The sequence below is a fragment of the Lissotriton helveticus genome, chromosome 5_1, assembly GCF_964261635.1.
Source record: "Lissotriton helveticus chromosome 5_1, aLisHel1.1, whole genome shotgun sequence".
NCBI lineage: Eukaryota > Metazoa > Chordata > Amphibia > Caudata > Salamandridae > Lissotriton > Lissotriton helveticus.
Genome location: NC_136065.1, coordinates 280,739,083 through 280,883,261, shown reverse-complemented (window position 1 = coordinate 280,883,261; position 144,179 = coordinate 280,739,083). Strand labels below are relative to the sequence as shown.

General features: G+C 46.1%; 1 protein-coding gene across 1 annotated transcript; it reads right to left on the bottom strand.

Annotated features, from left to right (window-relative positions):
• Positions 1–22,958: 22,958 nt before the first annotated feature.
• LOC144752445 (procathepsin L-like) lies at positions 22,959–88,246 on the bottom strand. Its single transcript, XM_078640372.1, has 5 exons — positions 88,230–88,246; positions 60,360–60,495; positions 59,028–59,150; positions 58,724–58,876; positions 22,959–22,979 (listed from the first exon to the last, which is right to left on the bottom strand). The coding sequence occupies exons 1-5, from the start codon at positions 88,244–88,246 to the stop codon at positions 22,959–22,961; spliced, it is 450 nt and encodes a 149-aa protein (XP_078496498.1).
• Between the last annotated feature and the right edge of the window lie 55,933 nt (positions 88,247–144,179).

The following is a 144,179-nucleotide window of genomic DNA, read 5'->3' as shown; positions in this document are numbered from 1 at the left end:
TGGTTCCATGAGAAGTCATGAAACCTCTCCCCTGCCAGAGCACTCCAAAGTCGTGTACAACTCCAAATGCGTAACGTGAATCTGTGTAAACATTAACTTTCAGGTTCTTGGCGTGTATACAGGCTTGTGTCAGAGCAACTAGCTCTGCTGCTTGAGTGGACAGGGTATCAATACGGTGTGTTTCAATAACTTCGGTGTCAGTAGTCACTGCATACGCGGCTACTAGTTCTCCTGTACTAGTTCTCATACATGAACCATCCACATAAAGTGTCAGGTCAGGATCTGGTAACGGAATGTCTGTCAGGTCTTGTCTTGGCTTTGTCGTAATGTTAACTACTTCCACGCAATCATGTGTGGCTGGATTTGAATTAACTGATGGTAATAGTGTAGCAGGATTCAGGATGTTGCAGCGTCTAATTTCTATGTGTGGCTGAAACAGTGTCAATTCATAACCTGTTAAACGTGCAATTGTCAAATGCTGTGTTTGTGTTCGGTTTAAAAGAACTTCCACGGAGTGTGGGACTTGTACTGTCAAGGAGTGTCCTAAAACTATGGAATCACTTTGTCTGATAGCTAGTGCTGTGGCTGCAACTGACTTGAGGCACGCAGGCAGAGCCTGGGCTACAGGATCTAGTGTGCTCGAAAAATAAGCACAGGGCTTGTATTGTCCTGCTTGATCTTGTGTGAGAACAGATAATGCTGTACCTTCACGTTCAGTAACGAAAAGTGTAAAAGGCTTACTGTAGTTCGGTGTAGCTAGAACTGGAGCTTGGCATAAAGCTTTCTTTAACTCGTTGAAACTCAGTGTATGTTCAGATGTCCAAGGGAGGACAGTCGATACGGCTGCCTCCTGTGTCGTTAACTGTATCAGTGGCTTGGCTAGAAATGCATACTGGGGAATCCATTGTCTGCAATAAGAAGTAAGGCCGATAAAGGCACGTACCTCCTTCTGGGTTCTGGGCTGGGGAAGACTCGCTATTAACTGGATACGGTCTGGTGTCAACTGCCTACCCCTCTTGGACAGTAAGTGTCCTAAGTAGACCACTTGCTGGACACAGAATTGAAGCTTCGAAGGGGACACCTTGTGCCCCATCTCGGCTAGGAAATACAAAACTGTAAGGGATGCTCGCTCGCAAGCACGTTCAGAACGGGCTGTGATCAGTAGATCATCGACATACTGGAGCAGGGCAGTGTCAGTTGGCATGTGAATGTTGTCTAGTTGTCTCTTGAGTGCTTGACTGTAAATACTAGGACTTTCTGTGAAACCTTGAGGAGCTCGTGTAAACATATAGCTCCTTCCATTTAAACAAAATCCGAAAAGAAACTGGCTGTCTGGATGGATGGGAACACTAAAAAATGCGTTCTTGAGGTCTATGACAGTGAAGAACGTGGCTTCGGAATCAATGGCTGTCAATAGGGAAGAGATATCTGGGACAACTGGGTACTGAGGAATAATACATTTGTTAAGTTCCCGTAAATCAATCACTAATCGATATACTGGGGGTGCATTTGGATCAGTACGTTTCATAACTGGAATGATCGGAGAGTTACATACGTTGGAGTCAGTTTCTACAACTACTCCTTGAGCCATGAGCTCGTCTATAATTTTGGATAAGGCTGCTACAGCCTCAGGTGGCAATCTGTACTGCCTGATTCGTGGTAACACTACACCTGGTTTCAGGGTCACACGATGGGGTGTGATTTGCATGTAACCTACATCAGTTGGACCTTGCGCCCATAAATGCTGCGGAACTTTAGACAGTCTGGGATCAAAATCTCGTAATACATAGTGACCCTTAAAGTCACGTAGGAACAGACGTATTCCCTCTGGGGAACAACATATAACTGCACCTAACTCTTTCAGTGTTTTAATGCCTAATAGATTTTCTGGACATGACTTAGTAAGTAACAGATCAGTAGTGCGGGACAATGGACCTACTTCTAGAGTAACTGGCTTTGAAATCTCATTAACGATAGGTTTTCCTGAAAATCCAAGGGAAAGTGGCAGATATTTCTGCTCAAGTATCCCTCAGGCCCACGGAGGAGACGGAGGAGGCGGTCCAGCATCCAGACGAGACGGTGGAGGAACGCGGCGAGTCCCGACCAGAGCCCAAGCCAAGAGTCCAAGGTCCGAGGTATCCGGAGGTCCACCCGTAACTGAAGTCCGAAGTTCGTCGTCGTAGCAGTCCAGTCCAGTCCGAGGCCTTCCGTTCTTGCTGCCCGGTGAGTACCGTTACTGGGGTGGTATCTAGACAGGGTCAATTTAATTGACTCTGGTCTGTGGGTTGGTGGTACACAGTCCCCACAAACGAAGTGTCCACTTCGGTGGATGCGGGTCCTGACGTGTCTCTTTAAGAGACCGGTAAGTTTCGTACTGTTTCAGCAGTGCATCTAGTTTCTGTTCTAGTCAGTTCTGTTCTCGAGAAATTTCAAGTATTTTCAGGTGGTATTCTGTTCGAACTGTTATTCATAATGTTCTTCATGTATTTTAATGTTGTGGTATGAGTGCGACGTGATTTCGTGTTTTCATTGTGTATTGTATTATGTCCAGATTATAGTCCAGTCATGCCGCTCTTCTCAAAATTACGTCAGTTAAAAACTAGAAAGAGTCTGCTGGAAGCAGCAGTTCCCGTCCCGCCCAGGGACAGTCCAGGTCACTTTATGTATCAGAAGCATGGCATAAGCGCCATATTGTATCTAGATTTATGGGTAGAGTATACCAAACAGTTAGAAGAAAAGTATAGATGGCCCGTATCGGGTACATGGGATGCCGAATGCATCATGCGAGTAGAGGAGGCATTATGGAAAAAGAAAGCTATCTGTTATTCATTCATTCATTCAAAAATAGATCCGGTATTATTTATTTATATCACAATATGGGTCAGCATTAGGCCAGGATGCCAGGTGAAAAAACTAAGCATCAACTCCAAGGATATCTTGGGACTACTACTAGGGCAGTGGAAACCACCACAGCGGCATGGGTGAGTTTGAGTCCCTTAGTAAACATTTTTATTTTTCCATTTTTAACTTGTTAGATCTGTATTAGAATAGCATGGGTGAGCTAACATGATCTTTACTGGTGTTTCTATACCAGTTGATTTAAAACGAGAGGATAAAGACACATTCAAATATAGCCTTTGTTTTTTTTCATAAGATGGACCAACACTAGGCACCATTTTTTAGTAGAACAAGTGCACCTTAGGCAGAGACAGAGCAAACATCCCTCCCTCACAGCAACAACGCTGGCGTTCTCCATCACAGGACACTGATACATTGGGCAGCAATCGTGCAAGCTTTACTTCTTCACAGAACAGTTGTAGCATGGCAGTAGCAAAGCAAGCTTCCCTCTCTCACAAAAGGCAGCCAGTACAATCTTCAGTTTATTCTGCAGACCAGATCCATCTGGGCACGCCAGTGCAAGATTGCATTGCACCCAGAACATGCACACTTAGGGCATGGTTGACATGTAGGTTACAGACAGATCTCTGGAGCGGGTGCTTAACTCACTGAGAGAAATGTACAGGTGGAGGACTGAATGAAGTGCGAGTTCTGACGCCATTTTCACTTAGGTGATATTCTGCACCAGCGTCCTGTAGCCATTCTACCACCTCTCAGAGACCTGCTGCTTGTGATGATTATTTGGTGCTCCACTTACTGAGAAGTAGCCATTACCTAGTAGATCATTTTGTATTTGAAGAATCCCAGTCGCAGTCTAGAGTAACTATGCTCCAGACAGGAACACATGAGCCAACCACTTTAAAACGATTTTGAATGTGTACTCTCCCCAGGCCCTGTGCAGTCCCAGCTTCGATGCTACACCTGTTCAGAATATTGAAGGCTACAACTGTTTTTATAGATTGTAAAAGCTCCTTAACCCCTTCGGTGCTGATGACAGCTACTGGTCGTCATCAGTTACGGTGGGCGTGTGCTGATGACGGCTGGGAGCCGTCATGACCACGCCCGCGATCGGAATGTGCCGCACAGGTGCAGAATTCCGGCCGCAGCCTGGGGGTTAAATAGTGGTAACAGCTACCTGGGCTCCTGCATGTGCAAGCAGCTGGAGAGAGAAGATGGGAGAGAGGGGATGAGCCTGATTGTTCGTCTCGCCAACCTTAACCCCACATTAGGAATTTTAGATGGGCATATTAGGTGGTCTTCAGAGAGGTGCACACACATCCCCCCTCTAAGGACATGCACACAGACCCTTTATTAACACCAGAAAACTGATCATACATATCTCCTTTGATATGTGTGGTCACTCCTCAGAAGATGTCCTACTGACCGAGGATAGAACTTCATTAAAATTCCTCGGCGAGTTTGCACTTTTCCAAAGTGACATAAGCGTTTCCACTACATCTGGATGCTCTGTACATTGCCAGAGAAGCAAACTGTTTTATTTCAGTGCACTAACACAGACAAATGACATATTAATTTTATGTAAGGGTGCCCATTTTTATGCTGAGGTCAGGCTTCTGATGTCTGTCTTTGCTTTGTATTAAATGATGCATTAAAAAAATGCTGAGCTCATCTGTGTTTTGCATTGTAAATAAATTAAACACACATTTTTGCATTAAGATGCCCTTTATTAAATGCATAGCTCTATAATATTTCACAATGCTTGATGCCATCCAAACCTCAAATGGCGTGTGGACAAAGAACAGTATCCTTAAACTTGTTAGTGTGGACAAAAGCTATGCTGATGAAGGAATTTGTGAATGGATGGCTGCATTATTTGGGAAGATGGATGGTTGGATTGTGGAGAGTGTGGGGATGACTGAGGAGGATGTAGATAGGCGAACTGATGATTGTGCGATTGGATGAAGAGGGTGTAGATGGTGGATGGGGGATAGTGTTTCGGATGAATTAAGGAGTATAAATGAATGGGTGTTAAGTGTGGGGGGTAAATGAAGTTGTAGATGGTGGATGGTTGTACAGTGTTGGGCTGAATGAAGAGGGTGTGGCTGGAAAGAGAGTGCACAGATGAACAAAGGTGTAGGTGTAGATGGTTGAATGAGTGGATGAAGGGAGTGTGGGTGGCGGTAAAGAGTGGATATCAGAGTACTTTTATGGTTTTACATGTGAAAACCGAATAAAGTTTGTTTGAATTTGAGTGGATAGGTGAGTGGATTCATCTGGGTGGTTGGATAGATGGATGGACTGATTGATAGATGAATCTTGGTAGGCACATGGATGGACAAATGGGTGCTTGGATGAAAGATTGGCTCTTGGTGGGTGCATGGATAGATGGATGGGGGTTTTATGGGTGGATGGATGGATCGGTGGATGGATGAATGGTTTTGAACATTCTCTTGATGCGCACCATCTACATTCTTAACAACGTAGTGTTAGCCTCTCTGCTGAGCATCAGTATTACAAGAGCTGTAGCTTGCTGTATTTGCCAGACTCAAAGGGGTACTAGCCTGGCACTTGATATAAAAAAGCTGCTTCCACCAATATAGATTCATGGAAGGTCTGTGAGAAACAAAAGAGGTAATTAGTAATTCTTGGAGGCATTTCAGACACTCAATGTGCTCTCTAGACTTATCCTGGTATAATTAAAGTGAGCATCTGACCAACCGTAGATCCTGAAGTTGTAAGGTTATACCCAGGGCCAATGGAATTATGCAACAGGGGTGAACCAAATTATGTGGCAGCGTTAACTAAATTATGTGACAAGAAAGTGCAAATTATGAGGCCAAGTATGGCACATCTTTTGAAAGTTTTGTATTTCTTGATACGTTTTTCTCCTGGAAGGCCTACTCTCCCTGTCAGGGCTGGCAGTCTCTAGTGATAAATAGGAGAAGACTAGCGTAGGACACACTAAAATATTTGAAGAGCTTCCTAGAATCTTCTTTGTGGAAACCAAAAAGGCTGCAGGGAGGCAGACTCCTCCAACATGGTTCAAGGCTTCTTGCAGACGGGCTGGGACTGCTCTGATGCAAGAACTTCAGGCAACAAGACAGGAATGAGATTAAAATCAGGAGAGTTGCATATAAAAGGGCTATATGCCACGTCAAAAGGGAGTGGGAGGCCGTGAAGTGGGAAGGTCTTCTGGATGCTGTGCGGAAGGGAGACCAGCAGTCATTTTGGAACCTTCTGTCAACAGGTTCTGCAGCGGGGTTCCGCACTGTGGAGACCAATGTCTCTGCTTGGGTCACACATTTTTCTAGCCTATACTCTGTAATTGGAGAGGCTAGTCTCCCTCTGGTAGCCTCTAGCTGTGATACCTTAGCGGACCTGAGACACGTGCTTGATGGAGACGAGCCTCCTAGCATTACACTACAAGAAGTTAGATCCGCAAACCTTTGGACTATTCCTAGCAAGGCACCAGGTCCTGATAAAATTCCGGGCGACCTCTATCTCAGTGAGATGGAAGTTTGTGTCCTTATTTTACAGTTCTTTTTAATGCTATACTGAAGGGAGCTTCCATTCCGACTACCTAGGTCGGAGCAGAAGTCTTATTGACTGTTCCCAGAAGCTATTCAGCAGAATCCTCCAAGGAAGGTTACTACAATGGCTAGATTCTAAGGATGTGCTCACCCCCTATAGGCTGACGTTAGGAACAGTACCAGCATACTGGATCAGGTCTTCCGCCTCCAAATGCGTTTCTGGAAGACGGTGGTTATGGGAGGTGGGAGGTTGTATGTAGTGTTTGTAGATCTTCATTCTGTGTTTGACCTGGTTCCGAGGCCTACACTATGTCAGGTGCTGTCTGATACGGGTGTCCCTAAATACCTTCTGGCCAACATCATAAGGCTTCACCACCACAATTATGCCCAGGTGAGGTGTGGCTAACTAGGCGAGCTGACAGACCGCTTCCCTGTCACAAGAAGGGTCAGGCAAGTTTGCGTTTTAGCACCTTCCCTTTTTACAATTTATGAATTTGTAAGGTTATACTCAGGGCCAATGGAATTATGCGACAGGGGTGAACCAAAATATGCATCAGGGTTAACTAAATTATGTGTCAAGAAAAGGCAAATCATGAGGCGTAGTGTGGCACATCTTGTGAAAGTATTGTATTTCTTGATACATTTTTTTCCTGGAAGGCCTACTATCCCTGTCAGGGCTGGCAGACTCTAGTGATAAACAGGAGAAGACTAGTGTAGGACACACTAAAATATTTGAAGAGCTTTCTAGAATCTTCTTTGTGGAAACCAAAAAGGCTGCATGGAGGCAGACTCCTTCAACACGGTTCGAGCCTTCCTGCAGAATGAACCCAATGCAGTCCCAACCCTCACTCGCCCCGCCCCCTGACCGATGCTTTCCTTTTGGTGAAGGATGAGTTTAAGATGGAGCAGTTAGTTGACAAGATTGAACCTGCAGCAGCTAGGAAACTCTACCTCCAGTTTCGTTTCGGCATCCTTTCCCTGCTCTCCTTCGCCTCAGCCGGGGCTGGTCACATGAGCATGATAGGTGGGCATGCCCCTCTAGTGGTGCCACTAAGGAAACTGTGGAGCGTGTGCTGTTCTTCTGCCTCGCCTATGTGAAGGGGAGGAAAAATGGATCCTCCCAGCATGCCGAATTTTCGGAGTTAAAAACATGTTGAGGTTCTTTGTAATTTAAGATACGACACGATACAAAGCATTGTTTTTTTCTGTCTCTCGTTACCCTTTGACGATGGAGAGGACTAGGTGCATGATGTCCAAACTTAATGAAAGTCCCAATATCACAACAGCACAGGGTGCTCCTACTGTCTCTGCTTCCCTTCAAGCACTAGCACTTTGAGATGTTGTAGTTCATGACTTTATATGTACTTTATCAATGCATATGGTGCCTTTAGAAACTTTGGGCCTCATTTATGAGGACTTGCGTCAGTTTTGCACTTCCGATTCGTCACTTTTTGTGATGCACCGGCAGCGTAAAACATGCCTCCTGTTGCGCACTATTTACAAAGTGACGCATTTAAGCAGATTAGTCACTTTGTAAACCCCTGCGCTACATTATACCTGCGTCAGGTATAATGTATGCAAGGGGGCGTTCCCCCGCAAAAAGCCTCGTAGAAGTGACGCAGTGAAATCAATGAGATTTCACTGCGTCACTTCTAGGACGCCGTTGTGTCAAAATGTTGCGCCTGTCTCACAGCAGGCGTAAGACTGATGCAGGCCCTTTCACATGGGACTTGCCCCATGTGAAAGGACGCATTGCTGGACTTATGTCACTTTTGTGACACACTCCAGCAATGCGTCACTTTTGCGCTTAGAGACACGTCAGAAATACTGACGTATCTGTAACTCCTTGCGACATAATTCGCCAAGTATGCGTTAAATATGACGCATCAGGTATGTCGCAAGGAGTGCACACTGAGAAGTGACGCATCGCCCTTTGTTTCTCCCTATGATTTAGAACCACGATAATGTATGGACCAAGACAGCTTTTGTTTACCTTTGTGACTCATTTTGCTGAGTTTATGAAATGCATTGGCTGTATCGATTTTATCAAATATGTTATGATGCATGTATGATCTAAGCAGGTTTTAGCACTCTTTTTGGTGTATGCTTATTTGATCTAAATGTTTTATACTATGTTTTATTGCTCTTTTATGGCTTACAGCCGAAATATAGATTTGAATACTGTATACTGATTTTCACTCATACAAGCACAGTTTGGTTAGACCTTTCACCTCATTAGTGCCAGTTTAACACCAAAAGTCAGTAATAAGCAACTGAATGGTGAACAGTCAACCGTTGCCAAGTGCCTTCCACTGTGCGGCTAAACGTGTTGCTGCGTTGTAGTAACTTTTGGTCCATTTGAGGTAGAAACAATTTTTTCATTAAAATCTAGACTATGCAGCGGATGATCGATTATGTGACAAATGCATCAAATCCATAATTCTGCTGAAAGTGCTGAAGACGCAAAATCACATAATTCAAGTGGCCTTGTTTCTACCATGCTTCTACCATGCTTCCCCACTATTCTGGGTTTGTTTGCCTAGTGCTACACAAGCCATAAAGACAACTTCCCTTTCCTGAAAAGGGCTCCTGTACTCATCTTAGTAGCCTACTCAGTTGCTTCGAATAAGAAGGTAGACTTTAGTTAAGACCTAGTCAGCATTAATTATATGGCGAAAAACAAGTTTAAAAAAATCCAAAATCATAAAAGAGCAAGTGAAATACTACCATGCATTGCATTGTGCCAAAAATCTCAGTAATTGCATGGCTGTCAGAATAATATTCCGGCTGCCAGTCTAGCTATGAGGTAAATTGAGCACCTATACACTAATTACTGTTATCCTGCCCCTCCGCCCCATTTCTATTTCTTCTCTTCCCACCCACCCACCCAGCCCATCCCTATTTCTTCTTCCCCTACATGACCCTGTTTCTTTTCAGCGTCCCAACCGCTCTCGTCCCTGCTTCTTCTTTCATCCATCCGCTCCCATCTCTGTTTCTTCTCCACCCTCCCAACAGAAACAAGCATTTACGATGCAATGGTTTCGCCTTTGGAAAAGTTAGAGTTATTGGCATTGTATATGCCAAAATTTGTATTTATGTTTTTGTTTCGAAAACAGATAAGTAAATGGCATTGTCATTTACATTGCCATTACCTTTTTTTTGCAGTCACTTGGCACTCTCTAGCACTCCCTAGTACTCTTTATGCACTCTGCATTTCTTATGCACTCTGCATTTCATATGCACTCCCTGTGCACTCTGCACTCCCTATGCAGCACTCTGTATGCACTCTGTACTCTATATGCACCCTGCACGCTCCACTTCCTATGCACTCCCCATGCACTCTGCACTCTGTATGCACTGTGCACTTTGTATGCACTCCACACTTCCTATGCACTCTGCACTTATCATGCACTCCCTATGCACTCCCTATGCACTCCCTATGCAGCACTTTGCATAGAGAGTGCAGAGTGCATAGAGAGTGCAGAGTGCCTAAAGAGTGCAGAGTGCACTCCCTATGCACTCTGCACTGTCTATGCACTCTGCACTGTCTATGCACTCTGCACTCCCTATGCACTCTGCACTCCCTATGCACTCTGTATGCATTCTGCATTACCTATGCACTGTGCACTGTCTATGCACTGTGCACTCTGCACTTCTTATGCACTCTGCACTCCCTATGCACTCTCTGCATTCCTTATGCACTCTGCACTTCCTATGCACTTTGCACTCTCTATACACTCTGCACTCCCTATGTACTCTCTCTGCACTTTGCACTGTCTATGCACTCCCTATGCACTCTGCATTACCTATGCACTCTCTATGCACTTTGCACTCCTTATGCACTCTGCACTCTTTATACATTCTGCACTTTTTATGCACTCTCTCTCTGCACTCTCTATGCACTCTGCACTCCTTATGCACTCTGCACTGTGTATGCACTCCCTATGCACTCTGCATTCCCTATGCACTCTGCACTTTGTATACATTCCCTATGCACTTTGTATGCACTTTTTATGCACTCTCTCTGGACTCTGCATTCCCTATGTACTCTGCACTGCCTATGCACTTTGCACCCTCTATGCACTCTGCACGCACTCTGCACTCTATGCACTCTGCACTCCCCCTGCTCTATGCACTCCCTACTCTGCACTCCCTTTGTTAAAGTTTGAGCTTTTGATAAATGGTGTTTTGTATCTTCATTGAATTATGTGTAAAACGTTGATGTGTTTTACTTTACACAGAAATCTGGAGTGCATTTATAATGCAATTATTTGCAGAGAGAGGGAAGGGATGAAAGAGGCCAGGAGTAAGAAAGCTCAAAAGGAAGCGAGTGCAGGATAGAGAGGGAGGGCAGGAGGGAAGGAATAGACGCAGGAGAGAGGGAGGGCATAAAGGAGTGTGAGGGCATGAGGGAAGGTAGGAAAGTGTGAGAAAGGCAGAAAGGAGAGGGCGGCAGGTAAGAGAGGGAGGGAGGAAAGGAGAAGGAGGGCTAGAGGAGGAGAGAGAGGGAGATGGAGGACAGGAAGGTGAAAGAAAGAGGTGGAAAAGGGAGGGCAGTAGAGACTAAGAAGGCAGAAGAGAGAGATAACAGAAGAGAGAAGGGCAGAGGTAATAGAGTGAGAGAAGGCAGAAGAGATAGGGAGGGCAGGAAAGAATAGAGCAGGAAGGAGGGCAGAAGCGAGAGAGTGTTGAAAGAAAAGATAAGGAGTGCGGGATAGAAAGTGAGGAGAAAATGTAGATGGAGAGTGAAAGGCAGGAGTGTGAGAGATGTAGAGGGAGGGTGAAAGGAAGTGAGATTGAAACAAAGGAGAGAGAAAAAAGAGATTGAGGACAATAAAGTGAAAGAGCAGAAGAGAGGTGGAAAGGGAGAGAGTGGGAGAGAGGGAAAGGGAGGGAGTGAGAAGGAAGGATGTAGGGCAAGAAAGAGAGAGGGTAGAAGGGAGAGAGGGGGCAGGTATTAGTGTAGTAATGTAGACAGAAAGAGGAAAAAAATGTGTGAAAAAGTTGACAGTACCTCAGGAAAGCAACACCATTGGAGTGTGCAGATTTGTTCTCATCACATAAGGAACACCATTGGAGTTTGCAGATTTGTTGTCACCTGCACTCACTTTCTCATCATAAGCACTGGTCAACTTATAGCCTCTACACATGCCCTTTTAAACATGCACTATTTGCACTTGATCTCTCTGTACTTGCCCTGTCCGGAAAACACCCTCTCTGCACACGCCCTCTTTACTCATGCCTTCTCTTCACTTGCCCTCTCTACACATGGACCTGTGCAGAGAGATGATATGGAGAGAGGCATGTGCAGAGAGGCCGTGTGTAGAGAGGCTGTGTGCAGTGATAGCGCATGTTGAGAGGGCATATGCAAAGAGGAGAGGACAGGATACAGAGGTAGTGTAGGAATGAGAAAGTGTAAGAAGTAGTGGGAGGGCAGAAAAGAGTGGGAGAGCAAGAGAGAGGGCAGAAATAAAAGGGAAGGGATGAAAGAGGCCAGGAGTAAGAAAGAAGAAAGGTCAAAAGGACGCGAGGCGCCCAGCTCACCTCACCATACACAGGGGTCTCAGAGCACACACTCGCACGTTTATCTACGGCTGATGGGTCAAGTAAGGGCACACCCCATGATGGGGACTCGTTGGGTGGATTGCGTTCTGCTGACGTCACTCTCCGGGTTGCTGACCGCTCTCCAGCATTGCTTGCGTCACCTAGTCCCTGTGGCCTGCAGTCCGCTTAAGATGCGGATCCAAGGTCAATTCACCAAAATGCCTGGGGTAGCGGAAGTGCCTTTACATTCCACTTGACCTTCACTTACACATACATATTTATACATATACAAACACACACTCTGCCTACTCATTTACACTCTTACATAAACACACTTAAAACTGCCAGCACGCACACAACATACATATATATAAAAGCATTTTTCCCCTTACCTCAGCTGCGAGGGAAAAGCATTCACCAGCTATAAATATGGGGTCGTTGGAGCCCCCCTCTGGGGCTCGACGTCCTGAAAAATGGCCCCTCTGAGCCTCAACAGGCTCTCTTCAGCGTTGGGGCGACCCACTGCCATCCGGGGCCGCCCTGACTCTCCATTTACTTCACCAAATGCCCCCCAGAGCCTCTCGGGGCTCTAAATACAAAAAAATGGGGCAGAGAGCCTCTCCGGGCTCTGTGCACGTTGGGGCGACCCACTGCCAACCGGGGCCGCCCTTGAAGCCCTCGTGGCTTCACACACCCAAGGAACGCGAGCTCGCGCTACTGCGGGGGAGGGGCTTGACCTTCACTTACACATACATATACAAACACACACTCTGCCTACTCATTTACACTCTTACATAAACACACTTAAAACTGCCAGCACGCACACAACCTACATATATATAAAAGCATTTTTCCCCTTACCTCAGCTGCGAGGGAAAAGCATTCACCAGCTATAAATATGGGGTCGTTGGAGCCCCCCTCTGGGGCTCGACGTCCTGAAAAATGGCCCCTCTGAGCCTCAACAGGCTCTCTTCAGCGTTGGGGCGACCCACTGCCATCCGGGGCCGCCCTGACTCTCCATTTACTTCACCAAATGCCCCCCAGAGCCTCTCAGGGCTCTAAATACAAAAAAATGGGGCGGGGAGCCTCTCCGGGCTCTGTGCACGTTGGGGCGACCCACTGCCAACCGGGGCCGCCCTTGAAGCCCTCGTGGCTTCACACACCCAAGGAACGCGAGCTCGCGCTACTGCGGGGGAGGGGCGTACACCGGCAATGTGTCCCGGCGCCCCTCCCTTTCGTCGGCTCACTCACCGGCCGGCGGCTCTGTCTTCACTCGGGGCTCTCCCTCCAGTCGGGGAGCCTCAGGGGGGGGGGCAGGAACCGGCAATGTGCTTCGCGCCCCCTCCGCTCGCTTCTGAAGGCCGCTCCTCTCGCCGCAGGGCTCCCTCCGCTCACGGGGGCCCTGCAGTCCAGCTGCCATCACTCTTCCTCTTCTCCCCGGACCCGGCGGTGATTACCCGGCACTTCGGAGATTCCCTCGGCGAGGACGGGGTCGAACGGCTGACTCGGCTTCCGGATCCTCGCTGGGGCGGCTCCACTGCTGCGGCCCAATCCGGTCGCGGCTCTGCGAGCCTCCATACACGCCCAGCTTCTGCGGGCAAGGCATTGAATCAGAGCGCGGCTCTCGGGACAGGCCTACTGCAAACGGCCAATCAGAGCGCGCCTCCTGTCAACAGAGGACCAATCAGGTCGCGGCCCCTTCGTTTCTCTCGCTTCAGCTTCTGATCACTTTCAGGCCCCCGGGCCGCAGCGGTGAGAACACGGGGCAATGCCGGGTGGGCACCGGCTCTTCAGTTAGTTAACAATCGGAGTGGCCACTCGATCGGGCCATAACAGGACAGCGAGGAGGGGGGACAGCGAGGAGGGGGGAGGGGGGACGGCGGGAGGAGGGACACAAGGCAGGACAGCAGCAGAGGGGGCGGGAATGGACAGCGCATCTGAAATCACTTTCAGTGAAAGGGGAGGGAACGGGAAAAAACGTAACTCCGCCCTGGGAAAAAATCTCCGGAACGCCCCCGAATCTGGTCCAGCCTTGATGGACAGATCCGGCACTCAATGGCTAGCCTCCATTTATGGAGCTAACCAATGAGAGCCGGGGGACGTTCCAGGAGTCCTTATTGACGACATAGGATTTCACCTGCGCTGAAGAGCTGCGCAGAGCGCAGCCTTCGGCAGGCGAAACCCAAAAAGGGAAAAATGCGAGGAAGCGCCCAGCACTGGTCGCTTCATAGCACTTTTTCAACTGTCCCATTCTCCACCTGTTCTCCCACCCTCCAGTTCTCCCACCCCACTTGACTACCCAAGCCAATAGCTTTCCCACAGGTGTGACCTACCGGCACTGCTACTGCTTTTTCAACTTAGTTGCTTGGATTTCGTTTGTAAATGTTGTGAAATTCAAGTGGGTTGTCTTCCTGACTTACCTCAGTGTGTATATCCTGACAGGTCGTGATGTGAAAGGGGGTGGGAGCAGGGCAGGTCAGTCAGGAAGAACACTAGAGGGCATCAGGTACAGCATTTCTGGGCCTGGGATACTGCTGCAAATCGAAATAACCTCAGGAGAGGAGTTATGCAAATATTCTTTCTTTTAAGCAATAATATACACAGGGCAGCTCGACTGTGGTGTTTATGTAGGCTGCATTGAGAGTGTGGCTTGACCTTGGATGTCCTGAGAGCTGTGGTTGAGGAATATGCCTCAGGGGTGTAAAGCTGGGGAAATGGAAGTGGGCGATGATGGCAAATGCATCTGGTGTCTCTATGCACCAGGCACTACCGTCAGCTAGGAGAGTGTAGCACAACATTAACTATAACTCGCCACTGTACCATACAGTGTGTGCAGGCAAATTATATAATTAGAGATGTTATAAGTGTTGTAATTAGTGCTGTGATTTCACAAGCTGAAACTTCTGTAATATGCAAGGGTATATAGGTAGTGCAGGGAGAAGGGGCGATGAGTGAGGTGAGAAGACTGTATGGAGGTCTGTGAGCTATCTGAATTTTAAAGTGGTGCGTAATAAATGTGAGTTATATAATTTTGTAAATGATGCTTAAATGATAAATTAAAGATATAACTATAAAAGTAGAATTTCTAATGTTTGAATAGTTCAAGTTGGTTTTGTACACCAAAGTTTTCCTAACTATAACCTATCTTTAACCTTTGTTTCTTTTTTTGAATTTCAATGGTTTTTCTAACGATTGTAACAAATGTGTAATATTGGTACAGCTTAGTGGTGTGGAGTGTAGTAGAATGTAATAGAGGATACTGTTGTCAAGTGTACTTTGGTACAGTCTATTTTGGTTTGCCACAGTGGAATAATGTGGAATTAAAAATACTGGAGTGGCGTACACTTGAATGGCATATAGCAGAGCGGTGTAGAGTGGAGTTGCATACAGTTGAGTGGCGTACACTGAAGTGAAATATTTGAGTGGCATATAGCACAGTAGCATGGAATGGAGGCGCTCGCAGTGGTACACAGTGGGATAGCATAGAGTGGAGTGTGGAAAAGTGGAGTTACATCCTATAAATGTTGTAGAGAGTATTTGTGTAGACTGTAGTGACGTACAGTGGAGTGCTATAGAGTGGAGTGTTTTATAGTGTAGGGGCAAATATTTGAATATTGTTTACTAAAATAACAAACAGTCAATTTCCATACAGTAGTGTGTGGTGCAGTGGAGTGTCTTAAACTGAAATAGCGTAGACTGGAATTGGGTACAGTGGAGTGCCATACAGTGGAGTGGCGTACAGTTGAGTGGTGTACAGTGGGCTTACATAAAGTTGATTGTTGTAGAGTGTAATGTTGTAAAGTACAATTGCATAAAGTGGAGTGGTATATATTGGAGTGCCGAGCGGGATAGCATACACTACACTGGTGTAAAGTTTCATAGGGTACAGTGCAATGGTGTATACTGCAGTTACCTACTGTGTAGTGCCTGCCATTCAACGGAGAAGTGTACATTTAAGTATTGTTTACTGTAATAATGTAGAGTTTACTGATGTTAAGTCTTTAGATGTACAGTGGAATGGCATATAGCGGAGTAGCTTACAGTAGAGTGTTGTACAATTCAATAGGGTTAATTATAAAAGTGTAGAACTTAGTGACATACCCTGAAGTGTCATTATTGGAGTTGCGCAGAATGTAATTTTGTAAAGTGTAATAGCATACAATACATAATGGTACACTGCAGTGGCATGGACTGCATTTTAATAGAATTGGGTGCCCCAGTTGTTTAAAAAGATTATATATATTATCTACCCATTCCTTTTATTAAATTTGGCACCATAATAACTGCACCCATTTGAGGAATATCCACTCATTTTAGCAGACTACTTCCACTGGTTTAATTCAGGAAGGAGTCAAAGTTTTGCCAGGTTGGTCCAAGGGGTTGTAAAAAGAAAAACAGGGGTCTAAAAAACATGCTTAAATCCTATATATTTAACATACCCCTTTTAAATTTTGCATTCCGCAAAAACTGGAAGTCGTATTCTGTTTACATTTGGCAGGAATACATTTTATGGTGCACAGATGTGTATTTTTGTAGTGCAGGCAAGTAATGTAACAGTTTTGTAAATTTGTATGTATTTACAGTTAGTAATATTTGTTATTGTGGCATTTTTGCAAAATGTGGTGGTATTGCAAAGAAGTACCATGGTACATAGTTATCACAAGTCATTAGCTGATTAGGTAATCATGGGCTTTACAAAAATTAAAGACAGACATATTGTTTTTAGGTACATATTCCCCATGTTGTGTGTTACACTTTCCAATGTAGTTAGGTAATCTTTTTGGTATTTTTGCCCTAAGTGGTAATAGATAGATATAAATATTTATACGTTTCTAGATATTTGTTTTAAAAACTACAGAGTAGTGGAGGGGTCCCATCGTACCCCAAATACATGTTGTACAGTTAATGTTTTTGTTTATACATTTTTCAATATTTTTATACCAGTGTACGGTGAACTGCATTTTTTTAAGTGGTTTGGTAATTATTACTAATTAATGCGCCACTCCATACACTTTTCGGTGCATATTTAAATATGTCAAAAATTGAAAAACACTTTAGTATTTTATAAAGTGGTAAAATGTATGGGAAGAATACCAAACCTAATACTTACCTACATTGAATAGCGTAACACAGAACACAGGGAAACTGGAAGTGAAAATATGATGGCTGCCTTTAACTTTTGTAAAGGAAGTTATTAGCAAATCAGTTAATGAACTGCCATCACTGCGTAGCTCCGGTGTAGCACGGTACTACTGTGGCCACAGATAAACCAAAATTAAAAACACTCAAAACATATGCAATACTTACCCTACTTACTTGCTGTACCCCACATCCTTATCTTCGCACCGAAATATATAAGACTTCTAAATTTCGTCAAAATCCAACTGATGATTTTCTCACTACGCAAAATACAAAAGTCGATGTAAAAGGCATTGAATTTGTGTATACCCGTTTTTGGACACCCATCCCCCCGCCCCTCTTTTTTTCACATCCCCTTGATGAAACGCTGCAAAAGCAAAACCTTGTGACTCCAAAAATGAAACAGGGGCACCAGGTCTGCAAAGTTTCACAGACATTTGTCAAATAAGTGCAAAGTTATGAAGGGACTAAGGGGCATATTACCAAGGGTGGCGATAGGCAATTATCGCCGGTTTAGCGGCCGTTTTCGGCCGCTAAGCGGCGATAATTCTATCGCTCTATTAGCAAGCTGTCGCTAACTGATGTTAGCAACAGCTTTTAGGCAATAGCGAGCGGTTTGGGGCCCGCTTTGCATGTCAGTGATATTTATCGCTAATGACATGCAAAGTGGGCGTCCCCAACCTGTTAGCGACTGAAAGCAGTCGCTAACGTCGCTATTGCCTATTAGCAAGGCAGGCGTAGCGATGGAAATATTCCCGCTATCGCCAAAAACGAACGCCTGCTCAGACCAGTTCTTAGCCATGTTATCCAATGGGAGGTGGATAACATGGCTAAGAGCATTTCGTCGCTAATGCGTGAATATCGCTGTATTCTCAGCGATATTCACGCATTTCCCCGCTATCGCTGGATATTTTAGCACAATGGAGGAAAACGTTGCTAATAGCATGTTTTCTCCGCTAACATATCCAGCGATAGGCAGCGATGAAAAAATCGCCGCTAAGCCTATTTAGCGACAATTATCGCTACTTGTTGGTAATATGCACCCAAATCCCCCACATCCCTATCTCTGGTCACTATATATATATTCATTTCGGTGAACTGAACTTTGAGAATTAGTGTGTTTTTGCCCACTGGGGCTTCACTTCCACGAACTGAATGTGGCAGGAGAAACTGTTGCACACTGCTAATTAATATGATAGCTCAAGCGGTTAAACCAGAAGCAAGGTCTCTTTGTTATTGAAAGACGAGAGTTCGATACCCACACTGGCCAAATTTTGATTTAAAACATTTTTGTTTGACTTAACTAATTTTGTGATATATTAATTTAGCCGAGCAGCATTCTTAAAGAAATGAGAATTTAAGAAATTAATGCACGTGTGATGCCAGTGCCACTTACTGCTGACTATGTACGATGAATCTGTTTTCTGAGCTCCAATTAATAATGAATTGGTAGTCTGTCTATTATGTTTATGTAACTACAATCACATGACTTATCTTTAAATGCTGGATGTAAACAGACACTTGTACTCGTGAGCAAGGGATTTTGTTGCCGAAATGCGTCGAGTAGGGCTGTGATTAAATTCCAGTTTTGAACGCAATTGCTGGCCTGGACATCGTTCTTTTCAGAGGTGAACGAGTGTGTTTGAATACGGTGGGATTGGCGATCCCGTCCGGGCCCGCCGCTGCAAGCGGCCATCAGAGATTCACGCCAAGCTTGGTGTTGGATTTGAATTAGAAGCTTTGGCCCGCCTTTTTTACCATATTTCGGAGCCATTATCCCCGGAGGAACTACCCTTAAAGCCCAAAACGGACAGACCCCGCTGAAAGTAACACCGTGGAGGCAGTAACATCGGACGCTGATTTAAAAGCTGAAAGTGGCGCGAAACCTTCCGGACAATCAAGGTGAGCGGAGGTGGGAGTCCCGGGAGTGGCAAGAGTATTAAAAAGGCAAGCGGAGATCCGAAAGGGTGGAAATAATATCGAGAACACACTCGGACAGTTCAGAAACAAGGGCGCATGCACGTAATTTGCGCTATAGATTTAAAAATCTTAAAACAATCATGGCTTCATCCAGGAATACTAAAAGGAACGAAGCAGCGAGGCAGATGTTTGACATCCAAACTATCGAGCCCAGCACGGAAACAACGTCCAGCATGGGAAATGGGGTACAGACAAAATCCAAACAAGACCTCTGGGCTAGACTCTAGAAAATGTTGAACCTAGAACAAACGAAGTGGTGGGAGGCCACCACATTGGCCAAATACATCGAAGTTGGCCGAGTCCCAAGAGGCCTCAGAATCTATATAACTCCAACCTTTAATGACCCAGACCCTGAGTTAGTTGATGAATGGGCAACAAACAGCCACGAATGTTCAATAATTATGTTAAAACTATTAGTAAAATATGCAAACAAAGACTGTGAGAAATGTGCCATGGAAATTGAGAAATTAACAGATGAGTTAAAGAAACTGTGCAACAAAGAAGAGTATGACACAGAAATGGGCAAACTCGAGAAAAGACTGGAAATTTTGGAGAAAGAAATAAAAGAAAAGAAACAAAGAAAGTTTCTCAGGGATCATATTGACTATGATAAAGGGCAAGTCCTTACATTCTCCAAAAAATATGACCACCTACGTGATCAGAGCAAAATTAAGAGTAAGGTGGCACCGACTACCTCACTGGAAATGCTTCAAAATAATGATACAGTCCAACTGAGGAGACGGATGAGGGCGTAAATCTGCCGGCTGAAATGGGGGCAGGTTTTTTAAGCCCAAAAGACAAAATTTTAAACGAATTCTCGCTCATGGCCAAAGGAAGGTTGGAATCCCAGGGCAAGAATTACGGAGGAGGAACAAGAGGACGAGGGAGAGGAGGCAGAGGAGGAAAGAGAGCAAATACAGCAGAAATCAGCATATCAAGCCCAGTGGGAACAAGAACAAGGGGGCAGAAGAAGCTGAAATGAAGGACACCAAAACAGTCATCAACCTCTCCGATAGGATACTCAATGCTGCAGAAATTGAGGTACTGTCATTTGGATTATCGTTTTGTCCCTCGATTAATTTCAATTACACCCAAAGCCGTATAGACCTTTTTCAATTTACTAGGAAGCTCAGATTAAAAAAATGGTTCGCCACAAGAATGAGGAATGAACCAGGCCCAATCACTTTGACTCCAAGTACATTGCAAATAGAGGACTCAGAAATGTTAAAAGTGTTGCATGATCTAGGGGGGAACCCAGAAGTTATCGAGAATCCCACCCTCAATTTAATTAACGAGAACATCAGGTTGGACCTCAATAGCAAAAGCGGGTTCAAACCGAAGTCCATCTTTTTACCAATGATTAACAATGACGCAATTGATGTTTTCGAAAGAGGTGTGATGACAGAACTAAAAACACTAGCCAACAAAAAGAATTGGGGGAAGAATAATCTAAGCCAAGAACAGAGACTAGCAATTGAAAGTTTAAGTAATGATCCAAGTATTGTCATAAAAAAATCCAATAAGGGGGGCAATATTGTGGTTTTGTCAAAAGAAATGTATATAGATGAAGGTATGAACCAACTAAATGATACTGTGAAATATGAAAAGAGCACTAGAAAAATGTATGACACTAAGAATAATGCATATCAGGAAAAGCTGAATGAATGGAGAAATCAAGGACTAATAGAGGCAGATGAGTTTAATTTTTTAAAATGTAAATTTCCAAAAATACCAGCACTCTATTTACTGCCCAAATTACACAAAAATCCCTTAAACCCACCAGGAAGGCCTATAATGTCCTCCAGGAATAGTTGCCTGGAGAACACTTCAAGATATGTAGACTATTTTTTGCAGCCAATTGTGCAGGGCCTTCCATCATATCTTAGAGATTCTGGGGATTTTCTTGACAAGATTGCTAACATCTCATTGGATACAGGCTGTTTACTGATGACCTTGGATGTAAACAGCCTGTATACCAATATCCCACATGAAATGGGAATCAAAGCCTGTAGACACTTTTTGCGTACCAGATCAGTGTTGTACCTTTTTCACACAGAAATGCTATTAGACATGATATATACATGTCTAACCCAAAACTATGTTTTGTTTAATGGCGCCATCTACCACCAGCTGCTTGGCACGTCTATGGGCACTTGTTTTGCCCCTAGTTTTGCAGAAATATACCTGGGGTGGTGGGAAGAACAAACAGTCAGACAACTGGATCAATACTGTACCGGAGTCCGTACTTGGCTCCGGTACATTGATGATATTTTTATCATTTGGGAGGGCACAGTGCAGGAAGCTGAAGATTTTGTTGCCACTTTAAACTTGAATGAGTTTAACCTCTCTTTCACAAGCCATATAAACAGTCTGACAGTAGACTTTCTAGATCTGAAGGTAACCATAGAGAACAAGAAACTGGTGACAACTCTGCACAGGAAAGAAACGGCTGGAAACAGCCTCCTACATGCGCAGAGCTGTCACCCCCGGAGTCTAATTAATTCCATCCCGTTTGGTGAACTGCTCAGAGCCAAAAGAAACTGCACCAAACAGGATGATTATGAAATAGAAAGAGCTATCATGTGTGACAGATTTAAAAACAGGGGATACAGTAAAAAATGTATCGCAGATGCTGTGCGCAAGGTGAAAGAGAGAGAAACAAATCAAACTGTGGTGGAAAAGGATGGAACTAAAGAAAATCTAGAAGGGGTGCGATTTATAACAGATTTTAACTCCCAATCCAAGGAGGTGAGAGGAGCTATCAACAAGTATTGGAGTGCACTCAAAACAGACAAAGATATCCAACAAGGTATCCAAGATTTCCCACAAATCACGTATAGAAGACCGAAATCCCTTAAGGACAAGGTGTGCCAGACTTTGGTAGCCAATAAGAAGAAAAGTAATCCGGTCCAGGGATTTTTTGTATGTGGTCGCTGTAAAGCATGTAAATTTAGCCACAACACTAAAGAAGTAAAACTGTCTCAAACCAATGAGCCCTTTAAAATCATGAAACATGTCACTTGCCACACAGAATATGTGGTTTACGCACTGAAGTGCCCCTGCAATAAGTTTTATGTGGGTAGCACTATCAAACCAGCAAAGGACAGAATTCTACAACACTTGAGAGCCATGAAAAACCATGATAAACAATACCCAGTGGCGAGGCACTTTGCTACTCACCATCAAAGCAATAGTAGCCTCCTTTCATTTGTGGTATTAGACCAGGTACCATTGAGAGAAAGAGGGGGCAACAGACTACAAGAGCTAAGACGGTTGGAGTCTAGATTCATTATTAAATATCAGACTCTGCAACCCCAAGGACATAATTGCGATGAGGCACTCGGAGCACATCTTGGATGAAAGTATAACATGGAACATTGCCTATGATGTATAGCTGATTTCAATTCCTTTTTTTAATGGTATGAATGTGTGAATTTCACAGTGGTATGTGAGATAACTATTGTAATTTTTTCTTTTATCACAGATACCGAGTTCTAATAATTTGGGAGATTGTGAAAACACAGCACGGTCGAAGACAGAAAGTATGTGGCAGGATGTATCAAGTGACAAAATTCACAGTGGGCAGTTATGCAATGAGCGGTGCTTCCTGGTATGATTCAAGACTATATAACACGAAAGTGACAGGCAAGAGAATTCTAGCCCACTGGGGCTTCATTTCGGTGAACTGAACTTTGAGAATTAGTGTGTTTTTGCCCACTGGGGCTTCACTTCCACGAACTGAATGTGGCAGGAGAAACTGTTGCACACTGCTAATTAATATGATAGCTCAAGCGGTTAAACCAGAAGCAAGATCTCTTTGTTATTGAAAGACGAGAGTTCGATACCCACACTGGCCAAATTTTGATTTAAAACATTTTTGTTTGACTTAACGAATTTTGTGATATATTAATTTAGCCGAGCAGCATTCTTAAAGAAATGAGAATTTAAGAAATTAATGCACGTGTGATGCCAGTGCCACTTACTGCTGACTATGTACAATGAATCTGTTTTCTGAGCTCCAATTAATAATGAATTGGTAGTCTGTCTATTATGTTTATGTAACTACGATCACATGACTTATCTTTAAATGCTGGATGTAAACAGACACTTGTACTCGTGAGCAAGGGATTTTGTTCCCGAAACGCGTCGAGTAGGGCTGTGATTAAATTCCAGTTTTGAACGCAATTGCTGGCCTGGACATCGTTCTTTTCAGAGGTGAACGAGTGTGTTGGAATATATATATATATATATATATATATATATATATATATATATATTTATATCCACAGCCTTGGCTCAATTCTGCGGTCCAATGGCGCTCTTTTCACCGGTGCTTTGACTTCCAAACAGAGCCCCGCTTCTGACCGTGAACAAGCGACAGTTGGTTGCGAAACACGTTGGTTCTTACTTTGCATTGCTGCAGTAATGATAATGAAATAAAAAGGATTGGGAAAGGAACTTTTGTGAGTGCTGACTTATTCCCTTCGTGGAAGAAGGGAGTTGTGAAATATATATATATATATATATATATATATATATATATATATATATATATATATAAATAATGTGTGCGTGTCTTGGCTGGGTTGAGGTGGGCAAAGGTACAGGGGCCATGTGGGTTTCTGACAGGTGCAGAGTAATTGGGCAAGTGTTTTAGTGAAGCAAAAACAACAAAAAACCCTGCCTGGTAGTTAATAACAGCAAATGCATAGAAGAATCTATAAAGGTGTTTTTTGCTTTACTGGTATTTTCCCTTGAACCTGCTGGTATATTTGTTCACAGGGGCCCTCCTCATTCCTGTTTTTGGCAGGTGTTTTAGTGGCCAAGGTGGGACAGGTGTGTGGTTGTCAGGTGGGTAGTGATGTGTGTGGTAGGGGGGAATGTTGGATCAAGCTGGTAATAACTGAGGAAGAAGCAAGTTAATAGTGAATAAGTGAGGCAGAGGTGTGACAGTCTGACGGGTAGGACGATGGGGCAGGGGCTAGGTGTAGGTGGGTTGTAACTAAGATCGGGGAGGGAGTGGGAGCCGGTGGGTAGTGACAGGTGGGGCAGATGAGTGGTGTCTGAGGCGACATCAAAGGTGTATGGGGCACATGGCTTGAAAATTAAGTGTAGCAGAAGTGTGGGGAGGGTAAGCGGTGTCAATAGTGTGTCAGGGGTGTAGCATCAGACAGGTAGTGATTGGCGGCTGGAGGTTTAGGGGCAGGTGGGTATTGAATGAGATGGGGAAGAGGGGCAGAGCAGGTGGAATGTAGAGGAAGATGGATACAAATTCTAGAAAAAAAAACATTGGAAGCGAAGTGGACATAAAATATCTATGTACAAGGTCTAATTTTGTTCAATAATGCATAACCGAATATTCATGAAATCTGTGCCAAGTAGAGAAACGAATAGAATATTATAAATAACTTGTATGGGTGTTTAGATGTATAGTGAATCAGAGATGCGAAAGTGGATGCAAGTTTAATCTGTTTTTCTCTATTAATAGAAGTGATAATATACGCAGAAACCTAATGTGCTTCATTAGGGACCTAGTGCATAGGATTAATTTTAAACAAAACACAGAGGAAGATGTTATATATGTTAACCTACTTTATTGGCATGCATTCTAACACAAGATAAAGCAGCATGTAAGGTAATTAGTACTGCAGATTAATTAAGGCAAAAATAGGCAGAGATTTAAAAAATGTGAAATGCTCATGTGCTAACTATTGTGAATTTGCACTTAAGGAACTGAGCTGTAAACAGTGCCTGTGTGCATCAGCACAGTGTTCAAGTAGGCTGTCATACAGTCTACAGAACATGATGTAAAGCTGAAGGTTAAAACAAATAGAGCAATTTCTCATGTTAGGGAAAAGGCACGACATTCTGCTCAACCCATGGAGGAGCAGGCCCTGACTGGGTTGTCTAAATAAAGGAGATATTGAAGGTTTGCTCTTGAGAACCAGCCCTGGCGGTAAATTAGCAGGAGGAATGATACAGCAGCCAGGACCCTTGGGAATGGGGCGCAACGTGGAAATATGAGACAGAGGCACCTCCGGTAGGAAGCCTGGAATATTGCTGTTTTTAGATAGAGAACTTGCCTCTGTCTGGAGAGATAAGGGAGGGGGGTGCCTACGCGCTCTCTGTCTGACACCAGAAGAGGCGCTCAAATGTTTCATTTTATTTTTATCAGAGATGACATGATATTGAACAAAAGCTGGAATTCATCATACGGCACCAAAATGTGACTGTAGCATCCTACAGTCCCTGTCACCATCCTCACTCCTGTCACCTTCCTCACTCCTGTCAGACTCCACACCCCTGTGACGCCCTGCATCTCTACCACCCATGTCCCTCTTACACTCTCACTTCCTGTTACCCTTCAATTCCCTGTAATGCATCCTGCCTGTGCATCCTTCCTGTCACACTCCAAGCCACTCTACCCATCCATGCACCCCTCTCTGCATCCCTGTCACCCTCCCTGTCCTTGTCACCCATAAACTCCTGTTGCTGGCCCAATCCTTGCCATGCAGCAGTTGGTGTCACACTCCCCACCCCTCTTATCCACCCAGTTCTCCTCCTCCCTGTCAGCTTCCTTATCCTTGTCACCCCCTGACTCCTGTGCCCTGCAGCCTACCCTGCCAGTCTCCCCATCATCCTCCCTATTATTGTCACCCTCCTAGACCCTGCCATTGTCCCCATCCTGGTAATCATCCCAGTTTTAGTCACCTTCACTATCCTTGTCCCCCTCTCCATCCCTGCCAGCCTCTCCATCTCTATCACGTATCACGCTTTCCACCCCTGTCACCCTTTACATCCCTGTCCCTCTCTCCATCCCTGTCCCGCTCTCCATCCCTGTCCCCCTCTCCATCCCTGTCCCCCTCTAAATCCCTGTCACCCACTCCATCTCTATCCCTATCCCTTTCACCCTCTCCACTCCTGTCACCCTTTCCATCCCTGTCTCCCTCTCCATCCCTGTCCCCCTCTCTATCCCTGTCACCCTCTCCATCCCTGTCCCCCTCTCCATCCCTGTCCCCCTCTCCATCCCTGTCACCCTTTCCATCTCTGTCCCCCTCTCCATCCCTGTCACCCTTTCCTCCCTGTCCCCCTCTCCATCCCTATCCCTATCCCTACCTGGAGAAGTGTGGCTCAATGGTTAGAGCGGCAGACCCTGATGCAGAGGTTTAGCCCGGGACCAGGGTTCAATTCCCTGCCTTGGCGGGTCTTGAGCTCAAAAATTCCACGGACCTGATAATTCTCGCCTCGGTGCCTATTCCAATCATGGAGTCCCACTCTGTAACTCTGGGCAATAGCTTGCTTAATCTCCACACCGCCCCCACAACGCTAAGGATGCCTGGCCTCCATCTTGGGGGTGCCCAGGAGTGGACACCTCACAGGGAAAGCCAGGATAGGTTCCACAGCGGTATTCGTACAAGCACCTTGAGACCCTTGCGGGTGAGCAGTGTGCTATACAAGTATCAATTTACAATTTTATCACCCTCTCCAGCCCTATCACCCTCTCCATCCCTGTCACCCTCTCCATCCCTGTCACCCTTTCCATCCCTGTCCTCTTCTCCATCCATATCACCCTCTCCATCCCTGTCCCTCTCTCCATTCCTGTCACCCTTTCCATCCCTGTCCCCGTCTCCATCCCTGTCACCCTTCCCATCCAAGTAATTCTCCAAGTCCCTGTCACACATTCACTCTTTGTCGCAAGCCCTATCACAGTCACACCCCTGCCACCTTCTCCGTCCCTGCTTCCTTCCCATCGCTATCACATGTCACTCCCTACCACATTCCCAGCCCAAACACCCCCCACATTCTTGTCACACTTACAGTTTTTTGTGCACTCCCTATCCCTTTCACCTTCCCAGTCCCTGTCATTCTCACTATCTGTGTCGCCATCCAGACCCTGTCACCCTCTAAATACCTGTCACACTTGTGTTTCACATGCATTCCTGTCCCTAGCATAGTCCTGAATCTGTCAGTGACCTATGGCATCTCAAGCCAGACACCAGGTGGTCTTAGACCTCCTCTGGCATGATGAAATGCACCCCAGATATAACGGTGGCAGTTCTTGGCATAGTGCCAATATCAGCATCCCTCCCCAAGCATGATGAATATAGCATGCACTGCAATAAATGATCTCACAAAACCAAGTTTGTTGGAAAACAGTTTGCTGCAGGTTTATTTCATACAAGAAGTATGCCAATGTGGTGGGTGTACTTACAGGCGATCCAAGGGCAGGCAGTGATGACTGACCTAAGCTGCCCTGCCCGCCTGATGAGCCAAACTACACCTTGGCCAACCCAATAGGTGCTACCATCTCCCTGCGGATTTTGCCACGTGAGTTACCGAGGACCCCCAGTCCATGATCTTACTCAAAGGGCAAAAGCAATCCCTGCCCCAAATTGATAAATCAGGTCCTCAAAAAGGATCCTCAGATAGACCTACTGTCAAAAGAGCAAATTAAGGAGGAAAATGGCAATCTCGCATAGGGATAGACACAGGGAACGATTGAGTGTGTGAATGTAATGTATGAATCTGGACTGTGGGACTGAATCTATTTGATTTTGATGTATTGTTTTACGAATTATCATGATCATTTGAAATTTATCTATACTAATATAATAAAGAGAGAGCCCAAACCTTTGAGGCGGGTAATCTCAGGAACCACAGCACCAATCACAACACCCAATACAGCGTTGGAAAGGACAGTTGCAGCAGAAGGACATAGGCTATGCAGACGCCCACCATATACATTTAAAAGGTAAAAGAACCATGCCAGCAAAGTAGTCCCTTCTGGGCGTGTCTGCGTTGTGCTGTGGGTGTGTGCTGGGGGCGTGACAAACGCTGGGGGCCGCCCTTCATGCCATGTCTCATATAGTGTGCTGTGGGCATGTGCTGGGGGCGTGGACGTGTGCGAGGCGCGGGATTACGGGAAAAAAAAGCGAGTGTTGTGCCAAATATTTATTGTTTTTTATTCCCAGGTTCTGTACATTCCAGCTCCGAGTGTCCACCCTGCTCCCTTTAAATACCCCTGCACCCCATAATCATAACCCACCCTTACTCCTTAAAATACCCCAACACCCTTAAACACTAACCCATCTTAACCCTATAAATATACCCTGTACCCCAAAACCCAAACCTATCCCTAAACCCTAAAAATACCCCTGTACCCCAAAACCCAAACCTAGCCCTGAACCCTATAAATACCCCTGTACCTCAAAACCCAAACCTACCCCATAACCCTAAAATACCCCTGTACCCCAAAACCCAAACATTGCCCTGAACCCTTAAAATACCCCTGTACCCCAAAACCCAAACCTAGCCCTGAACCCTTAAAATACCCCTGTACCCCAAAACCCAAACCTACCCCTGAACCCTAAAAATACCCCTGTACCCCAAAACCCAAACCTAGCCCGAACCATAAAAATAACCCTGTACCCTGTACCCCAAACCTACCCCTGAACCCTAAAATACCCCTGTACCCCAAAACCAAAACCTAGCCCTGAACCCTAAAAATACCCCTGTACCCCAAAACCCAAACCTACCCCTGAACCCTAAAATACCCCTGTACCCCAAAACCCGCACCTAGCCCTGAACCCTTAAAATACCCCTGTACCCCAAAACCCAAACCTACCCCTGAACGCTAAAAATACCCCTGTACCCCCAAACCTAGCCCCGAACCATAAAAATAACCCTGTACCCCAAAACCCAAACCTACCCCTGAACCCTAAAATACCCCTGTACCCCAAAACCCAAACCTAGCCTGTTGAAATCTAGTTTGTGAACTGAACATCATCTGCGCTATCTTGTCCATTTCCTCAGACTCACGCACAAATATGCACGGCAGCCATTTTAGGCACCATGGTCTCCCTGCTCACGATCGATCGCCAGCACGTTCCCCTGGCGCTGCAAGCACCCCCCCCGCGCACTCTGGCTGCCCCCGCTCCCTCTTGCACGGGTCATAAGACCTCTCCTTCTGCGCGACTCTGCCCCTGGGAATCACACCCCACGCCTGACCAACACCTCCCTTCCTTTCATGAATACCTCTCCTTTGATGACCCCTTCCTCTGAGCCCGATTGTCTGCACGGATCCCAGGCCATCACTTAGCCTAAGGATACAGTTTATTGCCCCTTACTGTATGGAATCGCCCCTCTTCAAAGGAGCTACGATTGATCATGCCCCCCCCCCCCTTGAGATCCGATCAGGCGCACACATTCTAAGAATCGGCGGAATGTCCAGCTGTGTGATAGCCATCTCCTATTGTATGTGGGGTGGGAACCTCTACTGTAGATATGTGTGGGAATGGGCCTGAAGCGGGGATTCCGGGGATGTCTTTTCATACTTCAAAGTGTCTTTATTGCAATAAAGAATGTTCACATGTCATAAACCAGTGTATAAGAGGCCAGGCCTCAGAGAGGCTAAAGAGAGCACCTCGAGAAGATACCCTGTTGTCTGATTTGACGTGTTCTGCTCCGTCGGAATAAACTCCTGTTTCCTGCCTTCCAGTCTCCAGCGCCTGCCTCTTTATTTGGTAACCGTGAGTTGGGTGAGAGGCGGCTAGCGCCGGGCAAACCTTGAAAAGGGGTAATCGACCTGATCTGCCTGACCCTTTTTCTACAATTGGCGTCCCAAGCGTGGGGCCCATCAGCGACACGTGGATCCAGTGGGAGAGGTCCCGACGACAGAGTGAACGACTGCAACGATCGGAAGTGCACCTGCCCGATAGACCCTCGTCTGGCAGCCGGTCATCCGAACTTCATTGGTTCCGAGCAGACCTCTCTCGAGTGATCCACGGTCCTGACTGGGAACCATCAGGAGTGCCGCAGTAACGACAGAGAGTAGAGGACGATCGGGCGCTGGAAGCGGGAGACAAGAAACTGTCCATGCGGTCCGGGTAAGGTCGTGTAACACGACGAATTGCGAATTGATTGTTTGATTGTCATTGGAAAATACTAGTATTACGCATTTGATTGTTTGGTTCTGAGAGATTCTCTGTCTACAAACGGGGAAGGATAGGAGTATTCTCCCTTTGCAGATAGTGAAGGGTGGGTAGCGCAGGCTTTTGCCCCCGTTGTAACCCGTCGCGCCTGCTTCCCTCTCCATTGATTGATTGTTTGTTCGAGCATTTACTGTTCGAAATTGGTTCTCTGAAAGGATCTTCTCTGCCTACAAACAGGGAGGAACAGGAATTTCCCTCTCTCTTTGCAGATAGTGAAGGGTAGGTAGCGCAGGCTTTTGCCCCCGTTGTAACCCGTCGCGCCTATTTTATTCCTCATTTGATTGATTGATTGTTTGTCTGAACATTGACTGTTTGGAATTGGTTCTCTCTTTGCGTATTCCCTATTTGCGAATACTATAGAATAGAAATATTCTATCTAGTCTTCGCAAAGTAGTGAAGGATAGGTAGTGCAGACTTTTGTCCCCATTGTAACCCGTCATGCCTATCTTCTCCCCATTGTTCAGTAGTTGGTTCAGCCCGGACCGCTTATTAGAGGTGGATCATCCGGCTCCTCTGGAGGGCACCCCTAATAAGGACATGTTTTTGAAGTATGGACTAGTCGCCGTAGCTTATAGTAAGTTGTGGCATAAATATACCAAAAAGGATCGGGAAAGTCAGTGGCCACTGATAGGATCCTTCGATGACGCAAAAATAAGCGTGCTGGAAACAGCCCTTTGTAACAATAAAACAACGCCCACTATGCTTGATAGTTTCGGCATGTGGCGCAAGGAGACGGAACAACGAAAGAAAAGAAACGAAGTCAGACTAGAGAAAGAATTGCGAAAAGCAGCTCATTTAGCCGCGAGCAAGTTGAAAGAAGAGATAAAGGAAAGAGAGGGAGCTAGACTGAAGCAAGAATCCGAGACATCGAGCCAATGTCCCGTTAGAACACCCTCTACGCTTTACACTGAGCTACCTTCGAAGCAGCGAGCGAACGATGATCTACTGCTAGGTCCCCCGATCATCTACATGCCCCCTCCATACGCCCCTTCCCAACCCTTAGTGCAACGCGCGCAGCCCCCTAGCACAGATGAGAGCAGTGCCAGAGCCTCGGTCCTCACGGCCTCCGCGCCGGCCGAGCCCCTTGTACTCAGCGCAGCAACATTAGATGAGCCCGAAACTGAGAAGAAAGACTCTGCTAGACTCAATCGATTGAGTAAGAATGAACGAGCAGGGATTGATAAGATTGTAAAGACGCTAGTAGAACGGAAAGAAAACGAAGATTACGTGACAGATATATGCAATACATATGCTGATAACCACAAAGGACACTTTGTTGCACGTTTCTGTTACCACACCCTTAACGCCTATGAGGACCGGTATCGGAACAAAGGTCCTGAAAGCCTAACGACTCTGTATAGAAAAGTCGACATTGGAGACGAGGGCGAGGGTGATGTGACGGACCTCTTCACGTGCACGCTTGAAGTCTTCCGCCACCTCACTGAACAAAAATTAGAAGCCGACACCACGACCCCTGTAGCGACGGAACCTCAAACCGAGAGAACTGACACCATGATGCCAATAAGAGAAGCGGCACCTTATTAGGTCCCCTCACGAGGACAGGGAACACATGACGATATTAACCACCAAGATGCGAGAGGGAGGGTAGTGTACAACTGGGTCTACCAACCCTGGGATCGGCAAGACATCCTGGGGCATATTATCAAGGGGGTTTATCTCCGCTTTTTTGCTTTAAAAGCCAAGAAAGCTGAGATAAAATTATCTCCCTATTACCTAGCTGTCGCCAACACCAGTTAGCAACAGATAGTAGGAGATAGCGACCATCTTGGGCCCCACTTTGCATGTCAGTGATATTTATCACTAATGACATGCAAAGTGGGCGTGCCAAGATGTTAGCGACTGGAAACAGTCGCTAACATCGCTATCTCCTATTACCAACTTTTGGAGATATTCGCGCTAAGCGCGAATATCTCCAAAAACTAACACCTGCCCTGAGCAGTTCTTAGCCATGTTATCCAATGGGAGGTGGATAACATGGCTAAGAGCATTAGCTCGGTAATGCATGAATATCGCTGACTTTTCAGCGATATTCATGCATTGCGGCCGTTTTTTTATCGCATTTGCGATAAACCTTGATAATAGCAAGGTTTATCTGTGATAATTTCTGACGATGCTTAGCGTTAAAAAATTCGTTGCTAAGCATCGTTAGCAATAAATATCGCTTAACGTTGGTAATATGCCCCCCTGACTTTCCGAAAGTCCTTGCCCGATCTACGAAAGAACCCCACTGCCTTCTACACAGAATTAGGTACCGCCTTGGGTTTGACGATTATGACCCTAGCGGACATCGACTTGTTTTTCGGGCTATGTCTGCCAGCTGATGTGTGGAAGCAAATCCGGAAAGTCGACCACCTTGAGCTGTTCGGACATACCTGGTCACAACTCGATGGCATAGACAAACAGCGAGAGCCCGGACAGAAACCTTTGAAATCGGTTCTAGACCTGCCAGACAAAATAGTACTAAAACTGAAAACCATAGTACCAGAAAAGAAGGTGGACTGGTCGATAGTAACGGCCTGCTGCCAGAAACCACAGGAAGACGCCTCAGAATATTTCTCCCGGTTCAAAACGGTGTTCTCCGATTACAGTGGCCAGGACATGACCTCTGCGACCGGACATCACTTGTTCGTCCAGAACTTTGTAAAAGGCCTGACACCAGAAGTCTCGCAAAAACTGCAGACTAGTGAAAGTAGTTGGGCTGCCTCCAAACCCGCGGCTATCCTTCAGATGGCTCAATACTATGAGCGACAAAAGAACGAGAACGATCAAGCGACTGAGAAAAAGAAAAAGGACTTGAAAGAGAGGGTGATGATCGCTCAGTTGCAAGGGGTGACTATAGGAAGGGAACAGTATAGAGGAAACTACCAGTCGAATGCTCCTAGAATTCCACCCCCTAGAGACCGCACACCCCCGCCCGGCGCTCCACGAACAGACCTCGATGAGAACCAGTGTGCGTTTTGCAAAGGATTTGGCCATTAGAAGTCTCAATGTCCGGTTCTTCTGGAAATGATTAAAAATAAAGAGACGAGGGACATGACGAATGGCCCCAGGACTAGAGGGCAGGGACGAGGGTACACAAACAACACCAACAACGACAGACCAGGTAGATCGAACACATTTGACCGTCCCCGACAGAACCAGTATCAACTATCTGACTGTGAGAACGCCCCTGACTTTGCATAGGACTGCCCGAGGCAAGGGAGGGATCCAGTCGAGCTCTATGTTGACCAGCAAGGTCCTTATGTCACCGCTAAGGTCCTAGGTATGAAGTCTCCATTTCTGGTAGACACTGGCGCGACACGTAGTGCGTTATCTAAACGACTGATTCCAAGGACACCCTTGTCTGGCTCACACATAACATCAATAGGCTTTGATGGAACGCCCTCCACTAACCCCTTATCCGCACCGGTTTCCTTCGACTTGGACAGTAACCCCACTGACACGACGTTTTTGCTCTCCTCCAACACCCCCGACGCCATTATGGGACTTGACTTGTTGAAACATTTTCGAGCCACTATTAGGTGTTCACAAGACGGAGTTCGAGTCATTCTGTACGATAACCCGACTCTGCTCAGACCTCATCCCGCACGACACATGTTCTCCATCTCTGACGCTGACGCATCCTTACTTGACTCTCTACCTCTGTGGGCTAAAACTGACGCTGACGTAGGACGAATGATGATCGACCCCGTGCACATAACTGTTCGCCAAGATGCGATACTCCCAAAACTCCCACAGTATCGGATATCGCCCGAAGGTGAGAAGGCATTGGTAATGATAATCCAGTCCCTGGTAGAGGCAGGAGTGGTAGAGGAAGTAGTCAGCAATATTTGCAACAGCCCTATCCTACCCATTGTGAAGAAACAGGGCGAGGGAGATGAGAAAGCGTACCGCTTCATCATCGACCTTCGAGAGGTCAACAAGGTAGTTATACCTCAGTACCCCGTAGTCTCAGATATCACCACCATTCTGACCCTGATTCCTTCCACAGCCACCACCTTCACTGTAATAGACCTCAAGAACGCTTTCTTCTCCATCCCCATCCACCCAGACAGCCGCTACCTTTTTGGCTTCACGTTAAAATCCTGCTCATATAGATTTTGTAGAGCTCCCCAAGGTTACACAGAAAGTCCCAGCATCTATAGCCAGGCCCTCAAGCGACAACTGGACGCCGTTCAGCTACCGGATGGAGTGGTGTTGATACAGTACGTCGATGACATCCTTTTGGCGGCCGACACCACTCCACTTGCAGTCACAGCCACCATCCAACTCTTGCACTTCCTTGCGGAAAATGGCCACAAGGTCTCCAAGAAGAAGTTGCAATTCTGCCAACCCCAGGTCACCTACCTAGGCCACCTCTTGTCCAAAGACGGGAGAAAGCTTACACCCGATCGAATTCCGGCCATTCTAGAAACCCCTGTCCCAAAGACCCAGAAACAAGTCCGCTCCCTGGTAGGACTTTGTTCAGCACCTGTCCTAGGAACACCAGATTACTCCTAGCCCTTCTCCCTCTTCACTCACGAAAGGGAGGGATGCGTGTTGTCTGTCCTAACTCAGCCTATCGGCCCTAAGCAACGCCCTTGTGCCTACTTCTCTGCCACTCTTGACCCCGTAGCCAGAGCTTTGCCTGCCTGCCTTCGAGCAGTAGCTGCCGCTGCTGTCCCTATCCGTCAGAGCGAGGGAATCATACTCTCGAACTCCCTCACTGTGTTAGTACCCCATGCGGTCGACACCCTTTTGAACCAGACCAAGACTCAACACCTGACTAGTGCACGACTGACTGGGTACGAATTGACACTACTTGCACCCCACATCACTCTGAAAAGATGTACGACTTTGAATCCCGCCACACTGTTGCCCTTGCCTGAAAACGACCCCGATGTGCCCCCTATACACGACTGTGTGACCCCCACGGACGAACAGACTAGGAGTAGAGTTGACCTCCGAGACACTGCTTTCACAGACCCTGACGGAGAGCTATGGGTAGACGGCTCTTGCATCAAACTCTCCGACGGCACCACCTCAGCTGCCTATGCAGTAACGACAGCCCGAACAGTAATTGAGACAGCCCGCATCACACAACGATCCGCACAGGCGGCAGAACTGATTGCCCTCACACGAGCATGTATTATAGCGACAGGGACCACGGCAAACATTTACACGGACAGCCAGTACGCCTTCGGAGTAGTTCACCATTTTGGACTCTTGTGGAGAGAAAGGGGATTCCTGACGTCCCACGGCACGCCCATTCTCCACGGAGATCTAGTCTCCGCCCTGATTGAAGCAGTTCTCCTCCCCAAACGATTAGCAGTAATCAAATGCCAGGCACACAAGAAGGTGACAGACTTAGTCGGACAGGGAAACGCACTGGCCGACATCACTGCCCGAACCACAGCTGAGAATAGGACGACGACACGCATGTATGTGACCAGGTCACAAGCAGAAAAAGCAGAAAAATGGACTGACGCTAGGGAAACGATTAGGGACATCCAGTCGGCCAGCACACCTCATGAACTGACTGAGTGGGCACGGGTGGGTTTAAAAGACGATGAAGGCTGCTGGCGGACAAAAGACACAAACAAATGGTTGCTGCCTGACTCGTACCTGATTCTCATACTGACTATGGCACACTCCCCCGCACACATAGGATCTGCCCCCATGATCGAACTCATCTCCAAGGTCTGGCACAACGACAAAATCCCCGACTCAGCCAGACGCCTGGTCCAGCAATGCCTTATCTGCCTGCAACACAACCCTGGGAAAGGAACTGTGGTACCCCGGGGAGGGTTTGGGGTCCCCGACCATCCCTTTGAAGTCCTCCAGATGGACTACATCCAACTAGAAAGATGCCAAAGCCTGAAGTATGTATTAGTCATTGTGTGTGCCTTCAACAAATGGGTAGAAGCCTATCCAACCCGTGATAACACCGCCATGACCACTGCCAAAGTACTACTGAAAGAGTTTTTCCCTCGCTACGGTCTTTGTCGAATTCTATGGAGCGACAACGGCCCCCACTTCATAGCTGAAGTTATCCAACTAATCTTGAAAGGGTTGGGTGTAAAACAGAGGTTTCATGCAGTCTTTCACCCCCAATCTGCTGGCTTAGTTGAGCGACACAACGCCACACTGAAACTAAAACTGTCGAAGATAGTGGCCACCACAGGACTTAAATGGCCAGATGCCCCCCCACTGGCATTGCTATCGATGCGCTCCACTCCCACTAAGCACCATTTGACCCCCTACGAGGTTGTATTTGGGCGACCGATGAACCTCTGGACTGCCCCTAAACCGACCTCCATTCACGACGTCCCGGACGTCCTACTGTCTGATTACTTGTGCAAATTGACTAAAACGTTGTCTGTCATTCATCAGCAGGTGCAGCAGGCCATCCCCGATGCTTCCAGGGGTCCGGGTCACGATATCCAACCGGGGGATTATGTGCTGATCCGAAATTTCCAACGGGCGAAGAGTCTGGAACCCCGGTGGACGGGCCCCTGGCAAGTACTGATCACCACCCGGACGGCTCTTCGAGTGGAGGGGAAACGGCACTGGCTGCATGCACACCACTGTAAGAAGGTCTCCTCGACCCTGGCCACGACAGAAAACGTCAGCACCCAAGAAGAGCTCCTGAACAAAGACCGGCCATCACTGAACTGTTATCCTGATACCGAGGCACTCGAACTTGCAAAATTCTCTGACCCCACTGTGCCATCCAGGGAAGGGTATTTCCTGCGCCGAAAGGAGGGAGCTACGGACTAAGTCGAATCTCAGAACGGTAGCCTAAACACAACCAAGGGTTACCCGGAGAGAAGCTAAATGAAGTCTGCGGTTCTGCCCACTACCGAGCACCTCGAAGATGATGGAAGCGCCAGATAAGAAGATGATGGAAGCAACCGGAAATACCCACTACCGGAACCCAAAGACTGACAGTATGCACAAATCGAAGACAATCGCCCTTTTCATTGTCCTCCTCTTTTGCCTCCTCCTCATGACTTCCTTCTGGATCGTGGAAGAGAGCGCACCCGCTCATCAGATATTGCTGACCACTGCACAGCCAACCACTATGAAAGAGCATCACCTGATCTCCCTTTCGCCTCAGCTCCGAGAAAGGCGTAAGGAGTTCTGGAACAATTCCTTCGTGCAACTGTTGCACCAACACAACCTTGCCGCCAACGCCACAAACTGCTGGATCTGCGGGTTGCTCCCGCATGCCACCGGACACTCCATCCCTTTCATCCTTTCCCCTTTCTCAGTTCACGGCTCCTGCCTTGCCTGGTTGATCCTCTTGCAAGAGAGCTACAAGGACAACGCCACTTCTGGTCAAACAGTGTCACACTTCTACCATGGGTTCTGGCTGAACAAAACCGGAAGGACATCTGCTCCCTTTTGTCCTTTGACCTCTGGTTCCTCCTTCCATATGGACATCCCTGCCAAGGAACGAGTTGAAATGCAGGTGTTCCATAATCCAGCCAGACCCACCTTCTCCTACCTACGGAAACGAACTGCTGCCACTCTGACTGTGGCTCTGTCTGTTATCAATGTCACGGGCCTCGTGTGCCTCGAAGGCCTGGGAACACAGCTGGTGGGTCACAGTTCCTGCCACATCACCAGAACATTGGACTCAATTGATCCCCCCTCCTTTGTTGCTTCTCCGAATATGTACTTTGTTTGTGGCACCAAAGCTTACACTTGGCTTCCAAAGGGTTGGGGGGGTACTTGCTACATCGCCTTCATTCTCCCTCCAACGTACGTGGCCCCAGCAAACCATCACCGGCAGAAGCGCGCAAGAGACATTGAACAAGCCGACTCCACCGGAGCACAGTTCCTAGATGCAGTAAAGGGACTTGTTCCTCTGTGGGGCCCAATGGCAAACAGCCGCGCCATCCGACACCTGACCCAGGCAGTAGAAACGACCATGAACATCACGGCTGGCATCCTCACTAACAATACGGCCGAGCTTCAGGCAGTCCGCCTGGTGGCTCTTCAGAACCGCCTTGTTCTAGATGTGGTTCTAGCTGACCGTGGAGGAGCATGCCGCATCATCGGATCCAGCTGTTGTACCTACGTGCCAGATAACTCGCCCTCAGTCTACAAAGCAATCGAGCACCTCCACAGACTTTCCTCAGAAGTTCACCAGGAGCAGGAAGGATGGCCGCTTGGGAGCTGTTTTTGGGGTACTTTGAAGGACTGGGGATGGAGGTTGTTTACATTTATATTGATACCGGTCGTGGTACAGTGTGGGTGTTGCCTAGGTATTCAATGCTTGCCACCTTTGTGTTCACTCATTGCTAACTGCATGTGCCCTAAGACTTTGGACTTTGGAACTGAGCACATGAGTCCCCTCTATGAGGTAGAAATACGTGGCCTTATGGGGATAGACCCGAATTGACAAGTTGGCGAGACATGTTAAAAGGGAGGACTGTTGAAATCTAGTTTGTGAACTGAACATCATCTGCGCCATCTTGTCCATTTCCTCAGATTCACGCACAAATATGCACGGCAGCCATTTTAGGCACCATGGTCTCCCTGCTCACGATCGATCACCAGCACGTTCCCCTGGCGCTGCAAGCACCCCCCCCGCGCACTCTGTCTGCCCCCGCTCCCTCTTGCACGGGTCATAAGACCTCTCCTTCTGCGCAACTCTGCCCCTGGGAATCACACCCCGCGCCTGACCAACTCCTCCCTTCCTTTCATGAATACCTCTCCTTTGATGACCCCTTCCTCTGAGCCCGATTGTCTGCACGGATCCCAGGCCATCACTTAGCCTGAGGATACAGTTTATTGCCCCTTACTGTATGGAATCGCCCCTCTTCAAAGGAGCTACGATTGATCATGCCCCCCCCCCCTTGAGATCCGAACAGGCGCACACATTCTAAGAATCGGCGGAATGTCCAGCTGTGTGATAGCCATCTCCTATTGTATGTGGGGTGGGGACCTCTACTGTAGATATATGTGGGAATGGGCCTGAAGCGGGGATTCCGGGGATGTCTTTTCATACTTCAAAGTGTCTTTATTGCAATAAAGAATGTTCACATGTCATAAACCAGTGTATAAGAGGCCAGGCCTCAGAGAGGCTAAAGAGAGCACCTCGAGAAGATACCCTGTTGTCTGATTTGACGTGTTCTGCTCCGTCGGAATAAACTCCTGTTTCCTGCCTTCCAGTCGCCAGCGCCTGCCTCTTTATTTGGTAACCGTGAGTTGGGTGAGAGGCGGCTAGCGCCGGGCAAACCTTGAAAAGGGGTAATCGACCTGATCTGCCTGACCCTTTTTCTACAAGCCCTGAACCCTAAAAATACCCCTGTACCCCAAAACCCAAACCTAGCCCTGAACCCTTAAAATACCCCTGTACCCCAAAGCCCAAACCTACCCCTGAACCCTAAAAATACCCCTATACCCCAAAACCCAAACCTAGCCCTGAACCCTAAAAATACCCTTGTACCCCAAAACCCATACCTATCCCTAAACCCTAAAACTACCCCTGTACCCCATAATCCAAAACTATATCTGAACCCTTAAAATACCCAAACATATACCTCAGTACCCCAAAAGATATACCCCTATACCCATACTTACCTTATCCAAACATTTAAAAAAAAACATGCTTTTACCATTCATGCATTTACTGTAAATGTATGCGTGGTAAAAGCATATAAAATGTAATGCCATGCGTTATAATGGCATTGCGGAGTTATGGTACTTTCGTAATGAAAGTATGCGGAGTGATGGTATGCGGAAAGGAAGTTGCGGAATAATAGGTGTTTACCCTCCCCCGGTAAGTACATTGGTGCCACGGCGGCCCACATCTCCAGCAACATACTCATATTTTTTCATCACCAATTTGAAAAATGCACAGGTCTCTCTCATTGATGGCCAGCACCGACATACACTTTTAGACACACCTCCCGCCACAAGTTCTAGAATTGCGAACTTTAGAGCTGGGAAGCTACGTTCGAATCTCGGCATCAGCTCAACATCCTGTGATTCCAGGCAAATCGCTTTGTCTCCCCGTGCCTACCACAAATGAATGTGTTCTTCTGTAATGTAAATCTTGCTCATGCCATGTTGTCGAGTTTGCGCTATATAATATTGCAAGGAAAAATAAAGTAGGGAAACTCGAGTTCACACACTACTGAACGCGCACTCTTAAGTGCATCAGCAGTGCACTGTGAATCGGAGCGTTTCACAGGCCTGTCACAGATAAGAAATGCTATCAAAACGAAATCCTACAAAACAATATACTACTGGCCGGCAGCAATTCATACCCGGACAACGTCGGGACGGGCTGCTAGTGTATTTATAAAACGATGGAACGATTACCCAAAAAAATAGATAAGTGGCAATAAAAACTTTGTTGTACATCTTGTGTCTATCCTATGCGAGATTGCCATTTTGCTCCTTGATGTGCTCTTTTGACAGTAGGTCTATCTAAGGATCCCTTTTGAGGACCTGATTTATCAATTTGGGGCAGGGATTGTTTTTGCCCTTTGGTGTCTTTGATCCCCTGCTTACCTGCCCCTAATGAGTTCAGGGGTCCCCCTTCTTATATGCATGATCTTACTCAAGCCTTTTTAGGGGCAGAGCGTTGCAAGGCAAGCCCCCGGTTGTTCAGGCATACAACCACCCAAAGAACTATCGGGGCGCTGATGCTTCATCTGGGGTCCTGTCGTAAAGACACCTGATACTTGCCATAGGGGATCCCTGCTGTACTCGGGGAAAGAGTACCCCTATGTACTAATTAGCCTCCGGATCGCCCTCTAACTCTGCCTGCAACACAGATTAACATGTTAACATGTTCCTCACCTGGCTGCACCCTCCAGCCAGCATGCCGGGTATGCAGTAGAGAAGGAGACGGCGTGACCAGGAGGGACAAAGAGGAAGGCCAGTGGGTGGAGCAAGTATAAGTACCCCGCCTGACCCTCTGTACATCAGAAATAACATGACCTTACTGCCAAGGAAGGCCATGGGGCAGGTGTAAGTATCTAGCTCCAACCCTCTGTACGCCAGAAGTGATGTGGACTCGGCTCCGGACTTTCGGGGACTCACGGGGGTCCCCCCCGACTAGAGCACAGAGATGTGCCGTATTGCGGCACTAAGGTGGTCGCCCTCTTATATGGGCACACTGCGTGCGCCGCAGGCAACCGCATATTACGAGCACTGTAACTGCAAATATAGACAACTGTGCCACAGCATTTTAAAGATTACTTGGAAAGTGTATACCTCAAACCGTGCTTGTTAGGAATAGAATCCGGCTTACGTGGAACATGATGAAGAGATTGGACTATATCTTGACTGCTTCTTCAGAACCTATGACGTTTTAGCAATGTTTGCTATAAAATTAAGTATTTGGCTCTATTTTGAAAAATGTTTCTGCAGAGGATATTACTTCCGCACCCCTCCTTCGAACACTACTGAGGCATTCATGACTCTCTTACTTTACTCTCTCGCTGCGTGCAATTCGTGCCACATGTCCATGCCACAGCGCTCTCAAGCTGTTCCAGCCACCATGATCGCTCGGGCAATAAGGCGTTTCTCAAGGAGCATCTGGTATAAAAACCTGCTCCTGTCACTGATGCTCCTAGGTTAACAGCGAATGGGAATGGAGGACTGGTCAATGGGAGAGCGTGGTCAGCCAATGAGGCAAGCACTGGATGAGGCATTCATAGGTAGTGATTGGCATACAGTGATCAGTGGAAAGCCCAGAAGCCCTCGCGGTAACAGACACTATGCAAAATCCGTTACATACAGCATGAGTTTGAGGAGAACGCGGAAGACAGGGGCTGTTACTTCATTTGCATAACATATTTATGCCTGACTGCATTAAGCAAGAAGACGTGAACGTATGGCTATTTCACTGACGTTTGATACAATAATCATAGAACCAGCAAGTTTGGTATCCTTTCATACTTCATCTTTATAATCTCAAGTGACATGCCAAGGATTAGTGTTGTGTCAAGGACACACACACACACACACTCATATAGATATGCTGAATAAAGGAGTATATATACCGCGCAGCTATGAGGGGCTATAAAACCGCCCTCCGGCTGGCAAAAGCCCAATTTTTTGAGGAACGCATAAGACTGGCCTCAAATTCTTCTAGGGAAACCTTTAAAGTGGTTCAAGAACTCTTGAAAGTGCCCGAACCTGTAGCTACACAGGACTCACAGAAATGTAAGGAGTTAGCTGACTTCTTCCATATACAAATAGAAAAAATACTGAGCTCTTTGCCTCAGATTATTCAACCTCAACAAACCCATGAACAGAATTTCTGTCAGCCTGGTGAGTCATTTGCTTCTTTAGATACTTTCGGCCCAGTTTCAGAGGCTGAAGTACTGAGAGTCCTTAGATCCATGAAAAGTGGCTCCCCTATGGATCCGGTTCCTATGACCTTTTTAAAACAGGTGGCAACCTCTATAGTTGCTCCTATTACTGATTTGATGAACGCTTCCTTCTCTCAGGGCCTGGTGCCACCAAGCTGGAAAACAGCGGTGGTTAAGGCACTTTTAAAAAAGCCTAACCTGGACATGGTGGAACTGGCAAATTTTAGGCCCATATCTCTTCTCCCATGCCTCGGAAAAATTGCTGAGAGATTAGCGAATCATCAACTATCAGGCTTCTTGGAATCGAATGGACTGCTCCGGGATTCACAGACAGGTTTCCGCCCAGGCCAGGGCACTGACGCTGCCCTCCTGACGGTCCTTGAAGAATCTAGACACATCATGGATTCAGGAGGATCAGTGGCAGTGATCCTCCTGGACCTGAGTGCTGCGTTTGATACCGTTAATCATCAGGTCCTGATTCGGCGACTGTCAGGGGTGGGTGTGTCAGGAGCCGCCTTGAGGTGGCTTAAGTCATTTCTTGACGGCCGTGCATATCAGGTATGGGAAGGCAGCAGTAGGACTTCATCTATCTCCCTCCAGTGGGGGGTGCCGCAGGGCTCCTCCCTTAGCCCAACATTGTTTAATGTATATATGGCTCCACTGGAGGAGGTGGTGACCCCTTATAACATCAAGATCATCAGCTATGCTGATGATACTCAGCTAGTGGTCGCCCTTTCACAACTGGTAGAGAATCCTGATTTGCTGCACTCATGCCTGTCGGAAGTTCATACCTGGATGGACCAATCAGCGCTTAAGCTGAATGGTTCTAAGTCAGAGATAATGCTGCTGGGGAATAAAGCTCCCTCATTCCCTTTGACCAGCTGGCCCAGCTGCATGGGCAATCTCCCCAGTATGAAAGATGAAATTAAGAGTTTGGGGGTCTGGCTGGAAAAAGATCTCTCTCTCAGGACCCATGCTAAAAAAACTGCAGGAGTTTGTTTCGCCCTGCTGCGTTCGGCCCTTTTTTTGGGTGCCCCTGAATCCACTTTTAATAAACTTCAGCAGGTCCAGAATGTGGCGGCCAGACTGCTCCTGGGTACTCCTAGAACCGAGTCAGCCAGACCTGCCCTAAAGGCTTTGCATTGGCTCCCAGTACGGGAAAGAGTCACATTTAAGGCACTATGTATAGCCCATAAAATTTTACAAGGGACAGGACCCCCAATTTTGAGAGGTTTAGTAGTACCATACAAAGCGAATCGAACGCTTCCTTCCGATCAAAAACACCTCCTCCCAGTCCCTAGAGTAAGGAGGGCACGCTCGGGTGGGAGAAGATTCTCGGTGAACGTGGCGAAGCTGTGGAATTCACTACCTTTAAAACTGCGCGCTGAGACCTGCACTTTGCGTTTTCGCAAATGTTTGAAAACTTATTTGTTCCCGGTCTGATTGCACTCTACTGTTGTTTCGATTCTGTTGTTGTCCTACAAAGCGCTGGGATGCCCAAGGGTAACTGTGTGCTATATAAAATTTTCAATAAAATAATAAATATTGAAGTTTCAAGATGTAAGCAAGCGATGTCAGCCACACCGATTGCGCTTCAACTGAATGTGAAGTCAGAGTTGGAACCATGCAGTGCATCTCTAGAGAGGTGTAGGGGCAGATGGGCCCTAAAATGTGGGAACTATCCCGAGTTCCCAACTTCCCTTTTTCCATAATTTATGTGACACTCTAAGCCTGAAAGAGTATTGTTTTGCCTTATGCTGGGTGCTCCCTTGTGTCTGGACAAAGCTATGCGTCCCTGAGGTGCTCTAATAAGAGCAAAACATGTATCAAGGGCTGCTTCTATTAATTCCAGGTTGGATTGGATGGTATTTTACCAATCCACCGCTGTAATACTGTGCCTGGACTCGGAAAAGGCTTTTGTCATTTTTCAGATTGACATGGATGGCACTAGCAAATCAAATGCTTAAAGACTTTGCTGTAAAAATGGCAAAAGCCTTTTTCACTTTCTAGATCTGCATGGATGGACTAAAAACTCTACTGGAAAAAAGCCACTTTACAATGCACGGTGTTCTCACAAAATATGTGATTTAAGATATCATAAGTGTTGTTATAAATGGTATGATTTCATCTGATATAAGTGATGCAATATGAAAGAGAATAAGCAGTGAATGGACAAGGAGTGAGTTATAGTAGTGTGGGTAGCGAGCTGAAAACAGTGTCTATGGACGTGCGCTAGTTATAATAATGTAAAAGTTTTGCATCAATATGAATTTTAGGTATAACTATAGCTTTAGCATTTCTAATGTTTGTGATGTTTTAGTTTGGTTTGTATTGAAAGAAGAAATAAACCCACAGTAATTCATAGGTGGTGCATAAATTATAAATTTAAGGTATAACTATATTTTTGAATTTCTAATATTTGTGTAGTATAAGTTTGGTTTGTATAGAAACAATACATACAGTTTTCCTAACTATAACTATGTTGTAACCTTTGTTTTTTCAATGAATTTCAATGTTTTGAAAAATAATAAAAATGTGTTTCAAATCATAGAGTCCAGTGTCCTCAAGTGGAGTTTCGTTATGTGGAGTGCTGTACAGTACAGTGGAGGAGAGTGTCGTACAGTGGAGTGTCATAGAATGGAGTGGAGTACAGTGGAGTGTCATAGAGTATAGTAGGGTAAAATGTCATAGAGTGGAGTGGTGTCTCATAGAGTATAGCGGGATGGAGTGGAGGGCAGTAGAGTGGAGTGGCGTAGTGTGTCCTAGAGAGGAGTAGAATGTGGTAGAGTGGAGTTGAGTGTTGTACAGAGTCTTACAGTGGAGTAGGGTTTTGTACAGTGGAGTGTAGGGGCATAGGATGAAGTAGGGTGCTGTTTAGTGGCATAGACTGCTGAAGAGTGTTTTAGACTGGAGTTGTATAAAGCAAAGTAGAGTGTCATAGAATGGAGGAGCATGGAGTGGAGTGTTGTAGAGTGGTTTACAACGGGGTAAAGTGTCGTAGAGTGGAGTCGAGTGAAGTGGCGTAGAGTGGAGTGGAGTAAAGTGTCAATGAGTGGAGTGCTGTGTCAAATGTTAGAATGCCGTGGAGTAGAGTAATAGAGTGGTGTCACAGATTAGAGTGCTGTATCGTACAGTAGAGTGCAGTGGGGTGGAGTACATTGGTGTGGCATAGCAGAGAGTGTTCTAAAGTGTCATGAGTGGAGTGGAGAGGAGTGGTGTGTCATACAGTGGAATGGAATGGTGTGGTGTGTCATAGAGTGTCTAGAGTGTCGGTAACTGTTGCAGAGTGCAGTACAGTGGAGTGGCGTAGAGTAGAGTACAGTGGTGTACAGTGGCATATAGTACACTAAAGTGCGTTCGTGTGTGGTATAGTGGCGTGGTATAGAGTGTCGTCGAGTCGAGTGGCACAGAGTGATGTTGAGTGGAGTGGCATAGAGTGGAGTAGTGGATTAAAGTGGAGTACACTGGAGCGCTGTGTCATAGAGTAGAGTGAAGTAAATTGGGGTGGAGTGGCATAGAGGGAGGCGGTAGAGTGTTATAGATTGGATTAGAATGTCATAAAGTTGTATAGAGTGTACTAGAGTGTTGTACATTGACATAGACTGGACTATTGTGTTGAACAGTGGAGTGGCAGAGAGTGGAGTAGAGTTCCTTACACTGATGGTGCATAGAAGATAGTGTGTAAATTATAAATTCAAGTTATAACTTAACTTTAGAATTTCTAATATTTGTGTACTTTAAGCCGGGTTTGAAGAGAAAGAATAATTAACGTTTTCCTAGCTATAACTTATCCTCAACCTTTGGAGATTGTTTTCATTGAGAGATATGTGCCCCACTGAAAGTAACTTCTAAAGACACCACTGGAACTACAGACACCACTAGTTACTGTCTTTATCACAGATATTAGGAAACATATTGACACAAGCAAACTCAGTACAAGCAAGGGAAAAACGCATCAATACAGTAATAGGGGAACACAATTAAATAGGAATATAACAGACACCTTATAAAGATTGAAGTTCAAGGATGTGTAACTCATGAAAGCTTTAACAGATGGCTTATAATAATATGTAAATTAAAGCAAAAACTGCTGAACATAATTCCTCTTTCATATGCAGTTCAAATGTTCCTTAGAAAATTGAAGAGGTGATTGGCAGGTACTTGAGGCTGAGTTACACAACAAATATGCTGTGGGACTGTTCCTTACCCACTTCCCCACCCCCGTCTTACTTCTCTTCCTCTCCTCCCCGGTACAAATATACAGAGATATAATTATCCACAAAATGTGTCAGTGAAGGGAGGTTACACTTACAAATTCAAAACCTAAAACAATGAGATCCACTAGTTATGTTGGCCTGCACTACCATAACTTCTCCAATGTTCTCCTAATAACTTTATGATTATGCTACAGATGACATCACAAATGAGGCATCATATGTCTCCTTTCAGTAAGATCTTGCCTGAGTCTGCAATGCAAGGCGATGGGGGGGGGGGGGGGCTTCAGAGCAAGAGAAGGGGGCCAGAGACCTCTGCCATAAAGATATGCTCTATTGGCTCTGAGATCACCTGCCCCCTACTTCTGAATGGCTATGAGAAGGCGGTGGTAGAGATCAGAGAGGTATGAGAGGAGAGGAGAGGGTTGGAGGAAGAGGTGGAAAGCAGGGAAGAGGGGTAGAAGAGTGGAGGGATTGGGTAAGAAAAGGTGTTATAAGATGGTTAAGCCTTTGAGACAGATGTACTGGCTAGAGCCAGGGTCCCAGCAGCCAAATAGTGCAATGACAAAGTGAATAGTATGCTTTGCAGTCGTTGTGCTGTTCTGGCATGGAAACAGTTTGGTCTTGAACCTCAGAATTGCTGGCCCAGCCCAGTGGATCATTGGCATGGAGCCCATGTGAATAGAAGAAAGGTCTCCGCTTGAACTGGGGTGGACCACGGCTCAGCACTGTACCTGGCATTTCAGTCGAATAGTGTATGCATTTTGGACCAAATGAAAGTCTAATAGTGCTTGCCCTTTTTTTCTTGCTTGGTTGCATAAAAAGTCTTGTTTTGTGTTTGTTGAACATTTGTTAAAAGTGAGCAAAAAGGTGATGGCTGGGTCAGAGATGATGGGATAATAGACCGGTTGGGTAGGTAGGAATGAGAGAAGTCAAGAAACAAAATGCGTGTATGAATCCATGATTTGTAGACAGCGAATCCATGATTTATAGACACCGGGCTCTGGAAATAATGCAGAAGCAGGGATGACAGGCAGGAGCACCAGCACTCAAAGCACAGCTCCTACAAGGATGAATGTGTGAAAGAAAGTCACCCGGTCCCCTTCGGTAGCCACTCTCGGTGCCCAACAAAAGGTCAGCCGAATGTAAGGGGGTGTGTGGGTGAGAGTGCATGATACCTTTCCTTTCCTCCCTCCATCAGTTCATTTAGAGAAATAACTAAGAGAACCCTGTACAAAGTTTCTGGTTTCCTCTCCACCCCTCCTCAATGGGATGAGTTGTTGGCAAAAGGCCAGCAGCCCCTTCTCTTTGTTCTCCAAGAGCGTGTAAAGAGCAGGAAGCTGTTTTGAAGGAAGGAAAATCTAAACCTAGAGAACCCCCACCGAAAATGGCTCCTGACCACACTATGTACCACCAGTTTTGTAAAGCCACGTGAGAATAAAGTTCTCATCCTTCTATTCGAGAACACCAGTTGTCAATCCACTTTGAATAACAACAAAATGTTTCCAAATTTAACTGACTGCTTTCCCAGGTTCCAAAGACATTGTGGTCCACAGGGGCCAATGATGTTGGGCTCATATCCTTGATAAAACCAGTGAAAATCAAGATCAACCCGCAGAAAATTCTGTCCAGGATCCCACAGTACCCACTCAAACAAAAGGCTTAGGCAGGGACTCGCCCTCTAATAGCTGATTTACAGGGTTTTCTGTGCTTATTGTCAGCGGGTGAAAGGCCACGATTTTGCTGATACGCAAAGCAGACAACACCAATGTGTACAGTTTCATTCAGGATCAACAGGCAATAAATAATGAGGTCATACCTACCTTCCCAGGGTTCTCCAACCCTGACATCATCCTTTCTTGCATCCCTGAAAATGTCTGATGGTTTACCATAGCACACCTCTGTTTTGCCTTCTTCTCGATCCCCAAACATGGAGAGAGACAGTTTTTCCTCACATTCTCCTTCTGAGGGTTTTAACCTCTATGTTGAAGGCTCCTTCAAGTCTCCATCAGTCGTTGCTACTATGGCAACATCCATGGAAGATTGTGTCAGAAAAGACATCCCTGAACCGTTGCAGTGGTCTAAAGAGGCTTAAAATGCATTTGTACAAATAAAACACGCGTTAAGGCGTCCTGTTTATGCTAAACTGTTTTCTTTGTGTTGTCATTAACTTACCCAAAATACCCTGAACCTCATACTATGATTTGTTTTATTAAGGGCACAGACTGTGCCAGTATCTCCCCCCAGTCTTTCCAAGTACTTGACAAGTACAACAATCTCCTGGGTTGCTGCACATGTTGTTTAAGACTCGGAAAACATTGTGTTACATTCATCTTTCACTGTTAATGTGCCCATACTGTTACCGCCCTTCTCACCACCAAAACTCAGCCTCACTTTACAATAAGATTACCTGGTATGACATTTTGTTGTTCTCTGTTTCACATATTACTCATGTTCACTGCTGAAACCGGAAACCCACTACTCTGATGCCCACCAGTCGCGAAGGGAAACTCCATGACTGCTCAATTGTCACTGGTCATGTCTCTAAGCCCTGTATTTATGTAGCTCACACTCCTTTTCCCAGATGTGAGCTGATATACATTGTTGATGGATTGTCTCATAAATTATGAGGGTGTCCTGGTTACAGATTACATTAAGGGTACTATATTTCAATTGAGGAAAGCTATTTATAACCAAATGTAAAGTCCGCCCAAGTAGCTGAGCTTGTTGAACTTTATCATGACTGCATCTTGGTCAAGGAAACGTTTGTAACTATGTATACGGACACAAACTATGCATTTGGAGTGACACATGACTCTGGATGCATTCTGAATGCAAGGAGACGCTTTAACATCGACCAGGAAACTCATAAAGAATGGGCTATATGTTCAAAACCTACTCAGTGCCCGACTGTTACCCAAGCAGGTAGCAGTGGTCAAGTGTGCTGCCCATCAATATCCTGGTGTCTAAGGAAATGCCCTAGCTGTTTCAGCTACCAGGAATGCCAAGTTGCCTGAAAATACTGGTGTTGTCATGTATGTGTACAATCTGATTTATTTTTGATTTGTATATTTTGAAGGAATACCCCTCTCAGAATGAGAAAACGTATTGAATCGAGCAGAAATCTGAAAAGGAACTTGAAGAGATGAAGAGAGACAGAACTGGGGATGTGGTTGCTCCAAAATTTCTACTGCCCAACCTTGCACGGTTGTATCATAGAGCAGCTCATGTCAATATGGAAGGCATGATGATCAGCCTCAGCAACTCACTGGTGTGCATCCTTCTTTTCTTCTAAGGTCACTCCTGTATCACTTATCAGCCCCAATGCCCTGCTGCATGCCCTCCTCCATGGGGCCCCTTCATACACTTGCAGATGGATTTTATCCAAACGTCGAGTTGTGCTTCCTGCTCATATGTCATGGTGACAGTTGGTATGGTTTCAGGGTGGGTGTATGCTAACCTTTGCACAAGAGCTGATGCCATCAATGTTGCAAAACTCTTGCTTTGGGATTTTGACCTGTGGTTTCATTTCAACTGCCCCAGGGATAGACCAGCAATTCAACTGTGCCTACTACCCAGAGTCAGCAGGCAAGGTAGAGAGTTACAATGGCACTCTTAGGAATAAAAAAGCAACGTTATGTTCCAAAAAACAAACAAATTGGTCAATGGTCTGCCCTTAGTTTTGTGGTCTATCAGGGCTGTGTTAACACAGAAAACCAAGTTAAACCCTTATGAAATAGGTGTTGAATAGCTTTTGATACTGCCCTCAAACCCTCTAGTCTTTGCTGCAATGTTAGACTTTCAAGTGAATGGTGATGCAGTCTTACACTGTTGCAGGTAACTTATACACTGTCTCTACAGTTGCTTTTCTCAGGTCCTAGCTGCCTACCTTAGTGTAAGACTGAGGTCTGCAACGTATGACAGCCCAGGGATTGGGTCTTCACACTAGTGCATCAGACAAAGACTGCTATGCAATCTTGCTGGTTTGGCTCGCCCCTACCAGAACCTGCTCATTACCAACACAGCCAGTTAGTGTCACGATCTGGTGAGGTTCATCCACTCCTCCCAGTGCAAGCATGCTGCACTGTCCCGAGATGCTTGCCCACTGTTGCCTGCCTCCAAGGCCTTCTGCCGGAACTGTTCCTGTTGCTGCCTTTCTATTTTCCAGTGGGTCCTATTCCCCGTGCCCTACTTCTTCATTTGCCCTTCATAGCCATGCAATGCTGTACCCATCACCCCTTATCATTACCAGCGGTATACTCTCAAAATATCGAGTTTTTAATATCGATTTGCATTAATATTGAATTAAAAATGTAGAAAGGACACAATATCGAATGGACAGAATATAGACTACAAAAATATCTAATAGAATAGCAGTAATATCGAATTCAAAATATAGAAAGGACAAAATATCGAATGGACAGAATATAGACAACAAAAATATAGAATGGACAGAATAGAGACAACAAAAATATAGAATGGACAGAATAGAGACAACAAAAATATCGAATTTGAGGTAAATAAGTTAATTTCAATTTTTTAATAATATCCAATTTGTTAAAGTGATTTTTTATGTTAGTATATGTGTGAAAAGTGTATATTTATTTTATAATTTATTTTAATTAATTAATTTTTGCGTAATATAATTCTGTAGCGGGTTGTGGGTTTATAGGGGAATAGGGTGGGAATTAATTTAATTATAATTAATCACATTTTTAAATTTATTTATTGGTATTTATTTTGAATTAATTGTTAATTGGTAATTAATTAAAATATAATTGGTAATTCATTTTAATTAATTGATTAATTGATAATTACGTTAATTTTATTCATTTATTTTCTGTAGCGGGTTGTGGGTTTATAGGGGAATAGGGTGGGAAGTAATTTAATTATAATTAATTACATTTTTTTATTTATTTATTGGTATTTATTTTTAATTAATTGTTAATTAATTGTTAATAGGTAATTAATGAAAATATAATTGGTGATTCATTTTAATTAATTGATTAATTGATAATTATGTTAATTTTATTAATTTATTTTCTGTAGCTGGTTGTGAGTTTATAGGGGAATAGGGTGGGAAGTAATTTAATTATAAATAATTTAATTTTTTAATGTATTTATTGGTATTTATTTTGAATTACTTGTTATTTACATTTTTAATTGGTAATTAATTAAAATATAATTGGTAATTAATTTTATTTAATTGATTATTTGGTAATTATGTTAATATTTTTTAATTTATTTTCTGTTGTGGGTTGTGTGTTTATAGGGGAATAGGGTGGGAAGTAATTTAATTGTAATTAATTAAATATTTTAATGTATTTATTCGTTTTTTGTTGTAATTTTTTATTAATTTTTTAATTGTTAATTAATTAATTGTTAATTGGTAATTAATTTGTATTAATAGGTAATCATTTTTAATAATTCATTTTTATTTGTATTTTGAATTGATTAATTATTATATTATATAAAATTGTTAATTACTTTTAATTAATTTGTAATTGGTATTAATATTTAATTTATTTTTATTTATATATGAAGTATTTACTTTCCCTACTGTTGCACTCTCTGGAGTTGGAATAGTAATTTTTACTCCTACGCTATCCAACGCTTTCACTACTGTTGCACTCTCTGAAGTGGGAGTAGTAATTTTTACCGCTATGCTATCCAACGCTTTCCCTACTGTTGCACTCTCTGGAGTGGGAATAGTAATTTTTACCCCTACGCTATCCAACGCTTTCCCTACTGTTGCACTCTCTGGAGTGGGAATAGTAATTTTTACCCCTACGCTATCCAACGCTTTCCCTACTGTTGCACTCTTTGGAGTGGGTATAGTAAATTTTACCCTGCCGCTATCCAACGTTTTCCCTACTGTTGCACTCTCTGGAGTTGGAATAGTAATTGTTACCCCTACGCTATTCAACGCTTTCCCTACTGTTGCTCTCTCTGGAGTGGGTATAGTAATTTTTACCCCTACGCTATCCAACGCTTTCCCTACTGTTGCACTCTCTGGAGTGGGAATAGTAATTGTTACCCCTACGCTATCCAACGCTTTCCCAACTGTTGCACTCTTTGGAGTGGGAATAGTAAATTTTACTCTGCCGCTATCCAATGTTTTCCCTACTGTTGCACTCTCTGGAGTTGGAATAGTAATGTTTACCCCTAGGCTATCCAACGCTTTCCCTACTGTTGCACTCTCTGGAGTGGGAATAGTAATTTTTACCCCTAAGCTATCCAACGCTTTCCCTACTGTTGCACGCTCTGCAGGGGGAATAGTAATTTTTACCCCTACGCTATCCAACGCTTTCCCTACTGTTGCACTCTCTGAAGTGGGAATAGTAATTTTTACCCGTACGCTATCCAACGCTTTACCTACTGTTGCACTCTCTGGAGCGGGAATAGTAATTTTTACCCCTACACTATCCAACGCTTTCCCTACTGTTGCACTCTCTGGAGTGGGAGTAGTAAGTTTTACCCCTACGCTATCCAACGTTTTCCCTACTGTTGCACTCTCTGGAGTGGGAATAGTAATTTTTACCCCTACGCTATCCAACGCTTTCTCTACTGTTGCACTCACTGCAGTGGTAATAGTAAATGTTACCCTTTCCGCTATCCTAAGGTAAAAATATAGTAATTATTTTTATTAATATTACGTTATATATATATATATATATATATATATATATATATATATATATATATATATATATATATATATATGTATTAACAAATCAATTTGTATGTTTTTTTTACTTACATTAATTATTTATAAATTTTAAGGTTATTTAAGTATTTTAAATATGTTTAAGTTAATTATATTTAATATTTCATTAATTTTTAATTAATTTAAAGCATTTTAAAAAAATTGATATTTTGACTAACTATATTTTTTACATCGATATTTTTGTACTTACCTGTTTGGAGATAGGAGGTCGTTATTTTGCTATTCTAAATTTTTACCTTGATATTTTGGTAGGTCGATATTTTGGTATTCTATATTATGTCAGTGATCCCCGCCTTGAATATCTGGTGGGATTTATCATCTCTATGAAATAGGGAATTATTAAATAAGGCCTAACTGTACTGAGCCTATCCTTCAGTGGGGCTGCTGCTGTGTCCATTTTTCTAACCCTTATGTACTATTGCTTGAGAAATACTGGCAGCAATAAATCTCTCTTCTTGCTGGATCTGCACTAATTTGCCTGTAGACATAGAGGAGAACATGCCTATGATCAGAGTGCCTCTTGACAAACATGAAACCTGTTTAATTAAGTGCACAGACTGTGCCAGTATCTGCCCCAGTCTTTTCAAGTATTTGACAATTACAACAATCCTCTAGGCTGTTACCAATGCAATGTTACTCTCCTTGCTAAGTCAGAACTGAGGATGGTTTGTAACAACCGCAAAGCAGGCAACCAATGTGACTGTGTGGGCTCAAGCGAGTATTACACTGTTGTAGAGATCATAGACTGTAAATTTCCCTTGCATACATACCAACTTCCCACCAGCACTGTGTTCCACAAATGTCAATATCAAGAAGGATATGCTCATTTCATTGGTGGAATAAAAGCCTATTCCTTGCTGCCTAAAGAGTGGGTTTGGGTATGTTACACTGACTACATTGTCCCTGCTCTGAGATATTCTGCTGTTCATTCTCTCCAGGGATGGTCAGGCTGCTGTGAAATCTCTGAAACAAACAGACTCTTCGCCATTCATCTTCTTGTGTATATAGAGTGGGGTATTCAAGAAACCAGACGCAATGTTGAAATAACTGAAATGATAGCAAATGCAACCGCTATTACTTTGCAAATGATTATTGATAAGTTAAATGCTCAGAAAACCATGTTCTTACCAAATAGAATGGATTTAGATTACCTCATGGCATCGAAAGGGGGAGGGAGTATGTGCAATACTAGGTAATGAGTGGTTACATATCACCCCAACACCTCACTTAGCATACATGGATCATTACACTACATTAAGGATAGTTGAAGGAAGCTGCATGAAATTCAAAAGGTATTAGTTTTAACCTAGGTGATATCTGGTCTTGGTTGCCAGGCATATTCAAGAAATGGGGAATGAAGATCTTTGAAATTGTGATTGTAGTAATTCGGATTGTAGTTACCTTATTAGTGTTAATAAACCTAATGATGTGCATTATCCAACACACTGGCATTAATTAAAGCCCCGTCTCCTCTTATCCATTTGCTACATTTGAAAAAGATGGAGGTAGTTCTAGTGAATACATTAAGACTGAAATTATCAGACTATATGCAATTCAATTGTTGTAAAGATTTTGCCTCTCAACAAAAAGGGCCCGGGCCTGAGTAAGTGAATTTACTTTACTTTGCATTATTAGCTCTACATGTATTGTGAAAATACTAATGCTCATGCATGCCTTAACAGGTACCCCTAATGTCTATTACTGGATTACTATGCTGTTTTAAAACCAGTCTACAAATGATTAAGGGGGCTAGATGTATCAACATTGTATTTTGTGAGTCCTTAATAGCAAATTTTACAGATACGCTATTGTATTGTATTGTATTGTATTGTATGTCGATTTGTAGAGCGCGATTGATGCCCGGGGGCGTCCAAGCGCTAAGAACCATCATCATATCGAGAGGGGTGGCCGGGGGGGGGTTTACTGAGGGCAGTTGAAGAGAAATGTTTTAAGCTGTTTCCTAAATGAGGAGAGATTTGGGTCAGCTCTCAGATGGAGGGGAAGAGTGTTCCATAGCTTGGAGGCGTTATGAGCGAAGGTCCTACCGCCGGTTCTTGATTTCTTTATTCTTGGTGTTGTGGCCATATACATCTGGGTTGATCTGAGATTCCTAGTAGGTTGGTAGTGCGAGACTAGGTTGAGGGTGATGAGGGGGCCCGTTTTCCAGAAAGACTGGTGGGCGATGCATAAGGCTTTGAATTGTATTCTTTGGCGGCTATTATGGACTCACACAATGCAATGTATGTAGGTTTCATAAATAAAGCTGCGATTCCTATGCATTCCTTATTTACGACTCGCATATTGCGAGTCGCAAATAAGGAATGGCTTCCTATTCATTCCTATGTGCCTGAAGGCCCATAGAAATGAATGGGAATTGCATGCGCAATTTGCCACTACCCAATCGGTACTCGCAAATTGCGCATGCAGTTTCAAAGGTGCAAGGGTGCCAAATGGACATCCTGTTGCACCCCTGAAATATGCATATGCACATGTGGCACACATACATGCCCTAAGGCATGGGTACTCACAAACTTTCTCTCGGGGGCCAAATTTACAGTGTGGTTTGTGGCCGAGGGCCGCACCGGTGGGGGCGGGGTCACTCGGGGAGGGGGCGGGGCTAGAAAGAAAAAAACTGTGACCATGAAGTTGGACACAGGCACCTGCAGCTGACGCGTTCATCCACTGAGCCAACAGACCAGCATACACACACATCTCTTTCTCTCTCTCTCTCTCTCTCTCCCTATCTCTCCCTATCTCTCCCTATCTCTCCCTCCTATCTCTCTCTCTCTCCCTCTGTCTCTCTGTCTTACCTCTCTTTTTCTCTCTGTCTCCCTCTCTCTTTCCTTCCCTCTGTCCGTCTCCCATCTGTCTCCCTCTGTGTCCCACTGTCTGTCTCCCTCCCTCCGTCTGCCCTCTGTCAGTCTCCCTCCCTCCCTCCGTCTCCCTCCCTCCCTCCCTCTGTCTCCCTTCCTCCCTCTGTCTGTCTCCCTCCCTCCCTCTGTCTGTCTCCCTCCCTCTGTCTTTCTGTCACACTCCCTCTGTCTGTCTCCCTCCCTCCCTCTGTCTGTCTGTCTCTGTCTGTCTGTCTGTCTCCCTCTATCCCTCTGCCTCCCTCGGTCTCCCTCCCTCTGTCTCCCTCCCTCCCTCTGTCTCCCTCCCTTCATCTGTCTTTCTGTCTCCCTCCCTCTGTCTGTCTCCCTCCCTCTGTCTGTCTCTCTCTCTCTCTCTCTCTCTCTCTCTCTCTCTCTCTGTCTCCCTCTGTCTCCCTCCCTCTGTCTGTCTCCCTCCCTCTGTCGGTCTCCATCCCTCTGTCTGTCTCCCTCCCTCTGTCTGTCTCCCTCCCTTTGTCTGTCTCCCTCCCTTTGTCTGTCTCCCTCCCTTTGTCTGTCTCTCTCTCTCCCTCTCTCCCTCTGTCTCCCTCTCCCTCTGTCTGTCTCCGTCTGTCCCTGTCTCTGACCCTATCTAGCTCCGTCTGTCCCTGTCTCTGTCTCTGCCTCTATCTGCCTCTATCTGTCTCTATATGTCTTTATCTGTCTCTATCTCTATCTGTCTCACAACACCCGGCTCTTACTCCCTGCTGCCCTCTGTCACCTCACCCGGCTCTCACTCCCTCCTTTGCCCTCCACCTCCCTCACCCGGGCTCTCACTCCTCCCTGCTCTGCCCTCCACCTCCCTCACCCGGGCTCTCACTCCTCCCTGCTCTGCCCTCCACCTCCCTCACCCGGGCTCTCACTCCCTGCGCTGCCCTCCACCTCCCTCACCCGGGCTCTCACTCCCTTCGCTGCCCTCCACCTCCCTCACCCGGGCTCTCACTCCCTGCGCTGCCCTCCCACCTCACCCAGCTCTCAGTTCCTGCTGTCCTCTCACCCCCCACCCCCTCTCCCCAGTGCGTCAGCCTGGCTGACACAGCCTCCCAGCTCACGGGCACCCCAGTACTTAACACGTCTTTAAAAAACCATTTGTTTGTTAATGAGGCTTTGTTCACCTCTTAGCGCCCCTGCAGCTGCACTCTTGACTGTGGCTGGAATCGCCCGGGCCCCCACAGAGCAGTGTCTCTGACTCGCACTGCTGCTCAGCGAGGTGTTTGCTGAAGTAAAAAAAAAAACACACACAGCACACACAGGTGCGATGTGTCTCAAGCTCCGCGGGCCGCCAGGGAAGGCTTGCCGGGCCGCTACTGGCCCGCGGGCCGTACTTTGAGTACCCCTGCCCTAAGGGCATGTATGTATGCCATATGGCACCTAGAAAAATGCAAAAAAGTGAATTTTTGGGGGAATTTGCAAATTATCACCAACTAGAAGTTGGTGCTAATTTGCGATTCCTTAAAGCCAGGTTGCAATTTTCTTTTGCCTTCTGCCTTGCATTTAGGGAATCGCAATTATTCGCAAAATAGGTAATTGCAAAAATTGTGATTCCCTATTTTACAAATGCCTTTTGAGATGATACATTCCAAAAGGGTTTTTACTGTTCTCAAACGGGCCAAATCTGCGAATTAGCCCATTTGCGAACGGTAAAACGCTTGATAAATCTGGCCCTCAAATCCTTGTATGTCTTCTAATCTCCTCAGATTTCTGATGCACAGCAGCCATTTTATCTTTGGTTGTAAAATTGCACATTTTCTGCACTGTGTTGTAAACATAGACTTGTTCTGATGGTTGGACAACGAGCTGAGAATTTAAACAAGCATTTACAATGCAACGGTTTCGCCTTTTTAAAAGTTAGAGCTATTGGCATTGTAAATGAAAACATTTTTATTTATGTGTTGGTTTTGAAAACAGATAAATAAATGGCATTGTCATTTACATTGCCAATAGCTCAATCTCTCGCAAATGTGAGACCTATTTTACCCTACTGGACGAGCTCAGCAGACAGCAATTACTACCACACACACACACCCAGAGCCACAGACACCCAGAGCCACACACACACACAGCCAGCCACACACACCCGAGGACTCGTACATGTCGAGGGTCACACACACTCCAGCTGTCTTTTGTCTCCGGCCAGCGTGTGTCCGTGGGGGCGGGGCCATCGTGTTATCTAACTGACTTGGTCTTATAAAACAATTACCCTTTAGAAACACGTAATGGGGCGTAATACAAGGGAATAAAAATGGAATAAAAAAATATATATATATAAAAAAAAAAATAGAATAATCTTTAAACTATTCTGCAGAGCACACTTGCAAAAAATATATGTAACAAGGCATCTTACAGGAGTTAAGGTTAACCAAACATTAAATGTCCTTGTGGAAAATGAACCTTTGCTAGAGATGTGCAGCCTGAACGACAAAGCTCAGGCAGACAAACTCAAGACGGTCCAGGACTAGTGTCACACTGACATGGTGTGTGATACTGAAATGCATGACTGTTTGAGTCACCGCATATTTGTGCATTACCTGGTCTTTGACAGGTGTCAGGTAACCATGCTCACTCCAGTCTACAGATTTGGGAGCGGTGAAGAAGTTTAGCGCCAGAAACGTGGATCCCCTGAACTTCCTTTCAGGCTTGTGTTTGTAGCCATTCATGAGTTGCCGGAATTCCTCTGTTGGCTGGAAAAGAAAACTGTACATTAGTTCATTGATAACAGGTTGCCAGGCTGTGTAATGTGCTCGGATGTCTAGGCAACAATTCATGCCCAGCAGCTTCCCGTGGCAGGGAGTGGCATGAGGTTCCCTCTGCCAAACGCACTCATTAACTTACCATGTCACCAAACTGGTTCATCCCCAGGCGGAACGTGTGCTTCCCAAGAGTGTAGTTCAGGTTGTGCATTTCAATAACTTTCAGGTTTTTCTCCCAAACCATCCTGCGCCAGCCTTCTGTACTCTGAAGCAGAAAGTCTAAATTAGTAATTCACATTTACAGGTCTTTTCTACGAAATTAGCGCTCTGACTACTGCTATCTCAAAACCTTTTAGATGAAACCAAATCTACAACTGCCTCACTAACACTGGGAGAGAGTGTAAAAAAAATTTAAGAAAAATTCTTCCGGTTACCAGCTACTAAGCACCGCCCATGAGCTCAGATTAAACAATTTAACTGGGATCCACCCCCCCTCCCTCCCCGCACTAATCAACAGATAACACACGTAGTCTCAGGTTACGGGGGGGTACCAAGAATTAGAAGGAAAAACATGTTTTTGGGAAAAGTTACCACACTAGAAACCAGGATTGAGACATTGTTGCTGGCTGCTTTTGTGATTTAATAAAATATACTGTCACCGTGGCCTGTCCCGACACTTTTAGAGATATTTATTAAGTCACACTGGAAAATGAACGCAACACACCTTCATTTATATAGATGAAAAAAATAGCCTAAGCAGAAGCGATAGCATGTTCCGCTTTACCAACTTCCATCAGGTCAAACATTGCAGGCAGGGTTCCCCCCGGGAGATCCACATTCCCACAGGACGTGCGGCCACCTCACCCACCGCCATTGTCCAGATGTCCTCGAGCACGCCCAGCCAAGGCTATTCACCCACCTCCTTAACCCGTCACACCGCAGTACCTTAAGCTCACTAATGAACTATCACGCACACCTGCTCCAAAGGAAGTGACACAAACACCTAGAGACAGTGCGGGGAAGTTGTAATAAGACACCTGCAACTTTTAACCCAACATTGCTGAGACTCATGACTGAAGATGCTACTTCACTAAAATATTAACCCTTGGTCTGCCGCATCCCGGCAGGGACTAGCCAGAGTTAAGTGACTCTGGCAACCGTGTCTAATTCTTGGCCCGCCCATTTACACCCATGTGGTTTAACTTGTTAAAAACAGCTACGTAGAACCATCTATGTTCACAGGCGTCTGATCAATGGACAGAGTTGAAACAAAGTTACCGACTACAAACCAATGGGTGGGGGGAGGGAAGCGAGAACAATCTGGGGGTACTTAGTACGGAGAGGTTATATAAATTCGATTTGCAGTGCACCCGCAACATTGTGTTTATTCCAGTACTACAATTTCGAGGACCCACCTCGTCAGAAAGTGCACCAAAGTGAAAGCTTTGTGCTGGCCTCTTCGAGGCGGACTCACCGGGTGGTAGGATTTGCTGTGCCATGTCTTCCACAGTTCCCAGTGAGAGTCCAGTGCAGGGTCCGTTCCTGGAGCTGCATAGGCGGCGGAGAGGCACAGGCAGACACAGACGTACAGCTTCATGGTTATGCAACACCTGGAAGTGAGAACACGAAAGCAGATGAACAATGGAGGCCAGAGGAAACGGACAGGAAACTAAACGAGGGGCAGCTGCACAGCGGGAGGGGGCGGGGATGGGCACACGGACAGCGGGAGGGGGTGTGGGAACTGGATAACCACAAAAGCGCCAACGTTCACGAAATCCAACAATGCCAGAACACGAGCTATGGGGTGAACTGAAAAGTGAAAACTCGAACAAGGCACGAGAAGAACAAGAAGCACGGGTACACGGACAGCGGGAGGGGGGACGGGCACATGGACAGCGGGAGGGGGGCGGGTTAACGGGCACACGGACAGCGGGAACGGGCTCACGGACAGAAGGAGGGGGGCGGGAACGGGATAAAAAAAGTAGTAAAATATGCCATATACCTGCTAGCAACTCAAGGAAAGTTAAATCGTGCAGCCCACGCCTGCAAAGCACACGTTGAAAATGAAACAAGCATGCCGAGACAAAAAAAAAAAAACAACCACCCACCGCCGCATGACGTTCTAAAAGGGGGCGGGATGAGTAAAAATCGCCGGAACGCCCACGAATCTGCTCGGGTAATGAGTGACGCATCTCTGTTCAAATGGCTAGCCTCCATTTATGGAGCTAGCCAATGGAACAGAGAAGCGGGACAAAGCCCCAGACTGTTCTCAAAAGATTTCGCTTGCGCGAACGCTGCTGCGCAGCGGATCGCCAGGCGAAACCTAAAAAATGGTGGAGTCAGTGCCAGTTTGTGCCTTCAATGTCAGTTCTTGGAGGTCTTCTTGTATTTTCCTCGCGATAAGATCCTTGCACCTGCTTATTAGGGAGTATCAGTTAGTTGAATTCTCAGTCACGTGTTCCCGCTTCCATTCACTTGTATTGAGAAGAAACTGCATAAAATTAACAAGCTAATTTATGGATTTTAGCATTATATTCTTCAATTCATTTAGGGTGGGACCTCTGGTCCATAGTAAAGGCATTATGCATTACCTTGCATTATTTTATGCATTACATTGCATTGTTTTGCTTGTATGATGGTTATTTTGAAAGAAAAGCATAATATTCTTTACAGGATACCCTGCATGTTGTGTTTTTCTTTTGCATCTGTAAGACCCAACGCCTTAATCTGTGAATACCTTACAGTGACCATGTCATTTTGTTTCATTTTCCTATTGAAATGACTTGTTTTGATTCTCACCTGTTTTGGCCTTTGATTCCCAGATACGATGTACTGCAATACTCAATACAAACCACGCATAGAATATTAGTGCTTTTCTGGGGCATGCAGGATACTTCATCTTTTAGATGAGGACCCCACCCACATGGCTGGTTGCCTGATTAGTCACATTCAACTAGTTATTTGAAAGGGAATCATATCTACAGGTACTAATTACTGACGGGGAGCACATTACCACAGCAACACACCACTTAGTATTTTTTAAACAAGGGTACAAAAAGAGCAAATTACTTTACGAAATTTACAATTGCAATTTAATCACCATTCATCAATTGCAAAAATATTTCTGAATACATAAACGTTTTTAATAAAATCAATATTAACTTAACATAAACACAACTAATGACAAGCCTACATTATTCAGGATCCTTTACAGATTTTTCTATCGGATATTTGAAGAGATGTAGTAATTAGTGAATAATATACTCTAAAGAGTGATGTGTATTGTAGGATTCTCTTTCAAAATATGTCGTTTTTGTTGGTTTGGGGTATATGCTAGGTGGGTTAGAGTGGGCCTGGGCGAATTTTTAATTACGATCAGCGGAATTTGCCAAGTTTCAGAAGTTTTGTGCTAAATCTTTTTGACCACAAGAATCTTATCCTGCCTCCGTGCTTGCCTAACAAATTGATCAGTCAGCAAAATAAATACATCCACCCTGTCTAAGCATATTAAAGCATTACAAAGCTAAACCTAGATAACATTGAAAGGAAACGTCAGTATAAAGGGCAGAAAATTAGCTCTCCTTTGTGCTGAATCATTATAGGATAGCAGTACCACTTTTTTTTTCAAATTCGCATTTATAAATTCAATATTTACACTTTTAATATTTACAAGTATTATCGTTGATCATAACCACTGGTTATGCACTATCTACTTACTTCAGAACCAAAAGGGCCCTCTGGCTCGCCTCTCCTATCTGAGAACCACGCAAGGCGCAACCCACATGCGTCCTCGAGTGGTGAGCCCCCAGCCCTCGGGCCTTTTCCGTCCTTTCTGGGGACCACCCCTCTACCACCAGGCTGCCAAGGAGGCTCGTGTGACCTGGCGCCCTTGCCTCCCCAACCGGTGTCTCCATTCTCTTTGCGGATCGCTTACCGTCTCCCCCCTCAGTGCTGGCCACAGGAGTATGTAAGCAGGACTGCTGTTAACCCTGAAAATCAATGTTGTGTGGTCTCTTTTCCGCCACTAGGGTGACCAGGGCCCACAGGTCCTTCACCCTCACCACCTGACATGACTGACGGCGCTACGACAGACAAGCATGGCGGGCCTCCCCGAGGTCTGTTGAGTGACCTGATACTCACTGTGAGCCAGTGCTTTCTTTTGGACCTCTGGCTGGTGTCTCCTACGATGTCTGATGTGGGGGCTGCCTTCCCATGCTGTTGGGGCTGCTGGGTGCCGTCTATGGCCTGTGGGTGAAGTGCTGCTCCAGCTGGTGATGCGGGGTCCTGGGCGAACTCCGCTTACTGCTTTTCCCACCTGGACTGGGGTGTTGGAAGCCGCGGGGGACCTGTTGCGACCCCTTGATGTTGGTGGAGGCACCTGTAGGACGCTGACCTGGGGGGACCGATGAAGGACTGGACTTTTAACAGTACCAGCGGTGCCAGGGAACAACACCTATAACCTTCATGGGATACCTGTTTCGGCGCACAAACTACAGAGACACGGGACACTTCCTTCGGCGTCAAAGATCAGCGTTTATTACTGCAAGGAAACAAGAGTCATAAGAAGTACATGGACATGTAGGTTCTGCGAGTCTGCTTCGAATTGCATATGTGGGTCGCTCTCTTTTATACACAATGTTGCCATTGCACAACATGTGAACAAAAGGTTACAATTCAGTTCCCACAGTAAAACTTCAGAGGGGTCGCTTTCATGTGTTCAGAATCCCGGAACATGATTACAGTAGCAATGTCGGTTCCCAACTGTAAAAGTACATCTTCCCACCATTAGGCACACTCATTAGAGTTGTAAATGACCAGGAGAAAGAGACAAGGACCGCTGCAAGGAAGTCAGACACGTGTAGAGAAAAGAGTGTGGGGGTAATATCGGAAGCATGATCGTAGGATCAAAGAGTTGGATCCCATCTCCTGCACGGCTGTCACAATAGGCCGGCACGACCAGATTACTCTCAAGCTGGGCCATCTGCCTTCGCTGTGTCATTCCTCCGGCCATAAAGACGCATGAAAGGAATATGCGTCTTCCGCCAGGCTTGGGAACTAGAGGGTCAAGGGGCGAACAGTTACCTGCTCGCTGACTACATGAGGGCAAGAAACAAAATGGATGCCGTATCTAAAATGGAACCCATGGGTTCGGATGGAACACGTAATATTAGACGAACCCTGGCAGGTAGCATAGCGAAAATACGCACACTTGCCGAATTCGTCATTTACGGTTCGTAGATACCAAACTCGTCCATATTCGGTAATGCCCAGAACGTCGTAATAATTTTTACGGAACCTCAGACGGTCCTTTTGCCCTCATGTAGGCAAGCACTAGTCGGAATCATAATCGATTTCGATACTCATCAGATCATTCAGATGTTGCTGATACATTATTCTATCCTTCAATGCCTCTTTGGTGACAACGGGCTGTCTTATACACGTTTTGGCACAGAGACCACATAAGGCAGGACCACATTGCACACAAAGACAACACGTGAATAGAAACGTCACAACAACCCCTATGATCATCAGAATCTTCCAACCCCAAGTCGATATCAGACCCCAAAACCATCCCAGAAGCGTCCAATTTCCTTCGTCCACGTGTATGGACTCCGAAATTTTGTGCAACTTAGAGATGGCTTGATAAACCGTTGGAGCGTTATCAGGTATGAATATGCAGCAGCTCGAATGGATGACTTTACAAACCCCACCTCTATCTGCTAGAACGTTATCTAGAACCATACGGTTCTGCAACGTCATTAGTCTATCCGCCTGGAGTTCGGCTGTCAAATTACCAAGGGCATTTGCAGTTATGTTGGCAGTTGATTCTACTACACGAGTTAACTGCCTCAGGTTCCTGCTATTAACCATCGGTCCCCAGAACGGTAGGAAACCCTTGAAGAAGTCTCCCGCTTCTTGTCCGGAAGTATCTTCTTTGCTAACCACACCTCTCACAATTCTATTTCTGTGGTAATCAGAGGCCACAGTGAAAGTCGGAGGCAAAAGATTTGCAATATAGCAGGTACCCGAGAAGTCATGAGGTAACCACGTATAGGCTCGATCATAACATACAAAGTAGGTACCCTTGGCAGGCAGGAAGACAGGGGAGGAGAGCGTCGGTAAGACATACGTCTCGGTACAAGCACTCTCCCCAAACTGAGCTCTCGGATTTCGACCAAGACCTGTCAAGCAGAAATTACCAAGGTGAGGTACAATCCATATCGGTGGCGAGCTTTTAAGCTGCCTCTCACCCACTGATAAGCTGTACTCAGCCTCACTTAGTTCCTTATATGCTCGCACCTCTTCCTCTGGGATGAGCGATGCGTCAAAAATATCTCTATCTAAGTCTGCAATAGCTCTCGCCAGAGTCTTGTGGTATGGGCCAGGACCAGAGTTTGCTGAGCCTGGTTCTCGATGGGGGTAGGAATCTAGTGCGCTACGGAACATAGTTTGTAATGCTCGAGCTGACCCTTGTGCACTATAAGGCAGAACTAAGTACGGAATTCCCTTATCCATGGTATGTGGCATTAACCCACACACCCAACAATTGGTAGTGTTTACCACTAACTGATGCTGATGCAAGAGTTGGATAAAAGAGTTGTTTCTGAATTCCGCACGTCTGACTTGTTCGTGTTGAGGCAGAAGATAAAAGGAATGTGGAGAGACAGTAGAAACGAAATATAGATCATGAGACGGAAGAGTAGGTGTAGCAGAAGACAATAATAAATGGGACCCATAATATACTCCCCCTATCAGTAACATAGATATGGTGAGGAACAGTATGATCACCTGTGAGAAAAACCATTTCGTATGAAACATTTTATGCAATGCAGATCTTTGCGCCAACATTTCCTCTCTTTTCGACAGCTCAGACAATAATGATTCCATCCCCTAACGACCGTCCGCGACGTTCTTGACGCACTTCGTTCTGAGTAGCGATTACCAATTCCCAGGAGTTCCCAGAAATCGATAAAAGAAACCGACCTTGTGTCGATAGCTGCTAAACAGAAGGAAGTACCCGCACGGCCTTACGGTCAACCTGGATGGTAGGTTCTAGCTAAATAATGTTCTTGGCTGTACGAAAAAGGGAGAAGATACACAATATATAATGTCCACTGTTTTCAGATCAATGTAGAACCTAGAAACAAAAAAATCTTTTTATTTGTGGCTTGTTCGTGGACGAAGAAAGTATCGGCTGCTTCCAGGGCGAGTCTGATCTTCAAACAGTGGATTGGACGGCAAAGGAGTGTTCAATTGTTCAGGCGATTGTTCAACAGTCAAATTTTCCAAGGTTGACGTGGAGGAAATTGTTTGAGGGGAATCAACAACGGTGTCAGATACAAGCCGAGCTTCGCTGAGTGGAACGAAACGTTGTGGAGTGTCGGTCTCAGATGAAGAAAGACCTCTTCTCATCCAGGTGTCCGACGGCAAAGGAAACGGGACTCTTTTGGTGTGGGTAGCGTGTACCCAGTTCCGGCGTCCGTGTAGTCGAACCACCGTCCTCGTAGCCAACTGCACCTGAAACGGGCCCACAAATCTTGGTTCAAGGTTCCGTTTTCGTCCGTAGTTCCGGACGAGGATCCAGTCTCCTGGTTGGAGCCGATGACCAGGACCCTCTGTTTGTGACGGCAGAGCCTCAAAGACCTGTTGGTGAATCAAACTCAATTTAGCAGTCAGATCATAGAGATAATCGATCAACATAGGGTATTCAATTCTATCAAATTCTTTAGGTCTTGGGACTCCCCATACATTAGCAGGGCGGCCGAACACAATCTCATATGGGCTGAGCCCTACTCGAGGGTGTACAGTTGCCCTGGTCGACAGTAGAGCCAGAGGCAAAGCGTCGGGCCATGATAAACCAGTTGTTGCCTGAATTTTAGCCAATTTCAGTTTTAGAGTGCCATTATATCCTTCCACCAAGCCTGCTGATTGTGGATGGTTTGCACTATGAAATTTTTGTACTATCCCCAAACCACGACACACACTCTTCATCACACTCCCAACAAACTCACTTCCGTTGTCCGACCATACAACCCGAGGCATTCCATACCGAGGAAAATATTCTTTGAGCAAAATTTTTGCCGTGGATAAAGCCGTATTATCCTTAAGGGGATAGGCCTCAATCCACCTAGAGAACGCACACACCACAACCAACACATACTTCAAGTTATTACATCGGTCCATGTGGATAAAGTCCAACTGGATGACTTCGAAAGGGTATGTAGGAGGGGCAAAATGGCCAGGAGGAGTGGGGGTGCCCTTCCCAGGATTGTGCATAACCACTCTCTCTGCACACTTAGCAATAGGTCATGTAGATAGTGCAACAATGATACCGTAGCCATTTTGCAAATAGCTTCTGTATCGGCCGCCACTAAAAGATCGTCAAAGTATTGAATCAAAGCCGCACCTTTAGGTAAAACAAAGGCATCAAGTTGACCTTTAAGTGCTTGGCTGTAGATTGACGGACTCTCACAGTAGCCCTGTGGAGCGCGTTTTAGCCTAAAACTGCGACCACCTAATGAGAATCCGAATAGGTCTCTGCTCTCCTCTGCAATCGGGATACTAAAGAAGGCATTCTTTAGATCGATCACCGTGAACCAGGAGGCAGATGCCGGAATCATTGTTAGTAAGGCCGTAATGTCAGGAACCACAGGAAATTGTGTAACCACTATTTTATTTACCTCTCTCAAATCTATAACGAAACGATACACAGGAGGTTTAGTTGGGTCAGTTTGTTTCAGAATTGGCAATACAGGGCTATTACACACGTTTCCACGAGTTTCTTCAACAACACCTTTTCCAATGAGATCATGAACGATTGCTAACAGTGCTCGTTCGCCCTCAAGAGAAATACGATATTGAGGTAAACGCGGTAACCGCGCATTTGGTTTCAATTGGATCACATAGGGTGGAATGTCTAACAGGCCCACATCATTGGGACCTGTGGCCCATAAGGACGCAGGGAGGGAACTCAATTCCGGTGGGAATTTATCTACTGATAAATACATGGGAGAGATCACTCTCCGTCCCAATGTAAGCTCCACTCCTTCGGGGGAACAATACAAAGTTGCATATAATTGTTTTAATAGATCCAGGCCCAAAAGATTCTCACCACAACCTGTAGATAGAATCAGTGGAGCCGTTAGTTCACGAGGTCCAATCATAAGAGGCAAAGGACTAGAGACTGGGTTACTAACAGGGGCGCCAGAGAATCCAACGGAAACGTTCGTTAAGCCAGACAAAGGTGCGCCAGGGAGTTTCGAATGTATGATGGAACTTTTCGTCGCACCAGTGTCTAACAGAAAAGGCTCAACTACACCCGATGTAGCAACTGCAACATAAGGCCCACTCTGATCGACCGGAACTGACACTACTCCCTCTCTTTGTCGTTGGCTGTCCTAGTAATGGTCGTTTGCAACAGTCTCATGCTCTACGTAATAATCATCCACATTATACTGTGCAGATCGAACTGACCCCAAGTTTCGCTGGTCAAAACAATTATTCGTATCTGATTGATTTTGATGACGATCAATCTGATTGTGGGATGAACCACGACCTCTACCTCGTGATGCCTGTTGAGGACCACCACCACGGTTTCCTCGTGTCGACACACCATTCAGACGGTCCCGTAAGGCAAGACAATCATATTTTAGGTGTCCCTCTTTCTTACAATATGCGCACTGATTATACCCAAGTGAAGATCTATAATCAAAGTTGTCAGAGCGCTGCTGTATCCTATCGGGCTGTGCTCGTGGTCGATACTGCTGTTGTGAATCATTTTGGGTTGATCGTGGAGGATATGCTTGCTGCAACAAAACCTTCGTTTTGAGCTCCTTCGTTTTCTTTTCTACACGATCACTTTCTTCCTTTTCCCTATTCTCATAATACTGGGCCGTTGCTAGTATTTGCGCAGGGGTTGAAACTGCCCACGCACTCTCTGAATTCTTCAATTTGTTGCTTAGCTCAGGTAACAAATTCGACACGAACTTGTCAACAAATAACCGCTGGCCTCCCTCAGCGCCCATGTCCTGACCGCTGTGGTCGACAAACGCGTCCTCAAACCTCGTGAAGAAATCCGAGACACTCTCGTCTTTCTTTTGCTTACAAGCAGATAACTTATCCCAGTTCACCTTCATCGCTGGCATGAGAGTTTTCATGAGCGTCATGATTTTCTGAGGCAAATCCAAGATCAGCTGATCAGGCTTAGCCCCACCAACTTGTAATCCATCAGCCGTTATCAATGCAGCCCAATCACCCCCTAATTCAACTGCGTGGTCAGCTTGACGAATTTTAGCCCAAACTGGTTGCGGTACAACATTACCGAATAACATGTCGATGTCGGCAAGGTTCATAATAGAAGCTTCCACCAGTTGTGATAACTCCTTATAATAACCAGCCGGATTTTTACGCGGACCGGGCAAGGATTGCTTCACTTGCAAAACTTCCGATCGTTTCCATGGAAGATGTATCCATACCCTCCGAAAATGCGGTAGAATTGGAGGGGCAGCACCAGGGTCACCAGGCACCCAAAGTGGCGGAACCTCTCTCATAGGATACTGACCAGGAACCGCTTTCCAATTCTCAGTGGTATCGTCTAATGACACCCGAGAACGTGCTGTGGATCTGAATGCTAATAAGCGTTCCACGGCACGTCGTACATCTTCACCTATAATCATACCATTCAAAAAGTGACTCTGAAGTTCAATAATGTCGGACGGTACATCATCTACATCATCATTAAACCATTCTTCCCTCAAAAAGTTACACATCTCTTCAAACACGAATCTCTGCGTAGGCTCATTAAACTGAGAAAACGTGTCAAAGACCACACGAGGAGTGTAGTTAGCAGGATGTCTTATCCACCTATGTGCCATGGTTACTAACGTCTCTTTCTCCCTACCACTAGGGATCTGACTCCGTCTCTGAGGAGTTTCAGATAAATCAGACGGGAATAACGGACCAGAAAGTGGCGAATAAAGGGTAGCAACAGAGTTAGGAACAAGCTTACGAACAGAAGGAGAAAGAAAAGCAGGGGCAACAACACTGGAGGTGAAGGAAGGCATAGTAGGAACGGAAAAGGTAGTCGGAGTAGCAGAAACAACAGTCTGCGAAGGTACAGGTACAGGGGCAGTAGGAACAAGGACAGGTGGTGGAACAAACGTAGGGTTAACAACGGGCTGACCCGCAGCCGCTGGAGCAACAAGAGGAGCTACAGGAGGAGCTACAGGAGCAGTAGCACCCTGTACATAAGGAGGTGGTGATTTCATTAAATACGATAACAAGGAATCCTCTTTCGAATCTTCTCCTTTCTTCTCTAGACTAGTCGGTAAAACCGGATAACATTTATCTATTTTCATGTGATGCAATCTAGTAGAAATTTCCATTTCCTTTTCTTCTTTGTCCTGTTTACATTCTGAGATAGTTTGCATTATCGGAACGAACCCTTGTTTTTGATCCTTTTTAAGTTGTTTGATTTCTTTCTGCTTGGCCTCTTTACGCCATATCCGAAAGGAATCAAACATAGCTGGCCTAGCTTTCTTTAAAAATAATTTAGCCTCAAGATTATCTAAAATCGAAAGTTCAAAAGTTCCATGTGGTGGCCATCTAAGGTCACCGTCTTTCTTTGTATAGCGGATCCAGTAATCATTATATATTATAGGACCCACCCCATGTCGACTATAAAGATCATGTATCGGAGTTCCAACTGGAGGTATCGGACACGAGTCCTCCAACCGGGAATCCATTGCGCAACACTTGAAAATACGAAACAAACCACTATGGCTAGGCATCGTGCACACTAACCTAGTATCAAACTTCAAGGATTACCGAAGCAATAAAACCTCGTGTAAGTCAAAACCCTCGGTTTTTGGCAATTGCAACTGTCAAATAATACTAAGAACCAATACTAAGAACCACAAATGCAATGGAACCATGCAATACAACAAAGCCTTAAGGCTATCACAAAGCTCGGAGAGCTAACAACAAAGCCTGAGGAGGCTATAATAAAGCTCAGGGAGCTATTACAACAAAGCCTTAAAAGGCTACAACAAAGCTTTCGAGAAGCTAGAACAACCACTAAGGACTGGGAGCGACCCACAAATACTTAACTCAGAACTTCAATGGCGTCACCAGGAAGGCCCGTCTATCGTCTCGCTTGTACGTAAGGTCTGCACCGGGCGTCGAAGACAGGTCGACAGTCAGGGCATCGGTCCGTCGCAGCCGTCAGGAGGCGGGAATCTTCGCAGGGAAAATCTTCGGGCCACTTATTTCGACAACAGGATCGATGAAGCGGGGTGCACCTTCCCTCGGAGATTTCACACGAAGTTCCTCACGATCATCAGGCTTTGGACCGGTACCGCTGAAGTCGCCCCACGTTGGGCGCCAACTGAAGGACTGGACTTTTAACAGTACCAGCGGTGCCAGGGAACAACACCTATAACCTTCATGGGATACCTGTTTCGGCGCACAAACTACAGAGACACGGGACACTTCCTTCGGCGTCAAAGATCAGCGTTTATTACTGCAGGGAAACAAGAGTCATAAGAAGTACATGGACATGTAGGTTCTGCGAGTCTGCTTCGAATTGCATATGTGGGTCGCTCTCTTTTATACACAATGTTGCCATTGCACAACATGTGAACAAAAGGTTACAATTCAGTTCCCACAGTAAAACTTCAGAGGGGTCGCTTTCATGTGTTCAGAATCCCGGAACATGATTACAGTAGCAATGTCGGTTCCCAACTGTAAAAGTACATCTTCCCACCATTAGGCACACTCATTAGAGTTGTAAATGACCAGGAGAAAGAGACAAGGACAGCTGCAAGGAAGTCAGACACGTGTAGAGAAAAGAGTGTGGGGGTAATATCGGAAGCATGATCGTAGGATCAAAGAGTTGGATCCCATCTCCTGCACGGCTGTCACAATAGGCCGGCACGACCAGATTACTCTCAAGCTGGGCCATCTGCCTTCGCTGTGTCATTCCTCCGGCCATAAAGACGCATGAAAGGAATATGCGTCCTCCGCCAGGCTTGGGAACTAGAGGGTCAAGGGGCGAACAGTTACCTGCTCGCTGACTACGTGAGGGCAAGAAACAAAATGGATGCCGTATCTAAAATGGAACCCATGGGTTCGGATGGAACACGTAATATTAGACGAACCCTGGCAGGTAGCATAGCGAAAATACGCACACTTGCCGAACTCGTCATTTACGGTTCGTAGATACCAAACTCGTCCATATTCGGTAATGCCCAGAACGTCGTAATAATTTTTACGGAACCTCACCGACCCCCGTAGCGTGATGACTGCCTGGGCGGCACTGCTGGCCTGGACTTTTGTCCCCGGGGCCCGGGGCGGGGCTTCCGCATGCTGATCCTGCAAGAGGGAGAGACATTGAGAGCTGGAGCTGATGGGGACCGAGTCGTGGAGGCCCTACGGGACGCACAGTGGCCCAGCAGCCAAGCCTGACAAATGCTGAGAGACTGGCCCAGAGGCCCATCAAACAAGAAGCTGACGCAGCCTACCCGTGAGTAGCCCCACCTTCCAGCACAGCACGAGTGCATAGGCCAGATCGACAAACAGTGAGTACCAACCCCCCACCTGCCTGCATGCCCATTGAACTGACTGCCAGAGAGAACTGGGGCTGCCTGACCGCTGTGGGGGGGAGGGCGCATCGTGGCCAGGGTGCGCTCGCCTGCTCCTGGTGCCCTGTGGCAGAGTGAGAGAGGTATTCCCCCATCAAAACAACAGAAGCCCTCCCCTGCAGCTAACCCGGTCGTTGCGGGGGGGTCTCACTGTGGACTGGAGGTGTCAATGTTTACACAGCCCCCTGGAGAAGAGTGACTGAGAGGCTCTCCTGCCCTAGCAGTGGTGGCTCGCCCCTGGGCCTGAGCTTGAATGCTGAGGAGCTCCCCTGGCTGACAGCACTGTGGTGAGGGAGACAGACCTAGCCGGTCACTAGCTGCTAAGATCAAATGACCTTGGGCTGCTCGGTGCATTGTGGGGATTGAAGATTGACCGGGCGGATGTGCTGAGATACTACGCAGGTCATGACAGTGTTCATGCAATATTTTCAGGACCTTAATATAACTACAGAGGCAAGGACTTTCAAACAGGTAGGTAAATATTTAGAGGACACAGCGTTGGGCTGGTTCAGTGATGCTTGCCGCCTCTTTTTGAGCTGAGGGATATGGTTGGTGCACACTCCACAGGAAAAACACCTGGGGGCATATTATCAAGGGATTTATCTCCGCTTTTTTGGCTTTAAAAGCCAAGAAAGCGGAGATAAAATTATCTCCCTATCAGCAACAGGGTGCTAACACGCAAATTTGCATGTTAGCACCCTTTTTCTCTACGCTTCCCCTTGCATCTCTAATGAGATGCAAAGGGGGCGTTCCAGAGAAAAATAATAGGAGAAATGTTGTTAAGCGACATTTCTCCTATTATCAAGGATTTCGCTAACCCTCTTAGTGATAAAAAAAAGCAGCGCTAACCGCGGTTAGCACTGCTTTTTTTTTACACCTGGTATTTTCCTGACTTTGTCATGATATCCTATGGAAGGTGGATATCATGGCTAAGTTTGTGAGCCCCTATCATCATTCTAACGCCAAACTTCGAGAGATTATCGTTGGTTTTCCAGCGATAATCTCTCATTTGGCAGTTAGCGCGAGGATTTTTATCACTTCTGAGATAAACCTTGTTAATAGCAAGTTATCTCTGCGATAATTTCCGGCGATGCTTAGCATTAAAAAATTCGTTGCTAAGCATTTTTAGCGATAAATATCGCTAATCATTGGTAATATGCCCCCTGGTTTGGACGGCCTGCTCACCAAATTGTTTTATAAATGGTATCTGGATCTCTTAGTCCCTAGGCTGCTGGCAACCTTCAAAGAGGCACGGGCAAACGGGATTCTCCTACCTTCTATATAAGAGGCAGTGAATGTTACGCTACTAAAACCTGACAAACCGGCTCATAAATGTGACTCCTATTGGACCCTCTGACTCATAAATTGTGACATGAAAATTTTGGCTGAACTGATTGCTAATCGCCTGAACTTATATGACCCGATCAACCTGAATTTGTTGTGGCCCACACCTCCCTCTTCGCTATCTTGGAAGACATCAACCCGGACCCAAATATTGCAGCTATATTTTTTAGATGTTTCTAAAGCATTTGACTCCCTAGAGAGGGATTACTTATTCACAGTATTGGGTATGATGAGTATACCATGGGGATTTAAGTTGCTGACAACTACTTTATAGTGTGCATTTAGCGCATATATGCATAAATAATGTCTATTCTGCACCACTGGCGATCCATAGGGGCATGAGGCAGGAATGCTCCCTTTTACCTCTTCTTTTTGCCCTAGACATTGAGTCGTTGGCTGCTGGGCTTCAACAACACTTTTCCCAGCACACCATAAGCTACATGAGCAACCTACTCTGTGTTCCTTATATGCAGATGACATGACCTTATATGTTACAGAACCACAGTCAATCCTTAGCGATAATATGTGAGAATGCATCTGCTTTTACTTACTCTCTGTATTCACCATCAGTTGGGAAAAATCGCAGATACTGCCTCTCACGACCAGCATGCCTTGCTTTGCACCTGATTTTCCACTGAAATGATGTGATGATGCCCTAAAATCGCAGGGGATATGGGTGCATAGGGATCGGAAAGAGGCGATTATGGAGAACTATGGAGTCACCATCGACCACATAATTGAGCGATTAACTCGCTTGATATCCCTCCCACTCTCTATGGCTGGCTGAGTCGGTCTTATGAAAATGGTGATACTGTCTTATATCTATTCATGAATATACCGCAGACACTCAATAAAGCCCTCTTCGATGCCCTTAACTCACAAACGATTAGACTGGCCTGGGCTGGTAAGCAACCCAGAGTCGGATGGGAGACCCTCATGCTACCCTTGAGCCTGGGCCAATTTGAGGATCCAGTTCTTTAGCTTTACTATTTGTGCACACAGGCACACTTTGCCCACTACTGTTTCAACCCCCTGCTTTATTTAGCGGTTTAACAGTATGTCTCCAATTCCTCCACCCTCTTTTCTGGAGAGACAGGTACCCATTGTACAAAGGGATGTCTCAACAGTAGACTGCACGTTTAGAGCATGAGATAAACTAAGCTAGAAGGATGGACCAGGTTATGTATACTCACCTCGACTGCTGCTGGAGTTTCACCTCCTATTGCCTCCAACTCATGGAACTGGTGCCCGAATGGGATTCTGCACTAGAGGGCTGATCTGCTGGGGAGATCTCTATAGGAATAGCTCCTTTGTCTTCAGAGAGGAATATAGGGCACTCTTTCTCTCTGTACCCTGCTTGACACATTTCTCTATCTTACGCTCCATAGCGGTTGCAAACTATCCCTTCCGCAGATGCCGGTGAAGCCCTCTACTCCAGCACCTTTAGAGAGCCTGCTGAGTGCAGCCTCTACTAAACATTTAATCAATTTACTGTATCCTGCCTCTCAGGGATGATGGGTAGCCCACATTGGATGGCGTGAACAGGCTGAGAGTTGGAGCTTGGACGAGAGATTGATGACAGAATATGGTCATTTGTTTGCCGAGAGACAGGGCTATTATCCTCTAGAACATGCCTCTGCATTATCCATTATAAAATATTGCAAATATTGCAAAGAGCATACAAAATGTCAGTCTCGCTACACAGGTTTTGCTTCAGGGGGATATGAATTGCATCAGATGTAAGTCTCCAGAGGTGGGGTTCCTTTACGTGGCCTGGTCTTCGGTGCTGAGTATTGGACTGAGGTGATAACCGTGCTATCGGACATGATAGACTCCAAGGTCCCGACAGATCCTATTGTTACAATGTTGGGATACATAGGGGAACTGGACACTCAGCTTGCAAAATTCACATCACTGTCCCTCCTATTGGCAAAGTGACAAGTAGTGTGCAGATGGGGTAGAGGACAGACTCCCAAATGTAGGAGTTGGTTACATGACATGATATACTGCAATGAACAGCTTGAGCTTTACTCTGCTGTGATTTCCACTATATCGCGACCCTGAGATATCTGGGATCCACTAAGAACATATTTGCTTACCCATGATGGAGAGACGGGTGATGGACTGCAGGACACTGCTGAGGTGCAATAAGGTTGCTGAAGATGGTGATCCATAATGGAAAAGAGCAGCAACCTTGGATTTGCGATAATCTGATGTACTGCACCAGCCCTATCGAGCCTATGTTATGTGAAAGGGCTGGGAGGGGCTACTGCGCAGGTAAACAAAGTGGCTTTCAAAGCAAAGGTGTACTTCCCCCTAACACTGAGGGTTGAGGCATGCATTAACCCTCCCTGCATATGTTCTATATTCCTACATGTGCTCCATGTGATATTGTTCTGTTTTTTTTCTCCTTTCTCACTAAGCCTCCATGAATGTTGTATCATTGTAGTACTGCTATGTACTTCTCTTCTAGTTTTGGTTCCATGCATGGTGTATAATTGTAATGCTGCATTGTACTTCTCATTAGGTTTAATAAAATTTTGTTAAAACAAAGAAAAAAAATAATGTAAACACATCTCAGCATACTGCAACGCACGAAGAGGAACCCAAGACATGAAAAAGACAAAATCTTACAACACCGCTATAAATGAGCCAACAGAGCAGGCATCAGAACACGCATTAATGACGTGGACTTTCCATATAAGGAACTCCACAAGATTATAGCAGAATTCTGCTATTCAGAGTGCAAAACACCAAAACACAACAATCACAAGCCTTCTGTGGCAGAGACATTGTAAGGCATGGGCAAAGTGGACAATTGCCTAGGGCCCTACCTTCTAAGGGGGCACATGAAAAGTGAACTTTTTCTCTGTTGCACTTCTGTCTGTTTCTATATCTTATAACACAAGATGATATGTCATCATGCGTAATATAATCAAACCTTGTTCCAAACAGGGGCTGAAAATATTTCTTGCCCGTGGCCTCCAAAACCCTTAAGATGGCACAATTCTGTCACAAAATCTCTATCGCATTAACCACATCAATGCTAAGGCAATTCATCCTTGGTGCTGCCCTTTTTTAAATCCCATTGCTCATGACGAGCTCAGCTCGTCATGAGCACACAAGCAGTGTACTGCATGATGAGCTGAGCTCGTCATGAGCATGGAAGGGGTTAAAAAGAACACAGCCTATACTTCATCAACATGTGACTCAACCACTGCAAAAGGGGACAGCACCAGTGTTCCTCCACTAACTACTTTCAATATGTAAAATGTAAAAATAGAGGTAGACCCTCAACTAGGTGGTTCAACAACAAACTTGAGGACTTGAAATCAAAATGTAAACAGGCAGAAAGAAAATGGAGAAAGCACTATGCAGACGAGGATAAGTTAGCCTGGAAAGTGGCTATATCCCTTTATAAAAAAGAAATTTTTGCCGCCAAACAGGAATATTTCGCAGGAGTCATTTTGAATTCGACGAATACGTCTAAATGTATTTTCAAAGTAGTTGAGGATCTTGCTAATCCTCAGTGTTTACATAACCAGATCCTGCCTTCCCAAGGTCTCTGTGATAACTTAGCAACCTTTTTCCAGGATAAAATTACTACTATTATCACTGGGCTAAAAAATGACATTTCTGGGGGGGGGGTAGAAGGCATGACCTCTAAGGCAGTAACCTTAATGGCTAGTGTGGGTGTAGCGCCCCACATAGATTCACCGATTGATGAAGGGGCAGATAAACTGAGTCCTCTTGATCATTTTGAGCCCCTCTCGGAAGAGGAATTTGGTAGGCTCGCCATGGGTGTTTCATCAGGCTCCCCACTGGACCCCCTTCCACATAAAATCTAGAAGGAATTTGCCTTAGAACTCTTCCCTAGGCTCCGAAATATCTGTAATCAATCACTTTCTAGTGGAGTAGTACCATCTGGTTGGAAACGGGCGATAGTTACACCACTCTTGAAGAAGGCCACTCTTGACCCTACCTGCCCGGGTAATTATCGGCCCATCTCTCTCCTCCCCTATCCAGTGAAGATTCTGGAACGCATGGTCAGCAAATCTTTGTCAGCCTTCTTAGAACGCTCTGGCTGCCTGGCAGATGTACAATTTGGCTTTCGTCCAGAACATGGAACTGAATCGGCCTTGGTGACCGTGATGGACGATCTGCGTCAGATGGCAGACAGGGGACAATCAGCAATACTTGTGCTGCTTGACCTGTCAGCCACGTTCGACACGGTCAGTCATGACATTCTGCTGACGCATCTAGAGGAAGCGGGAGTAGTGGGCACCGCCCTGGTTTGGTTTCAATCCTATCTATCTGGCAGGTGTCAGGCAGTGGCTCTTTCTCCATTCCAGCCAGCCTTCACAAACATCTGTCATGGGGTTCCACAAGGGTCGGCTATTAGCCCAATTTTATTCAACATTTATCTGAGCCCTCTGATTAATATTATTCGGAACCACAATGTTAAGGTGGTAAACTATGCTGACGACACTCAGATCATTCTATCTCTGGATGGAATCCAACCTAACGCTCCCGAGGAATTTCATGCATGTATGCATAATACTGCGCAGTGGTTACGTGAAAACTCCTTATAATTTAATTTGGGTAAGACCGAAATTTTACACTGTGCAGTTGGGAAGGTTCCCCGGCCTCTTCCTTGTAACTTCTGGCCTCTTGATACTTCCACTCCCCTGGAGCCATCTATGACGGTGCGTAACTTGGGTGTCCTGTTCAACACCAACTTGTCACTGGAGACTCAAGTGAACAAGACGGTGGGGTGCTGTTTCGGCCTTATGAGAGCTCTAAGGAAGATTCTTCCATTGCTTCCAGCTATTGCTAGAGCCTTGATTATTCAAGGCGTTATTCTGAGTAGACTTGACTACTGTAACGCCTTATTGCTGGAATCTCCCAAATATCTAATCCAGAGACTGCAGCGTGTTCAGAACACAGCAGCGAAACTAGCCCTGTCCAGACCAAGGGACTCCTCTGTCACATTGTGCCAAGCCGATCTACATTGGCTCCCTGTGCAGCAAAGAATACATTTTAAATCTCTTTGTATTGGGTTCAGGGCCCTGCATGGATTTGGTCCTAGGCCACTGCAGAGGAAACTGGTTCGGTATACACCTACCCGGAGTCTTCGCTCCTCTTCTGCTTACTTGGCAAGGGTACCCAGGTTTCACAGGGCCAGACTGGGAGGAAGATTCTTTAGTTTTGCTGCTGCGAAACTCTGGAATGAGCTTCCGCTCGAGTCAGACAATGTAGTACTTTGACCCTGTTCAGGAAAAAGATTAAAACTTGGTTGTTCCCTAGAAACTAATTCTGTTGGGCTTCAGTAATGCTCATCTTAGGTTGCTTTTCATCTTTAGTCATCCTTCTTGCTCCTGCTGGTCTGTGTTTCACGTATCTTTTTAGCGCCAGGGTACCCGTGGGGTGTTTGTTGCGCTTTATAAATGTTATATGGTATGTAACGTTTACAACGAAATTTTTACAATGCACTACCATTACAACGCATTGCGCTGGGGGCGCTCTAGGATAGGGAATAAGTTTAATTTTCTATCCAACACCTTCCCTAGTGTCCACGGGGACTGGAGTTGGATTAGAAAATTATACTTACCACTATCCAGCACCTCTAAGCGCTATGCGTTGTAATGGTATGCGTGGTAAAAACCGCGTTGTAAAGGTATGCGTGGTAAAAGTATGCGTTGTAACGTCATACATCCATGTTATATACAATACAATACAATACAATACAATACAATATCCTCTCCGCAAAAGAATTTCACAATATTATCATTTTAAGCAAACCATCAGGATCACCTTCAGACCTAGCATGTCCAGAAATCTACAAAGATATCCTTCCTAGACCCTTACAAGGGGAGGTCACTAGAAGCTTACCCAACAAGTCACTAGAACTAATTTATTTTCTGTCCAAGTTGAAAACGTTCTGTATTAGGAAGCTCTTCAAGAAGAAGAATATCAAGCCATCCAAACCAACAAACTACAGACCAATATCTAATGGGCCGTTCCTAGGTAAAATATTTGAAATAGGAGTTTTTACTAAACTTTCCAGGTTTACTGAGGAAAATGACAAAATGTCTGACCAGCAATCTGGATTCAGACCAGGTAAAAGCCCAGAGTTTCCCTCATCCATTTCAGATGACCTAATGCTCACAATGGACAACTACAGAGTGGCCGCCCTATTGCTTCGGCTGCATCATATCAGAGAACTCTGAAAGGGATTGGATTATTCTTCAAAACAGACAACTCTTGGCGTACCTACCACCATTTACGTCACCCTCAACATTGTGCTGTACCTTGGGGGTCCGACAATCTCCTCTCTTATTCAACACATACTTAACCCCCTTGACAGCCCTCATTTGATAGTTCAACCTCACATAAATAGTTAAACCTCAAATGTTACAACTATATGGATGATACATAAACAGTTCTTAAAATGTATGGCCCAGAAGACCTCCACAAGTCAAGACTTCACAACTGCTTCCTTGCCATAGATGCATGGATGATAAAAACCATCTAAAGCTCAACAACGGATAAATAGAGATCATGACCTGAGCACCACACCACAAATCTCAGCCTACTGCTATATGATCTGAGGAACTCTATGCCCCTCCAACTCCATCAGTAGAGGTAAGGAACCTAGAGTTAACAATGTATGCATATCTATCCTAGATACCACATGTCAGCAAGTCACAATGAGAATATATTATGCTATGAAACACTGCAATGCAGCTTACACATCTTTGGTACCAATATAAATCTATACTCACACTCATATTCTCTAGGCTCAACTATACCAACAGAATATTCTTCAGCATCCTCAGTATCATCATACTTAAAATACAGCTAATTCAAAATGCTACTCCAAGACTTCTTCTCTGCTGTCACCCCAGAGAATGTATGCTGCCAGTCCTGCAAGCACTCTTCTGACTCCCTGTAGCTATCTGAGCAATGTTTAAGGCACTTTGCACTGTCCACACAGCCTTCCAAGGAAAAGGACCACCACACCTACAAATTAAACTCAAGCAATAGAGACAAAATAGGATACTACACTCAAGGATTTTACCATGGATCATCACACCACCTTACTATAGGAAATCCATAGAACACACCTCTTTCTTGGTATAAGCCGCCATGCTCTGAAACTCATTATCAGTCAAGATCTGAAGCATCCAAGATCACTGCACCAAACCATAACTCTTAGACAGAACCTGAAATAATAACTGCTTCCTCAAGTACAAGCTACCGTTCACAGAAATGGAATAGCCCTACCAGAACACTCTCTTCACATTAGCAAATAGACTAACAACTTTCTATGTCCAGGTAAGGACTGACCTTTGTCTAATTTGGGTGTTATATAATAATATAAATTCATACATAACCTTACCAGTTCCCTTACTAACACTAATATGAGAGCACTCAACAGTCATGCAGTCAAATGTGGTTCTGAAAGAATGCATAATAACTCCCTGTCTGGCCCTCTCACTCTCACATAAGATAGAACTGCTGCAGTTTAGGTCTATCCCCCAGTACTGTGCCAGTCCAAGGCAACAAACCACCCATCGCCAACTGAACATGCATGGAATAACTGAAGACAACGTCCACATACTGCTGGAAACTGGAGCACTCTAATTCATTCCTTAACTGCAAGTCTCATCTAACCACCTACCATGACCGCTTCTTGACATCTCGCAAAAACAAATCATAAGATTGATGACTGTAATTAAGTCCATCCCAGCAGATCTTCCTACCATCTACCCAACCTGTGCCTGCTCTAGAACATAAATAAAATAAATCAGAATAGACAATTATGTGCTGTAACCAGCTTAATGGACCGTGGCCATAAGAAATACCATAAAGGGATCTATAGAGCTGTTCCAAGCTTCCAGCTTGCTGAAAACCATAAACTGTCAGCAGTGGCTTCTCTGCCATGCCAGCAGCTCCAAAAAATGAAAAATAAAATGATAATAGACTAGGTTTATTATCATTTTATTTTTCTCTCCCGGGCGAGTCTTGGGGGCGGGGCCATTAGGGTTGGGGGCAGTCAGAGTGGTGAACACTGTGATTCAGTACTCATGACGGTTTGGCCGGCCGTCTTGGGCCGGCCAAAGCGTCATGCGCACTGAAGCTCTCTCCAACCACAGCTACATCGCCGGGTTGGAGGCAGCAGTCGCAGGCTCCCAATCTCCCAGGAAGTGCAAATCGAGGGTGCCCAGGCCAGTCCACACGCTGCTCTAATGAATGGGAGCAGCGTTAGTATTGGCTCAAGGGGATTCTGGGAGTCTGTGCTGGCAAGGATGAGGAGAACAGCAGTGACGCGCCGGTGCAGCAGGACGGCCAGGTAAGTTCTTTTTTTTTTTGTATTTTGTTGTAGTAGTCTCCCCCCTCCCGCCCTGCCACTCAGCGCGGACGTCAGCCCCTTCTGTAAACGGTATGCCTATCTCTCAAGCTCCTTCATCCATCACTCTGCTAAGAGCTGTGTCCCATAACACGAGACCGCACCTCGGCGGTCATCATGCATGACATGGAAACACTTCCAACATAGGAACAAAAACAAAGACATACTCTTCAACCACAAACCCTACATGGTGCCGCATGCTACTCATGGAGGCAAGCGCTTAAGCGACTCACATGGGGGGGAGTAGGCACTATATAAATGTTACAATAGAACCCAATACAATACACCCACTTCAGGTCCTGCAGATTCTGTTCTTCTCACTCAAGGGTTACTGGAAATTGGATCAGGAACGGCTCCCAGACACCTTCAGGAATGCTGAGAGCTACTGAGGGCGACAATCATTTCACGCTCTTTCATCACCATCAAGTCACTTAATTCGAGCTTGGATTGAATCCTGGCCACAGTGTCAGCATTTTACAGGCTGCGCGGCACCAGTGACTCTGGAGCAGAGATTGCCTTTCCAGCAACAGGCTCGAGCAACACCCGCCTTTCTATTCAGATTCCTCCTGCTTTCCCCTTCTTCAAACTCCCAAATCAATTTTTACCGCCCAGGGTGACATATTATCGCCTGTTCTGACCCCGCTCAACAGCCTTACCAGGCAATTAAAAGGGGATTTATTTGTGAAAGTGAGTTCCTGGCTGTCTTATGCATAATAGGTGCTTACTCGTCAAGTCCCGGGGGCTAGACGTGGAAACGGTAATGAAAATACACTTAAAAGACTTCACCGCAGGGTCAAGTTAAGCCACTAAATATTAATATTCCTTTATTTCTGCTGAAAGTGATTCACGCCGTGCTGTCGACTTGTATCCAATATTGCAATCGATATTGTCTAGTTGTAAAGATTCTGGTTAAAGATAAGCTGACCGAGCTGCCGCCTTTGAAAGAGAGACGTGGCTCCGCCGTCAGGACGCACGTGGCATTGTTGGCCTAAAAGGCGCGAGGGTTTTCAGAGCTCTCGTTTTCACCCCATGTTATAATTGATGTTTTACTTTCTATTGGCCTCGGTTTTGAGTTGAGTGGATGCGGTCTCACTGGGTGGGATACTGCTCCCCTTGATTACAGCTGTCCCAGAGTTCAAACACCTGGATTTTCTGGGTGTGGGAACATCATATGCACACAAGGCTGGCCTTTAGCATGGGCGAGCTGGGCCCTGGCCCAGGGCGCCAATTTTCTGAGGGGCGCATAGACCTGTGTGCATTGAGGTTATGTCTACAAAAGCGCCCTTTTTATCTTGTTCCAGTCTTGTCCTTTCTGTATGATTTGCCAGTTTAAAGTGGGTTTAGTCCTCCATTATCAAATGACGGGCAATCGTGATAACACCCCATTAGCCCCCTTCCTTGCCTTCCCTTCACCCTCAGACCTCTGCTGACACACATCAACAAAACCATCATCTGCGTGAGGCAGCTAAGCTATTCGTGATTTAGGTGAGCTGGGAGAGATCATCTGTGTGTCTTTTGCTTTCTCATCCTAAGTGCGCCGGGTATGCCCAGATCTGGGTCCCAGGCTCACTGTGCCACTGGAGTCTAGCTAGCCTGGCTGATGAGGGATGATGACCCAAAACTGGTCCCAGGATGCTTGTATCCGGTCCAGGGAGGACCTGGCTTGGCAGTTTGGGCTGCACTGTTCCCATGAGGCACAGGGTCAAACTGATTTGCATATGGCTGGGTCTAAACTGTGGTGGCATGGTGAGCAAAAGAAGGATGAATCTTTCCCAGATCTCTTGACTGGGGTGAATGTTTGATTTGCTCTGCATTCTGTCCATCATCTGTGTGTCTTTTAAAACATAATTGGCAGCATGAAAGTTTGCTAAGATAACGAGCATCAAAGATAAGACTTTAAGGGTCAATCAGTGGCGTAGCTAGGGGTTTTGACACCCTGGGCGATCCCTTAGTCTGCAGCCCAGTGCAGGCAAGAGTGAGGGGGCAGGGGTGCTAGTGAAAGACCAGGATGAGGGAGGTGGGGAGGTGCTGGCAAAAGACCATGATGAGCGAGGGGTGCGGGCGACAGACGACAACGAGCGGGGGGCGTGTAGGCACGTAAACGGGGGGAGAATAAAGAAAAAAGCACTTACCTTGCGCTCGCCCGGGGCGGAACGCCAATCCTCCAGCCCCCTGCCCCAGCTATACCACTGGGGTCAATTGTTTACATATCCAAAGGAGGAATGACCCAAGAGCCTCACTGTATATCCTGACAAAAAAGCACAGATTGCAGACAAATACCTCAGAGAAATGAACATAAGAGGGAAAAGCTGCAAAGGCATTACAACGTTTTGATGCTCATCTCTGCATGTCTCCCAGTTCTGTTCTCTAATTTGTTTCCTACAGGTAATAATATCTTGACACGATTAGCTGTCTTCTGGCTTTTGCCTGCTGGACAGATGTGCATGAAAAGTCACCATGACTTTAGGATTGCAAGTTCTGTGCTTGGATGGAAAGACAGGAAACAACCAGACAGGAGAACCGGGCCATACTATAAGTGAACTTAGCATGTGCAAAGCATGGGCAGGAATCCAAGAGCTTAGGGGCAGCAGTGGAGTTGCAGAGGCGTTGCAGTGTAATGACTCATAAGCCCTTATTGACATTGACGCAGGATGGCATGACAAGAAAGGACAGACCAAAGTCATGATGGATTGGGGATGTGTCCTCTCAGCATCATGCCTGGCTCAGCTGCCACGACTGTATGAGAAACCTGCGAATGGCTAGAGGTCCAATGCCCAGGTTCACCCACACTTTTTGTGGTCAATCCTTCGACGCTAAGTGGCAAGTCTCAGCACAGGGTGGAGCTTACAGCAACGCAAATCGACTTTCACACACAAATTCAGCACCAAAATGACTTTGAATCGCAAAGCGCCACCCCCAATAATGTATGCAAAGTCGGAGGAATGGAGCAGACCCCTTCCTCCCCCACCCCCAATCATTCCATTTAAAGTTCACTACATTGGGTTGACCTGGCATCGTTTAAAATCCCAGCTTCAAATGAAATCAGGTGCATACAATGGGCATGCGGAGTTTCGAAATCACTGGTGTGTGACTCATTGTAAATATAGTGCTACACTGTATTCTATTGCACATTTTCATGCTGAACTGCATGAAGATCAGTAAATCTGAGCTCGAGGGTGACAACATGCGATAGATCACCAAACTGAACGCAAACCTAAGAAGCCCTACCACCATTACAGCTACACAAGACGCCGCTTCTTGATGGCCCTGTGAATTCTGCACTTGGAATGGAACCCCTCCCCCTTGCTCTTTGAAGAAAAACGTGAGCAGCTCACGCGGAATCTTGATTGGGATTTATACGATCTCAGCGGCCATCAATGTGCATCGTTTTGCTGTCCACTTATTCAGGAAGTGTTTGCAAACACAAGTCTGCATGTGTGGGTGAAACGGTGAAATGGGGGATAATGCCCGACATAGGAAGCCTTGGATGTGCAGCCAGAGATGTTCTCCAATCATATTTCCACACATGCTGAGGAAGTCCCAGCCACCTTGAAATGTACTGCTCCTGTAAATGGTTTACATGTGAGGAGTGATTAACTTAAGTGCTGAAGGAGGGAAGCTCTATAAGCGAACAGTGGTTCTGCCACTGTTAGAAATCAAAAATAATAATAAAGAACCTTCGTCCAATTCTATCTCTCCAAATGGATGAAAACAATCAACAAATGAAAAAGTGAATTACAACTTTTGCCCAAACCCAGAAATGCAAAACTCCTGTATTCTATTTCATAATCAATTTTTTATATATCAATATTTTAGAAAGGTAAGTGTAAAGTATTTAAATACATATACACACACACACAACACAGAACAATTCTTCTACAATGACATTTAGGATTTGTGACATTAACCCCTTGCATGCTTGTGATGGAAACATTCCGTCACGAGCCACGGTGGTGCTGTGCTGGTGACGGAATGGTTCCGTCACGGCCCGGCCGCCGCGCCTGCGCGGCAGTGGTTTCGCGCCTGTGCAGAGTGTTCTATTAGGCGGGCGGGGCCATGACGGAGCCATTCCGTCACAAGCACAGCGCCACCGCGGCTCGTGATGGAGTGGTTCCGTCACGAGCATGGAGGCGCCGCGCGGCGCCGCGCGGCCCCCCTCCCCCCTAACGCCGCGGCGGAATTACCGCCGCAGCCAAGGGGTTAAGTGAATAAAAACATTTATATATTTACATATCACAACACATTACACAAAATACATGAACATATACTACAAAGAAAAATTATATCTAGACACAGTGTGAAGTTTTGAAAACAAAAATATATCAACCCAGCGAGTGATTAATCAAATAGTTTCTTTGTTATTCTGGGCGATCATTAACACTTGCCAATAAAGCGTCTACGTTTTGGCCCCTGAAACAATGTGCAATATTTAAATCGTCTCGGTGAGGTCTTCCTCTGGACTAACTAGATGGTCTGTGTGTAGCCTTTGTAGGGCTTCCACCCTGTCATATATTGTGGCACGGCAATCCTACTTGTGCGCTGCTAGTGATCTGACCCAGATGTATGTCCTTTGGTCACTTCAACAGGGATTAATCTTGGAAAAGGATTCCTCTGGCATCTGGCGCACAGGGTTCCATGGGTAAATCTCTTTGAAAAAAGGAGGGTGACTTCAAGGGGCCTTCCGCCTCCACAACCAACCCTCGTACTGGTGACCAAGGCCTATTAATCGCCTTTGGAAACTGCTTGGGTTATTACACTCCTGCGCGGATGAACGAGCGACTCTCGTCTTCTGTGTCTGTTCTTTTAGGACTGGACTGAAAGAACAGAGAGGGAAGACGAGTGTCGCTCGTTCATCCGCGCAGGAGTGTAATAACTCGCGATGATTGCACAATGCCGGATGCTTGTCCGCACTCGTCGCACAGTACCGGATGCTTGTCCGCACTGTGCAATCATTGAAAACGGCATCTGGCACAGTACGAGCTGTCTATTACTGCCGCTCGAGTAGATTTTTACTCGAGCGGCAGCTTTCTCAACGCGGACTGGTAGTTTCTCATCGCAAGCGGTAGCGAGCATACGTGACCACTCACAATGAGAAACCTGACCTCCCCGCGTTAAGAATCTCGCCGGGAGGTTTATTTTCCACGCTCGTAATCGGCAACTTGATGTTGCTGATCGCGAATGAGTAAAAAGTCTCGCCGGGATGTCATTTTGCTTGCTCGCGGTCGCCAACTTGACGTTGAGGACCGCGAGCAAGCAAAAAATGACCGCTGCACTACGCTATGCTACACGTATTTGCACTGTGCTACATGCAGTTTGTGTAGTGCGAAGTAGCGCAAACTACGCAAGCGTAGCGTAGTGCTTTGCCCAGGGTTAGTTACAACGCATAATACTTTTAGGGTAACAGTGGGGTAAGTGTTGGATAGTGTAGGGGTAACAATGAATATTCCCCCTCCAGTGAGTGCAACAGTAGGGTAAGTGTTGGATAGTGTAGGGGTAAAAGTTACTATTCCTACTTCAGTGAGTGCAACAGTAGGGAAAGTGTTGGATAGTGTAGGGGTGAAAATTACTATTGCCATGTACCCCAAAACCCATACCCACCCTGCGTTGTAATGGTATGCATTGTAATGGCATGCGTTGTAGTGGCATGCGTTGTATCAGCTGCGTTGTAAAGGTAGTGTGTTGTAATTACTGCGTTGTAATGGTTTTTCCCATTTGCGATTATATGGGCAGAGTTGTTGAAAAAGTTAACAGTTGTGCTCTGAATCCATTGGAGTTTCCAGAGTAAGTAGTAAGAAATGGTACCAATATAAGAGTCCAGGCGGGAGAGAACAAGGCAAGTGATGCTCTGCACTTTTTGAGGTACTCCCATGAAAGAGCTGAATCTTCCCTTTAGGGTTTCAGGGGGTTGAAAGAAGAAGGAACTTTGGCTAGTGGGAGTGTGCTTTACCTTAATACCCGTTCCATGGTGAAGCACCAGCTCGACCTATTCCTCCTGCTCAGTACGGACAAACCCGATGTCTTGCTCCTTACAGAGACTTGGCTCACGCCGGACTCCCATCCGGACATCCTGGCGGCCCTCCCTCCGGACTATTACATCCTTAATGTCAACTGCCCACTGAGTCGCCCCGGAGGAGGAGTAGCGGCCATCATACACATGAACTTTAGATTCCTCACCTCCGCCTCGCTCACCCTATCCGGGGTAGATAATATAGTCATTAGCCTGGAAACTGCAGGGGGCGCCCTCGCTATCGTACTACTTTATCGCCCCCCCCCGCCGATGTCATCGTTCCCTTTGTCTATGAGTGAACAGGTAGCTGACCTGCTTACCCATCACTCCAGACTCGCCGTATTCGGCGACTTCAACTACTGGTTTGATGACGACCAAGCCCGGCCCCATGCTACTGAACTCTTCGAAATTCTGACAAGCCTCAATTTGACCCAACACATTTCTTCCCCTACCCACATCAAGGGTCACATCCTGGACCACATCTGGACACACAATCTTGTCCTGTCTCGTCCAATTATTTCCCCCTGCCTCTGGTCAGACCATCACTTGATCGAGGTTACTATCTCAATTAAAGGGAAACTCAAGGCTCCCACCCACCCTGGGGGATTGTGTCGCAAATGGAATTCCTATGACTCCCAGGGGTTCCTTGACTTTTTGATCAACACCCGCCCTATTACCCACCCAGAATCAGACATCGACTCTATGCAGGACGGGATAACTACCTGGCTGTTATCAGCCAGCGATAGATTCGCCCCTCTCACTAAATTTGCTCATACTAGACATGGCAACTCCCATCGCTGGTTCTCAGAGGAACTTAAAGCACAAAAATCCAAACTACGCCATTTAGAACGCAACTGGAGACGGGGCTACTCCAAGGAGGACCGCACTGAGTTTGTGAGGGCCCGCAATGAATATAAAAACGCTATCACCAAAGCAAAGGCCTCACATATTACGGAAAGAATTGACACAGCCAGTAATAAATCTAAAGAAATTTTCAAAATTCTGAACGATTTCTCATTCGATCATATAGTACTTCCAACTCAGGCCCCTACCCAAGAAACCTGTAATGCGCTCAACTCCTACTTTATTCAGAAAATTGTACATATCAAGAATGCTATCCCTCTCTCCACTACTGTTAGCCCCTCTGACTCCCCACCTCTCAACCCCTGCTCTTTCACCCAGTTCCCACCTATCACCTTCAGCACTCTTTCCGAGCTCACCACTCGTGTCAAATCGGGATCTCCCAGGGACTGCTGTCCCCCTCCAGTTCTTAGGGCAACTTTCTCTGCCCTGCCTGACATCATCCTCCCCCTTCTGAACACCTCCCTCAGCACTGGCACGGTCCCCAGGGCGTTCAAGGAAGCCATATTGGTTCCCCTTCTGAAAAAAGCAGGAGCTGACCCCGCCAACCCTGCCAACTACAGGCCCATCTCTCTTTTGCCTTACACCTCTAAACTCCTGGAGGCCTACGTGACCACCTGCCTCTCGGCATTCATCGAGAGCTCTGGGTTCCTGGAACCCAACCAAGCTGGCTTCAGACCAGCACATTCCACTGAAGCAGTCATCTTAAAAGTCTTCAACACCCTTCGGGAGAATGCCGACAGAGGGTCCCCACAGGCATTGGTCCTCCTGGATCTATCGGCCGCGTTCGACACGGTGGATCATGACATCCTTCTCCACCGTGTCGGACAGGCGGGCATCCAGGGACCTGCCTGGGAATGGATCAAGTCTTTCCTCTCGGGCAGAGTACAAACAGTCCACCTAGGCCCCTTCACTGCTACCCAGGTCCCTACTACCTGCGGAGTCCCCCAGGGATCCTCCCTCTCCCCATTATTGTTTAATTTATATCTTCGTCCACTGATCCATTCACTGAGCAACTGGAACTGTACTGTCCTCAACTATGCTGATGACATGCAGATTATTTTTCCTTTGATACCCCTGACGCTGCATCCGACTTTCAGGCAGTAATGCTTCACATCCAACAATGGATGATTTCCAACCAGCTTAAATTAAACCCTGAGAAGACGGAACTCATCTTGCCCGGCACAAGCCCTTCATATTGGGGCCCCCATTTTTGGCCAAACGAGCTAGGCACTCCCCCTAGTCCCTCGAACTCGGTAAAAAGCCTGGGCGTTACCATCGACACCGACCTTTCTCTTAAAACTCATGTTGGCACCATCATCTCGGCCAGCATGTTCCAGTTACGAAAAATTCGTAAAATCTCCCATCTACTCTCCTACGAATCCCTGGTGCAAATCGTCATTTCTCTTGTCCTCTCCCGCCTGGACTTTTCTAACTCTCTTTACTGGGGGCTACCTAAGTCCCTCCTCCATCGTCTTCAGTTGGTGCAGAACCAGGCAGCTAGACTTATTTGCAAAGCCCCCAAATGGCAATCCGCCAGACCCCTCTTGGCCAAGCTGCACTGGCTGCCCATCGAACAAAGAGCTGCTTTTAAAATAGGCTGCCTGGTATATAAGACCCGGCAGACCAAGGGTCCGGCCTTCCTGGAATCCCTCATCAACTCTCACTGCCCGGCTCGTAACCTCCGTTCTGGCCATCTCCACCTTCTCACCACCCCGATGGTTAAACTAAAGAAACTGGGCGGCCGCAGATTCAGCTACCTAGCACCCAAATTGTGGAACTCCCTCCCCCTTCAAATTAAAACCTCTGGCACCCTACTAAGCTTCCGAAAGAGCCTAAAAACATAGCTCTTCTCAAACCTTATATAAGCTATGGCCCTCACCCTCAATCCTAATCACAGCGCAAGGAAACCTCCGTTGTCAGTGCGCTTTATAAATACAGCATAAGATAAGATAAGATAAGATAAGTGTATGAAGTGGGAGTCCCTAAGTTAGTATGGGAGATTGCATTCTCCATTTTTGCATGAAAATCACCATCCTGCATAATAGTATGAGAACCAAGAAACGTTGGAGGGACGAAAGGGTGCAAGTGACACTAGGTCCAGCAGTCAGGTGGGATGTAATTACTGCCCCAAGCCAACAGGCACATATGAGGGCAAATAAAAACAACATCAATTATTGAGAATGGTCAGGAAGAATTGAAGGGATGAAAGGAGAGAAGGTATCGAGCTGAGTCTTTGAGCATAAGTAAAAGAAAGGATGCAGGTGGGGAACAACATAGGAAGGCCGAGAAGCACACGGCAAGACAAAGCAAAATGGAGGGAGCTCAGAAGCGCACAGTGTGACAAAGCAACATGGAGACAAGCGAGAGAAACATAGGGGATGGAAAACGACACAGGAGGGGCAGAGAAGCGCGAGGCAGAGCAACACAGAAATTGGGATGGTAGGGAGGAGCACAGAAGCACTCAGCGAGACAGAGTAACAGAGAGACATGGGGTGGAACAAAAAAATCACAGATTGATACAGAGCAGCGGGAGACAGGAGGAGCACAGAAGCACATGGTGAGACAGAGCAACATGGAGCTGGGAGGGCAGAGAAGCACACGGCGAGATAGAGTAACATAGAAACAAGGGCTGGGGGCATAGAAGCACATGAGGGAGACAGCTGGAAAACAAACACACTTTCATAGATTGCTTAGCTAAAAAAAGTAGCACCAAAATAAAAGAGCAGTGAAGGACACAGTAATGCATATATGCTCCAAGGAAGGGACAAACTCATGACAGCGAAGGAAAGTCCGTAGAAGCCATCAAATTGGATATAAGAAGATGAGAGTAATGATGAGGCCAATCAATGGTAAACAATGAGCTGACATTAAGCTTACTGTAAGCTAAAATAATGTCTCTCAACCAACATAAAACATGCATTTGCAATGCAAGAGGTCTCACATTTACGAGAGTTTGAGCTATTGGCATTGAAAATGACAATGCCTTTTATTTATGTGTTGTTTTCAAAACAGCTAAATATACGCCATTGTCATTTACAATGTCAATAGCTTAAACTCTCGCAAATATCAGACCTATTGCATTGCTAATGCCAGCACCTGTGCTATAAAAATATAAAAAGCTTTAGGAGAGAGCTATTTGAGAAAATAGTGCTTGAAGGCTGTCGTTAAAGTCTACCTAGTAACAACACAGGGGTTATCGCCATGGAAGGTTACAAAGTGAGACAAGGCGGTACTAAGGAGGGACTACTGAGCCTATTGAACAATGAAAAGCAACAGTTTACAGTGGACAACGACACCAGCCAATGAAAAAATATGGGTGGAGAATGATCAGAGTTTCAAGTCCCTACCTGAATACAGCATGCCTCGCAGAGCAGCGCATGCACTGTCCAGGCTCGACTTAAAAATGCTTTTTGATCTTAATCACTTTCCCATGTCCAGAACTAGGTTTAAAGCAGTAGTGACCCGTGGAGGGAGTTCCGTGGGGCGGTGAGGCGGGGTGGGGGAGGGGCAGGGTGGGGGTAGTAAACACCGGAATATGGATGAACTGAGGTAAGTAAATATTGAAATAAATAAAATGAATTTCATTGCACACGCTGCATCGCAGCCACACCGCCCCACGGAACTCCCTCCACGGGCAGCTACTGGTTTAAAGGTAGGCTGTCCATTCATAGCCCGTACTTAGTCTATTCAGTACAGCTAAAGAGCGGCGTTATGAGGAGTTTTTACGCACACCCACCTTACCCAATGCATAAAATCAAATGCAAGGCACAGATGTGTGTAGCCCTGTGTGCTGTCCCAAGGGTGGCTGGTGGTTATGCATCTCTGCCCTCCAACTCCATCCTCTCCAAGCGCAGGAGATATATTACTCACCCCCTGTCTTACCCAAGAGTGGATATGGTGGACACTGTCTGGAATTTATCCTCTGCCCTGCCTTGTCCTAGGGCGGGAACACATGTTAATCTTTAGGGATATTTATCCCTTGCCTACCTGCTTCCTGCTGCTCTAATGTGAGCAGGACCTCACTTTTTGGAATTTATCTCTCCAGGTGCCTGTGGGGAAATAAAAAAAAAAAATCTAAATCTGGGTGAAGCTGACTGTTAGACGAAATTGCAATTTAATTATTGAAAACTGTCAGTTTCCACAATAAGTTGTTCAAAATAAATGGACTAGGACATGAGTGGCTAAGGAGGGGTTATTCACGCCCCCACCGCTTAGACCAATTGCCTGGGGGCATTTGGTCAGGTGTGATGGCTGAAATGCATTGTTTTCTATTTACACCTTCGATATACTTGCAAACCTCCTTTTTGAGGAAATGCCTTTATCTCCATTAACCAGCACAACTTCTTAATTGCCTCCTATTAATCCTGCCAGGGTAGCCCTGGATAACCTGAGGGTAGGGCTTTCACACTACCTACCCACCCCCTTCATCTGAGGTTTTGCCACCCCATTTAAATACTTCGGGCCAGATGTACAACCGTTTTTTGCAGTTGTAAATGGGAAATTGGACCGTTTGCGAACACAAAAACAGTGGTGGTATGTACAATTGCTAGTTTGCGAGGCATCACTTCCTAATAGCGAGTCAAAATGGTATGTACCATTGTTTTGCAACCCCATTTGCGGTCGCAAAACACTCACGATTTACCACCATCTTCAAGTAGGTGGTAAGCCACTTGCAAACAGGAAGGGGTCCACAGGGGACCCCTTCTCCTTTGTGAAAGTATGTGAAAATATTTTTTAAGAGCAGGCCCACAGACCACTGCCTACTCTTAAAAAATGAAGCAGAAACGCTTCACTTTTCTTTTTTAAATGCATCCTGTTTTCCTTTAAGGAAAACGGGCTGCGATAAACTGCCTTATTTAGAAAACAGTCACATACATGGTGACCTGATGACCCCAGCAGGCCACAATCCCTGGGAATGCCAGCCATTCCCAATAGATCACATATTGCGACCTGCCTCATGAATATTAATAAGGCAGGTCATTTGCAACCACATTAGGAATTACAAACAGTGTCTCAGACACTGTTGTACATTCCATTTTGTGTCAAAATGTGAGTCACAAAACGTCACAATTTACGACTTGCAAAATGGAAGGGTCGTACATCTGGCCCCTCATTTATTATTGTGCTAGCAGTTAAACGCAAAATGACGGGTTGTGTCTGTACGGACTTACCTCTTAACATGGTTGCTAAATATACAATTACAGCAGAACAATTTTCTTTGGATCAGTGAGCTTTATCTGCTAGGGCTAACAACCTAAGTGTCAGGATGACCGAGATCATGTGGATTTCTTACGCCCAATTTTAGATAAACTAGAACGTTTGGAGATGGGCCTGAAATTGTCATCCAATCACTCCAATGTATTACTCTCTACCAAGGACCCAGTAAGTTTCCCCCCATTACTGCTGCAGCAGTTTCGCAGCATCACAGATGTAGCAGGGGTGTTCAACACAAATCGTAATGGAGTCCTTAACATGGTTACCAATTAGAATAACCAATCATTTAAGGCTGAACAAAGAAAGCACTTCTATTGCGACTAATGGGGAGCTGCCCATAAGAAGGGATAATCCAGATTTGATGCCGAGATTCAAAAAGATCAGGGCTTGATCCATCACCGTTTTTTAGCTCACTACACCATCCCAGTTCAGAACCTGGCTATATGCAAATTAGTCTGTCCCTGGCCCAGTGCATCATGGGAACAGGGCAGACCAAACTACCAAGCCAATTCTTTACTGGAAAGGAAACAAGCTTCCGGGGACCGGTTTCTGGCATTGCAGCCGTCTTCGGCCGGGCTTGCTTGAATCCTGATGGTGCAGTGAGCAAGGGACTCATGTCTGAGCATACCCTGCCACTCCTATAGTGGCCAAAACGATTCAGAAAAGGGGGGGTGGTGATGGACAGAGCATCTGAATTAAACAGAACATTCATACCCAGTCAAAAGATCAGGGCTTGATCCATCACCGTTTTTTAGCTCACTACACCATCCCAGTACAGAACCTGGCTATATGCAAATTAGTCTGTCCCTGGCCCAGTGCATCATGGGAACAGGGCAGACCAGTAAAGAATTGGCTTGGTAGTTTGGTCTGCCCTGTTCCCATGATGCACTGGGCCAGGGTCAGACTAATTTGCATGTAGCCAGGTTCTGAGCTGGGATGGTGCAGTGAGCTAAAAAACGGTGATGGATCAAGCCCTGATCTTTTGACTGGGTAGGAGTGTTCTGCTTAATTCAGATACTCTGTCCCTCACCACCCCCTGTTATGAATCCTTTTAGTTCCGCACGGCACTGCTGCGTGGCAGGAAGCATGAATGCTATAAATACACATTGCAAGATGGCATAACTATGATAGTGGGAAAATTTAAATTGAGTGTGCTACCTTTTTAGGTTTTGAAACCTGGCGAGGGGCGAAGCCCCTCCCAGATCGAAATCTATTGTTTTCAATAGTGAGGTTAGGACAGCCTCTGTTTCCAATTGGCTAGCTCCATAAATGGAGACTAGCCATTGGGAGACAGAGGCTGTCAATCGCGCTTTCTCTCGAAAACGCGATTCGGGGGCGTTTCTGGTGCTTTTTTTAAGCCCCGCCCCTTTGTCCCGGGCCGCGCTGCGATTGGCTGCCGGCCCGGGACACCCCCGTGACGTCATTCCTGGGCCGCGCTGTGATTGGCTGCCGGCCCGGCACACCCCCGTGACGTCAGCCAATCACAGCGCGGCCCGGGACCTGACTTGTTTTAGTTAGTTTGTTGTCCTGGGCTCAGTATCCCGTGTGTGCTGCGCGCTGCGGAGCTTCCTGGGAAGGGGACCCCTCATCTCCGGCAGTTCTAGTGATGCGCTCCGAGAAGCTGCTCCAAGTCCCCACACCTGCTGCCTCTGCAGAAGTCACTTCTCCCCGCGCAGCAGGTCCCCGGACAGGGCAGCAGGTGCCCCCCAGGGTCACGCGTGGGGTGCGTCTTGAGGCTGCAGCGCTCTACAGAAAGTGCCGGCTGCCCTCCTCGTCTCCTCGGGCGCCCTCCCTAGCGCCGGTGGCTCCGATGCTCCTGGCTGCCAGGTTCAGCCCAGTCAGCGGCTCCTCTTCAGGAAATGACGTGTCGGCTCAGGAGCCGGTTGCCAGGAGACGGAGGGACACAGTCCAGCTCTGCATAGGTGAAGCGAACAGTGCCTGGGGCTGCAGATGCGCTGGGGGTGTCCGGGGGCTTTATCTAGGGCCTGGCGACCGGAGTGCCCCGAGGGTCCGTGAACGGGGCAGCTACTTTCAGTCTAGGAGAAACAAGCCCTGGAGTTATGGAGTCACTCACCCAAGTGAGGCTTCAAATAGGTAAACATACAGTTCGGACAAAATTCAAATATTCTGCGGAATCCCTAAACTGAATGAAGTTCATACCAAATACCGATGTTTGCTTTCTCGCGCCTTTTTCGACTTCCCTTCATAAATCGATGCCAGGCCTCTGGGATCAGTTTATTTATTTTCGAGGTATCACATTTAGAAGAATTTCGAACACACTATAGCAGAGGCTGAAATAGTAACCCTCACAAAACACCTCAGTGCCCAATACTCAGTTGCGCAGCCAGTGTGACACGGGCACTTGTGCAAGAAAGGACGTGGGCCATCTGGATGTTGTCTGCATTATAAAAATAAAAAGCAATAATTAGGATTCAGGGCCTCTGGGCGCGGTGTCACTGCACCTGCTGTACCAATGGAAGCTATGCCCCTTCCACTGCCGCTGTTACACCTGTGTGATTCTCAGGGATGAACATTGTAGTGTTGCATCAGCAGAGTCTGGAAGGAGGCGTGCTGCCAGGTTATACTTAATACGGTGCTTGAAATTGAAAAATAAAAGTGCAGGTACTCTGTAGCAGAGTACCTGATTGTTTCTGAGAAGTGCCGGTACTCTCCAATTAAAGGTATTGCATGTCTCTTGAGGAGTGCCGGTACACTCCTCCTCAAAATAAAAAAGTGCCGGTACTCCGTACGGAACGGTACCGGCTCATTTAACGCACTGACTTAATTCTTCATGTACGAGCCTCAGAACGAGAAGTGTTAGGTGACACCTGAGCCTGTTGTCTTTTGCTCTTTGTGGCAGGTGCATTAACCCTCTGCTCTGCCTTACCAGTTAACGTGAATACCTACCTACCGCATATGTCAGCAACGCCTGGGGCAGCTAACTCTTCTTCAGTCATATGTTTCTTCGTGCATTGTGGGACTTGCAGTTCTGCGTCCTACACAAATGTCAAACTACAAACGCAAACAGGCACTGGGAGAGCCACTCACCCCTAACACGACACCTTGAGAGCTCGGTGTGATAAGCGTAGCAAGGAGTAGATCGGTTTACCAGCTTCCACTACTCCGCTGTAGGGAGCTGCATTTAATATCAAGGTCAGTAAAACGAAGTGTGCTCAAGCATGTATTCACAGTGCTACGAAACGACAAAAGACATTCAGCAGTACGCGCTTTTATTTTCTTATAGAGCTTCGGGCGCCAGAAGCATCTACTATTCTCATTCCGTGTTTCAAAATGGTGAAAAGGGCAAAAAAGTGCGCGATGCTTCCTGGTCGCCCTGCAGCGTTCAGAAAGAATGATGATTGGTAATGAGGACAGACGGAATCCTGATGGGACCCCCACGCGGCCCTTGCTCTGTCTGTGACAAGAAATGCTGAAAGGCTCGGAAGCCCTCGGACCCCATGTCGCCTGCATCTAACATATTTATCACCTCAGGCACTTTCTTAAATTCATGTACCCATCCCTAACATTCAAGCCCTCTCTACCAGGCTCTCTCACTTCTGTGCAAATCATGCAATTTTCCCAGCATTCAGTTCGCTGCCTCCTCTCTCCGTGGTATCAGTATTCTTACATCTAATCTGATTATTTTGAAATGTAAATCATTAAAATTAAATTAATGAAAAACAACACTTTATATTTGTGAGGCACCTCTCACAAAAGAGAGGTGTTCAGATAGTGCAGTAGGTTGAAAAGCTTGCTGAGAAAATACGCGCAGGGTCCTTAAAGCTTGACACTGCTCTGACACCACCTTGGGTGACTTCACCTTCGTCCTCACAATATCGATAGGAGAAGTGCTGTCCAGTTGATATTAGCATCTGATATCACGTGGTGGTGACGAGTGGAAAGCACGAGCTGAATTGTATTTTCAACCTATCTGCATCCACACAATGTGTAATCTTAGGCTGATCAGTTTGTCAACTCCCTCCGATCTCAGTAACCTTGGTAGTGCCAATATGGTGATGCGAACTATACAATTGCACATTAGCTTAACTGCGAATCTATATTCGGACAAATTCTGGTGGGTGTCAAAAAAGTTCCTCTTTTATAAAAGAGGCCCGTGGTAATTAAAGGGATCCCATCGCCTGGGTGTTTATTTCCTGCAGAGGGCAGTCACCGTGGTGATGTGCTCCCTGAATGGAAGGGCCCTCTGCTGGGAGGGAATTACCGCTCAGTGCAGCCGGCATCCCTGCGCGGGAGGGGCGGGAGCGGCGCGTGCTTGTCATACAGCAGAAACAAGCGGATGACACGAAGCAAGTCATTCAAGAGCGGTGTCTGCAGCGTCAGGGACAGCACGGCTCGGTACACCGAGGGAGGCGGGATAATAACAGGGCGGGGGGAGGGGCTTCATGGCGAACAGCGGGGTGGAGAGAATTCGGGATGGGGTGGGAGCAACAGCATTAAGAAAAGAGGGAAGAGAAGAGGCAGGGTACGTACGTGTGAAGTGGCCCACCAGGTGGGGGAAGGGGAAGAGAGGTGAGCAGAAGACGTGGAACCGGGGGAGAGACATTGTTGGAAGAAGGATATATGGGACAGGTTGCAAAATGGTCTGAGACTGAAGAGAAGAGAAGAGACTCAGAGGGGAAAAGTGCAGTGGATAGGAAGAGGAGCACGCGAACAGGGAGATGACACGAGTGGTGGCAGAGAGGACACAGAGTGATAAAAGGGGGTGGGGTGAAGAGCAAATTAAGAGGTATGAGGGAGCGGGTAAAATGAGGTTTCGAAAGGGAAGTCCGTGGTGAAGCTGGAGGAAAAAGAGTGGGGGCCAGATGGGTTTAAGTGGGCCGGGTTCCGCCTGTGCTCGGCACCGACGGTAATAAAAACAAGCATTTACAATGCAACGGTTTCGCCTTTGGAAAAGTTAGAGCTATTGGCAATGTAAAGGACAATGCCATTTATTTATCTGTTTTCAAAACCAACACATAAATACAAATGTTGTCATTTACAATGCCAATAGCTCAAACTTTTCCAAAGGCGAAACCGTTGCATTGTAAATGCTTGTTTAAATAAAGGTAAGCCTAATGAGGTCTAAATGGATATTTTATCATTTTTAATATCTGTCTTACGAAAGGCCTAACATAGTGATTGAAACTAAAGAATACTTGCATATTTTGATGAAATTCTGGGAGGAGAGCATGAAATAAGTTTGCTTCAATTACATATAAGATGAGCCACGTATGCAATGCAATATATATTTTAACTATTATGTGATCCATCTCAAGCATGATCAATCAGTGGCACTCTATAATTCTCCCTTTGTAATCGAATACATGATAGGGCTCTCGCTCACTGCATAATAAAGCAACCAGCAATTGGTTACATTTGGTAAGACACTGATTTATATTTGTGTCAATTATAGTCTTGATATAGTGGTGCTACCTTGGAACAGGTGTGGGTTGCTGCTGTGTGCAAATGGATTATCTATGCAGACATTTGAATAATAACTTTAAGTTATTATTAATGACCTTGGTGCATTTCTGTGCATTTCTGTGGACACAATTGGAAGCGAAAGCAAATAAAGGATGTATTAAAGGATAAACTAACAGATCTGAATTTTTATTTTTCTGGACATTACTATTCCCTTCATGCCTCCTATATTAGGTGTCAACCTTAACCACACATGCGTAAGCGGTATTGTGGGGTTCTGGTCCCATGATAAAGCACAACCCTAAATGTTGAACTGTTTGTCAATTTCACCTGAAACCTGAGATTTCAACAAATACCCATACTCCATATTTTACTTGTTATGTTTTCGTTATGTATTGCTTGCATGTTTTTTTTTGCTGCTGTTAGCATGAGAACTGTGGGTTTTTACAAACAGTAAAATACTTATTGAAAGCAGTATGCGAAATACGAGAACATTTGGTTGTCTGTGATGAAAATAAGAGAACAATGTTTCATTATGGAGTTCAGAAACAGCAGTTTTGCTCAGAAAATTGATTTGCTTTGTTAAATACGGGCTTTTTGTCTTTAGAAGTGAAAGATTTTTGAAATTGCTCTTTGGAGCTGCTCTCTGCAAGTAGATAACAATGGGCCCTGATTGCAAGTAGGCAGGTCAGGTTTTGGTTAATTAAACAATTGGCAATGGTAACATTTAGCACAGTGGTTTGTGGCTGTCATTATCACACTGTCATTCTTAGAGAGTAATTAGAAATTAGATTAAATGTATTTCTCAGGAACTATTTCTTCATCAGTGAGAGACTAGGCCTCCCATTGGACGAAATGTGTTTCAGAAATGATGGGGCTCATTAAGGCTGGGTGGATGAAGGCCATCGTCCAAAAAGGGGCAGATATGCCATCTGCCAAGTTGCTGGTGCATTGATGTTAGTGGCACTCTAAATATGACAACAGAATATCCGCCATTTTCTGGCTGTTGTTTCGCTCCTCCAATCTATAAATAGGGCCCAATGCCATCCCATGAAATAACATCGACAGCTTCTGAAGTATGGGTTTTTACTCCACTCTTTTCTGTGCAGTAAAACTAGCCAAACACACAGAGCATGTCTTGGTGGGTTAATGGGAACTTCTTGGTGGAAAGTATTGTAATACCTTTGTCTTAGGGTGCACCATTTAAAGGTGTTGGAGAATTTTTGTCATCTAGTATCAGTTTGGAGCATGTATGCTGGACCTTATTGCGCTCTCGGTCCCCCCTTGTTGTAATTGGTTGGATAATTTTAAGCAGTTCAAAGTGAACCACACTCTGTGCCCTGGTTATTACCACATCTAGGGTTCAGCCTGTAGAATGTTTACAAATGTGAAATACTTCAATATTTAGATATGAAATGCCTCCTCACTATAGAGGTTCCTGTTGTTAGCAAAACAAATTTTTTAAAAGTCTGTAAAATCTACCATGAGTGCCGAGGTACAAGAGGAAGAAGAAGTGGGTGCTGGGCTGTCCTTGTTGTTTCTCTGTGCGCAGTGGCCATCCTCCACCTCACACTACCTGTTCATACTGTGATGACTGGTGTGTGATTACTTTTGTGTGAGGTTTGTGATGACTTTAAAGAGTCATATGAGGTTTGTAAGGCCGGTGATGGCAACTGGTCTTCTGTGATCATTACTTTGACAACAATACACTGAGGGGGAGATTTACTAAGATTTTACGCCGTGTTTGAATCACAAAAGTGACGCAAATCAGTGCAAAATCATTTTTCTCTGATTTACTTAGCGCTGGAAATAACGTGAAAGTAATGAAAAGCAGCGCATAGCTCTGCTTTGGATTATTTAGCGCCAAGGGGGCGTACCATGGGTGGAGCATGGGCATTCCCATGCAATCACCCAAGGTTTTGACACTAAACCCTATTTACCAAATAAAGTACACATGGTTGAGCATCAGAAAACTGCACCTTTTTGAAGTTGGTGCAAGGAAGGGGAAATACTTTCATTACTGGGGCGCTACAGGGCGCTCAAACAGAATGGCCGCCATCTGGTGAGGCTCCTGCTGCCTGGAATCTTTATCCGACATTTATCCTAAGAAACTGGATTGCTATTACTCACAAAGATGCTGACGAGCGCCTAGATGTATTCCCTACCCTCGGTGAAAAATTCGGAGAGATCGGACGCCGCGCTCCTGAGCACCGAGACGCCGAACATCTGACCGGGAGCATCACTGGAACTGAATGGCTCACCGGGGCCGGCAGTGGATGGCAGGACAGTCCGAGGCTTACCACGCCGGAGATAGGCTGCATTGCCGGAGGCGCTGATCGAGGGACCTGTAAACAACAGCCCCACACGGTGAGAGTCCTCGGAGCAGTCACTGCGCTGGGGCACAACTGAGCAGATCCAAGCGGGGGACGTCATTCTAGTAAGACTTGGCTCGGTTGAGTGTTCTGCTGGGCGGGAAGAGCCGCAGCCTGAGGTATCAGCGCTTAACAGCCGCTCGGGGATAGTGGGGACCCCCCCCACCCAAAGGGCGATGAGAGACAGCAGTGATTGCCCAGAGAGACCCTGCAGACATGCTAAGCGCACCTGGGGCAGGGGCACAGACTGCGTGGGAGGATTAGCACGGCCGCCAGATCCCGGCAGAGGTAGAACCAACTGGATAACATTTGTGTGACCCGTACCATACAGAGCTCAGAACCGACACGTCAAAAGACATCTGGGCTGGAGGTGAGGTGTACCAATGCACCGCTGAGACTAGCGGCGGACGGCAGGACAGTCCAAGGTTTACCACGAGAGGGATAGGCCACAGTACCGGAGGCGCTACTCGAGAGACTCATGAATATAATGGTGAGAATGCTTGGAGCAGGTAACTCGGCACGCGACGTGCACGCGTCTGAGCAGTTGTAAGCTAAGGACACCATACTGAAAGGTCTGGCCTGATTGAGGATGTTCATGCACCGGGAGAACCGCGGCCTGGGGTATCAGCACATGTGAGGCGCTTGGAAATAGAAGGACCTCCCCCCCCATACTAATAGAGGACAGTGGAGCTGGCCTATAGAACCTGCAGAAATACTGGGCGCACCCATGGTAGGAACACAGACCACGTGAGTGAGTTCGCCTGATCGCCACATCCCGGCAGGGAGGCCGGAACTACCAACGACGTGGGGAGGCCCGACACATGCCAACCCAAGCTCACCTTCGATACTGCGGCGAAAAAGGGGCCCAAACCGCCTTCCACTGAGCAAGACCTGGGAAACAAGGCAGGATCAAGCACTGGCGAGGCGTCCTCAGACCTTGACATGCGACAGATACTCCAGGAAATGCGACATGGTTTTGCAACCGTTGTTGATAAAGTGGACCACATGTCTTCCAGAATGGCCGCAATTGTACATAAAGTTGACCAACATGAGGAGCGGTTAAAAGAGACCGAACAGCGAATCTCTGAAAATGATGATACCACTGCTTCACCTTCTGCACAATTGACGAGAATGGACAAGCTTCTGCGCGTTATTGCCGCAAAGAACAAGGATTTGGCGGCCCGCAGCAGACGCAATAACATCCGCGTGACGGGCACTCCAGAATCCACAGATACTGGACGCCTGGAGGACTATATAGAAAACTTGCTCAGGGAATCCATTGGGGCTGAAGCTTTCTCTACACAGCTCATTGTTGAGAGAGCGCACCGCTCCCTCAGGCCGCAACCCAAGCCTGGAACACCACCAAGGCCCATAATTGCGCGCTTAATAAACTATCGGGACCGTGATGTGGCCCTCCACGCAGCACGCGTCAAACAACAGTTGAACTACAAGTGAGTGACGTTCTCGATTTTCCCAGATTTCACTCTGATAGTACAGGAGGAGCGACGCAAGTTTATCGAAGTGAAAAAGAAGCTGCATGCAGCACAGATTGATTATGCCCTACTGTATCCAGCAAGACTACGAGTGACGCATCAAGGAAAACAACGCTTCTTCACTAATCCGCAGCACGTGGAGGAATATCTACGATCGTTGAAAAGAACGCAACGTGGTGGGAATGGTCATGATGCGGACCAACGAGAGGAGTCTCCAGCCAGGGATGACGAGAACTGAAAGATGGGCCTGCTGATTGTCTTGTTGCAATGGATAAAAGCTAATGACTTTGGCTGGACATGACCTTAGGATGAGCTGGGACTGAGATTGCTGCTTAGGCGTAAAATAAGAAGATTCGTCTGCTCATCCAGTGGTAACGTATTCCAGGACCCACTGCCCTCCCTCAGATAGAGCCAAGAGGTCGCACAGGTCCAGAGGCTTGAGGGGAGAGGCGTGGTGTTGTGGCCCTCTAGTATGGCCCCTATGGGTATTCCCCATTCTTGATACATGTTACTTTGAGGGGGCTTGTTCTACTGTTTGGGGTTCCAGGAGGTGGGGGGGTAGAATATGCTGGCAAGTTGGGATTGCTTCAGTGGGAGGGGGTGCGGGATTGAGGGAAATGTGGTATCCGTTAATTGCATGATATGGATGATTGCTAAAAAGGTATGGGAGGTAACTTGGTGACGACTGGGGTGGGGCGGGAGGGGAAAGATTGTTAATACGGTGCATTTGAGACACACACACTGGAAAGTTGACTATTACTGCAACAGCTGCGACTCATGGTTGCCGAGACACGATAGTTCTTATATTGTACAGTCAATAGAGACTGCATATCACAACATGGTCAGATGGTTTGATTGGCTGAGTAGGACACACAGGCAACGATACCACTGTGAAGCATAGTACACATGGCGGGGACTGAGTTGAACCTTATCACATGGAATGTACGGGGGCTAGGAGACCCGTGGAAGAGGCGACAGGTGTTGTCATATTTGGACCGTCATGCTATACATATCGCTTTCTTGCAGGAAACACATTTCAAACCCCACACTGGACACACCTTTGCCTGCAGATGGGCGGCTAATACAGTATTTTCCTCTTACTCGACATATGCTAGAGGAACGGCGACCCTTGTCAAAAAGGGCACACCGTTTACCTTGGTTGGTGATAAGCCAGACACTCAAGGACGATACTGTATAATATGGGGGAGGCTGGGGCACATGGCGGTCACTATGGTATGCTGCTATGGACCCAATACTGATGACCCTCAATTCTTTACTGAGATATGGGCCACCGTCATGAGCACGGGCCCTGATCACATAATATGGGGCGGGGATTTTAATATAGCACATGACCCAACCATCGATAGGCCGTACCCGGCCCCCCATCACTACACTAAAGCGAGGACTGCATTACACACGGTGATCAAAGAATATAACCTGATTGATACCTGGTGACACCTTCACACTACTATGCGAGAGGGCACCCACTTCACAGCACAGGCAAGGTCTTGGGCAAGGCTTGATTACGTGTTTATATCTCCGCAACTCTGCCCTGCGCTCGTAGGGGCACAGAATTTGGCTAGGACTTACTCTGACCATTCGCCTGTAAAGATTAAATTAAGGGCGGAGGACCTAGGTCCGCCGAGGTCTGCCTGGCGTCTACAACCCACAATGCTTCTAGATGCCGTGTTTCAGGAAGAGTTGAGAGTGGAGACTTTTTAATTTTTGGAGCGTAACAAGGACTCAGTGAGGGATGTGGAAACTATTTGGGACGCCTTTAAGGTAACCCTGAGAGGGATATGCATTGCAAAAGGGTCGGGGGCACTTAAAAGTATACTGACAAGATTGAATAGCCTGGAAGCTGAACTTAAAACACTTGAATGCACCCTGGCAGATTGTCCAGATGGAATAAAACTATCACACATCTGGGAAAAACTCACAGAATACACTGAGGAGGCTAGTAGAGAGTCCAAGTTTAGAGGACGTCATTGGACAGCTCGCCGATATGGCGAAGGTGAGAGGCCCGGGAAAGCGCTTGCCGCAACGGTCCGGTTGATGCGACAACCGAACGTTATACTGGAAATTGAAGGATCGGATGGGCTGGTATATAGAGACACGGCACAAATTCTTAATGCTTTTGTTACACATTACACCACATTATACACCACCACGAGAGCTGATGAGCTGAATTTGCAAGAATATTTGGAGGATGTATCCTTAGGTTGGCTGAGTGACACACAGAGGACTTTTTTAAGTGTTCCGTTTGAATTGGACGAAGTACGCGACGCTATAATGCACATGCAATCCGGTAAGGCCACTGGATTAGATGGAATCCCAGTGGAGTTTTATAAAACCTATATTGAATTCATGGCCCCGATATTGCGGGAAGTCTATGAAGACGCACTGGAGGTAGGACATCTCCCCCCATCCATGCGCATTGCTCTTCTCACGTCACTACTAAAACCAGGAAAGCCGGCGAATAGCTGCAATTCGTACAGGCCCCTGTCGCTGTTAAACTGTGACGTGAAGATACTTGCCAGACTTATTGCTACACGTATCAACCTCCTTCTGCCTAATCTGTTTTTGCCCGACCAATCGGGATTCGTCCCTGGCAGGGCAACATCTCACAACCTACGTACCTTTTTTACAATTATGAATACTGTCCATGAAGACTTACCTATGGCTGCTATATTCTTGGACGCCACCAAGGCCTTCGATTCCCTGGAATGGGACTATGTGTTCAAGGTAATGGAACGAATGGGCTTCCCGACTATATTCCTATCCTGGATTAGACTGCTCTATGAATCACCAGTTGCTAAAGTGACTGTTAATGGGAGACTGTCCCCAGAAATTCCCATCACAAGAGGCTCAAGACAGGGTTGCCCCTTTTTCGCCCCTATTATTTGCGATTGCTACTGAGCCCTTGGCGGCGAAAATGCGGCAACACCATAAGGATAAAGCGTTGCAATGTAACCAGCGACAGATTTTGATATCAATGTACACGGGCGATATCACCTTATATGTTCGCGATCCCAGCCACAACTTGAACCCCATTCTCAGAGAGTTTATTTGATTTGGCAAACTCTCTGGCATCCAGATTAATTGGAGCAAATCATGTTTATTTCCCCTCACAGCGTCCACGTTGAAATTTGCTTCGGACTATCCCATTGCCTGGTGTGAGGAGGATTTCAAATACTTAGGTATTCGTGTGGCGAGGGACAGAGATGAATTACTACGGATCAACTATGGCACGACCATGACCCGTATCACTGACAACATCACAAGGGGGATCACACTACCACTGTCGATGGCAGGTAGAGCGTCTTTAATAAAAATTGTGATTTTGCCGCAATTGCTTTACCTTTTCCTGAATGTACCATTCTATCCTGGAAGGTACTTCTTCCAACCGCTAAGGTCGGAGCTCACTCGGTTGGTGTGGGGTGGTAAGACGGCCCGACTAAAATGGGATACTCTCATTCGGCTGTACAATCTAGGCAGATTTGGTATTCCCGATTTTGAAATGTATTATTATTCTGCTCAGGCACACTATGCTTATTTTTGGATATACCAGCCTCGGTATATGCCCCAGATAGTGGTGGAACACTGGCTTGCTCATCCAATCCCAATAGAAGGAGCATTATATACCCCTTCCCAGGGTAGGGATCGGACGCAGTCGACTGTAATGAGCACTGTTAATGCGTGGGCTCGACAGGGAGCTATGCTAGACACGGCTATGATATATTCACTGTTGTTGCCACTCACCTATCATCTGGACATGCCCTTGCTACAAGAGACAATCTTCCACAAGCTCACTAAACGCTTCCATATCACAACATGGGGGGACCTGTACCATGCGGGAACATTCCGTGCGTTGGACCATCTATGCTCTGACGCACGCCAGTCTCCTCTTGACACCTTCCTTTACATTCGACTGCGTCAAGGACTGAAATCAATTACACCTGACTTTCCTAATGAGCCTCAGGTTTTTGCACCACTACACCGTATCCTTCAGGATGAAACACCCAAAAAACTAGTATCAACGACATTAAAGACCTTATCCAGGAATTCAACCTTGACTGTCTTCTCGTTACGGAGACCTGGCTTACGGATAACAGTAATCCTGACTTAGCCACTGCTCTTCCACAAGGATACTCCATATTCAGGCAAGACAGATTGAAGGGGAGAGGTGGAGGAGTAGCCCTGCTGCTGCGCAACTCCTTCAAATGTCACACCTTCACCATTGACTCATTAAAAGGAGCGGAATCCCTGGGATTCACTATTAAACTCAATGAGTTCACCTCCTTTTCTGGAGGACTTGTCTACCGCCCCCCAGGTACCGCTACTAAATTCCTAGACTCTCTTAGCGATACCCTTGGTCAGCTCCTGACCAGATATTCTCATGTCACCCTGTTGGGTGACTTCAACCTGCACCTCGATTCCACAGGGGATGCGCAGACACTTAACTTCCAACAAACTTTGGAAATTTTCAATCTCCAGCAAAAAGTTAAACAACCCACCCACCTAGCGGGACACACTCTAGATGGGGTCTGTACTAACTTCCCCCTTCTAGAAACCCATACCCCAGTCCCACAAATCTGGACAGACCATAACCTGATCCCGTTTCTTATTAGAACACCGCAGTCCAAAAACACAACCAAACCTAGTTCATCCCCAGAGAACCATGCCAACTGGAAAAAGGTAGAAGATTCTTTTAAACTCAAACCTACCTTTGAGACTTATATCCCCAGCATGAGTGGTAACGTGGAACAAGACTCCCAACTCTTCCACAACTGGATATTACACGAAATCAAAGTACGTGCTCCACCCAAACGCATTAGGAAAACGGACACCTTAGGCAAAAGGAACGCCCCCTGGTTCACGCCAGAAGTAGCCAAGGCTCATCTGCTTTGCAAAAAAGGGGAACGCAAATGGCGAAAAACATATGATAGTATGGACAGAAACGCCTATGTCCAACTAAGGAAAAGCTATCACTCCATCATAAAAAGCGCCAAAAAAGAGTTCTACACCAAAGCCATTAATGAGGCTAAGCAAAAGCAAAAAACCCTGTTTGCAATAGTGAAGTCCTTCACTCATCCTAAAGCCTTACAGGCCGAAATACCTCCCTCTCAAGATCTCTGCAATCAAATAGCAGACTTCTTCGAAGAGAAAATCAATCTTATTCAGAAAGACTTTCCTCCATACCAAACCCCCCAGTCCCCCTTCACTCAGGAACAAGAAGGAAAAACAACTGGATACCTAAAGACCTTTTCACAGGTCACTCTAGCACAAACCAGGGAAGTCATTCTAGCATGCAACTCAGGAGCCCCTTCTGATTCCTGCCCTCCCAGAATCCTTCACCAATTGATTGATACTGTTAATCCCATCATCAACACAATAGTGAATACCTCCCTCAGCACTGGCATCGTTCCGAGTGCATGAAAACAAGGCATTGTCAAGCCTTTAATGAAAAACCTAACAAATCCCCTTCTGACTTGACCAACCTCCGTCCAATCTCCCTTCTCCCAGTTTTGGGGAAAATCACTGAGCAAATGGTCTATAGGGAGCTCAAAAACCATCTGGAAACGAACAACATCCTCCACCCCCAACAATCAGGCTTCCGCCCCCAGCACTCGACTGAAACAGTCTTGATCGAACTGACTGACTCCATAAAACTGTTACAGGACCAAAGAAAGAACGCCGTATTGATCTTGTTGGACCTCACAGCAGCGTTCGACACCATTTCCCACCTTATACTCCTGGACAGACTTAGGGACATCGGCATCTCCGACCTGGCATTGGACTGGATAACATCGTTCCTAACAGAAAGATCCCAAACCATCACACTAGGACCTTTCAGTTCTGCAGAGAAAAAGATTCGATCGGGAGTCCCACAAGGCGCCATTCTTAGCCCCTTGCTTTTCAATATCTACCTTATTCCCCTGATCTCCCTGATCGAATCATTCGGCATCACTGTTACATCATACGCCGACGATACCCAACTTATAGTCCCGCTAGAGGATAACTCTACGACTGCCGAACAAAATCTAAAAAACTGCCTGAAAGATGTCTTTCTGTGGATGGAAACAAACCACCTCAAGTGTAACTCAAGTAAGACAGAAATCCTCCCCATGGGGAAAAATGTCAACTTCAGTCCTCATCTATGGTGGCCAGAGGATTCCACAGCCCCCCCTCAGACCGTCACAACCGCACGCAACCTTGGAGTCACCTTCGATACTGATCTTTCCTTCGACCTGCATATCAGGAAGGTGGCAGGAAGCTGTTTCGGAATCATTAAATCCCTCAAAAAAAAATTCGACTTCCTACCAACGGAAGCTAGAAAGGCGGTAGCTGTGGCACTAATCCTTTCGCGCATAGACTACTGTAACAGTCTAATGGCTGGTGTGAAAAAAGCCTCACTCAAAAAACTGCAAAGCGTTCAGCATGCGGCTGCCAGGCTGGTGCTCAAACTTCCCAGGAGGTCTTCAGCCTCTACCGCTCTGAGAAACCTCCACTGGTTGCCCTTACACAAAAGAATCTTTTTTAAGATCCTAATTGTTGCATTCCGGGCATTTAACCACACTGGCCCCAAATACCTAATCAGACGCTACCCCCACTACAACCCCCAGAGGATTCTGAGATCATCCAACAATAACCTACTAAAAGTAGCTAACTTTAACTTAAAAACTAAAGGGGGTAAAACACTTACCCACCTATCCTCCAAAGCATGGAACTCTATGCCTCAGCATTTGAGATCCCTTACCAAGGAAATCCACTTCAGGAAACAACTAAAAACATGGATCTACAGCCTATCTGACGAGTATGTGCTGCATGCCATCTAATCCTGCTTACATTCGACCTCTCACTCTTTTTCCAGTTAGCGCCAGGATGCTCCTTCCGGAGCGACAGTTGCGCTCTACAAATACCAAAATACAAATACAAATACAAACGATTTACCGCACAATACACACGCTAAGAGACAGGCCGCCACTTGCGGCTATAGCAAAATGGGATCGGCAGTTAGGCATTGAGCTCATGGATAAACAATGGGAATTTTGCTTACAACAAACTGAGCGCGTCTCATAGAGCAGCAGATTCAGAATAATACACTACAAATTTATACACAGGCTATATTACCCTCCGGTCCGCATGCACAGGTTTCACCTACGTGACACTGACACCTGTGACAGATGTCACTATCCAGGGGCCGACTTCTTACATTTGGCATGGGAGTGTGAGGGTGTGCAGGCCTATTGGCATCAGGTGTTTGAAGCGATATCTAAGATGATAAACACTGAAGTGGAGCCCTCCCTAGTGCTTGCCCTGTTGGGGTACGTAGAGCCGATACAGGCCATACACAGTAAATTTATTGCACTAGCATTCCTTGTGGCTAAGAGGAGGGTAGCGTGTAGGTGGGGAAGAGGCAGAGCCCCCAAATTTAAGAATTGGCTACAACAACTTACATATTGTCAGGAACAGATTGCTACATATGCTGAGCTACTACCGGTTTCCTCAAGGCCGGATGATATCTGGGCTACACTGCAGTGCTATCTACTAGAGAGAAATTATCCCAATAACGCAGAGACACCACATTCGCCACGGACATAATGCTTTCATGGGATGGGCCAAAGAACACCCACATAAATGATATGGCACAGAGGAGTTAGGAGCAGGTTACAAGATTGGGTGGTGGCTGATTGATGATACGTTGTAGGCTATGATGGACTGGCCTGAAGGACTCGGACTATTGAGACTGCTTGCTCTTTACCTAAGGCCTTTTTATCCATGCGGGAGTACTTAGCTCTATACTGGATCAAACTGAAACACTTGTAATACTGATTATGTTTGTTGCCTCGCGGAATTTACATTTCTGAACGGTCTGAAAACCTAAGTGGTAAAGTCTTTTTTACTGCTTGTAAGATTATATTGATATGTATTTCATGCCCTGCTGCTGTGTCCGGCTACGTGTACACATTGATGACTATGGGCCAGATGTAGGTAGGCATTTACCGGTCGGTAACGGCCGAATTCGGCCGTTACCGACCGGTAAATGCAATTTGAGATGTAGGGCCCTGTATTTTACAGAATCGGTAAATTTACCGATCGGTACATTTACCGATTCTGTAAAATACCGAGTCGGTATTTTTACCGATTCGGGAAAATTGATATGTAGGTGGGACTCTTCTGAGTCCCACAAGCATTAAAAAATCGGTATTTTACCATCAAATACTATTTGATGGTAAAATACCGATTCTGGTGTGCATGCACATGTGTGCATGCACACCTATGCCATATGACAGGCAGACCTGCCCTTAGGGCAGGTATGCCTGCCACATGGCACCTGAGCCTCTTTTGGGGGTGCCAGAGGGTGTCAAAGTGACACCCCCTGCACCCTTGTGACATTCGGTATTTACCGATTCGATAAATACCGACCGGTAAATGCCCAATCATTCCTATGGGCTTCAAAGCCCATAGGAATGAATGGGCATTTACCAGTCGGTATTTTCGGAATCGGTAAATACCGAATATCTCCGATTCGGTAAATGCACATCTGTATTTACCTACATCTCGGTACTTATATTTTACCACTTCTTAAATACCGAATCGGTATGATTCGGTATTTAAGAGGTGGTAAAATAAAATTACCTACATCTGGCCCTATGTGCTGTGTTGTGTGAATATAAATGCACCTTACCTGTTGTATCACTGACAAAACCTGAAAATAAAGTTTAAAAAAAAAGAAAGAAATACTTTCATTACTCCTTCCTTTTCCAACTTTGTACGTGTGCTGCACTGTAGAGTACACATAGAAAAAGGGGAAATGATTTATTCCAGTCTATGCATCGTATTTTGTACTGGAAGGATGCCCTTCCAGTACAAAACCTATGCTAGATTCACAGAGACACCTTTTCACTCCAGCACAAAGGTGTCTCTGTGGTGCATGGCAGCTGATTTCAGCGCCAGCGCTAGGGAAAGGGGAGGACAGTGCCATATTTCAGTACATTTGGTGCTCTCCTCCTCTCTCCTATTCATGCAGCACTGCGCTGTGTGAAAAACTGGTAAATCCGACCCATGTTTAGGATAATTCATGTTCATTACAAAAATAAAAAAGAGGGCACCATGTTTACCACAGGTCACTGGACTTATCAGGATGGCAATAGGCATTACATTGAAGTGCAGCTACTATACCGTATAAACTATAAAATGCTTCCACCATCCAGGAACAGGGCAAATCAATTGAATGGGGGTATCCTTTGAGATTACAGTGTAAGGAGAGAAGAGAAGAGCAATGTACTGTTGGGTATACTACTGGTTCCTACAGGCAGTGCTAGATGTACACTTTTGGGATGTCCTTTGGTATTAATCGTTCCTCAGACTTAAACTTTCATCGAAAATACATTGGAACTTCACTGACAGAGGAAACAGTTTGGGCTGGACTGTTCCTACTGGAGTAGGGCCAAGGCTGATTTGCATGTAGTTAATCGCTGTCTCCAGGGGCAGAGGGAGCAAAAAAAAAGATTGTGGGGCATATTATCAAGGGGGTTTATCTCCGCTTTTTTGGCTTTAAAAGCCAAGAAAGCGGAGATAAAATGATCTCCCTATTACCAAGCTGTCGCTAACACCAGTTAGCGACAGCTAATAGGAGATAGCGACCATCTTGGGCCCCGCTTTGCATGTCAGTGATATTTATCACTAATGACATGCAAAGTGGGCGTGCCAAGATGTTAGCGACTGGAAACTAAGCGCGAATATCTCCAAAAGCTAACACCTGCCCTGAGCAGTTCTTCACCATGTTATCCAATGGGAGGTGGATAACATGGCTAAGAGCATTTGCTCGATAATGCATGAATATCGCTGACTTTTCAGCGATATTCATGCATTGCGGCCATTTTTTATCGCATTTGCGATAAACCTTGCTAATAGCAAGGTTTATCCGCGATAAAAATCGCCGATGTGCGGCGATAATTTTTGTCTCTAAACAAGTCAGAGACAAAAATTATCGCTAGTTGTTGGTAATATGCCCCTTTGTCTTAGGCGGACAGAGTAAATGTCATTCTCTGAGATTAATTCAAACATTCCACCTTTCACTGTTTTCTTTTTCTCTGGGGTAAAAGAGCAGCACAATCAATAGAGGGCCTTCGTCTCTACAATGCAAGTCAGGAAAAAGCAAAAAAATACCCCAGAATTTTAGCCTCACCCAATATTAAACGTTCTGTTCCAGACATAGTTCAATGTTGAACACAAGGGGGGAGGGCACACACTGCCTCTCATCCCAGCACAGTTCACCCCATTACATTCTGGTAAATGCAGTACGCATACTCCAAAGTTGTAGTTTTTCACCAAAGTTAGCTCAGGTAGTGCTGTTATCTCTAGATATGTGATTCCGGGTTTAGCCCTTCATCAGTAGAGAGCAGAAGTACCAGAAGTACCAGAGAGGAGAGAAAAGTCATCTGGGGTTGCTGAAATGCTGCGCAAGTCAAGTCAAGTCAAAATAACTTTATTCGATTCAGAAGAATGATAAAAATATACAGTTTAACATACAAATTCAAAAATGGTATTTCATATCCAAAAGTTCAGAGACAAGAACACAATACGCAGTATATCAAAAGCATAAAATCAATAAAACATTATATTAATACAAAAATGATTCCTAAATAAAATCAGTCCAATAAAACTAAGCATAAAACTACATTTAGAAGCAGTTAATAATAGTCTCAAATGCTCCAAACTTCCTTATAGATTCAAGGTCAGATATCCCTCAGGAAGAGTTTACTAACTTTTCTTGAAAGCGAGCAGAAAAATATAAAGTGCACTATGCATTGTTAAGCTACGTCATTACATATACAGATGAGGTAGCCTCTCACACCAGACCCTTTGAATTAGGCAGGACAACTACCAAATCTTAATGCATTTAGACCAATTTCATTCATATAAATCATCAGTAGTATTTAATTTCCATATATTTCAGAAGCAAAAACAATGTATCAGAAAACATACTATCAATAGCGATTCCTGATTAAAAGAGCACATCTAATAAAACTAAGCATAGAGCTACATATAGAAAGAGTTTGTAATGATCTCAGATGCTCACAACCTTCCGTACATGTACAAGGTCGAATTTCCCTTAAGAGGGGTTTCATAAAACGATTTCTTGGAGCTTTATAAAGTGTACAAAAAAGCACAAAGTACATTGTGCATTGTTGAGCTACATTATCACATGGGCAAGGAGATAGCCTCTCACACCATCCCCCTGGCTTAGGAAAGGCAACTAAAAAGTGCAGTGCATTTAGCCGAAATCTAATCAAATAAAAACGCCATTGCGTATGTGTAGTAAAAAATAAATAGAACTGTTGCTGTGATATAACCGCTTGATTTGGTAGTTGTTTGTCTTGTTTGGACAGACCTAATGTAGTACAATATGCATTCTTAATGACCATCTTGTTGTCTGGTTTAATAGAGTCAGGATTATCATAACGTTTTTCAAGACCAATTTTAAAGAATGTTTCCTTTACATAACGCCGCCATGGAATCTGCATGGCATTATCCAAGTTTATGCAATCTTTTAAAATTTCTTTTGAAAACAGCAGATCTTCTGAGGACCATATTTTTCCCCATAGGAGCAGGGGGGACACATGAATACTATCACTCACGAAATCTAAACCCACCGCGGAATGACAGAAAGTGTTTGGAGAACTATTTGGAACAGATAAAAGGCATTTTAGAAATTTGTTCTCCATAATTTGTATTTGTACACTTTTATGGTATCCCCATACCCCTGCCCCATAGGTCGCTACTGGCAAACATTTAGATTTGTGCAGTATCTTCAGTTCCGCTATTGGTTTTTTACCTAATTTGCTTGCAAAGCGGAAGTGGGCCTCTATCGATCTGCTTGTCTTTTGGACCCGAGTTGTTATTAAAGGGTCCCAATTCAATGTTTTATTAAAAAGATTTCCCAGGTAATTAAAATTTGGGACTTTCTCAATGACCATATTGTCCACAACAAATTTACAGGTTTTAGTCGTATTTGGTCCACAAACCATTGTAAATGATTTTGTAAAGTTAACCTTTAAGTCTAATCCCAACATAAATTCATTAAAAGCATTCAGACATTTTTGCATACTATTTGCTGTTAGGGTAATTAACACAGTATCGTCTGCATAAGACAATAAGGGTATATGTTTGCCATTTATTTTAGGGAAGTCCAGACCTTTTCCCACTAAAAAAAAATTCTAAACCATTTGTGTATACTAAAAACAAAAATGGGGCCAGAATACAGCCCTGGCGGACACCTTCAGTTGATGGGATAGACCCAGTTTTTTCGCCACTAGGGCCATATCGAATAGCCCCAGCAGTAGCAGCATGGAATCTGCGCAATCTGCGCAACAAAGTAACCAATGATTCCTCGAACCCCATGGACTCCATTAGCAGCCACAATTTCCCCCTACACACAGTGTCTAAAGCACTGGATAAGTCCATAAAGGCCAGGTGAATTGAAGCGCTCATGGCCTTTATGTACTTACCCATAATCAAGGCCAGATTAAGGCACTGCTCCGTTGTCCCCCTACCTTTCCTAAAGCCATATTGTGTATCCACAATGAGTCCAGAGGAGTTCGCCCATGTCTCTAGGCGGGCCAATATTACTCTCCCCAATAGCTTGCAAGAGGCATCTATTAAGGAGATTGGCCTATAGCAACAGGGGTCGCTTTTATTACCTTTTTAAAAATATGGGCACAACTACTGCCGCTTTCCAAGATGATGGAATGCGCCCCACAATAATCGCCTTGAAAACATTAAGCAACAGGGGTACCCAAACTTCAGGATTATTTTGAAACAAATGTAAGGGTACAGCGTCAGGACCTGGTGCCTTGAGTGGGATACCTCTTCTCAGGGCCTCCTCCACTTCACCCAACGTAAGCGATAGACTAAACTGTTGTGAAGTCTCAATATTAAGATGAATTTCATCCTCACTTTCATTTATCAATGAGGTGCCCTTTGGATTAAAGATCCTAGAGTAATGGGCCTCCCAAGCCTCCCCAGTTATATGCGTGAACATGGTCCTGTTTTCATTACTGAAAAGGGGGCGATTTATAACCTCCCAAAATAACCTACTGTCTCTTAAATCAGTGGCTTTCTCAAGTTCATCACAGGCCTGCTTTTTTAATTCTAATTTCCTTTTTTCAATGGCCTCTTTATAATTTCTTCTCGCTTTCTTAACCATTTCCTTATCCCGTGGGACATCATCAATAAGATAGGCATACCTGCTAGAAATTAACACAAAGTCAATTACGCTCATTCGTTCCCCGGCCCCTTGAAAAGTTGGAATTAGCACCATTGGAGTGTTGGTCAACATATCGAGCATGCAAAGATCATTTACCACAATGATATGATTTAAGGCATCGCCCTGTATGGTATGCTTAAAGTGTGTGAGTGGTTGTTCGTTAGTATCAAATAAACTACAGACCTTGCTCCCACTATGATGACATACGGTGCAATTAAAATCCCCAGCCACATAATACACAGAGGAAAGATTTTTTCAGTCACTTTGGCAATTTCTACCTGCAAGCAGTCAATAATAGATGAGGTCTGGGTGTCAAAAATATTATAGTATCAATTGATTAAGCAAAGGGACGCCAAACTAGTTAGTAATCAAAATCAGTTGGTACCATGGAGAAGTCATTACTTTATCTATCTTTAGTGACTTGTATTTTACCGAGATTGAGGTAATTAAGCCACCCTTTGCCCTCCCAGCCAGTGAAGGTTTAGCATGGACGACTAATGAGTTATATCCGTCCAGGAATGGGTCCTTTCTGCTCCAGGTTTCTTGGAGACAGATAATGTCAAACAATTTAATATACTCCCTCCATACCTCATCCAATATTCTTCGTGAGATGCCTGCCACATTCCACGTGATTAGGCGAAGAGTGCATCTATCAGGTTGACTATTTACTAGATCTAAATGTTTACTAGAGCTGAACCCTTCTACTGTGCGAATAGCTTATATAATATTCTTGTTACCCTCACTGTCTTTAGCCAAACCCTGCGTTTTGTTTTTATTGCAAGCCAGCTGCAAGTCACCATGTTTCCCCAAAGGGTCAACAGATGGTGTAAGCTCGCCAATATTCCCACAGTATGATTGAAATACAACCATATCTTTAGGATCATTTCCCATAGGGGTCTCTATCTGTAGTCAATCGACCTCTGCTAAAGTACTCAATGGGTCAAAACGATTTACATGGTACCATGCTGGGAATTGTGATTGGTGTTTTATTTTATTTTGACTCTCTATTCCATATAGGAGGGCGGTAAAAGAAGCCCAACGGTAAAATCAGGACTTTTGACTTATCCATAATTTGGTCGGCCATCCTATCATTTATAGCTCTCACCAGCCCTGGGGACCTAAAGGTCAAAACAATACAGTCCCCCTCCAATGATTTCTCACTTGGTCCAACCCATCTGACCCTTCGTGCCATCTTAAGTTCTGGAAACAAAAAATTATAGTTAATACCTGTCTTAGCATTTACAAGATGCAACGATTTGTTCCTCAGAGACGGACAGTCTTCTCCTTCACCTGAGGTTAGGGGACGCACATTTGCTAAAACAACAATATAAGGTGTGGTTTGAGGTGGCAAATTTAAAATTGAATCTGGGCTACTATCGGGCAAATGGCGTGAGTGACGTTCCACAGCAGTAGTCTTTTGTGATCTACCTTCATTTTGAGGGTTTCAGGCCCCTGAAGCTTTGTTCATATTTGTGGGATTTATTGCCTGATTAACTTCCTGGGTTAAGCCATCTACATCCACTAATGTGGCATTTACAGGAGGACTAACGTTACTTGTGCATCCCTTTGAGTTCCCATCCTGTATTAAGATTTGACCCAGGCAATCTGTTGTAGCAGCTTCCCCACTTCTAATTTTTCCCATTTGCTTGTTTAGGCTGGATCTTGTTTCAGCCTGTGACACACAAATACTTAAATGTTGGCTCTCTATGTGTGATAACCGGTTTTCATTATCAGCCAATTTGTGTAAAACAGGTTTTAAATGAACCTTTATTACTACTTCCAGCTTAATCCAGAAGTTTTCCTCCATGCCCTGTTGTATAATCGATGTAATCATTGTAGGTGTTATCTCTGTCAGGGAAGAATCATAACTTAACTCGGGCACTGGTTCAGATGTTATTTCTATGGCCTCATGCGTGCCCTTCCTTACTGGGGGTTTAGATGTGTGCTGCTTAAGTGGTCTACTAATTGCCTGTCCCCTTCGTTTTTTACCCAGTGGTGCCGAACAATTTCCACTTATTTGTTTGGATTTCTGTGCCCTCGTTACTACAATGGGTTTGTCCCTTATGAGGGGGGAATCTAGGATTTCCTGGGTACTGGGGGGATTCTGGCGACAACGAGGAACACCCGTTAATTTGTAATCCTCCATCCACCTGACCTTCGTTAAGATTTGTACTAGTGGTAGCATGACGACTCTGAATAATTTGAGAGTCTAAGGACAACCTGTGTTCAGTTAGTTTAATTTCATGTATAATTGCAGATTCAGCTCTTTCTAAAAAGGCATCCAGAGTACCTACTACCCCATTCCCTTTACCTTACTTTGATTTAGCCATTGCTAATATTCCCTCACAAAACACTAATAATCATAAGATAACAGGCAAAGCCAAAATATATAGCCCTGTAAATGATATAATATACGCAGATGTCACTCAACAGATAATAACCAGCACCCAGCACAATACGGAAGAAATATATAGTATCCAGTCTACTATGAAGTTTTTGGGCAATTTCTTACATAATCCGGAGGGTCAGATGTTAATTCCGTGGCCCAGCCCGACCTCCTTTGGACCCTGACGGCCACAGACAGCCCGCCCTTTGCCCGCGCTTAGCCTGGTGCCCGTCCGCCCACGTGCGTCCTGCGCGGCGGAAAGCGCTGGTTGCTTTAAAATCCACCTGGGTTTCAAGGGGGGAGAGGCTACAAGTCAGCGGTTGGCCCCGCTGCGTCCTGGGGCGTGTGGTCCTTTCCGCGCCAGCCCCCACGGGCACTGGAACTGCAAACGAAGAGTCTCCCGCAAAGCGGGAGGCGCGAGAAGTATTTCAAACCCCCGGTAACAGGCGGGAGGGGCTACAAGTCAGCTGTTGGCCCCGCTGCGTCCTGGGGCGTGTGGTCCTTTCCGAGCCGGCCCCCACAGGCACTGGTACTGCTAACGAAGCGGGAGGCGCGAGAAGAATTTCAAATCCCCGGTAACAGGGGGGAGGGGCTACAAGTCAGCTGTTGGCCCCGCTGCATCCTGGGGCGTGTGGTCCTTTCCGCGCCGGCCTCCTCAGGCACTGGAACTGCAAACGAAGTGTCTCCCGCGAAGCGGGAGGCGCGAGAAGTATTTCAAACCCCCGGTAACAGGAGGGAGGGGCTAAAAGTCAGCTGTTGGCCCCACTGCATCCTGGGGCATGTGGTCCTTTCCGCGTCGGCCCCCACAAGCACTAGAACTGCAAACGAAGCGTCTGCGCAAGTTTTCACAGGTCGAAGTACCACTCAATAGGCACACAGGTGCACCCCAGGTGAGGATGTCAGTTTCTTGGCTCAAGAGAGCATTTTAAACACAATGGGGAGGGAGCACACTGCCGCTCATCCCAGCACAGTTCACCCAATTGCATTCTAGTAAGTGCAGTATATTTACATCAAAGTTTCTGTCGTTTTTCACCAAATTTTGACCACAGCCCTGCATATATGCTTGCTAACAGGCACTATTTAGCACTGCGTGCAAGGCTACATACAGGGCAGCATACAGCCCTGCACAATGGGATGGACAAATTGTTTCTTACATGGGAGCTTTAAGAACTGCATGAAGGACTGCAGGACTACAGAAAATGAACAGAATATAGTGCAGCACAGGGGGCAGCTAACAGGTTTTATAGAGGGCAGCTTATATATAGTGTTCCAGATAGTGGAGAGCTAAAATCAGGACATTTCACAAACATAAACTTGGAACAACGGTTTTGCATTGACCAAGGGACACAGAGGGGCCCAACTGACAATGATCACCAACATAGAACACACAAACAATGTGTCAATTAGGGGAAATAAACACCATATCTCTGTACAGCTTAATCTTTGTTAATGAAATTGTTTCTTGCCAGGGGCTGCTAACTAATTCCCTACTGGAACACATGAAACGTTGCCTCCCTTCATGGACAGTTGACCCTCTCTGAATACTGGGACGTTACATTTGCCACGACATATAGGGAAAAAACAGGGGGACATTTGCTAAATGAACTGAAATTTGCCAGGATGAATGGTGAAATAAACTGGATTATACCAACAATGCAAAATACAGCCCTACATACAAGGGGTGTATACAGTACAGCTTACAGATGCCGCATGCGAAACGCCACACAACTTGAGTTACATATATCGCAGCATACAGGGGTGCTCATAGGAGTGCCCGACTCCCCTGACCCAGTAAGTGTTTGGCTGGGATGCCTCGCCTTAGTAACCCATGTAGACTGTCCAGCATAGATGGAGGGGAGGAGAGATTCACCAAGGCCTTTTTTCAATATGAGAGAAGTCTTATAGGCATACTCTTCCACACTCTCTTAAATGCCTTTATTATTGGCCCCAAAGCTTCAGACTCTCTTTTAATAAAATACTATTTGCATTTAAATAGAAACAGCAATTCCCATTTCATTTCCATTTTAGATTTTCGGGGGCCCTTCACAAAAGTGTGTAGGCGAGGTAAAAGAGCACAAGTCCTCAAAAAAGAAGCGGATGGACTAACCAAGTTAGGCAGCGTATGACAGCACAGGAAGGGGCATTACAAGCGATGATCTCACATAAGTGCCATCATACGAAATGACGTAAGATCTTAAGACTTCACATATATGGTTAGCAGGTTTATCATGAGTACATTTGAGTGCATTATAATATTTAGCAAAAGAGATGTTCTGCCGGGGCTGTGCCAAAAAAGTGATGCTACCTGACACAAAAGCTAGGCCTCAACTTATGCATTTATTTTTTAAACTCTGCCTCAAAGAAATTGTCAACAAGGAGAAACGTGGCAGTAAATAATTTAACTCTGGGCGTAGTTCGCGAAGTAGTGCTACGCATAGCTACGCGAAGTGCACTTCGCACTACGCGAGCTACGCGTAGCACTACGCGAGCTGCTCGTAGAACTACTCGAACTGCTTAGTAGCCTGTTCGCACTGTGTAAGATGCCCTTTTCAATGATTACACCGTGCAGACAAGCATCCGGCACTGTGGAATCATTGAAAACGGCATCTTGCACAGTGCAAGCTGTAGTTTTCTGCCGCTCGAGTAGTTTTTTACTTGAGCTGCAACTTTCTGAATGCGGACTGGTAGTTTCTCATCGCGAGCGGTCGCAAGCATACGTGACCACTCGCAATGAGAAACCTGACCTCCCCGCGTTGAGAATCTCGCCGGAGGTTTATTTTCCACGCTCGCGATCAGCAACTTGATGTTGCTGATCGCGAACGAGGAAAAAGTCTCGCCGGGATGTAATTTTGCTTCCTCGCATGTCGCCAACTTGACGTTGAGGACCGCGAGCAAGCAAAAAATGACCGCTGCACTATGCTACGCGTGTTTGCACTGTGCTACATGCAATTCGCGTAGTGCAAAGTAGTGGAAACTTTCGCAAACTATGCGAGCGTAGCGTAGTGCTTTGCCCAGGGTTAGTAAATATGTTCTTAAATGTTTGCAAAGTCTGCATTTTAAAATATCTCTTGGGGTTAATGGACATGCTGCAGAGATATTTGTATGCCCAGTAAATCTCAGGGAATAATAATAATGGCCAGTAAGCTCTGGAGGTTAACTCCTTTGCTGGAGAGATCTGTGTTTTGTCTAGTCCAAGTTTTGAATCAAAATAGCAAAGGGGGTTAATATGTCTCCTGCAGCGTACATCATGTAACATACAGATGACAGATGTTTATTTTATGTAGATAGGTAAGTGGGTTACTGCTTTTATCACAGAGAACCTTTGTTGCTTGCAGTTCCTAAATTGTAATCCTTCTAATAGAGCATAGGGAGCTGTGAAGAACATGAGACTCCTACACCTTGTAAATGTCTTATGTAACACATCCTGTACATTGATTTACACACTTGTATGATTTATTGTCTATATATGCATGTTTATGTGTAATCTAAAGAGTTCTGACACTCTGCATTGGGATGAGTAGCACTATAAAAGAAATAAAACAAAATAGCTGCATTTAAATTGTTATTTGTGTAAATACTGGGACAGACAAATACTTATGACATTCTTTAGTGCATATATATATCTTATGCACAGGTACTCAACAAAGTCAAAAGTATTCCTCTTAAGAACTTGCAAAGTGATAACATACTGGGCTCCTTTGTTTCCCCTCTTTTGCTTTTCTAACTGTGGGCCCAAATTAGCTTGCAGTCAGGATACTCAAACTAAGGGTGACCTGATGGCCCTTTAAATTCATCCTTTGTTTTGGGCCCAACTGGAATTTAAAATAACAGAGGCCCCTCCCTTCCTGCGCTCAGAAGGAATGCAGACAAAGTGCAGGGGCTGCTGAATGTGTCCTGGTGTCTGAAAATGATACAGGACGAGTTCTGCATATTTTAGTGGGACCCAACTTCTTGGCAGGGTGTCTACCCCCAACTTTTACCATGGCTCTCCAGCAGTACTCTCTATGTCTTCACTTCAGCCCTCCAGGACTCCCACTGACAGAGCGCCTCGGTCTTCGAGGGCACAGAGAGTTGCTGCCAATCGCTCTCCAGGGTGCTGAAATCAAAATTATGCCACTCTCCGCACAGCAAGGAAATCCGCACCTCCGTGCTTTTTCCCAGCAGTGGCATCTCTGGATGGAGCCAGAAGGGACCTGTGTCTGAATGGAGCCAGAAGGGACCCGTGCCTCAGCCCGATTTGCCCTGTCCCCTCCCCACCATATCCCCTAATGTACCAGAAGGTGACACAGAAAAAACAATGACACTGCACCTTGCCAAACCCTTTTATTTGTCCAGCCAAAGCAGTGTTTTGCTTAAAATGTTAAAAGCTGACTTTGTATGTGTATATATCTAAATCTAAATGTATAGATATGTGTGCACACATACATGCAAAATCAGATTGAGGATATAAAGTAAGAGTGTGTGTGTCCTAAAAGTCACTAAGACCCCCACTCCTTCTGTACTCTAGCCTTTCCCGTGCTCTTGCTGTCCCCTTTCACACTCCCGCGCTATGGTTTTCCACGCCCTCTGCACTGCAGTTCTACAGCCCTCCCGTCTACTGCTCTATCCATTCCTTCCGTAAGCTTCCTGCCCTGTGATTTCTATCAGTGTACATCTAATACTAGTTTTTTTTGCCCTTCACTCTCATCCAGCGTTCTCTCCCTTCTGTGGCCTCTCTCCACTATCCTTTTCAACCCTAATAACAGACTCACATGTCCACTGCTCAAATTATTTCATATTTCCCTATGCTAGTTTACCACTAATCCTTTTTCGGTTCCGGAGCAGCGTGCTACTCACAGAAAAGCGCTTCAACGCCTCATCAGGGATAGTAAGCGCTATATAAATGCAATTACAATTACAATGTGCATGATAGACCTGTGCTCCCTCCCCTCCATTCTCACCTTGTGATCTGCTCTAACCCATTGTTTAAAAGATCCGAGGACGAGGGGTGAAAATCCCCTTTCCTACCTTTCATCACCGTCCCCCCACCCGGCGTGCCCCAGACCCTGGGGTGAAGACAGTGGTAGAATTGCTTACAAACAAGTACGGAACTGAGATTGTGTGGTTTAAAGTATAGTGGGGGAACAAAGGGGTCGTGGTCAGAGACGCATCTTAAAAAAACAAAATGTTCTGTAAATAATCTGAGCCACGGCCATCACGCTGCCCTTGCAATTTTTCTTGTTCTAGGCAGACCCCCCAGGATATTGCGGCATGGATTAGCAAATTTAGCGGCACAAATATGGAAATTTAGCGGCGCAAATATGAAAATATAGCGGCATTTTTGCGGCACTTTATTTTCCTCATGATCATTAATTTTTAGCCTTAAATCGATGGAAACTGTTTTAACAGAGTTCTCCACTTTGAAATAGGCATGTTTAAAGTGTCTTCAGCTCATTGGAAGCACAGCTACAATCCTAACCTCATGAGAGGGGCTCCCATTTCTCCCTGGGATGTTCTTGCAGCCATGTGCGCACCCCTGCAGGGCACCACTGCCTCCTGGACCCATGAGGCATGATACCTCTTCCTCAGGTGCCCTAGGGCACAGGATCGTAGTGGGTGGAAGAGCATGTTAAATATTGCTCTACGCAGCACTATTCTAATGAAACCAGAGGGGGCCCCCTGCAAGGTACGTGGAGGGACCCTCTCTGGACTCAATCGGGAGCCCTCCAGCCAGAGTATTGTGCTATGGGGGCACCATGGAGCTCAGGGGCCTCATCGAACTGTGGGGGCTGCTGGGGCCTGTGTTGCGCCACTGCTACGCCGATCAGGAGCATGGGGTGGGTGTAAGCCCTTTCACAGTACAGCCCCACCTCAATTTGACTTACAGGTGCTGTGCGTGCAGTCTACATCCCAAATACAAGACTATTCCCACCTCAACTCCTCTGCGAGCAACCCTCCCTCCCCAGGCTTTTGGCACAGAGATCATTTTGCCACTTGTAGTTCTTACCTTGTAATCTTTTCAATACAGCCTAATGCCTTGAAGTATAGGTGATAGGGGACTCTTACACCTTGTAACCCTTTTTTATATGTAACGTCATATACATTTAATTCACAAGTGTATGATTTATTGTCTCTGTTTAATATGTGGGTGTGATGCAAAGCACTCTAAAATCCTGCATTAGAAAGAATAGCGCTATAAAAGAATTGCATTAAAATTTTTTATAAATGTTGTGTAATTAGTAATACTGATCCCCCTCATTTTGTGTACAGAGGTAACTAGTCCAGTACTACATATGACGGTACCCAAGAGCATATGTTAAAAACCGGTGGCCTGACCTACCGGAACATAGTGGGCAGAAGCCACAAGAAAGTTTGGCTTGTTTCGGGCTTGATGGTCTAGGAGAACCGCAAGCAGAGTCTGCGCCAGGTATACACTTGGTTTTTCAGTGGCTATCACACGTCAGAGTATTGTTTACTTCAGGGATGAAGAAAATAGGCCCCAGTATAATTATCAGAGAATTGATAAATTCAGGTTTGTTCCCCTGATTTTGGTCACACTTTCACCTAAAGACTTCAAATGTTTTCAGAAGGCAACATTAACCAATCTGTTCCATTGGCTCTCTTAATCCTGTTTGGACTGGTAGCTGCTCTTACCGGCTCCCTGGAAAATAAGAAATCTAAACTGTTTTTTTCCCCATCGGAGAAGGCACCATGAGGTCCGCTTCACGGGCCGCCATGTATATAACTTGAATATGCACTGGCACTGCGCTTTATACTTAGTCACGCGCACTTTTTTTTTAATTTTTATTTTTCCTGTCTCCTGTTGTTTGATGGGTAAGGGAGGTTTGGGCTTGGGGAAAACGTGTCTTATATTACGATCACAGGCAGCCCAGAGACTCCTGGGTAAAGCTGAAGTATTTCAGTGTGTCTCCTTTAAAATTCCTCCAAGCCCCGGACCATAATGCATGCAGGCAGATTCTGAACGGAGTGTTGGGCTGTGGCAGGGCACAAGTGCTGAACATCAGGAGTTGTGCCAGGTGGTCCCAGGGTGCCAGTGTGGGAGTGTGGCTCTAACGCTGCCTCTTCTTTCTCCATGAGATGAAGCTGTGGTGTTCTTAGCTCTGCTTTCTGAACAATAAACCCTCTGATAGACGTCAATGGCAGACGTACTCACTCCATCTAATAGTGGACCAGTGCTTTTTCAGTTCATACTTTGCAATTTTAGGTACGGCAAAATACAATTGTTTGCCCATGATCAGATGATTTGCGGTTTAGCACTGAAGGCAAAATTCGAGTCATGGTGCAATGGCCAGCTACAATCCCACTTTATGGTGCAGCTGTAAATAAATCTTCATTATTATTGTGATGTATTTCACAAAAGCTCTCGGGGGCAAGATAAACATATTTGTGGCAGCCTCGTTTGGGCATTTAGAAAATCTCTTCTCGAGCCAGTTGAAAAATGTTAGACCACACGAACGCCAGCACCCAATGTATCCTGCTTTTCTCATGTCCCCTTGGACATGTGGTTCCTCTATTCACTGCAGCACGTACCATTTAGCGCCTTCTGAAGCAAGAAACAGGCACAGCTCCTTCAAACTGAACCGGGGCATGCAGCGCTCTGGGAAAAAAAATGAACAGATTGGCGGCATCACAACCCAGGCTAATTGTGTGAGGCCCTCACTTTCCTATCTTGAGGGAGAGGCAGTGAAGCAGGGACAGAATGTCTGGATGTTCGCAATGCTGGGGTGCAGTGAAGGCGGGGTCTCGGCAGGAGGCAGCACCCACTCGGTGTCCCATGTACATTATTACTTTGATTTTAAGGTTCTCTAATGAAGTCGCAGTCATTTCAAAAGTAAAAAGGCGATGCAAATGCAGTTTTGACAGCATGAAACGGAAAATGTGCAGTGACTTTCGGTGATATGTTAGAGGAATGAAAGGGGGAGTGTTCAGTACACATGGAATGTTGTGGGAGTACTGGATACATTACTACGTGAGATTGTTGGTACCTTGCTTCACAAAGAAGAAAGAATCCTCTCTGTTCTTGACGGAATCTTGAGGAGTTTTCATTCAAATGAAGAAATGGCTATTTTGGCCGTGAAGCGGAAAGGAAAACATTGCTCGGCTTTCTCGGAGACTTTCCATTCAAAGCGCATGCAGCCACGCACATAAATGCCTTAATGCCGAAGTAAGCAGGCAGCTATTAGGGCTGTACGCGCCCACGTGATGACGTAGGCGCATACAGCCAATAAGATGTCACCATCTTTTTTGCTGCCTGCTGAAGTCCTTTTTCGCGGCCAAAAGGGTCAATATCGCGGCCATCGCGCCCTTCAGATGATTTCGCGATTATTTTGCAAATCGCGAAATCGCAAAAAACTGGAGGGTCTGTCTAGGGTCGAGTATGAGCTCACCCACCGCCTGTTTCTCAGCGCCTGCTTCTTAATGACGACTCACGCACAGATGAGGTCAAGAGTGCCAAGCACCCTATCTGTGCCCCCCTGGGCTTTGTCGTAAGCTCCAATTCTTTGCTATGTTCCACCCCCACCCCTGTCTCCGTCGATGCAGAGACGTCAACCTACACTCAATGTATTCTCCTGCTCGGGTTTCACCCACCCCACTCACCTCACCTGTGCTCGTGTGTCAGGGCCCATGGTAGCACCTCAGAGGGGCCCCATGGTGCGAAGGTCACGACACCAACCCCGCAGGATCCCTTTGCCACCCTGGCTGTGCAGGAAGCTCGCCCACCCATGTAGGGCGCAGTGCTTGTTTTGGGGGTAGGGGTTGCTAGTGGTTGCTGTGTGAGGGCAGGAGGTGTGAGGGAGATGGGAGGCGGGCAGGGGCTTGATGGGGTGCTAACAATTACGCTGAGGTACAAAGGGCTGATTACAAAGCCTTTAACGGGTCCGGTTGAGGCCGAAGGTCGTACGAGGTGCTGTTTTCATAACATTAAGTCAGTCAGGCAGATCCCTGCTGTGCCCCTCGGGATATTGGCGACCCGGGGCCTAGGCCCATCTCGCCAATGCCCAAGGCCGGCCCTGGACCCACTCCGTGTTCAATGCCCAAGGCCGGCCCTGGACCCACTCCGTGTTCCCCTGTCCTATGCAGGCGCACTTTTGGCCTCGAGCCCCAGTCCATTTTATTTTAGTTTCTATCTCTTCCTTGTGTGACTTTACAACTTGTGCATTTGCAATTTTTTCCGTTTGTATCTTTTATGTAACTCATGTAATCCTAAATCCTTATGTATCGCAACGGGTTCGTATGTAAAGCGCTCTGACACTTTCGGAACGTTCGCACTATATAAAATCGCATAAAAAGAAAAAAATACGCAGGAAACCCCAGCCGCTGACTCCACTGGTTTTCTGTGCCCTTTTACCATCTGTAACCCCGAACACACCCACCTACGTCGCAGCCGAGCGCTCCTCCCACACGCACAGCGCAGCGCGAGGCAGGCTGCGCGAGGCCTCCCCCAGTGACACCTGTGTGAGCTAATCAGTGCCTTCATTTTTAATGGGCATCATTTACCGCCCGCGTCCCAGATTCGGGCTAATCACGAGCCAATAAATAGCTGGGAAAACGCTACAAACCGTGTCAGTCATAATGGATTTTCGCAACAGAACACCTAACCGTAGTCTAATTAATCTTAAAATTCTCAGAAAAGGAACCACGAGAGCGGAGAGTGACGGGAGGACGCACAGAAGCCTCCGCCGGGGAGAAAACGAGTAAACAGCTCCAGAAATACCCTGAATTTAATGTGGCACTACAATTTTTAATGACTAAACAGAAGGGCTGTCGCCTTCTGGGAGCGTCACTGCGGCACTCCCGCCCACGCATCCTGTAGTCGTGTCACAGAATCCAGAACTCGACGAACTAGTCCAAAAGTAGATTCACCCGCCTGTCAGCACCCAGTATCGCATCCAACCGCTCATACGAGAACCCAGAGGAGGCAACTAGAGCCACACTTCAGGGTAGGGGGGGTGCAAGGGGTGGGGGCCTAAGAAACATTTTCGGGGGAGGCTAATTCTTCCCGCAGTAGGCAGAGTGGAGATGCAGGGGCTCTAAGAAGGGGTGAAAAAACGACAAAGCCTCATTAACAGGCACATGGTCTTTTAAAGACCTGTGAAGTGCTCAGGTGCGACTGTGTGTGTGCCCGGGAAGCTGTCTCAGCCACACACGGGGAGCTGAAGCCCTTTAAGCCCAATGGGCGTTGCTCGCCTGCTAGAGCCCTCAACTTGCATGCCCTCCCAGCGCTCCAACCTCCACTTCCCACATCCAAGTAGTGCTTTAAATGGGCAGGTACTACCGGGTACTCAGTACCCGCACTCCTTTCATTTGGACGAGAGAGTACCGGCACTTCTCAGCACTGCTTCAATGCTTTTAGTGGGAGAGTACCAGCACTCGTCAGCAGCAAGCCGCTCATTTAGGATAAGGAGTACCTGCCCTTCTAAGTGTGCATTTGAAACACTACTCTTTCTATATATAAAACAAAACAAGCTAAACAAAGACTGTACATACTCAGCACAGGAAATGGAACAACAAAAGCGAAACATTCCTGATTAAGCATTAACATTATCTGTTTCCGCGCAAGCAGAGCCCCGTGCCAGGCTGGAGCTTTGGTGTTCTGCTCGACATTCAATCCTGACACTGGCCCAGTCATAGGTGCCTCTACTTCAGTATTTCACATAGTATCAGTGCTTTAAATGGGCCGGTACGGTCCGGTACGGAGTACTGGCAATTTTTTTATTTTGAGAGGGAGAGGGAGAGCACTACTCAAGAGTTGCCTAATACTTTTAACTGGAGAGTACCGGCACTTCTCAGAAGCAAGCATGTTCTCTGGTACAGATACCTGCCTTCCTATTTTTCCATTTCAAGCACTGCATAGTATAGCCACAAATCAAACTAGACTCATCATTTTTCCCTGGTGCAATATCCAACGACTGAACATCATCGACAGTAGTTGAATATTAGGGCCTGATTTCGAGTTTAGCAGAAAGGGTACTCCATGACAAATGCAACGGAGCACCCTCTCCCACTAACTGAAGTTCCACCCACTTCATTTAAAGTCAGGTGGCACTGGAGTATGTCAGGGGTAGAAACAATTCCATCTCTGCAACTGACATTTAGTTACGATGGCCGCACAGAGTAAGGGCTGTCGGAGGTCTGGCCATTTGACCGCCTGCCTGATTTAAACTTGGCAGTAAGGGACAGTGAAAACCGGTTACTGACTTCCATGTCATGGGAGAAATTTCCCATGGTGAGGAGGTCATTGTTTTTTTTGCTGTAGTTTTGAAAGGAAAATCACACTTTGGGATTTTGTTTTTAAAAATAAAAAAAAATATTGAAAGTTGTGTACAGCTCTGACATGTTGCTGGAGCCATCTGTCAAACTTTCAATCCATAGGCATGAACCCTTGTGACGGTGCATCCTGCCAAGGTAAGAGATGTCTGCTGAGTTGGCAGACGTCTTTAAATTCGGTGAGCCAGTAGTCAAGTACTCTGCCATGCCAACAGTAATTACTCTGTCCGCCAAACTCTATATGAGGCCCTTAGACTCTTGTAAGAAATCACAAGGAAATAAAACATCTCTACAGTCCATCCTCTGACCAATATTTTCAACATGAGCTAAAGAACGGTGATGGATTAAACCCAGATCAGTTGACTGGGGGTGAGTGTTTGTATTGTCAACGCTCCGTCCATCACCACCTTTGGTTTTTCTTTATTCGCCCTAAGTTGGCAGGGTATGCTCAGACGTGAGTCCCTTGCTCACTGTGCCACTGGATTCAAGCAAGCCCGGCTGAAGACGGCTGTAATGCCAGAAACCGGCCCTGGGAAGCTTGATTCCGGTCGAGGGATGACATGGCTTGGCAGTTCGGGCTGGACTGTTCCCATGAGGCACAGGGTCTGACTGATTTGCATACGGCCATGTCTGAACTGGGGTGGCGGAGTGAGCTAAAGAACCGTGATGGATTAAACCCAGATCAGTTGACTGGGGGTGAGTGTTTGTATTGTTAACGCTCCGTCCATCACCACCTTTTGTTTTTTCTTTATTCGCCCTAAATTGGCAGGGTATGCTCAGACGTGAGTCCCTTGCTCACTTTGCCACTGGATTCAAGCAAGCCCGGCTGAAGATGGCTGTAATGCCAGAAACCGGTCCTGGGAAGCTTGATTCCGGTCGAGGGAAGACATGGCTTGGCAGTTCGGGCTGGACTTTTCCCATGAGGCACAGGGTCTGACTGATTTGCATACGGCCATGTCTGAACTGGGGTGGCGGAGTGAGCTAAAGAACGGTGATGGATTAAACCCAGATCAGTTGACTGGGGGTGAGTGTTTGTATTGTCAACGCTCCGTCCATCACCACCTTTGGTTTTTCTTTATTCGCCCTAAGTTGGCAGGGTATGCTCAGACGCGAGTCCCTTGCTCACTTTGCCACTGGATTCAAGCAAGCCCGGCTGAAGACGGCTGTAATGCCAGAAACCGGTCCTGGGAAGCTTGATTCCGGTCGAGGGAAGACACGGCTTGGCAGTTCGGGCTGGACTGTTCCCATGAGGCACAGGGTCTGACTGATTTGCATATGGCCATGTCTAAACTGGGGTGGCGGAGTGAGCTAAAGAACGGTGATGGATTAAACCCAGATCAGTTGACTGGGGGTGAGTGTTTGTATTGTCAACGCTCCGTCCATCACCACCTTTGGTTTTTCTTTATTCGCCCTAAGTTGGCAGGATATGCTCAGACGTGAGTCCCTTGCTCACTTTGCCACTGGATTCAAGCAAGCCCGGCTGAAGACGGCTGTAATGCCAGAAACCGGTCCTGGGAAGCTTGATTCCGGTCGAGGGAAGACACGGCTTGGCAGTTCGGGCTGGACTGTTCCCATGAGGCACAGGGTCTGACTGATTTGCATACGGCCATGTCTAAACTGGGGTGGCGGAGTGAGCTAAAGAACGGTGATGGATTAAACCCAGATCAGTTGACTGGGGGTGAGTGTTTGTATTGTCAACGCTCCGTCCATCACCACCTTTGTTTTTTCTTTATTCGCCCTAAGTTGGCAGGGTATGCTCAGACGTGAGTCCCTTGCTCACTGTGCCACTGGATTCAAGCAAGCCCGGCTGAAGACGGCTGTAATGCCAGAAACCGGTCCTGGGAAGCTTGATTCCGGTCGAGGGAAGACATGGCTTGGCAGTTCGGGCTGGACTGTTCCCATGAGGCACAGGGTCTGACTGATTTGCATACGGCCATGTCTGAACTGGGGTGGCGGAGTTAGCTAAAGAACGGTGATGGATTAAACCCAGATCAGTTGACTGGGGGTGAGTGTTTGTATTGTCAACGCTCCGTCCATCACCACCTTTGTTTTTTCTTTATTCGCCCTAAGTTGGCAGGGTATGCTCAGACGTGAGTCCCTTGCTCACTGTGCCACTGGATTCAAGCAAGCCCGGCTGAAGACGGCTGTAATGCCAGAAACCGGTCCTGGGAAGCTTGATTCCGGTCGAGGGAAGACATGGCTTGGCAGTTCGGGCTGGACTGTTCCCATGAGGCACAGGGTCTGACTGATTTGCATACGGCCATGTCTGAACTGGGGTGGCGGAGTGAGCTAAAGAACGGTGATGGATTAAACCCAGATCAGTTGACTGGGGGTGAGTGTTTGTATTGTCAACGCTCCGTCCATCACCACCTTTGTTTTTTCTTTATTCGCCCTAAGTTGGCAGGGTATGCTCAGACGTGAGTCCCTTGCTCACTTTGCCACTGGATTCAAGCAAGCGCGGCTGAAGACGGCTGTAATGCCAGAAACCGGTCCTGGGAAGCTTGATTCCGGTCGAGGGAAGACATGGCTTGGCAGTTCGGGCTGGACTGTTCCCATGAGGCACAGGGTCTGACTGATTTGCATACGGCCATGTCTGAACTGGGGTGGCGGAGTGAGCTAAAGAACGGTGATGGATTAAACCCAGATCAGTTGACTGGGGGTGAGTGTTTGTATTGTCAACGCTCCGTCCATCACCACCTTTGGTTTTTCTTTATTCGCCCTAAGTTGGCAGGATATGCTCAGACGTGAGTCCCTTGCTCACTTTGCCACTGGATTCAAGCAAGCCCGGCTGAAGACGGCTGTAATGCCAGAAACCGGTCCTGGGAAGCTTGATTCCGGTCGAGGGAAGACATGGCTTGGCAGTTCGGGCTGGACTGTTCCCATGAGGCACAGGGTCTGACTGATTTGCATACGGCCATGTCTGAACTGGGGTGGCGGAGTGAGCTAAAGAACGGTGATGGATTAAACCCTGATGAGTTGACTGGGGGTGAGTGTTTGTATTGTCAACGCTCCGTCCATCACCACCTTTGGTTTTTCAATATTTTCAACATTCATGATGCTGGATTCCAAAGATGGAAGAAAGGGTAAATGCAGCACATCTTCATTTTGCCATACCCAGATCACACTCCCAAAACCCTCACTCCTTCCAAAAATCATACTTTCCAATAGCAATGCACTTTAAGTTCCACACATTGCTATCACTCATACCTTCAGAATGCAGTAGTATCTCAGTGATTTGATTTTCTTTGGTTCACAACAACTACTCTCACCCTTACATAGTCTACCAGTTTTCTTTCAATCTCACCCATTGCCCAACATGCAAATGTACAGCTTTTACTCTTGGCATAATATACCTCAGACTTATCATACCAATTCTTGATTTGATACCTTATGCTGTCAACATTCACTGAAACCATTCCTAATTCAAACAGCCATCCAGGATTGTATTTGGGTCTAGGATTACATCATCTCAATCACAGAAGGTGAATAACCAGTGGCTTCATTCTCCATAACTCTATACGGCCACACTGACTTAGCAACTTGTGCCACCAATTGCCAGTTGCATAGCTCCAATTATCACGTTTAAACATTTCAATCATGCCATTACCTTTGGGATTGTATAACAAATTAGTCATGTGTATGATGCCTACTCTTTCAAAATATGTGCTAGCCTCATTGAACCTAAACTAAACATCATTGTCACTTAAAAAATATGTAGTTATAACTTTCTCCGTAAATACTTCATCCTAGAATGAAAACATCAGTGCCCATCCTATCAACAATCTTTACTGCTAGCCAATGAGAAAACAAATCTTCTAAAGCTAAAATATACTTACTAGTTGAACCTACCAGACTCATAATATCCATAGCAACAAATTCCCATGGATTCTTAGAAATTATACAACCTGACGTTAGAGGACAAAAGCTTTGAGAGTGTTGTCGGCCATGGCACAATACACACAATTCCTCACTGCACGTTCAATCATTAGAAACATCCCTGGCAGCCAATCATTATTTTTGACTGATTGCTTAGTTTGAACAATTTCAAAGTGTCCCTCGTGGGTAATCAATAGGATCCTTCCTTATAGTTTCTGGAGGACATTCCTGCATCATGTTCCAAGGCCACCTGATATTCATTCTAACTTTTATCACCACATTCCCTTGAAGGCAAGGGTGGCCTTGATAAACAATCAGCAATTACATTCTGCTTTCCTGGCACATATGTCAAATTATAATCATAATCCTGCATGTACATAAAAAATCTTCCGTTTTAGCAGAAGCTTTCCATGATTTTTCTGTAGTTAAAACCTTCCTTAAGGGCTTATGATCACATCTCAAAGTAATCAACTTCCTCCAGACAACACCCCTAAAGTGCTCTAACCCCTAAACACAAGCTAAGTTATCCTTTTCAATAGTGAAATATTTCGCTTCTGATGGGGACAATGTTCTAGAAGCATATGCAGCAATAGATTCCTTGCCATTTTTCTCAATTTGCGAAAGCACTGCACATAGGGCCAGATGTAGGTAGGAATCATTTACCGATTTTTAATTACCGAATCATACCGATTCGGTAATTAAGAATCGGTAAATAAGAAGGGGGGTATGTAGGAACATCCAGATGTTCCATTTACCGAATCGGTAAATATCTGTATTTACCGATTCGGTAAATACCGACCGGTAATGCTCCATTCATTCCTATGGGCTTTGCAGCCCATAGGAAAGAATGGGGCATTACCGGTCGGTATTTACAGAATCGGTAAATACAGATTTTGCCAAGGGTGCAGGGGGTGTCACTTTGACACCCTCTAGCACCCCCAAAAAAGGTTTGGGGGCCATGTGGCAGGCATACCTGCCCTAAGGGCAGGTCTGCAAGTCATATGGCACAGGTGTGCATGCATACATGTGCATGCACACCAGAATCGGTATTTTACCATCAAATATATTTGATGGTAAAATACAGATTCGGTAAGGGTTGTGGGACTCAGAAGAGTCCCACCTACATATCAAAAATATCGAATAGGTATAACTACCGATTCGGTATTTTACAGAATCGGTAAATTTACCGATCGGTAAATTTACCGATTCTGTAAAATATGTGTCCCTACATACCAAAGCTCAAATACCGGTCGGTAACGGCCGAAAATACCGATTTTCGGCCGTTACCGACCGACCTACATCGGGCCCCTAGTCTCTTATTACTTACTTCGGTTGTCACCACATTTTCCAATTCAGGGTCAAAATCAGTTTAAGTATTAGCAATAGATGTGGTGTCTTTTATAACCTCAAAATCTATTTGACATTCCTCAGACCGCACAAATCTCATTTTATGTTTGAGCAACTTGTTATCCTCTGACTAGAACTAGTTGCCGAAATTGTATTGTTCAAGAATTCAGTGCTCAACAATGTAGTACAAAAGTAGATTTATTTCCAGAAGAGTGCGACAGCCCAGCAGCACTCGTTGCCTGCCCAGCGTCCAGAATCATATCCAACTGCTCATACTACAATCCCCAACTTCCACACTCCAAATAGAACACAACACATGCGTCAAAGATAGGGCTGAGTGGAACTCACTCACTCATGGAGTACTGCGAACGACAACTCAGCAATTTACTGAGGACATAGGAGGGATAGTACACTTAGAAGGATGAATGTTAGGAGTAGCTCACTTACTGGGGGTATGGGTGGCTCTGGAGCAATACACATACTCTGAATAGGGTGACCAGGAACCCGCTCACTTACTATAGAAGAAGATGACTATGGGGCAGAACACGCCCTGCTGAGAGGGTGGCGGGGAACCCACTCACTTACTATAGAAGAAGATGACTATGGGGCAGAACACGCCCTGCCGAGAGCGTGGCGGGGAGCCCACTCACCTATTATATAGAAGAATGCAGTGCTTGAAATGGAAAAATAGAAGAGCAGGTACTCTGTAACAGAGTACCTGCTTGTTTCTGAGAAGTGCCAATACTCTCCCTCTCAAAACAAAAAAGTGCTGGTACTCCGTACCGGACAGCACCGGCCCATTTAAAGCACTGGAAGAATGGCTTGTGGACAGGACGCTTCCTGTGGAGAGGGTGCTCAAAGCCCACTCACTGCGGAAGAGGGTGGCTCTGGGACAGGGCTCTTACCGTCTATAGGGTGGCAAGGAAGCTGTGACCGTTAAAAAAGGTTGCTCTTGGGCAAGGCACCTACTGTGGAGAGGGTGCCCAGGAGCCCGCTGATTCATCAGAGAAGAGGTTGGGTCTAAGGCTGGACACTTACAAAGACGAAAGGGTGGGTGATCCACACATATACTGTGGATAAAGGGTCTTGGAGCCAAAGCACTTGGTTAGGATGTGAGAGTAATCACAATTGCTGAGCATGCCGTGTAGAGCCCACTGCTGAGTGAGCACCGAGGGCAGGGGCTGAAAGCAGACACATTAAGGATAGGAGCCTAGAACCAAGCCTCTTGTTGAGTGTTAAACTTGGACACACTCACTGTGGATTGGAACCTGGAGATCTCTCACTTAATAAAGATAGGCACACGGACAGCTGTCACTGGAGACAGGAACCAGAGCACACTACATTTCATGTAGACAGAGGGCAGGGAGCCCACTTACCTATTGATAGAGGGTAAGGCCAAACCATTCGCTGAGGTTGAGGGGAGTTCACTAGTTAAGTATAGAGACACCTGTGTTAAACAAATATGTAAATTCAGGTAATGCTGCCTTGGTTCACTCTAAAAGGAACCAACAGGACAAATTCACCAGAAACAAGTAGCCTGTAAAATCAAAGTCAAGGACGAAAAGTTGTGTGTCCTGTTACCATGGATTGATCTGTGTAGTGTAAGTTTGTCAGCACCTGCTGCAGCGCTGCTTTGGGTATTGCGTCATTGTTCCTTCCATGTTCTACAACCTTTGTAAGAATGTGCGAGCAACAAGCATCGGTCCTGATCTGTGTGTGCATGTTCTTACGTGTTCTTACTATGCATGTTTGTGCATGCTTTATTTTGATGGCTGGTTGGGAGATGTGAGTACTCTCAACCACTTGCATGTTAAAATATTTCAGTGGTCTTACTGGCGCGAATGGGGTGGTGAGTATCCCCAGCGAGCGGCAAGCATGTGATTGTTTGACCTACGTTCCGCTTTTTTTGTCCGTTTTTCTTTCGTGTGCGCGGCGAGTCTCCCAGCCGAGCAGCATGCTCATTTGTGTTGTATTTCTTTGTCTTTTGATTCCTCGTCATTCAGTAATTTTTTTTCTTATCTGGGGATTCTCGAGCGCTGCCTGGGTGGGCGCGGTATTTTATAGGGGACCGCTCCAAGGATGGAGCAGAGAGGCAGGTCTTGCCTCAGGGATGGGAGTGCTTTGTTGGCCTGAGCCGGAAAGGCGGGAGACCCGGCAAGGGTAAGTTCGGGTTAAATCTGCTCAGAGCAGCTGACTTCACACAGCTGAGGATCCAGGTTGGAGTCTCGGCGTTGGGCCAACATCCTGTGTTTTAAGGTCCTAGAGAGTCCCGTATGTAAATTCGAATAGCATCATTCTTCCTTTCATTTCGAAAACTAGGGAATCTGGGCCAAACTCCGGCAGCAGAGCCTCAATCATCAGCTTAAAAAAGAAAAAGCAAGATAATATCGGGAAGCATTGCACATAGAAGGCATGTATGCAGATTGGGACTCTGCTGCATGAGTCGTGGTTATTTGTTTGACGGAATCCCATATTACTTGCCGCCTAATGTCTTGATTATTCGCACTTGCTTTGGGTTGGCTGGACCTCGGGCGTTGTGTGTCATTTTGATTCTAGTTCAAAACATAGTCTGCAGCAGTTTGGTATCACAGGCGCCTCTAAGGGAGGACTTCGAGTCCCAATAATCGTGTTAACCTGGTTAAGATGATAGACTCTTACTAAGAAGGTTAAACAGGCAATATCTGTGGTTCATACTATGGTGTGATACCTCTCTAACCTCTTTATTTGGGCCACATTGTATCTGGTGATATACATGGTGATTTGCTAACTGACTGAGTGTTATCTTTCAATTCCACGTAGTGTACTGGGGAGCTGCACCTAATCCGTGCCTTTCTCTGGGTGCACAGATGCTCATTTCCTGACCATGGCTCCAAAGTGTTCCAGAGTCTCCAAGGATGCGCCAGCCACGCAGGACACATTTCAGTCACTCAGCGAACTATGGAAGGTGGCAAAGACGCATGGCATAGAATGGGCCCTGCAGAAGTTGTCTCTAGGTCCTGAGAAGGAGTCCTAACAAGCAGCCCCCCTACCTAAGCGGCAGAGAAAGGTCCTGGCTCAATACAGAGAGGCCCTCCCAGAACCTTTGCAAGCTAGAGGGGTCATTCAAGCACAGTCGGTTCTAGGCAGTGAGGCGGCGATAATACTGCAAGCCCCCAGCAACTCATTGCAAAAACCAAGAACCCATTGTTCCTGAGCTTGTCGCTAGTGGGAGATGGGTTGGGCATATCAGTGGGGGTTTTTCTCCCCCACAGCAGAGCAGTGTGCATCTTAGTCGGGTGTATCACCAGCGGCAACACAGATGGGGGGGTTCCCTCGCAACACAGCTCGCCTCCACCACTGAGCTTAGCCATGCTCACCCCCGTGGCCCCTGCAGCACAGGTTGGGGGACAGTGGTGGCTCAGCCCAGTGGTCAGAACCCCACTCCTACCAAAGCATAACTTGGTAGTGGAGCAGCACAGGTGTGGGTCCAATCAGGTGTGGTGGCCCCTCCACCCCCTGCAGTCGCCTCCATATCGCAAGTCCATCCCACTACAGTCCCACCATCGTACGTTCAGTACCACACACACAGTGGCCTCTACTGCAGCTATCCCAACATCCCATGCTGCACTCACAGTCATTCCAATGCTTTTTGGTTCTACAGCACCGGCACTGCACAAGCTACAGCTATTGTTTTGCACGTGCCAATGGAAATGAAAGAGAAGATCCTTAGGGGGGAATACATTGATGTTTTTGATCTGATTGTTGTAGGAGTGGTCCCAGGTGAAAGCAGAGCAGACAAAGAGGGAGAGCACAAACCAATGAAGGTATGGGTGGAGTGGTCCCTCAAGAACTGGGTGTCAGGGTATTCTATATTTTTTTTTAAGCACTTATATAGTGCAAAACTGTTACCCTACGGGTATCCTGGCGCTTAGAACGTCAGAAGGTATTACAGTGAAACCGACCCGTCATTAGAGTGGGGGAGCTAGAGATCACCCCTCGGGAATAGCCAGGTTTTCACCAGCTTTCTAAAGCCGATTAGCGTGTGGGACTGTCTGATGGACTGGGGAAGATCATTCCAGAGTTGAGCCGCCACCAGGTCAAAGGCTCTACCGCCCATCCTGGCTCTCTTAAAGCTGATGGTCTTTCCCAAGTTTACATTGGAAGAGCAGAGCTGTCTTTCCTGGTTATACCAAGAAAATCTTTCCCGTAAAGGAATAGGGCCCATGCCGTGTATCGCTTTGTACACAATGCATAAGGACTTGAAATTAATCCTCTCTTTGATAGGCAGCCAATGTGGATCTCTCAAAGCAGCAGTCGTAGAGGGCCTCCCGCTGCCTATTCAGAGCCAGTTTAGTTGCCATAGACTGGATTCTCTGTAATCTCTGTATGATGTACAGTGGTGCTCCCAAATACAGAGCATTACAGTAGTCCAGTCTACTGAGAAGTACGCTTTGTACCACCAGGGAGCGCATGTCCTTGGGCAAGAGCGGGTGGATCTGCCATAGCATTCGCAACAACGCGAAGCAAACGTTGATCGTTTTGTTAACCTGGGATTCCATCTGGAGATTACCCTCCAATTGTACTTCCAGGCTGCGCACAATTTTGGCCGGAGTCATGGGGCCGTCTTCTGGCATGAGCTTAAAGTCTGGCATTAATGATTGGTGCACCTTAGAGGAAGGACAGAACAGCACCTCTGTTTTCCCTCCGTTAAATTGTAGAGAGTTCTACCTGAGCCAGCCTGCTGTCTGGCGCATACACTCTTGAAACTTGTCCATTGATACCGCCCTTTCCCTTTCAGGGAAAACACCAATTGGGTTTCGTCTGCGTAGTTGACTAGGTCGATATCGAAGGACTTAATCAAAGAGAGCAGGGGATGCAGATAGATATTAAAGAGGAAAGGGCTAATCGCCGATCCCTGCGGAACCCCGTGCGCAACTGAAGATTGGCTCGCCTCGTAGGGAAGCAGTGATACTATCTGTTGCCTTCCAGTTAGGTAGGAACGTAGCCATTGCAAAGCACATCCTTTTACCCCCGCCGTTTGTAATCTCTCCAACAGTACTGTATGGTTCACTGTGTCGAATGCGGCTGACATATCAAGTAGTACTAAAACGGAAGATTCTCTCCCTTGTCTGCTCACATCCGAAGGTTGTCCATAACGGTGACCAAGGCAGTCTCCGTACTGTGGGCCGGACGGAAGCCGAATTGATCCTTGTCTAGTAGGAGGTTATCGTCCATATATCCAGACAAGGTTTTGCTAATGATTTTTTCCAGGATTTTAATCGGGTAGTGTAGGAGAGATATTGGTCTAAAATTACCTGGAACCAGGGGATCAAGGGAGGGTTTCTTGAGCAGTGGAGTAATTATCATCTTCTTCCAAGTTTACGGGACTACTCCCTCTTCTAGAGATTGGATGCAAATTTGGCGCAACCAAGGGAGGGTCTCCTTGCCAGATGTTTTCCAATTATATGGGGCAAGGGGTCCCGGGGAGAGCCAGATGTAATGCTCAAGGCCAGCTCATTAAACCGGTCCTCCGATGGAACCTGGAGGTTTTCCAAGCAGGAGACTGCTATAAATTCTTCTCCTGATCTTTTAATCCGTTCGTCCCCGTTGTTATTATTATTGGGGTCTAATTCGCCCACAATCTTACTGACTTTTTCCTCAAAGTGTATCACGATCGAGTCGCAGAGTTTCTGTGAGGCGACCACCTTGTTGCTTGTACAAATTGGATGTGAGAGATTCTGCACGATGCTAAACAGTGCTTTAGTACGATTTGGAGCCTGCAGAATGGAATCGGCAAAGAACTCTGCTTTGGCCTTCGCAATGCCTTCCTTGTAGCAGGCTTGAGCTACTTTTAGCTCCTTCCTATCTACATCCACATAGTTTCTCCTCCATTTTCTCTCCGCCCTCTTACAGCTAGAGCATAAGCCTTTCAATTCCACACTAAACCAAGGGGCAGAGGCTTTCTTCCTATTTTTTATTCTCTTAATGGGTATTAACTTATCCAGGGATCTGTCAATAAAGTTGCAGTATTCCTGATAGTTTTCCTCAATGGAGCTAGAAGAAGCAAACAAATTTTCGTTAGGAGGTGTCAAGTAAAGCTTGTTATAGATTAGTTTGGCCCATTCTCTTCCCTGTCGGAAAGTAGTCCGGCAGCTATTGCTTGTTTCCGATCGGGGAATTAAGATGTGAAAATGCACTAAAAAGTGATCCGACCAGCTTTGCGGCAATATGTCGATTATCTTGGTATCCGTCTGATTAGCGAATACCAAATCCAGCAAATGACCTCCCTGATGTGTCGGCTCTTGAACCAGCTGGCCGAGATTACAGTTCTCGCATATATGGCTCAACTCTCTCAGGTGAGTACCTAGAGTCCCATTATCCCACAAGTTAAAATCTCCTAATATAATCATTCTGGAATGTGCTAGGGAAAGGTCGGTGATAGTGTCGAACAGTACTTGATACTGAGTATCTGATCCTGGCGGTCTGTAACATACCATACCTTGTAAAAAGGTCAGGCTACCAACCAGAATAAAAGATCCTTAAGTATTGCCCGGCGGTGTCGCCTCTTAAACCCACAAGATATTAACCAATGAAGAGGCAGGCGCTGGAGACTGGAAGGCAGGAAACAAAGGTTTATTCTCTCCGGAGGAGAACACATCAGTTCGGACAGCAAGTATCGTCACGAGGTGCTCTAACCGCATCTCTGAGGCCTGGCCTCTTATACACATGTTTATGATCTTTATTGCAGGTTACACATGCTTGCAATGCTTTGAAGTATGAAAGGACATCCTCGAAATCTCCCCTTCAGGCCCGTTCCCACACACATTTACAGTTGAAGTCCCCACCCCAGTCACAACAGGTGATGATTATCGCGCAGCTGGACATTCCGCCGATTCACGGAATGTGTGGGGTTTGATCGGATCTCATAGGGTGGGGGCTTTGATCAACTCGAGGGTCCTTTAATGGGGGAAGCTTCCTACTGTACGGGGGGGCAATAAACAGTATCCGCAGAGCCAGGTGGCGGCCTGGGAACGAGGAAGACAAACGGGCACACAGGAAAGGGGTTTGCATCAAAGGGCCTGGGACCATGAAAGGAATGAAGGGAGGTGTCGCGCTGGGAACAGGATGGGGTTCCGAGGCAGAGCTGCGCTGAAGAGGGGTTTACGACCCAAGGCATGTGAGAGCGGGGGGGTTGTCAGCGCGCGGGGGGGATGCCTGCGAGGTCGAGGGAGAGAGAGAGAGACGCGCTGGCTATCAGCGAGGGGCAGGGAGGCCATGGTGCTCAAAATGGCTGCCGCTTACGTGCACGAATGGGTTCGAGAAGAGCAAGATGGCGCCGATAATGTTGACGTTTGCGGCCTAACTTTTAACAGTCCTCCCTTTTCAACATATCTAGCCAACTTGCCTACTCAATGTCGATCTTCATCAAATTCCCAACCTCGGCATCATATAATACTCCCATGCGTTCGTTTCCAAAGTCCACAGTCTTAGGGCAAATACAACTTGTACATAATGAACACAGAGGTGGCAGACATTGAATTCCTAAGCATAAACCGCATATTACAACTACTGGAATCAGGATAATGGTGAACAGTCTCCAACCCCAGTTCTTAACAGTGTTCCAGAACCAACCACCAAGCGACCATTCTTCCTGATCCTGGTGGACTTCTGAAGAGAGTCTGTGAAGATGTTCGATGGCTTTGTACACTGAGGGTGAGTTGTCCGGTATGTATGTACAGCAGCTGGACCCAATAATGCGGCATGCTCCACCACGGTCCGCAAGAACCACATCTAGGACAAGGCGGTTCTGGAGGGCCACCAAGCGGACCGCTTGAAGTTCGGCGGTGTTGTTAGCAAAGATACCAGCTGTGATGTTCATTGTTGTCTCAACTGCCTGAGTCAGATGTCGGATGGCACGGCTGTTTGCCATCGGGCCCCAGAGAGGAACAAGTCCCTTCATAGCATCGAGGAACTGCGCTCCTGTTGAGTCGGCTTGCTCAATGTCCTTGGCTCGTTTTTGTCTATGATGATTCGCTGGGGCCACATAAGTCGGAGGAAGGATGAAGGAGATGAAACAAGTGCCCCCCCAGCCTTTGGGGAGCCAGGTGTAGGCCTTTGTGCCGCAGACGAAATACATGTTTGGGGACGACACAAAGGAAGGTGGATCCGTGGAGTCCAAAGTTCTGGTAAAACGGCAAGCACTGCGGCCCACCAGCTGTGTCCCATGTCCTTCTATGCACATGTGGCCGGTGACGTTGATGACTGACAGGGCCACAGTCAGAGTGGCAGCCGTTCGTTTCCGCAGGTAGGAGAAGGTGGGTCTGGTTGGATTGTTGAACACCTGCATTTCAATTCGTTCTTTAGCAGGGATGTCCATGTGGATTGAGTCGTTGG

Coding starts and splice junctions, on each gene's coding strand:
- LOC144752445 (XM_078640372.1), bottom strand. Junction 59,151..60,359: donor ACAGCAAATCCTACCACCCG/GTGAGTCCGCCT, acceptor TTTCTGCTTCAG/AGTACAGAAGGCTGGCGCAG. Junction 22,980..58,723: donor TGACACCTGTCAAAGACCAG/GTAATGCACAAA, acceptor CATTTCTTTAAG/AATGCTGCTCGGCTAAATTA.